At 41.8% G+C, this 131334-nt stretch overlaps 6 protein-coding genes and 1 long non-coding RNA gene across 12 annotated transcripts; 5 read left to right on the forward strand and 2 right to left on the reverse strand.

The window, feature by feature from the left end:
* Nucleotides 1-2260: 2260 nt before the first annotated feature.
* LOC122770572 (beta-1,3-galactosyltransferase 2-like) lies at nucleotides 2261-7040 on the reverse strand. The gene is made up of 2 exons (XM_044027510.1): nucleotides 6735-7040; nucleotides 2261-3920 (listed from the first exon to the last, which is right to left on the reverse strand). The coding sequence occupies exons 1-2, from the start codon at nucleotides 6761-6763 to the stop codon at nucleotides 2819-2821; spliced, it is 1131 nt and encodes a 376-aa protein (XP_043883445.1). The 5' UTR covers nucleotides 6764-7040; the 3' UTR covers nucleotides 2261-2818.
* Nucleotides 7041-14958: 7918 nt separating this feature from the next.
* LOC122771429 (zinc finger protein GLIS2-like) lies at nucleotides 14959-41288 on the forward strand. The gene is made up of 7 exons (XM_044028998.1): nucleotides 14959-15210; nucleotides 29968-30156; nucleotides 31769-31962; nucleotides 35749-35934; nucleotides 36370-36503; nucleotides 37723-37841; nucleotides 38260-41288. The coding sequence occupies exons 2-7, from the start codon at nucleotides 29991-29993 to the stop codon at nucleotides 38931-38933; spliced, it is 1473 nt and encodes a 490-aa protein (XP_043884933.1). The 5' UTR covers nucleotides 14959-15210; nucleotides 29968-29990; the 3' UTR covers nucleotides 38934-41288.
* A 926-nt stretch (nucleotides 41289-42214) lies between these two features.
* akap8l (A kinase (PRKA) anchor protein 8-like) lies at nucleotides 42215-53161 on the forward strand. Its single transcript, XM_044028553.1, has 13 exons — nucleotides 42215-42349; nucleotides 43034-43072; nucleotides 43819-44044; nucleotides 45943-46552; nucleotides 47406-47520; nucleotides 47629-47678; nucleotides 48021-48051; nucleotides 48164-48269; nucleotides 48372-48513; nucleotides 48800-48905; nucleotides 49021-49151; nucleotides 49649-49744; nucleotides 51365-53161. Exons 1-13 carry the CDS (start codon nucleotides 42328-42330, stop codon nucleotides 51818-51820), a joined length of 2130 nt encoding a protein of 709 aa, XP_043884488.1. The 5' UTR covers nucleotides 42215-42327; the 3' UTR covers nucleotides 51821-53161.
* Nucleotides 49974-50297, reverse strand: LOC122771169. Its single transcript, XR_006360585.1, has 3 exons — nucleotides 50235-50297; nucleotides 50083-50162; nucleotides 49974-50033 (listed from the first exon to the last, which is right to left on the reverse strand). It is a non-coding gene; the product is annotated as an uncharacterized LOC122771169 (long non-coding RNA).
* A 1209-nt stretch (nucleotides 53162-54370) lies between the features above and the next one.
* On the forward strand, nucleotides 54371-74840 carry LOC122771030 (bromodomain-containing protein 4-like). Of its 3 annotated transcripts, none has more exons than XM_044028317.1 (21): nucleotides 54371-54442; nucleotides 60619-60859; nucleotides 60936-61028; nucleotides 61970-62107; nucleotides 62202-62334; nucleotides 63001-63248; nucleotides 63808-64179; nucleotides 64415-64543; nucleotides 65272-65493; nucleotides 65686-65957; nucleotides 66033-66133; nucleotides 66239-66496; nucleotides 68007-68114; nucleotides 68200-68646; nucleotides 68757-69413; nucleotides 70815-70915; nucleotides 71012-71132; nucleotides 73021-73154; nucleotides 73267-73457; nucleotides 73794-74058; nucleotides 74148-74840. In XM_044028317.1, exons 2-21 carry the CDS (start codon nucleotides 60731-60733, stop codon nucleotides 74211-74213), a joined length of 4185 nt encoding a protein of 1394 aa, XP_043884252.1. In that variant the 5' UTR covers nucleotides 54371-54442; nucleotides 60619-60730; the 3' UTR covers nucleotides 74214-74840. The 3 variants fall into 3 exon arrangements, with proteins under 3 accessions (XP_043884252.1, XP_043884251.1, XP_043884253.1); XM_044028316.1 differs by lacking the exon at nucleotides 54371-54442 and adding an exon at nucleotides 58375-58486; XM_044028318.1 differs by lacking the exon at nucleotides 54371-54442 and adding an exon at nucleotides 58375-58486 and having other exon boundaries at nucleotides 68010-68114.
* Nucleotides 74841-89004: 14164 nt separating this feature from the next.
* On the forward strand, nucleotides 89005-107923 carry lpar2b (lysophosphatidic acid receptor 2b). Its single transcript, XM_044027544.1, has 5 exons — nucleotides 89005-89418; nucleotides 97827-98260; nucleotides 100198-100692; nucleotides 103048-103307; nucleotides 107608-107923. Exons 2-5 carry the CDS (start codon nucleotides 98005-98007, stop codon nucleotides 107710-107712), a joined length of 1116 nt encoding a protein of 371 aa, XP_043883479.1. The 5' UTR covers nucleotides 89005-89418; nucleotides 97827-98004; the 3' UTR covers nucleotides 107713-107923.
* A 4582-nt stretch (nucleotides 107924-112505) lies between these two features.
* Nucleotides 112506-130143, forward strand: LOC122770595 (calmodulin-regulated spectrin-associated protein 3-like). Of its 4 annotated transcripts, none has more exons than XM_044027540.1 (19): nucleotides 112506-112684; nucleotides 117251-117486; nucleotides 117578-117718; nucleotides 118806-118892; nucleotides 119261-119296; nucleotides 120671-120718; nucleotides 122237-122375; nucleotides 122585-122724; nucleotides 122838-122931; nucleotides 123041-123092; nucleotides 123445-123506; nucleotides 123609-123639; nucleotides 123808-126268; nucleotides 126356-126480; nucleotides 126571-126860; nucleotides 126954-127053; nucleotides 127367-127482; nucleotides 127584-127702; nucleotides 127798-130143. In XM_044027540.1, the coding sequence occupies exons 1-19, from the start codon at nucleotides 112549-112551 to the stop codon at nucleotides 128125-128127; spliced, it is 4743 nt and encodes a 1580-aa protein (XP_043883475.1). In that variant the 5' UTR covers nucleotides 112506-112548; the 3' UTR covers nucleotides 128128-130143. The 4 variants fall into 4 exon arrangements, with proteins under 4 accessions (XP_043883475.1, XP_043883476.1, XP_043883477.1 ...); XM_044027541.1 differs by having other exon boundaries at nucleotides 127370-127482; XM_044027542.1 differs by lacking the exon at nucleotides 120671-120718.
* Nucleotides 130144-131334: the final 1191 nt, after the last annotated feature.

A 131334-nucleotide genomic window follows, 5' to 3' on the forward strand; every position in this document is an offset into this window, starting at 1 on the left:
AGTAGGAAATTATGTTTGTACAGTGAATGTAAAAGTGAACATTGTGTATTTGCTGCAGATACACATTCAGTATAATCATACAGTGCAAATGTGTGTATTCTGACACAAACTCTCAGTTTTGCAGCGCTGCATCTTTACAACAGTGACCAAACACATCTCAGTGTACCCTTTAGACCCGGGGCCGACCAGAACGTCGCCTCCGTTGTTATCTGTCAAGCAATAAATTACAATAATCTGCATGATAACAGCCAACAAGCAACCTGCATGCACGTTCTGCACCTGTATGAGAGGAAATTGTTTTCCTCCCCAGCAGGTGATTAAAATCTGCTCCAGTCCAGAATAAACCCGGGGTTAAAGCGGCCAATGCTAGGATTATACCCCGGTTATATTATGGCCTAGGCCGCTTTAAACACGGAGTATAAATTAGCCTAGGCCAGACTATACCCCTCTTGTGTAAAGAGGTTTTGATTGTATTTACACAAAGAATGACTTAATTGTTCAACATATTATTGGGGTTCCAGCTGTGTCCTTGAAGCAAAATTGTGGCTTGTGAAATGGTGCCGTTCACCAAAATCTTACTCCAGGGTAAATACATGTTCCTGTTCCTGTTTATAAATATTAGTGAGTGAATATACAATCAAATACAATCAAAGTGTAAATACAGTCAAAATCTCTTCCCCGGGTATACTCTTTATTTTGGCCAGGGGTTAATCTGGTCTGTCACAGCTGTACATTTTAATTGGAGCGTTTGTTTATCTTGCCGCTTGGCCATCGGACAGACGCTTGCTCCTGGTGATCAGGTTGTAATGTCTAAATATCCCAAGAAGGTCGACAGACGATGAGCGCCTTGGTGTGTGCCTCCTGCCATGGAAGTCGTCTTGCTTTGTCACTCCTGTCCTGATTGGCTTGATTTTGAGACTTCCACAGACGTCTCTATTTCTCTGGACGATTGTGGGAGAAGACGTGCCCAGAGTGTTGGTTGGGTACTAGGAACCACTTCCCTGGACTCCTTAAAACCTCCCTGTTAAACATAAGCATCCCTGTCACGTAGTTCTGCTGGGTGTTACGGCCGAGGGCCAGTGTCCTCCCTAATTTAGCCTTGAGCTAGGTATGCAAACTAGTCTGTCTGGTCCCTCGCCTATGATTGGAGAGGACAGGCGGCGTTGCAGGTGGACTGAAGTGTCCTTTTTCATTTGCTTTTTGTTTGGTTTGAACGACATCCTCTTCCCATTTTTCCGTTGTTTGCCAACAATTGTTGCCAGATTGCTGCGTCCCTTCCACCCCTAACGAGCTGGGACATGGGGAATGCCGGATAACCTAAGTATTGTTACTTGGCGTTTGCCTGCGTGTTGTCTGTTTGCTTCGTCACTCCTGTCCCGATCACAGTAATCACTCTTGTGAGAGGAAATTCAAATCTTCAGCAAACTTAATTACAAATTTAGGATAAGACACAAACGAGGCACCTTTCAAGGTTCCCTCACTAGATACAAAGGGGCCAGGCATCTGGGCCAGATCTCAAGTCTTACTAAGTATGTGTATCAGACCTGGCACGCTGCTCACCAGGCATCTCCATGATGCCTTAACTGCTCAGATGTCAGGCATTGTCTCAGGGCTGTCGTCAATAAAAATCTTTCATCAGCGACTCCAGAGTTCCATCGTTGGTCGTCTCACCTGGTAGTCCAAAATCTCCGTGACAGCGGTCATCTATGGACGGTGACACCAATTCTACATGCAGAATAGGCCGTGAAGCCATCAGCAGGGCTACTGACAATGGACACTATGGATGGTCGTCCCCTGTCCGACAGTCAACTATCAGGGTGGTGTCAATATGATGAGAACCTGCATACATGTATGTGCTACGTTCAGAATACCAACTCCATCAACTGCATCCCTTCATTGACGCCCTATTATTTTTTACTCTATCACTGAGAGCAGCTTATGGAGCCCTTCTTTCATTCATTCATTCATTCATTCATTCATTGTCCACTGCTTTATCCTCCACATGAGCATCATGGGTCACTGGACCCAATCCCCGGGTGTAATGCGGAGTATGCCCTTGACAGGTCGCCAGTTCATCACAGTGGAGTCCTTCATTCCTTCATTCATTCATTCATTCATCATTTACTGCTTTATCCTCCACATGAGGGTCGTGGGGCTGCTGGCGCCAATCCCCGCTGACATAGGGTGAAAGGCAGAGGTCGCCAGTGTGCAGCCCTATTGGTTATCTCAAAGTCAAAGAAAAGAGGAGACAACTCTCCCATTCAAGATTTTCAAGATTTCTTTATTCTTCACACGAGATCGTACAAGGTGCATTGTCGAGATAAAGAAACATAGAAATAAAGGTACATCCAATAAAAAGTGAAGTAGATTAGAATATGAAGGAAACTGTACCCAAGAATAAATAAGAAATAAAAGGAATAAATAAAACTGTACAGGAAACACTCTTCTCTGTCTCTACCCTCTCTCGCTCTCTCATATATATATATATATATATAAATATATATATATATATATATAGCAGGGATTTTGATTGTATATTGGATATTGGATATAGGAATACAGTGCAGTGACACAAATTAGACTGGAAAGATGTGAATTCAGTACTGTGTCCACACAACCCTTGAAAAAAAGAAATCTATATTCAGATTAGCATTAGCTCTGAGAGTTTTAAAGGCACTATTGTCTGCATATGTTAACTTCTGTACACCTTCAAATTATGCAACACTTAAATTCACATTGAGGAAATTGCAATTAATAGTAAAGATACATCCCATCCCTAAACCATTTGTTTGTTTGTTTGTTTATTCATTTCCTCGACCTAACAAGGTGCCCCTGGCTTCTTCAAGTCTGTCCAGTAGTTTAACATTTCTTGTGAAGAACCAAGAATGAAGGTGATGACTCTGGAGAATATACAACGGTCATACTTTGTATTGTAGGCTTGAAACTGCCAGGGATTCGGTGGAGATGTGGGTTTAAGTCCAAGCTGTTTCATGCACATTCCAATGTAAGCGTCCTCTATGTTAAAGGGATTTATTGATTTGGAGGCTTCCACAAATTTCTTTGGAAGATCATTGGAGAAGACGTATCCCATGCCCAGAGTGTAGGTTGGGTACCGGGAATCTGGGTACAACTCCTCTGGGACATACCACTTGGACTCCTTATAACGGATAACCTCCCTGTTGACCATAAGCATCCCTGTCAAGTAGTCCCACTTGGGAATACCCGGTAGCGTTAGCATTTTTACTAGATTGTCAATGTTCAAGAACATGTCTGAGTCAACCTTCATGGCATATGCTGCTGTTGGGCAGCGGGTGGCCAGCCAATCCATGATGACCATTGTTTTGGTGGTCAGATTGAGGTAGCTGTCCATGAAGCTGCTCTGGATCAAGTCATGGTATTGAAGATTCTCCTGATCGAGCTTTTGTTTTTGTTCGTCATCAGCATTGCGAGGAAGACCCAGCATAAAGAGCGTGAGCACCACCTCACCCTGCACCAGGCTCTCATTGCCCCATGTCTGTCGGATAGCATTCCGAGCTTCCCTGTTTTGTGGCGTGACTGGAACCATCAACACCAGGAAAGGAGTTTTGGATTTGCACACCTCTTTGTTATCCATAATGAAGTCATAGTTGCGTGGGTAGGCCGGGTGGTACAGAGTACCTGTGGGTGCTGCAGTAGGAAGTCTGCTTGTTAAGTTTTTGGTTTCAGTGACTTCATTGAGTCTAAATCCTGGTCCTGAAAAGACAGACTTAGGTAATTGACTGGTCCAATTAAAAATGTTTTGGTAGTGTTCATGGAATGAAAAATTCCACCATGATGCAGAGCTGAAGATGACGAGGAACCCAACACAGAACAGAAGCAGGACCTTGAACCAGAGGTGGAGTGCGGACTTCCTCACAGGACACAGGCTCACACAGCATGGTCTACAAAGACAACAAAGACAAAGTTAAGACTTGTGCATAAGCAACTGCAAAATTAAGGAGACCTGTAAAACAGATGTGAGGAAAATGTGTTGGGGTTGGGTCATTTTAATAAATATAAATAGCAATGGGTAACTTATGCTGTGGTTCCACCATGGTAAGTTTCAGTTTGGTTTGGAATGGTAAAGCCTTGGGGCAGGCTTTCGTTTCGCCTGAGAATGGAACCTTTACTGTGTATGTGTGTGTATACTGTACATAGAGGAAGCAAAAGGGCTGAGATTATTACACAGGTTGCCTGATTTGACTGTAAAACTGTGATATTTGGAGCTAATTCTCACTTCTTGTCGCTTTTCCGTCATCAACAAACTTTGGACGCTGTTCCTGTAACAATGAATGTTTAAATAATGGAAAGATGAGCCATGGGAGGAACCCTCCGTTATGACACTGATGCACCTGAACTCTCACTGAAACCACACCTTCATTGTCAGAGACATGCACCTGAACTGGTCAGACCTGCAGATCAACCTCTCAGCTCACTGGTATTTTGGGGCTAGTTCTACACATATCACGGTCCATTTTGATTCCACCAGCCATCCATGAACTTTTTAACGTTGATGATAGCGGTGTTACTTCAAGAGCTCTTATTTCAAGATTCAAGTCAGTTAAGGTTTCTCACTTAACTTACATGACACAGCTGAAACCCCAATAACATTATGAACAATTATGTCATTCTTGTTTAAATACATTCAAAACCTCTTTACACAAGTTGGTTATAGTCTGGCCTAGGCTAATTTATACCCAGTATAATCTAATCTAGCATAGGCCGCTTTAACTCCATGGTTTATTCTGGACTGGGGTTATACTATGGCCTGTTACACCAGGAGAGAGCTTGGGTCACATAATTAACGTGTTTAAAACCACAATGTATAGTCCTCCCGAAGGTCAGCTCTATGTGTCAGCAGAGAAAGGTCTCCAAAACCCTTTAAATATCCTGACTCTGGGACTCACAGACAGACTGACAGTGGATGTGGCATTGTCTCAGTTCTCCTCAGATCTGAGCTGCTTCCAATAAAGCTTTTCAAAGTGTCGTGCCGTGGCGTGGCGAGGCGAGGCGAGGCGAGTAGAGCCGGTGGAAATACGCCATTAGAGGATTAAAACGAGCTGTCAATCACCCAGATTGGAGCTATGGCCCTGATCATGCTGAGGCTCAGATTTGTCTTTGACAGTCCAGAGCACAGAGCCACAAATATATTGATTTTTGAGTCATTTTTTTTAATTCTAAACAAATTTTTATTAGACCAATAGTGGCATGTAAATACAATGAATTAAATTAGTTTAATAATTTGGTATCCATAGTAATCTTAAATGGCGCAGATGGTGCCAAACTAGAGTTGCCGAGGCATCTCTTTACTAAAAACTCTGTAAGTTTACTCTTTTACTCAGACTTTGCACAGCTAATGTCACATGTTGTTACGTGACCTCCATGAGTTTTTAATGCACATATTTATTCTAAAATGCAATATTTTGTTGGGCCAGTGAAAACAATCCTTCATTTACGGTGGGTCCCATCTGCATTTACTCTGGCACAGTGGCATCTTCAGTGAAACTTACACTTACACAGAGCTTGTAATGGCAGAGATAGACTCTATTTAGTTTGGGCATGTCATTTTCGAGCAGGGACTCCAACAAGTGGGTCAGTGGGAAGAATAGGTTAACTCATCTCTGACTACAGAAACTCCATCCTTGGTCGGCTCACCTGATAATCGAATCTCCGCAACATGGCTCACACAACTTAATGTTCACAAATCCGAACTATGCCTTTAGGAACAAGCGCTGGGAGTTGACGCGGTGCCATATGTATGTATGTATGTATATATGTAGCCTTCAGCTACAATAAACACAGCGTCGAAACTCATGTGTGGGACACTTTGCATGTTCAAATCAGCAGCAGCAGCATAACAGTTTAGTCCTGAGGGGAGGAAGCCCGTGTGTCTGTGCGCTTTTACGCACAGAAGCCTCTTTAGATAAGCACGGGAATACTGCACCGTTGTCTTTCGACCAGGTTTTTGTTGGTTAATGGCGGAGTGCTTTAATGCTTATTTGAGCGCTGGTACATCGCACATACACACACATTGTCATCGACTTCACATCAATTCAGCTCCCTTGTAAAATAAAACTACACAAAATAAACGTGGACTGAAAACACAGAGCCTCAAACAGAGGAGGTTTTAAATTGGCTCACCCCCTCATGTGTTATTTTGCTCCGTCCATTTTCAGCTGAATACATCTGACTGCTACTCCATATGACTACTGTTCTACTGAAATACAGCAGGTGAGACAGGTAGAAACTGCATGACGCATGCTGTTAATTTCAATGGAAAAATGGTCCGGTGAGTTATTTCATGAAAACAATATAAATTGCTTTCACGAATGTATCTTGTAACATGTACAATTGTTTAATTTCAAATTGGATCTACGATTTGCTCCTTTATTTAATCTATAAACCTGGATTTTTTCCTCTGAATTTGATATTATTTGATCGAGACCTGGACCTGGACACTGGAGTTGTGTGTGTGTGTGTGTGTGTGTGTGTATTTCAATCACACAGTGCGCACACACATGTCTGTAACCTCCGTGTGTTCTTCGCTTCCTTGAACGTGAAAAAGAGTGTGTTTAGTTTAGTTTAAACTGAACCTCACACACATTTATAATGGCTGTTTGTTTGTTTTTTGTGTTGTTGTTGTTGTTGTTTTTTGTAACCCCGGACAACAGGTGTATTTGAGTTGGAAGGGAGTTAAAGTGACAATGAGCGCTTACCTTTTTGTGTCCTTTTCTAGATCGTCCATGACGGCATCGACCCTTCCTTATTTCCTGAATCCTTCCTCATTTAGTGCACTTTACCCTTTGCCATGAAAAACCCAGCTGATAGATTCAGAGGAAAATACGCAAATTCACACCTCAGTCCCGCCTCTCTCTCTCTCTCTCTCTCTCTCTCTCTCTCTCACGCACACACACGCACAAACGTACTTAACAGTGCCTCAAAAACAGGAATTTCAAGGTTCGGAACACGTTCCTGATAGTTCCCCTTAGACATACAAGATAGACTTTACACCTGCACTGGTAATACCATTATGACCAAAAGGTTCAAATATGTCTGTAAATGATTCACACGTCATTTGCCATGAATCATATCTTCATTTTTTCAAACAGGAAAGATAACAAAAGTGTTGGCAGAATCGTTGAGGACATTGTGGAATATGTTAAATGAATGATTAGCAATTAATTTGTTTTTTTTGTTTCTGTCCTTGTATTGTAATCATTTGCATTTTCCTTTTTAATAGGTTTATATTATAGGTCACATATTCAGGCTTTAAAAAATGTATGTGTTGTTGAGTCAAAGTTATGATTCATTTTATGTCGCATTTTTACTTGTGGTATAAAGTAGCAACAATTCACACAAAAAAAAACAAATTTCCAAATATCCCAAATTCAGTCCAACTTTGATTATAGTTGGTGAACAATCATCGTCAGATTGCTGAAAAAAAAAGGATATAAGACACTCTATATTGCACATTCTCATACCCTCTGTATTTATACTGTATGTTTTAACATAGTAATGGAAAAAGCAGCACAATTGCTCCATGTTCTAAGGGTTAAATGGTCTGTGGGGGAGCTCTCTCTCTCTAAACAAGAGATCTTGATTGGGTGGGCATTAAGGTCCTGGTCGAATATCATAGAACACTTCACCATCGGGTGGCGGTACAAGTCTGGGCGCAGGGAATAGGACGCATCCCTACCAAAGAACAAGAGAGCGATGCGCGGATGAATACCAGGGCCTGAACCACTCCAGTGCTCCAGTGGTTCAGGTCCATCAAGCCTTGACCCTGTATCCTCTTCTGCTCCTCTCTCATGTGAGGTCCCTCAGGGCTCAGTTTTAGGTTCTCTTCTCTTCTCTCTCTCTATACTATATGTTTCCATGTTTCCAGGGATCGTGAAGTGCCCATTTCTAAGGCTGGTGCATGCACAGTGCCACGTGCAACCACACCTTTAATACCTCAACTATAAAAAGGGTAACGATTGACAGAATGTGAACTTGACGTGGTAAAACATACTCACATGCGTACGCACCAAGGTTATAATACACTCTATACTAAAAACACATCAAACCAGTAGTTTCAATTGGCAGCCAACCATCACTATACTGGGGATCCACATAGACTCTGACCTTAAGATGTTGTCAGATGTTGTAAAATAATGTTTGTTAAATCAGTTGAGGCAGCTGGCCAAAATAAAGCCAAGTATCTTGTGGAGAAACAGTAGAACAGCACGTTGTCTAGTATCTACTTTATTGCTGTGTTTCCATCATGGTGCAGTTTGGTTTATAATGGTAACGCCATGGGTGAGGTTTGACGTTCTTCTGAGACTGACCCTGACCGTGCCATTTTACCTACTTATAACCTACTGTGAATTCAGATCCTTTTTACGTTCATTTATTTATGCCGTTTTGTTTCATTCTTTTCAACTTACTTCTTTTTTTGCAACTGGGAGTAAATACTCCAAAGAGTAGACAAAGCTGAGACAGAGAAGTCATGTTGTTGTTTTTTTTAAATATTTGTTTGTGTTTATTTTCTGTCCTGGTCCTGGTCAACAACGGTGACGTGACATCCTCAGAGAGTGTTGCCGTGGCCTCAATGTGCAAATCACATCTGTTGTCGATTTACTGAAATTCTGTTTTCTAAATTTAAATAAAAGGTAGATTTATACAATTTACATTTGTATACATATATGTATATACATATATATGTGTATATACATATACATATATACTAATCAATGTGGAACAGGAGCACAAGCCACAACCACACAGATACAGGCCCATTTGTGGCCTTTGACAAACAAAAAGAACCTCTCCCAACATTGTTTGGCTTCTTTTTATGTACCTTTCCCTCTATGAGCCAAATATCGTTGTAGTAAAAGTGTACCCAGTACTGCAAATACACACCCCTGTGTATTTGTGTATACTCCTGGTTGAGTGTTCCTCACTTCTTTGTTCCTCACATCCTCTTGTTTGTAAAGCACATGGCTGATCTTAACAAGATCTTTGTCATCGCACTGATAAACAGGGCCAAGATTGGACAAAAATAAAAAATAGTCAAACCCACATTCAGTTACGTCAGTACGGTCTTTTTTTCTTTAAGAAAATCACATGGTCAAACATTTATCGCTGTGTGGATAATCTACTTGTCTTCATGTCACACATCGTAGCGCTGCTGCGTCAACGACCCGGAACAGTGTCAAGGTTTCTCCAAGCGAAAACAGAGAGCACCGCAGTCGAGAGCCGCACTCGGATCACTTCACCACCGCTATCTAAGAGAGATAACGACGTTTAACAAGACAAAGCACATAACGGGTCGTCTACTTTCAAACATGCAACCTAATGTTTTTGAGAATCTGTGTCAAACGCATCTGCTCTCTTTCATGACCTGGTTCAGTAATTAAAAAAGGTCAGCGTGTGAATAAAAGGGTCAGTTCAGCCAAAACAAACTCTACTACTCATGTAGCATCAAGCCATGCATGGAGATAATCTCTCCTCTGAGGTATTGAGATATCTTTACTTCTATATTGGAGTTTAGGGAAATCATCAATAATCAACTAAACGGTGGATTCTTTTTCATTGACTCAAGCTCAAAAATCTTCTCACTCAAACTGATTATCTGTCAAGTTTATGAGTCACTGAGTTGTCCGATCTACTTTGTAGTCAGTTATCAATGACAGTTTGACGGTCACCTTCACTAGTTAGCTGCAGGCAACTGTACTTGTTTGAGTTACGTCTGAAGACGTTTCAACCAATCCAAGAGGCTGGAGGGGAAAATCCGTTTCAGAGAATCACACAAGTTAACAGATGCGGGTTGTTCACCTCGCTGAGCCAGTTCCAGATCGTTAGTCTCACTTGAGTCGATGGAGTTTGTTTTCAGAACAAACAGTTCAGACTGCAGACATAGAAGCGCTTTAAGCTAAATGCTAACTTACGGTAAATTAGATGACATACAGTGATGGTTATGGGTGTAATGTTTTACTTTACTAAACAGAGGAAGTATAATTCATCTCAAAACGATGTGTTTTTATTCATTTTGGGTGGAGTTGCCCTTTATATTTTCAGATCATGGAAGCATGCATGGTGCTACCATACATTTAAAGATCCAGCCAAGACTTTGTACGTTCAAACTGATATGACAAATAGACCGTGTGATTATGTTTTTCTTGTGCATATATGCACACAAGCCTCATTACGCTGTGATTTTCACAAACACGGACAAAGAAAACAACAAAACAATCGTCTCCTTTCGTCTCTACGAATTTGCCAAGTGCACAACCGGCTTGAGGAGGAGCGACCACCCAAGACACAGGATCATTACGCCCGGGCACCACCGCTGCCGACAGGTTCAACACCTCGCCCTCCACGCCTTCTTCCTCCTCGTCTTCGCCCTCCGTTTCCATCCCCACCATCCTCCTCAGACCTCCCGGAGCTCCCAACCCTAACACCGAAGCAGCAGATAGTCCAAAGTGTAACAGAGGGGAGTCTGAGAGGCCGAGTGGCCCCATGCTGCTGCCTCCTCCAGCAGAGAAGAGCGGGGCCCCATGGTGGCCCTTTGCTCCTGGGCAACAAAGTGTCCATGGGCCTTGATGTGCTTCGGTAGCGAGCTGGGATCAGTGTAGCACTTCAAGCGGTCGACACTATGTCAACATAGTGGGTGCGCGTGTGTTTGAAGCGGTCACTTGAGTGGGAGTAACAGCCTTCGTGAGAGCAGATGTAGGGTGATGACTTCACGACAGTGTACAGAGAAACAAAGCCAAACAAACCCGTTTAACAGGTATTACTGGAAATACTAAATGGCAAGTTCACATGAGGTACTGACACATTGACAAAACCAGCCTTTTTTTACGTCGCGGCACAATAAGGACTTGTTGAGCCAGCTTCCATTTGTAAGCTCAAATGAAATGTGTTATGTTTGGAATGTGAAATCCATTGTTCACATTTACCTGTGGCACAAACAAACCAACCAAGGCAACAGTCGACCTGCAGTTCTTGTGCATTTCCTCTGTGGTTTGGGGTTTATAAACTTCATTTTCTAGTCAGGCAGAAAAGAGTTGTCTAATTGAAGAGATAATAGTTTGAGTATCAGGTGAGGCTTTTATTAAGTGGTTGAAATCAGTTTTTCTTAAAATTTCTCATATACATGTGATCACACCAAGGTTATAATCATAGTTTTATGACAGGATTTTTCATTGGTTTTAGTTCTTACTTAGTTTTCACGTTTTGTTTTCAAAATGCAAAACTTCATTTTAATTTTAAATGCTTAGTGTCAGTTTAGTTTGCATTAGTTTGAGTGCTAGTTTTTTGTAATGTTTGCCAGGTGCAAGGTTCAAAAAAACGCGTAATATTGTGCGTTGTGTCATAAATGTTTGACCTTTCAGTTCTGTCGTTGTGTCGCATTTCAGTAAGTTGTTTGGGGTTCGATGCCACAGTGCAGTGGCAGTTCACTTATATTGGGGGGGGAGTGGGTCAACTTTTGGTTTGACCCACTCGTTTTGTGGCTGTTGCTCTCCACATTGTGTGGAACACTGTTTTGTGTGGATCTCACCTCATGGTAGCCATGTTGTTACCAGGTGGGAGTGGCACCCATTCATTTAGATAACAGTTCAGATCTTGGATACTCTGTAGCATACATAACAAAAGATAACAACATGTGTAGCATGTGGGTTGTGTCACACATTTATGGGGGTGTGACGACCTCATGACTGCTCTTTCAATGCAGGTGTGATTGATTCAAGATTCAAAGATTCAAAGATTCAAAGTGTTTATTGTCATACGCACAGTAAAGAAACACGTTTCCCTGTACAATGAAATTCTTACTTTGCTGTCCACTCAAAAACACCAGCATAAAGTAGAAAAGAGATGCTTTTGTAGAAAAAAAGTATAATATACATAAGAAAAATATAAATATTACAAAGAAACTAAAATAACATATATGCATAAAATAAGTGTAAACATATGCATATATACAAGGAATAAGAACTGTACATAAAGTGAACACTGGTTGTGCAATTTAACAGATTTAAAGTGACATGTTTCAGGTTTTAAAGTGACGGTAACAGATGATTAAAGTGACAGTGTAACCAGGTGACAGGATTATTGTAGTCCCGTTCAGCTGTTGAGGATTCTGATGGCAGTGGGATAAAAAGAGTTCTTTAGACGGGTTGTCCTGCATTTGGCACTCCTGTACCTCCGTCCTGAGGGCAGGAGTGTAAACAGTCCATGTTGTGGGTGGGTGCTGTCTTTGATTATGGTGGCAGCTCTCCTGTGGACTCTGATTGATGTTTGATCAGGCCTGCCAACTTCCTGCAAATGAGCCACACCTCCTATTCCTCACGTATTTCTCGGAAATTCAGCCAAGCACCCGCCCTAGTTGCCTCTGATTGGCTGATTTCCGGTTGTCTGTGCCGGATCCATACCCGGAACACGATTGGATATCTACGACAGTGTAGACGCATTGTGCACATGCACAGAATGGATCTAGTTTCCGGTACGGGTGTGGTGGTGACACGCACCACACAGACATTCCAACCACCAACCGGCTTTATTATTACAGCATACTTGTTCTGTTGCGTCTTTTATTCTTCTTCTAATCTTCTAATCAATGGAACAGGTTAAATCTTAATCCAACACAGACTACAAGTGACTCCTTGTCTAAGTATTAATTATTTAATACTTATTAATAATAAATACAGCATATTGCAAAAAGCATTAATGAGTGCTTAAAACCAAGTGTTTTTATGTATATAATATAATTATGTAATTCTTTTTAATTATTATAATGATGATTAGATTATAGTGCATTATAAGCTTACATTCTTGCATTAGAAATAAATATAATAATATTATTTTGGGTGTGTAGTGGTAACCTCGACTGGGCCAGCCATACATTTGCCCCGCACGCCACCAAGTCTCACTCCAAGGTTTTCTCACAAGTCGGCAGCCCTGTGTTGGATCCTGGGAGCCGATTGGTCCTGCACAGGAGGTTCCAGTATAAGAGGCAGCTGCAGTGGTCTATCCTTGAAGCACCCACAGTCAGACTGCCAGCAGACATTTTGTACTTGTTTTTAAATAAACGTTTAAAACAGTTTGTTCCCGGTGGTTTCTTGGAAGTTGCAGAGTGACATTTATGTGTTTGCAGTTTATGGCCAGTAGAAGGCACTAGTGTGTTCTGCAAATGGTTGTTGCAGAGGTGACGTCTGCATTAAAGTCAGCTGAATGGAATATACACCTTCTTTCTGCACTTGTTTTGATATACTGAGATAAAAACGCTGGATAATCAATATATTTACATGTATGAAACTGTTTTCAGCATATCAACAAACCAAACTATTGTTGCAGCCTGTACATCCCCATCCCGAAATAGACGTACGCGTTATAACTTAGTAAAGACACACATATAAGTTGTCTTTAACTTTTAATTTGTTCTATTAACTATGGTTTTGTAAGATTTTGTGGTAAAAGAAAGAACAATAATGACGTTCATTTTGAAAAAGTAAATGTAATCGCTAGTTATAAAAGGAAGTGGCCCATGACCTCCTCTACATGTAGCTAAATTATAGACAGAATATAATACTAAATATGATTTTGGGTTATTGCCATTAACAGTGAGCATTATTTGTTGTAACAATAATAATAATTATAATACCTTAAACCTATTAAAATAACAATTTAAACACTTTCACTTTGAAATTCTGTGAAATATCACAAATATCATTATTGTGTCATTGTGATTGAATATTGTGACCTGATTTTAAGCTCATTTCTCTACATAGTTGAACTTTTGAACCACATTGCAACAACCACGATAAATCTAACTACTCTCCTCTCAGATCAATGAGTTACAACTCTCCCAACCACAAGAGGGGGCCAGAGAATCAAACACCAATACAAGAACATAATTCACAGCTTAATTCTCTGCAGCTGCTGCTTTACTGATTGTGCCTGAGCAACATTCAGTCTGGACTAAAACACTTGACTTCAGTATCCCTGTGGGGACAAGTTATTCAGGCATTGTTGAACGAGTTCCACCTTCAAAATAAGAGGCCCAATCAAGGTAAGAGAAGCTGATCAACATGGATTATTGGAAGAGTAACTGGAATTAGGACTATATCATCTTATCATTGAATAAAAAAAACAACTAACCTCAGTTTAGCTCAATCCTAACCCTAGCCCTAAAACCAGGTCTTAAAGCACACACAGAACTGTTCTTGTCAAAACACTGCATTGACTTGCATTCATTTGCACAGCCTAACCTTAACCACCAGGGGGACCCCAATCGCGCGTGGGGGCAAAAAAAACAACAAATTTTAAACGTTAAAGAAATGAAGGAATCTTTACATATAGTTAGTTATTTCGTTTTATTTTGTACATTTGTTCCAAGTTTTCAAAACCAAACCCAATAAATTGGTTTACGAGTTTGCAGCAGAAATTATGCAACATCTGATGTTTCACTCTGAATATGAGAGTGCAAATGTGTTTGGTGTAAAAACACAACTATAATATAATAAATGGGACATTTTTTTATTAAAAGAGATTTAGGGCCAATCTTAATCCTAACTTGGGTTTTGGACTCCATGGCGACTGACGAGGTCAGTGTTTGTGCCAGAAGATACAAGCACACACACACACACACACACACTGCAGACTGTCGTGAGAGTCAACAGCTGGAGGGAGGCTGTCTCTCTCTCTCTCTCTCTCTCTCTCTCTCTCCACTCCTCCTCCTCCCTCTCCTCTTCCCTCCTCTCCGCAGCTGGAGCTTCAGTTGACCAGCGTCGCAACCGAGCGATGCGCCTCCAGGAGAAGCTCTTTACAGTTTGTCCCCCTCCACCCCATATTCTTTAAAACCGCGCAAGTCTGATTTCGAGAGAAACTTCGGGACAAGGTTTTCGTTCACCTCTCGCATCAAATCAACAGGCTTTTTTTTTTTTTCTTACCCCCCTTTTCTTGGAACGATCGAGCCCCCGTGGGAGGATCCGCTTTCGAAATACCGATTTCTTTTATTTTGAAAAACCCAGATACTGTAAACCCGATAAGTTGATCGAAGATGCTTCGGGAAACGCCGGACAGACGCGCCTGATTCTTCGAGGTGGCAAAACTGTCCTCAGTTTGTGTGTATTTTTCAAGGCTCGAAAGCATCTTCAGTCAGACTCACAGGGAGCAGAGGAGGCTGTTGACTGTCCGCAGGCTGTTCTAAAGGTAGGCCTACAGTGAGAATGACAAAAATAAACATCCTCTATTTATTTCAACTGCAATAACATCACAAAACACTAGAACTTTTCAACACATAGGCTTAAATAATACATACTATGCATGGAATTCTGTTTAAACAACAGTGTGAAATAACAGATACCATCTGGTTGATATTGTCCCTGCACTGTGTTGTTATAGGGCTGCTGTATAACTAATGATTCTTTTCATCATCGTTTCACCTGTCGGTTGTTTTCTCGGGTTAATCCATTTGTCGTTTGGTCTGTAAAAGTTAATGTAAGACAATGTTGACAGGTGTTGATCTGTGTTTTACCCAAACCTGGGGGGAAATGATGATGTTCTCAAATGTCTTGTTTTTAATATCTTTCTATTTAAGACAGGAAAAAGAAACCAGAAATCAAAAAACTTGTTTTCATTATTAAAAACAAGGAAATAAATAAAACCCAGATATATCAATTATCAAAGTATTTGATGATTAACTGTTCAATTGATTAATGGTTGCAGCCCTAATTTATTATATTATTCAGCGTAACAACTCACTGAACTGACCTGCTGATTGGAAGGAAGTTCATCTGTCACCGTATTCAATATATTGGTGGTTCCAGCTTCTCAGATGTTTGTTACGACTATATGAGTAAACTGGAAATGTAATATATCCAAAGATCAACAATTTGAGAAAGCAATCAACCACTTAAACCACAATGAAAATCATAGTGCTACCTTGATATATGGCATATATGGCGTACCTCAGGGTTATATGCTGGGCCCTCTGTTACTCTTGTTGCATAAGTTTCTACTTGCAACTATTGCTTTTATAGTCTGTCCACAAAAAGTCTCACAAAGTGGTCTGGGCCATCCAACTCCCCATAAGTCGACCCACTTGACACCAGTCACAGAAAACAACCCTTCCACCTCCTCCGTGGCTTCACTGAAACACCATGGAGCCAGACCAATGAGACTCCTTACAGATTTTTCTATGATGCATCACATCATGGTGGTGAGGATGAAGAGTTTGTGAGTTGTTTTTCTTACGTGACGCAACCATGTTCAGGTTGCAAGCTCGTTGCATCATGCTGTTCACTAAAGGTTGGACAGATGCTGTAGGATGGGTTTTTTAAAGATGGCCCAGGGCCAAGCAAACTCCTTTCCTGTTGTTGTTGGGTGTGTCTGCTTTCGAGCCCCTTTCCACCCACACTGTCTGTTGCAGGGTGGGAGTGATGCACGACATATGTGTGACAGCGTGTGTGCATGTGTGCGAGCGCTGTGAGTGTACATAAGAAGGGGGGGAGGAAGGAAGCGAGCAAATAATGGTACAAGCAGAGGGCCAATAAGGATGTAGGAAAGTAAATAATGTGAAGCGATGAAATGTGGTAAAAGAAATATTATAAAGGAAGATGGGAAATGAGGTATGGAAATGAAGCTGGATTTGAGAGAGGCGCCCGGTGGTGTAGCGGTTAGTTTGTCATTCGTCTGTTAAAAATGTACTTGAAGGAAGAAGACGATCACCTATGAAGGAATTCGTGGAAAAGAGAGAAAAAGATAGTGACACAAGAAAAGCAAAGCAAATAAATAACACGAGAAAAGAAAAAAAATGGGAAAAAGAAACGTGTCAAGGGAAGAAAAAAGTAGGTGAAAGACATAAAAAACTATGGTTAGGAGAAAGTACAGTGGGAAAAAGAATAAAAAGAAAGAGTTGAACTGATGATGTTAGGGCCAAATAAAACAAGGAGACAAGGAAACGATGTGGGATTAACCAATAATAAAGAGGAAAAATGTCAGAAAGACGTATTGTATACAATGGAAATATGAAAGGAAAGCAAGGAATTCGGGGAGAAAAATGGGTGGAGTCAGGAAAGAAGGTGGAGATGATGGGAGATGAACAAGTCAAGGTGTCAACGAGAGAAAGTGAACGCAGACAAGAAAACAAGAAGTGGAGAAAGAGACCCAAACAAAGTTGTTTCTGAGTCCTGTGATGACCTTCCTCCTTTTCCTTCCACCCATCCTCTCCTCCCCACCTTCCTCCTCGTACCTGCAGCCATCTCATTCTCCCAACCTGAAAGCCCCTGGTGGCCGTGACCCTCTGTTGTCTCCTTACTTTCCCCTGCTAGTTGAAGAAAACGGGTTCAGCGGGTTCAGTCCGGCTGTAAAAGCTTCCACTCCCCCATTTCTCCCCTGCGGCACAGGCAGGAGTTAGCCGACTTCAAATGGGAGGAGGGTGGGTGGTGGTGGAGGAGCAGAATGAGGAGGAGGAGGAGGAGGAGGTGGTGTCCCCTGTCCTCTCTTCAGCATAATTCATTTCAACCCTCTCTTCTCCTTTATTCCTCCTCCTCCTCTGGCTCGTTGGTCGGGTTGTGGTATCGTTTTTGGGCCCAGCCCTGGACCAGACATTCATTTTTCTCCTCTTAGTTTGTAACCGCTAACTAACCACTGGCTCCCTACATCTCCCCCTCCTCCTCCTCCTCCTCCCTCTTAGGAATGTCTTATTCACCTCCTCTCTCTCTCTCTCTCTCTCGCCATCTTCCTGCTCTCGATTCTTACATGCTACGAGCATCTGTGCCAACATCTGCAAACAAACAGACAAATGTACACACATGCCGTGAGAGCAGATATCGTTAACATTGTCAACATGCCACGGTGAAGACACACATTCAAACACACAGCAACAGTATGTGCCGACCACCTGTGAGGGTCTCACATTCATAAACCTCCCTTTCTTCTCCCTCTCTTTTCCGTTATCCTCCCGAGAGCCCAGCGCCGGGGCCTTCACTTCCAAACCAAACACAGACCGAATTCCGCAATCCCCACCCCAGCACCCCCTCCATCACTCCCCACTTCACCCTCTCTCCCTCTTTCTTATTCTTCTCTCCCCTTGCTGCCTCTCTCTCTCTCTCTTTCGCTCTCTCTTTTTGCTTCTATTTCTTTTAAGTCTTGGGTTTAAGGACGGAGGTAAAAGCCAAAAAAGGGCCTGAAAAAAGAAAGAAAGAGGAAAATGGTTGAAGGAAAAAATGGCAAATGTGAGGCGAACGATTGTAAGGAGGGATCAAATGTATGTCAGATGGACATTGGATCAGAAATGGACTTCCTCCGCTGGTCCACAGTTGTGGACAACAATGAACTTACTGTCCACTTACTTCAGAATCTCTTTTCTTCTTCGCTGCTTTGAGGTGTTGAACCACTTGCTGCCCTCTCTTGCTCCATAGATCCCTTCATCACGTGTTTCCCATCAAATAATCATTTGATAATTGTAAAATATTAAACTCAACATAGGTTCACTCCATTGTTGTGAAGGAATCCGATGAAAACAGCCTTTCAATGGTTTGCAGAGGTGGCGTGGGCCTATAGTCGGGAAAAATATTGGTACCCATCCATCCAGCCATCCACCCACCCACCCACTTATCCTTTGAGGGTTGTGGTGGAAGCTGCAGCCCACTCCAGCTGACACAGGGTGAGAGGCGGCACACCTTGGACAGATTGCTGGCCTATCATTGGGTCAACCAAAGACATTTCCAGGCATGAGCTCCCAATAATTTCTGGGGAAAATTGGATCCAGGCATTTTCCAGAGGTTGTTGTTGTTCACATGATGATGATGATGATGTTCAGAACATCCAGGCGAGGAGGTGGCGGTGTCTTGGTGGAACATACAGGAGGCAGAACAACCCCAGACATCCCGCGTGGATTCTCCAGATGATTATTTGTGGAATTGACAGGAAAAGTTCTTGATAGAACATCAAAATCATTGGATCAGATAGCAATACTATCGACACGATATTGGTAACAGTAGGTTGAAAAAAGCTGCTACCTCCTTGACTGCTATGCCTGCGCCCCCTACAACTATTGTTGTTTTTTTTTGCTTATTTATTGTGCACAATAGAGATATTTTATATCCACATCTGCTGCAACAGATGTACAAAAAATAGGATGTTCATTTCACCACATGTATCGGCAAAAAGTCAAAAACATCGACGTTTCTTAAGCTAAATAAAAAAAATACTCAAAGCTATGGTGTCGGTATAGTGTGTGAGGAAGCAAACTTATATTGTCTGCAATAATTTTGAAAGGAAACTGCAGATTATTTACCAGGGTAAAAATTGAAAAAAAGTTTTTATAATTATTATAATTGTTATTATTGTTGTTCCAGTTGTGTTCCCACACAGAGGTCACCGACTACCAGGACCTTAGGAGTCACGATGCCACTTATCATTAAAATGTCACTGATTCTTCCTGCTCGAGTCTCCACTGACTTTTTTCCAGCTCATTACTCTGTAATTTGATGGAGCCTTTTTCCCCTCTCTCTCCCTCTTTGTTTCCCCACACGGAGAACGAGAGGAACGGCCTACAGTACAGCTGGGATTGGTTATTATTTACTGACTTGGCACACACGCGCGTGCGCACACACACACGACACACACACACACACACACACAGAGTGGAAACAAATTGGGTGAATCTGCTCTGCACGTAGGAATGTGAAGCGCATGTGTTTGTGTGTTTTAGGTCTGGATGACAGAGCTGAGGGAATGAAAGAGGGCTGCAAAGAAAGAAAGAAAGAAAGAAAGAAGTTTGATTTCATGCACTGATCTTGGCTGCCTCTGTCAACAGTCTTTCTGTCTCTCTCCTTCCTTTCTCTGCCCTTCCCTTCCCTTCCCTTCCCTTCCGAGTGCTCCTTCCTCTTCTCCATCTCCGTGCTGTAACCATAACTGCACTCAACTTTAACCGTAACACTAAGTCTTTCGCTTTTGTCTCTCAGAGACTGGCGGCGGGATGAAAGGACTGGCGAGGGGTGGGATCTGTTGCTCCGCTGATGGTGAGGAATTACAGGGAGGGAAAGCAGAGAGGAGGTTTCTGTGTTGACTTTGCCCCACTGCCAAATGGTGGAGGGGGGGGGGTTGTAAGAGAGGAGAAGGGATGAGGAGGAAAGAAATATTAGGCGAAAGAAGGTTGTGGTGGTAAAATGAGACGGTGAAATGCACATGACCACAAAACCAAAATCTGTCACAGTTAAAGTGCTTAAAAAACAACAATGATTCACAGTAGAGCAGAAGTAAAACACAGAACCTTTACCGCCAGATTTCCTGAGCCTATATGTGAGAACACAGCAGGAACATCTCTGGATCTCTTCTCAAACTGTGGTCGTTGGAGGGAAAATCAGAAATACTGTTCTCCCTTATATACCGGGGTACGTGATCGGATTGGAGTCGCCTTATCTCTCGCTCAGTAGGAAACTAGTCTTAATCTATAGGGAGTGCAGCAACCAATCGGTGGGTGTTGGTGCGGAGCTTGGTGAAAATTGGTATTTTTTTCACAACATTGTACTTTTTACACCATATATTCTTTGTATCTTGGCAGCGTGTAACCGTCACAAAGGATGTGCCATGTTTGAAAGAGCGGCGCACAGCAGTTTGTTTCTTTTACCGTGATAAAAATAATGCAATTTAGTCGGCGGTGACGCACAGAGTTACGGTGGAGCTTCTGAAGTTGTTGATAAACTTCAGCAAGCGGCAGTCCAGGCGGCACGGCCTTCCAAATATGGTTAATGGCCATGATTACTTCTTGGAATCGAATGGAAAGTGCAACGCTGCAGGGGATGGTTACCACTGGCGAGGCGGTTGCAGTGATTGACATCGGAGGGTCTTTGTTCTGCCCGTTCGTGAGGGGAAAGTCCCAGATTTTCCGGCCCGCACACACCAATGTATTTTGGCCGTCACGATTCCGTCCCAAAACAACCTTTTTTTTTACATTTAAACTGGCGTTAAAACACAAGTAAATACAGTCAAAATACCAGCGTAATGTCGGCCACAAATCATAGCATTGAAAGCTCGATATTTTATTTTACTATTTATTTTTTAGGTAGTACATACATACTGTGTGTTTGTGTACATTTATATATATATATATGTATATATATATATATATATACACATATATATACATTTCTGGAAACTTAAAGGGTCTTCATAATATATAAGGCTTATCCCCCAATACATGGAAAATCATATACCGTGGATTGCAACGGTAACAGTATGGAAACCACAAAAAAACTTGGTGTCATTCTGGGCCTTATAGGTACAATCTGTTTTTAATGACTCGCCAGAAGTGCAGGGCAGTAATCATTTAGTATGTTTACATGTTAGTCTGACTAAAACCAGACTTTTGACATACTGCATGTGTAAACATGACTGGAAATGGGACTAAATTGAATTTCCCAAAGTTGGACTCAGACACCCAGATAATGGAGATTTGGAGTTGAGTTATTACTGCGTGTGTACGTTCAACTGGACCAGAGTCGGACTTAAAACTGGCCTGGGGGCTCAGTGCATGCGCCGCAGTTCTCACCAGAGAACAGCAACAAACACACTGGGTTTATTGGACTGTTGGGGAGACAGATTTTATTCTCCAGCTAAGAAAAATGAATATGGAAAAGACTTAACTGTGCATTGGAAGCCACTGAATTAAGGACATGACCCCATCCCCTGATTGGCTTTTTATGGGATGATATTTCTGCTGAGGGTAATCCTACCATCACAATCTTAAACCATCCCATTACTAATCATATTGTACTGGCTGCAGAGAGACACAAGTGTTTGTCTTATTGGCTGCTCGGAGGCAGCAGAAACAGTGCAGCTTGGTATTTCTCATGAAAGTTTACGTGGCAAACGTGTCGGTAAAAACAAAAACCCGTCCACGGAACATGGATCAGTGTTAGCATTTGTTTCCTGTGGGCGTGAAAGCGCACAGTGTGTGCCGGCAGGGCAGGGCTGGTGTGAAGACAAGGTCTGCCGACTCTTATGATGAAATCTGCTGAGGATAGTAAAAACTTCATTTATGTTTTAATGGTTTAATGGGTCACCGACGTGGGCGGGAGTACTTCAGTCTGACGATGACAAATGGCCCACTGTGCTTGTGTGTGTGTGTGTGTGAGACGCAGGGAGAGTGGAAGCAACACTTGAGCCAACAGAGCAAATATGGCTGTGGAAAATTGTTCATTTGGATCTTTTTTAAGAAAAAAGAAATAATATAAGCAATGTGATTTTATTGTTGCTGGGTTTGTTTTTCTGTCTCCTTGCCGCAGTAAACTGAATATCTTTGGCTCGCGGACAAGAAAAGACACATTTGAGGAGGTTCGGGGCAACACCGATCAACCATTTTCTGATTTGTTGGACAACAACTGATTCGTCAAGTCAGAAAATAAACAACAGATTAACTGAATAATCCAGAGTTGCCTCAAGTTGCAAAGCAATGGTACACACAATTAAATAAGAGATGTTTATCTAAAAAAATGCAACCTTTTTTTTTTGTGCTACAGTCTCTGCTTCAGTGGTGCAAACACAGACAGGCAGTGGTAATTACAGTATGACAAAGGCTACAGCCATCAGGAAACATGGAGAAGATCTCAACAAATCAGAGTTGATTCAATTACGCACCCTATCTTTAACAGAGTGTCGTGGACCTGCAGAGTTTGTGACATTCTCGCTCACACACTGCACATACACAGCCGTTTGATTCAGGGTTAATATAAAAATACTGATTCAGCTTTAAAATATGTTAATGCTTTTCGTCCCTCCCAATAAAGGGGAAAAAAAAGTTTGCTTGGTTTGATTTATGATTAAAACCAGATTAAAACCTCATGCTTCTCCTGAAGGGAACAACCATCATTTCAACCAGAGAGAGAGAGAGAAACGGGGCGCCCAGTAAACGTGCTTCAAACTGGTTTTTCTATTAAGTTGATATACTATGACTATACATGGTTCAGTTCAGCTTGGAGCTATGGAGGAATAAAGTAGTATGAGGTGGGTTTATCCTTTATTACAGTCACGGCTGATCTTGTTTCCATTTGTACGTCCCCCCATCTGATTCCAAATATTTGTCTTCTGTCCTCGCTCAATCTCTCTCTCTCGACTTCCCTCCATTATCATCGTTGTCCGCTTCCAACACTCTTAAAGGTCATTTTCATCTCCGTTTACTCAGTTAATTACGGCAGTAACCGGTATTTTCTTTTTTTTTTACAAAGCGGTGCTATTCGCCAATTTCTGTCAAACTGGCCTCATGTGCTGCAGCTCAGTTTCCCAACATTTTCCAACATGGCACTCGACAGCCCAGAGAGTTGTGTCTGAACTCGTTCCACTCTGAAACTCTGGAGAAGAAATAGAACAGTTTTTGCAGTTGACTTAAAGAAAAAAAAAAAGTCAACTCGGTGCTTTTCCACGACCGTATGATATACGATGTACAAAAATGAACAATATTTCAACCGAAATAACCTTTTCCAATCTTTACATTTCACTTTTAGAGTAAAGTGGAAACCTTCACCCGAGCTGGAAGTAGCAAACGACCATTTAAAAGTTAGGGTACGTTCTAAATTACTGGGTAATGCAGAAATTAGCGAGTGAGTAACAGAAACGTGGCAGAGAAAGTGCATTTGTTGTAGATAACGCCTTCCAGTGTTTTGGAGGTGGTGAGATGTATGACTTTTTTTAACTGTCTATTGCTAGTATTTCCAGAGTTAGGACACTTCCCTATTCATTTTACTGTAAATGGAGGGGAAAAACTATTTTTGGAGCCGTCCTCCTCTTGCAGGCACTTGGCTTGACAGTTCAGCTCAGGAGATACTCGTATGAAAGATTTCTCTGTGCTCTATTTTGGACATTATATCTCATCTTCCTCATCATCACACTGCATCTGCAACAGCGATTTCAAATTAAAACAATCATCTGCCTCCAGACGAGCTTTTTCTGCTCAGTATCGGACGTAATAATCTGCTTCCATACGAACAAAACTAAAACCGTTTGTAGCGTGGGGAAACAAAACTGGGAGATGAGTAAGACCAAGGATTTGTGTCAGGAGACACTGAAAATAATAAGTGAGAGCAGAGGTTTACGTTCATGGCCGACGATTTGTGTTTTGGACGGTAAGAACCAGTCGAGGAGTTTCCAAAGATCTGTGTTTCCAAAACTAGCAGAGTTAATGTTTGTTTGTATGAAACTAAAGCATTGTGGATCTTTGAATAAAACTGAGTGAATGACGACACGTTAAATTATCCAAGGTCCAATTATGGCTGCAACAATTATTCGACGGAGCCGTCGTTATTCGATTGCAAAACGAATCGTCCACTATTTCGATAGTCGATTCATCACATTTAGAGTTGTTGTTTTTTTGTAATAATTATAACAAGCTTTCTGATTGTTATGGTTGCATTGCTCCATTTTGGCAAAGAAATCATTAAATCTGAAAAAACGTTGTGAGGACGTCGCGGGCCGGACAAAACTGGATCACGGGCCACATGTGGCCCCAGGGCCTTATGTTGCCTCTGTGTGGGCGCCACATCCTAAGTTTTTCAACTTCTTTTGTTTTAGCCACAGAAACATCCATACATGTTGCATCTTAAACGTTAACAACACATTCATTCCAGTTTTGAAGAAAACCCTTAAAAGTAGTCAGACATGTTTAACTGACTTGGTTGGTCTGAGTCTCAGGGGGATTTCAAATGAGTTTAATGATGTACAGAGTCTGGAAAGAACCCGTCTTTTTTTTTTTTTCACGTAAAGAGTGAAATAATCCCTGTTCTGAGAGATTACTCGCCCACTCCTCCTCCCTTGACAGCTGCCACCACTCCCCTCCTAAGTGGTTAAGACGCCAGTGTCAGTGCTAGAGACACTGCAGGCTCTGCTGTGGCGATTGCAGCCTCGCTCTGCAGAGTTGCATCACTTTGCGTTCGCCGAAGACACAAGAGGAAGAGCGAGAAAGAGGAGAATATTGAGACATATAATGTGAGCAGGGAGGGTGAGAGACCACGTCTGACTCCCATGGTTTCCCTCCCTGTTTTCACCTCCTCCGCACTCTCCGTCTTCTCACATGATGCCATTTTTCATGCCCCGAGGGGGAGGAAGAAAGAAAAAAAAAAAACTCACGTTGCCATAAAGAGCACGCTGTGAATCACAGCTGACATCATATAAAACTGTGGTTCAACACGTTCAGAAGTTGTGAACACTGTCCATAAATTTCCTTTTTTTTTTTTCGCCTGCCGTGGTGACAGAAACCACCTAAGTGCAGTGGCGGTGGTTTTGTCTCTGGGACTCGAGTGTGAAACACGATATGGTCGTTTGTGTTCTGGATGAACGCCTCGGTCACATTCTGTGATTTGGTTTTGACAATAAGAGAAGAGGAACTCTAATTTGTTTTCCCTCGTCCTTTCCGTGCAAGGACTATCTCGTCACTTCTCCGCTGGCGTAAGAAGAATCCCATGAAGAATCGAATCCTGCGTCCGTGTCCTCAGAATCCCTTTTGTTTTCCTCTCTCGCCGCTCTCTGATTTCCTCACTGCTGCTTGAGGAGGTGTCCACTTTCAGCCAATTCCAGACATTTCCCCATGAATACACATTACCCCCCTCGCACTTATACAGTACACGCTTCTCTACTCTTGCCACAGAAACACCATCTTCTCCTGCCCCCGTTGCTCTTGCAGTAGTATTGCATAATACCTTATAAGGACGATGGAAAGATCAAAGGACTGTAACCCCTTAAAAACAAGGAGTGATGGACTGTCTTGTTCCACTCCTCCCTTTCTTTAGAACTTACTTTTCTTGCACACAAAGACCCAAAAAAAAAATGCTACGTTTGGGAAACATGAGATTCTGGAATGAGGATAAAAGGGAAATAAATGTGTCTCACAGTGCATACACCCCATAAAGACGCACCATACCCTGCAGCAGTCAGGAATGCCTCATTTCAACATGTCTCCTGTGACAGAATATGGCAAGACATGAATAAGAAAAATAGAAGAGAAGGGGAGGAGTTTGAGGCGGAGGAGAGGGGAGGAGAACGGGAGAGGTATGCTCTGCTGGAGGACTGGGAGAGGAAAACCACAGGAAGGAGTGAGAGGGAGGGAAGTAAAAAGAGAAAAAAAATTAAAATGGGAGAAAGAGGCCAGATCAGGGCGCTGTGGAAGCAAAGGTTTCCTGTGAGAGGGAAATATTGTTTATGTGTGTTGGTGTATACATAAATATGTATATGTATATACATATGTATATATATATATATATATATATATATATGTATATATATATTATTTATTATTTTTTGCCTTTTGTAAATGCTTCGTTTTAGTTTAGTTCTTTGGTAAGGAGTATGGAGTATTTGCAAGATGCAAAAAGGTCATAATAAGTGTTTGCGTGTGTCAAAAAAAACCCAACGAAAGAATCGCCTTATGTGCCATGTTGTAAACAACGACAAACTGAAAACATTTTATTATGAATGAAAATACAACAAATTTGCCGGCAGAGAAAGAATCAACAAACTTCATTTGAACCCAAAAGGTGTCGATGAAAACTAAGCTCACATTTTTGCTATGATTTTAGTTAGTTTTATAAACACACAATTCAGTTTTAGTTGTCAGGGTTTTTTTTAAAAAAATAAACAAAAAAAACACACCTCTAGTTATAATTTTTTTGTCAGTTCTTTTTTATTTTCCGTTAACTATAATAACTTATGCATTTGCATTCTGTTATGAAAGGTTATAAGTGTATGTGTGTGTGGGGTTTTGTATTGCTCCCTTTGTGAGGACCATTGGTTTCAAACCAGTGTTGTGAGGACACTTGTGGGTTATGAGGACATTATGTCTCATCCTCACTTCCACACAGGACAGAATGGATTTTAAGACTTGGTTTTGAGGTTCAGGTTAGGTGGAATTAAAAGCAAGGCTCTTACAGTTAAGATAAGGGTTGACCAGAGGCACTGACACATTCTACTCAAGTAAAAGTGCCACTATTTTGACAAGCTTTTACTTAAGTAAACGTACTGGTCTGAAAATGACCAAGTAGCCAAGTAGCTTGTTTAAAGTTTAACAGTTTAAAAGAGTAAAAGTTACCTGTTATTTTTTTTAACAAGGTTGGGGTTCTTTCTTGTGTCGTGCAAAAAGGACAAGGGATTGAATTGAATTGTTTTTAATGAAGTGCTGACACTATAAAATATGTAAACACATATCAGACAACATGGGTCAAAGGTCACAAACGCTTTAACTTTCTCACTCACTCAGGGACCTTAATTAACGCCAATTCACCTGCCCTCATAAAACGTAGTGAAGTATAGTACTTCACAAAAAACATACCTAGGTAAAAGTAAAAATACAAATTGTAAGAGCTATTTCAAAAAGTACGGTTGACGGTACGCACACAAACAGAGAACCGTGAGTGAGAGTCTATACATGTCTGCGTGTGCATGAAGCACATATGTTTGTGTGTAAAGTGTGTGAACAGTGTGTTGTTTTAGGCACAAGGGGGGGGATCCATAAGAGGGTCTGGGCACGCTGCCCAAACGCAGGTCATCGAGGGAAAAGGGGGGGGGGAGGAGCTGCTGGAGGTGGGCGGGAGGAGAGGGGAGGGGAGGTCTGGTGTGACTCCAGCCTGCGTGCCTTGATACATATGGTCCAGTATGTGCATGCCTTCACAATACCTCCAAATAGCAGAGTGTGTGTGTGTGTGTGTGTGTGAGAGAAGTCAATGAGTTTGCTGTGGAATGTGAAACCAGTGTGGTGAGGTAGCTGGCAGCGTGGTAGAGGGACCTAAACACTGACTTCATTGTGGTTTAGCTTCTGCCTCATATTATGTCGAGGGATCCTGACGGTGACTGTGGAAGAATTTGTGGCGACAGCAAGTTTAGACGTCGAGGAGGTGTACATGCAGCTGGAAGGCTGCCGGTTTGAATCCAGTCAGTGAAAGTAAATTAAGAATGCCTTTCGCTGTCAGCTATCATTAAACAGCCACATGGCGCGAGACCCAGTGGAGATTCTGCAGTCGTCACAAATCGACTTGCAGCCCACACCTGGCGCCATTTTGGAGGTCTAAATACGTCATGATTGTTTTATAAAATACTAAACACCTGAGGACGTGTTTGTACCTCATGTGGGAAAAATCATCCCCAAGACAGATTTATTTCTAGGGTCAAACGAAACTAGTTTGACATTTTGGGGAAATTTCTTTGTCTGCTTTGTGTCCGAAATTCATAACTGGACAATTAGCTTAGCTTAGCATGAACACACGCTGTCCAAACGTCAAAGAGTCCCCTGTGAGTTCCAGCCAGGTCTGTTATTTTCCAACCTTTTGCTAAAACATTAACTTCCCACATAACTAATCCACATGATTTTGTCAGGATTAAGAACAGTTGGGAGACCAAAGGTAGTAAAGTTAGTCACAGGTTTGTTACATGAATGTGTTTTTAATGGAAAATGGGTCGATCTCTAAATGCCTGGAACACGCTGTATGTCTGTACGCATGTAAATAACTAATAACTAATTAGATTGTTTGTATTATCATTATCATTGTTTATACAGAACAAAATTCTGATCAAAAATTCTTATTTTCTTAAAACGAAATAATAAAGAATTGTGAAACAAACAGTTTCAAGCCAACTGTCAGTACAACATTTAATAATTGCAGCTCTGACAAATGCATATGTCATATGCAAATTCGAGAATCTAGATGTGCTTCTCGGCAGCTCTCAAGTGTACCAAAAAAGCGTCATCTTTTCCAGCAGTTTTGCAGGTTTGCTGTGTGTTTCATCGCACGTCTATGCCGTCAGCTTCCTGCCGTGAGATTTCTCTTTTCATCTGCGTCTTGAGTCACTCGGGCTACCAAGAACGTTGGCGTTGAGTCAGGGACCAGAGTAGCGTTCTGCCTCATGCTTCATCCCTGAGTATGTTATCGCTATGGGTGGAAAACTACTGCAAAATCTTGGTCAGGCCCGCGGTGCGCGCAGACCACAGAAATGTAGAGGATCACAATAACGAGCCCACACCATAATGCTTCTCAGAGGTTTTTCCCTCAGGAACAGAGCGGCAACTGAAATTCACAGCACAGCATTCGACGATCCCATTATTCTAAGTTGGCTAAATGGTCTTTGTATATTGGAGCTGAATCTAAATAGACATTTCTATTTATCTTTCAGTGTATTTCCATCAAAACTTTAGCCTTAATTATTCAATCAGGCTTTTAAGAGTGTGTGCATGATTGCAAAAGGAAAATGTGCCCCTTGTGGAAAGTCATTGGAGCTATGTTAGAATATGATAGAATATGTCGCAGTTTGGGCTTTTTCATAGTAGGGAAAAACACATATGTTACTAATAATGTTAAGGATGGCTGCGATCCATGCGAGGGTTCCAGTAAGACATGACAGTGAGCCAGTACGATCAATGCCAGGACCCTGGAACTTAAGGGAATTCAGCCGTCATCAGTTTTATTATTAGCACTTGTCGTTTTTCCTACAGTAACATAAATTCCTGCCATTTAGCTGCATAACCTTGATGAACATTGTGTATTTTGGTGGACTCGAATTAGGGCTGAAACAAATGACGCTATAACTATTTTTTCCAAAGAATTAAACCAAGTTTTCAGATTTTTTAGTTTCCTGAATGTGAATATTTTCTGGATTCTTTGCTCCATGTAACAAAGAAATCATTAAAACTGAATGATTTTTTTTGGCTTTTGAGAACATCGTCATTTCTAGGTTTGAGATGCACTGATCATTTTCGGACATTTTATTTATAGACCGAATGATTACCCGATTTATCGAGAAAATAAACGGCTTATCGGTTAGCCCATGAATGACAATGCTATAGAATGGGGTATTCTCTTAGCAACTAGCTTTGTTATTTCTTGCAGAGAAAAAGCTGAGAAAATACCTTTTAAAATACATTTTTCTGTCACCAAAAGGCTCTTGTTTGGCATTTAGTTGCTTACTAACCTGGTTCTTTTTACCCAGGTGGGCAGCAGTCGCCAGCAGCCATGCTGTCATTGGACGAGCCACTTGACCTGAAGCTCCCCTCAGGGCGGACAGACGGTCCAGTCAGGTTAGGAAAGAGGGCGTGTCCTTCCTCCATCTGTGCCCCTCTCAGCGCCATTCGACCACGCCTCCTTTATACAACCTTTCCTTCACCACCCTCCTCCCCAGGTAAGAATGAGCCAGAATGCATTCACTCGTAAGTATAAACACATGCTTCCACTTCACTGATGCCGCAGTGCAGGCCATAACTGTGATAATGCAGTAGCATAATAAGTGGATTAACCGCTCGCACTTTCCCAGTAACTTAATATTGTGAATCCAATGAATGAATGGTCGCTCTTTTCTCTCCTCAAACAGACATACATTGTCCCAGTGTGTCCGATAACAAGAGTAGTGTGACAGTGACAAAAAGTGAGCACAAAAACAACCACGGCACGGCCCCTGTGACTGTGTCTTCTGCATGGACCGTCATATTTTAAATGCCTAAGAAAGTTCAGTTCTTGTCCTCACATGGGAGAGCACTTGGGTGGAGCTAACAGCTAAGTTAATGGAATGGTTCAACAGATTTGTTCAATAATTTATCATTTATGGTATCTATCTATTTATAGGTGATCTTCCCCTCCCTCAGTTCAGTTTGCTTGTCCAAGAGGGCGTTCAAAGTAGACCTAAGGCCATGCTGCGTTCACAGCGTCCTCTGCTGAAACACTGTGCGCTTCTAGGCTGTCAATTTTAAACGCAAACATGTTATTACCCCGCACATTCAAATAGATATCCGAATTTCAGATATATTATTATCATTAGAACTACTACTTGATTCCTCTTGGTGGCGCTTACCATGGGTTAACATGAATGGAAGCTAACAGGTTTTAATGCACTTGTTGTTATGTAATCTCATGTGATTGATTATTGCCTAATTGCTGTCTCATGATATTATTGTTATCTTGGGCCATGCATTGCATAACACAGCCATTCCCAAACCCTCTTTGAAATGTGAGAATCCTCTGAGGTCCACACCCAAACCTTAACTCACGACTCTGATCAACACAGGAGACAAGGATAAATAATTCCCATCACTGTACATATGATTGTTTTCATGTGAACATGGGAGACGAAAATTCAGTGCAGATTAATTATCGGATCACTTTAGTATTGAACTTGCATATCTTTTCTTATATTACTTACTAAATGGTTTAGCTTCACAACAAAGTGCTCAATTATCCGTCAACACAAATAGCAAATTACAAATTAAAATGAACAAATTGAATGCAAATACTGAATTTTACATGACTTCATAGTGCAATATGGGCGGGGTCATATTAGTGCGGTCGTTTTATATGCAACACAAACACACAAACTAGTGACGGGCAACGCAGTTGTTTTCAGTGTAACTGAATCGTTAGAATCAGTTCATTAAAAAGTTAATTCGTTCAGTTGTTCCTGCATGACCGCAGCACAGACTCCGTCTGACACACGATCGCCGGAATTCCTCTGCTAAATGTTAGCTATCGACACATGATTTCAGGGTTTTGAAGTCTTTTTAACTGATCTACGGTTCTGCGTTGTTCGGTTTGATTCTTGTGTCGGACGTCGCGCTCATGACTCTTCCAGTGACGTCACATTTGAGTATCAGCTCAGCTCGCTTGGAACCTCGCCAGAGCAGGCACCCAAAAAAGCACCAGGTGTCAGTAGAGCCGAGTTGTGCTATAACTGTAGAGTGGAAGAGCGGCAGTCGACAAAGTTTGTCGTGACCTCATGAGACTGTTCTTAATCTCCCATGCAGATTCTCAGTCTCCCTCTCAAGAACGACCCAGGTCCTGCTTCACTCCTCCAGCCATGGACCTCAGCCTGTCCCCCTCTTCCCGCCATGCCTCCTCCCTCTCCCCGTCCCCTTCATCCCGCTCCTCCCCGTCTCCCTCCTCACCCCTGGAGTCCCCTCACAGCAGCCGCAGCCCACAGCCACACATCTTCTCCCGGGTGAGTGCAGCACTTGCCGCTTCGATCGGGTTGTTTCCGTGCCATGCATTTAATAAGTGTGTCTGCCTCTGCTACGCCAGGTGGCAATATGCCCCTGAGCTGGCAGAGCAGAAGGCCGGGTCTCCTCATTAGCCCAAAAAAAAGTGCAGACCTGGATTTCACCATGTGGGAACTGTAGAGCATGCGTCGAGAGCAGCTGTTCGCATGAAAATGAGTCAAGGTGTCTTATCCTCATGTGTTTGGTCTGTTCCCTTTAGGATCACTTTTATTTCCTTCCTTTCCGCTGGCTTTGTTCCTTCTGTCTCTGTTTCTGTGATTATATATATTGTAATTTAATAAATTACAATATATATAATCAATATTTATATTAATATTATATATTGAATATTTATACTCTAGAGCCCTGTATAGTCGCAGGACTTTGGTGGCACTGGTGCACCCAACATTTCAAGAGTTTTACCATGAGGACAAACATTTACCTACGCCTAATTAGAGTAGCTATAGCGCCAAAAATCGCCAAAAACTGCATATAATTTTCACATTCACATGAATGAGACGTGGTTGGAACTTGGGACTTTTCTCGTTTTTGGAATGTTTTCAGATTTTATAATGAGTGTGTGTTGCACCGCTAGCTTAGGTTCATGAAAATAATCACACAAATCTCTAAACAAACTCTTTTGCTGCCTGGAATTTCCAAACTACACAGACAGCTTTAGATGAAAACGTTGCTGTGGTTGTTTTCTAACCCTGTGTGTTGTTTTCATTTTCATACGACTTGTGTTCTGGTCGAACCTCCCACTGACGCCCATGTTAAAACTCTGCTCTGGAATTTTGAAAAAATGAAGACGGGGTGATTTTAAAAATGCAATTTCTCAGTCAATTCACACCCGTTTTTCACAAATTTAAATGTGGGAGCTCCTGAAAGCCTCCCGACGCACACAAACAGAAAATTGAATCCATATCATCAATTGTTCTTGAAATTGGACAACTTTAAAACATGTCGCTTTCTCTGTTTTTCACCGGTTTTTGACAGTTATCAACAGGTGTTTGGAAGGGGGAGGGGCTTGTGCAACCAGCTGCAAGAGTCAGTCTCTCTCTGTAAAGGTTGAAAAATACTACTTTGTCCAAATACTTCAAGTTTTAAAGGTTAAATCCACCCAAATTGGCAGCAAGAAGCAGGCACGATCAAAATTTCGCAGCTGAATCTTCTAGTTCTTGTTTACATACATGTAATATGAGTGTATATTGGAAGTGACAAAAAAGACAACCCCTAAAAATGTGTGCTGGTGCACTTAAATGAGTTCCAACGCACATCACGTCCTAACAGAAGCAGCAGTTAAATCACATTTCCACAGTTGTTGTTACTGTGACATTCTCTTGTCTTCACGAACAAAGACGACGGTTTCACCGAAGTTAAATGTGATGTGAATTTCAGTATCTCTGATTCTCTTTGTATAATCGGTTCATCTTCTGTGTTGGCATGGCCACAGACTTCTCAGAATAATCCGCCCAGGGAGCGATCGTGACTGAATGTGCTCCGCTCCGCTTCGCTTCTTCTGCAGCGCTGAATTGAATTGGGATTGTGGGAGTGAATCTAATTTCACTCAATCACAGCCAGTCCAGTGACTCTGTCCAAATCAAATTGTAGCCATGATTAAATGGTAAAACATCAAACACACAAGCCTCTTTGTTGAAGCACAAACTATTTCCTCCTTGCCCAGATTCATCTTTTAGCTCTTATGCATTAAAAGTGGGCTGTGAGACACATTTTCTTTTTATCCCGTGGGTTTTTGTAAGACATGTCTTTACACACTCAAATTGAACAGAGAACAAGGCATTTTTCATTCAGTGTCACTGAAATTGAATACATACATTATATTAATCACTGATTTGATTGTAAATGTGAAAAATTAGTGAGATTCATCAGCAGCAGTGTTAGTGTCACCTTTCGATTTTTCCCATTTGCAGTACGTTACACATGCAACCAGAGACAACTGTGCATGGCGTTGTAGTCACTGATGCACCAAAATCCCATACATTTGGACATGAAGATAGTTTCAGAGTTTATTGGGGGGAAACTTCCTGTTATTCTGACTTGAAACTGGGAGCGTGCTATTCCAGGAATGTGCTCCAGGAATGTCTGTGGTCACAATTATCCCGAACAGCATTTTAGTTGTGGTTCTTGTTGTTTTGTACATACTTGCAGTGGTTAAATTACAAGCAAAATCAGATACAAAGAAATCGTGTGGGAAAGGGGGCAAGAGACAGCCGTGGTTTTCAGTTCCTGAGACGCACGTACTTTCCAGAGGTGGTGTCGTCATCAGTGTGTGTGTGTGTGTGGAGTGCCAGTACTGCCCTTATCTGTATGTCTGTCTGCACAAAATGATGACAGTCAATAAAATATACTAGAAGATGTTTGTGAAGCTGGTGCTTGACTGTTATTCATGTAAATGTGCGGCACATGCAGATGCACTGTATGAAAGTGTGAATGGGTGAATGGCAATACTGTAGTGTAAAGTGGTCATCGAGAGTAGAAAAGTGGACAAAAGTATTTGGACACCTCTGTTAAGTATTGACATTTTGGACAATGCTATGTGTCCAACATTGTTTGTGGCCCGCGCAGAGCCCTGACCTTCAACCCCATGAACTGGAACAGAGATTGTGATCCAGGTCTTCTCGTCCCTCATGAATGCTCTGCAGAATGAATGTACACAAATGACCATAGAAACAATTCAAAATCGTGAAGTAAAAGTCTTCCAACAAGTGTGGAAGCTGTTGTAGCTGCAAAAGGGGAACCAACTCTCTGTTGATGTAATGGGCAGGCATCCAAATACTTGTATCCATCCATCCATCTTCCTCCACGTAAGGGTCATGGGGTTGTGCTGTGCCAATCTTAACTGACATTGGCCGATGGGCGGGGACTGTGAGAGGAAATTGGAGAACCCTGAGAAAACCCACGCACGCACGGGGAGAACATGCAAACTCCATGCAGAAAGACCTTTGTTCAAGGTCTTCTTGCTGCAAAGGCAAGAGTACTTTTGTATATAATCATATAGTGTATCCGTACAAGATATTGAAATGTGTTTGAAATAAAACACTTCATCGGGCCACTTCAAGCCCCGGTCATCCTTGTGCGGATCACATAGTTCCGACATGAAGCGGTGATTTTTCCATGAGAACCCCGCCCCAGTGAACTGAGACAATCACAATAACAAAAAGCAAAGCCTCAGTTCCCCGTGTTTTTAACATGATTGTGTCACGAACCCCGGATCAGCCAGGTGCTTTTTATTCATCCATTAATCTTGTCTGAGCAAAACTGGTACACACAAGGAAGCAACTTTAAAATAAAACAGGAAACAACGAACTGCAAACCAGACAGAAGTAAAAGCACACATGTAAAGGCCTGTAGCGCCCTAATGTGTTGCACCTGTGTCTTGCTTGTCTCACCTGTGTTTGATTGTCTCTGCCTCTCTAGTGTCTGTGTTGGTTCATTTTCAGTCTTGTTTCTGCTTAACGTTGTTTTTTTTGCAGTTCATCTTTTACTTTTTTGCGTTTTTCTTAGTTAAATTCATTAAAGATGTTTGGTTTGTGTTGTTTTTACCAACCTCACCATCATCAATCAGTTGACAAATTTAAGACCATTAAGTAATTGGAATCTATTGCATTAGTGCGAAGAATTGATTTTAGCTGTGGTGATTTCCCCCAAAAGTGAGGACGTTTATTTTGAGCAGTCTCCGGCACTTACTAACTAACGACACCTTTTCCTCATTCCTCGTCGCCTTTCAGGAAGCCGCTCGCCATCTTGGCGTGGAGGGCGGCGCGTCACCGCAGGGTTTTCCCTTTTATTTGCCGATGGCGAGTCCGCCGAGGGCCTACAGCTTTCCTTCCTCCATGTTCATCAGTCACAGCCGGGAGAAGCAAGTGTCGCCGGAGCCCTCACTTGACGGTCAGCTGGCCTGCCGATGGATGAAGGTGAACAGAGACATTCAAACAAAAACACAAACAAACCAACGGACGAATGTCTGTCAATCGTCTTCGCACAACACATTTTACATCATATCAATAATAATGATAATAATAATAATGATAAGCTTTATTTATATCGCACTTTAACAAATGTTACCAAGCCTAATCAAATATATTTGATACCACTACCACAAATTAATTATACACAATTAATTATCTGAATAGTGGAGTTGACAGTGTCAGAAAATTGAAACACTGACGTTTTTAGCCATTACCAAAGGTTAAAATACTTCAAATGAATGGCATTAGTGAAGCAAAAAAGGCCAAAAGTTCATGTGTTTATAGTCACAGAGGAGAACTAATTTACAACGATATTAAATATCAGAATACAGTATTGTTGTGACATACTGGGTGACCTCTCCCTCCTCTCCGATCCTGCAGTGCCACCTGCTGTTCGACTCGCTGCAGGACTTAGTGGATCACATCAACGACTTTCACGTCAAACCTGAAAAGGATTCTGGGTACTGCTGCCAGTGGGAGGGCTGTGCTCGAAACGGGCGGGGCTTTAATGCCAGGTATGTTTGTTCACACAACTAACCAACAACTTAACTAGTGTTTTTTGTTTGTTTTAAGTGTTTATTCTGCTCATTAGACTACATTTGGTTTTCTCTCTTGAACCCGAGCCCTGATGCGTCCCCTCAGCCTGTCCAACTAATCACAGGGATGCATTATTTAAATATTTTAACTGATATAATGAGATGCATGGTCCCTTGGCATTGGCTCCAGTGGCCCCTGTGACCCTCATGTGAAGGATAAAGTGATAAATGACTGAATGAATGAACAAGATGCATTTTGTATATTCAGCCATCCACAAATGAACATTTCATGTCTTATTAATGAAATCAATATATAATATTATACATATATATATATATACACATATTATTGTTATTATTAGTTATAGTTGTGTTGCTTTCATCATCCCAACGTCATTGGCATTGAACACTGACATTGACCTTAATCTTAAAAAGTAGAAATCTCAAAAGAATGGTTTTCAAAAAGTCACCAAGTTTGCAATGTGCAAAAGTGCAACAACAATTAAAGGGGCTGCAAAAAATAAACTACAATAAATAATCATATTATATTATGTTGCTAACAGCTTCAACTAACAATTATTTTCTCAATCTGTTGATTATTTCCTCGATGAATCGAGTGATCGGTCCATTTAGAAATTGTTATATGACGCAAAGAAACCAGAAAATTTTCTCATTTAACAAGCTGAAAAATGAGAAAACGAATGATTCAAACCGATGAATCGATTATAAAACAAGTTGATAGTTAATTTAGCAATCGATTGATAATCTAGTCATTGTTTCAGCCTTGTTAAAGTAAAAATACAAAATAATGCTACGATGAATGTAAACCTCAATAATTCACAAGCAAGTATAAGTGCACAAAAGACAGTATTAAATAAAATAAACAAAGACTTAATAAAGTAGAAGTAATAAAAAAAAATATTTCAGGACAAAATATGTTAATACAGTTTGTTTGAAAACTATGGAAAGTGTGTAAATGAAAATATAAGATAATGAAATGCTCTAGGGGGCCCCCTGGTGGATACTTAGTTCCTTTATGCCTTGGGCCTTGTCTCAGCCTTATAACCAAAGATATGTCATTAGCTCACCAACATGTCATCTTATTTGTGGAAGACAGTTTGTTTGTTGACTTTTTGTTGTCGTGCTTTGTTCCATGAATGAAACTGACGAGCTGACTCGACTGTGTTGTGTCTTGTAGATATAAAATGCTGATTCACATCCGCACGCACACGAATGAGAAGCCGCATCATTGTCCCACCTGCAACAAGAGCTTCTCGCGCCTGGAGAACCTGAAGATTCACACTCGCTCACACACAGGTGAGGTCATTTTGCGTGCCTCTGCGTCAGACCTGGAGTGGAACTCTAATTAATGTTACTGGCAAAATCTCTGCCGTGTAAAAAGGTCTATTACACCGGGTTTATTCAAGACGTGCTTGAGCATTACATAGCTCCATGTTTTGGTTTGGTAAGTTTGTGTCACAGGTAAATCTGAACAACGGATTTCACATTCCAAAGACACAAAAGAATACATTTGAGCTTACCAATGGAGTCAGCATTGGATGAACACGTCCTTTGTGCTGTGCAACACAAACTTCAGGTGCAGCATTGACCATGTGTCATTACCTCACATGAACTAGCCATTTAGTATTTCCAGTAAAACCGTTTCAGAGCGGCTTTGCCTGGCTTTGTTTCTGTGTAGACTGTTGTCAAGGTTTTTCTTTTTTCTCCTCTTTAGGAGAGAAACCCTACATCTGCCCTTATGAAGGCTGCAGCAAACGTTACTCCAACTCAAGTGACCGCTTCAAACACACGCGCACCCACTATGTTGACAAGCCGTATTACTGCAAGATGGCCGGCTGCTTGAAGCGCTACACTGATCCCAGCTCGCTACGCAAGCACATCAAGGCCCATGGACACTTTGTTGCCCAGGAGCAAAGTGCCCCGGGCAGACTGGGGTCCGGGCTGGGCCTGCCCGGGCAACAGAAGGCTGCAGAACTGCCCTCTGCAGGCGGAGCCCACATCATCATCCCCAGTGCCGCTGCAGCTCTTCTTGGGGGTCTTGGAGCGTCTTTGCCTCTCTCTGCTTTCTGCCATGCCAGAGCCCTGGGCCACCATGGGGCCCCGCTCTTCTCTGCTGGAGGAGGCAGCAGCATGGGGCCACTCGGCCTCTCAGACTCCCCTCTGTTACACTTTGGACTATCCGCTGCTTCGGTGTTAGGGTTGGGAGCTCTGGGAGGTCTGAGGCGGATGGTGGGGATGGAAACGGAGGGCGAAGACGAGGAGGAAGAAGGTGTGGAGGGCGAGGTGTTGAACCTGTCGGCAGCGGTGGTGCCCAGGCGTAATGATCCTGTGTCCTGGGTGGTCGTTCCCCCGAGGGCGCTCCTCCTCAAGCCGGCTGTCGTCAGCTAGGTTGTGCACTTGGCAAATTCGTAGAGACGAAAGGAGACAATTGTTTTGTTGTTTTCTTTGTCTGTGTTTGTGAAAATCACAGTGTACGAGTGTATGAGGCTTGTGTGCATATATGCACAAGAAAAACATAATCACACGGTCTATTTGTCATTCCAGTTTGAACGTACAAAGTCTCGGCTGGATCTTTAAATGTATGGTAGCACCATGCATGCTTCCATGATCTGAAAATATAAAGGGCAACTCCACCCAAAATGAATCAAAACACATCGAGCCATGCATCTGATGAGGTTTTGAGATGAATTATACTTCCTCTGTTTAGTAAAGTAGAACATTACACCCATAACCATCACTGTATGTCATCTAATTTACAGTAAGTTGACTTCCATCGACTCAAGTGAGAATAACGATCTGGAACTGGCTCAGCGAGGTGAACAACCCGCATCTGTTAACTTGTGTGATTCTCTGAAACGGATTTTCCCCTCCAGCCTCTTGGATTGGTTGAAACGTCTTCAGACGTAACTCAAACAAGTACAGTTGCCTGCAGCTAACTAGTGAAGGTGACCGTCAAACTGTCATTGATAACTGACTAAAAAGTAGATCGGACAACTCAGTGACTCATAAACTTGAGAGATAATCAGTTTGAGTGAGAAGATTTTTGAGCTTTTACCACTTTTTTGCCCAAGCAACTGATTCAATGAAAAAGAATCCACAGTTTAGTAGATTATTATTTCCCTAAACTCCAATATAGAAGTAAAGATATCACAAAACCTCAGAGGAGAGATTATCTCCATGCATGGCTTGATGCCAAATGAGTAGTAGAGTTTGTTTTGGCTGAACTGACCCTTCTATATTCCTTGTCGCACACTGACCTCTGGGTCAGTTTACGGAAGACAATCACCTGGAGTCGTTTTTTTTTGTTTTTTTTTAATTACTGAACCAGGTCATGAAAGAGAGCAGATGCACTTATCTTTTTTTTTTACTGTTGACAACCCCCACTGACTGCTTCCACACACCCACACTGTGTCGTCCTGAATGAAAGCAGAACGATGGGGCGCCATGGGAAATACAGTCCACACCAAGTGTCCAGTTCACGAATACATGTTGTAAACGTCGTTGTGATCTGTGTATGTCACTCCCACTTCTATTATTTCCTCAAGCAAAGGGTAAAGTAAACTGAAATAAGACAATCCTTTTGAACGTTTGACACAGATTCTCAAAAACATTAGGTTGCATGTTTGTGAGGATAACGACAGAGTTTCTGTCTGTTTACAGAGAGTCAAGGCTACAGTATTAGGAATCAGACACGTCATATTCTGAGCACTTAAAGATGTTTCCACACGCAGCTGACACATGCAATATGAAAGTAGACGACCCTTTATGTGCTTTGTCTTGTTAAACGTCGTTATCTCTCTTAGATAGCGGTGGTGAAGTGATCTGAGTGCAGCTCTCCAGTGCAGTGCTCTCGGTTTTCATTAAATTACATGTCATTTCGCGGACACTTTTATCCAAAGCGACTTACAATACAATGCTTCACTTGGAGAAACCTTGACACAGAACTGTTCTGGGTCGTTGACGCAGCAGCGCTACGATGTGTGACATGAAGCAGTAGATTATCCACACAGAAATAAATGTTTGACCATGTGATTTTCTTAAAGTCGCAAGAAAAGAGAAAAAAAAGACTGTATTGACGTAACTGAATGTAGGTTTGACTTTAGTCTTGCTCTTGCGGTTTATTTTTATTTTCTTTTGCCAAATCTTGGCTCTGTTTATCAGTGCAATGACAAAGATCTTGAAAAGATCAGCCATGTGCTTTACAAACAAGAGGACGTTAGGAACAAGTTAGCGAGGAACACACTCAACCAGGAGTATGTGACACAGGGGTGTGTATTTGCAGTACTGTGTACACATTTGCTATCATGATATTTGGCTCATAGAGAAAAAAGGTACACAAAAATAAGCCAAACAATGTTGGGAGAGGTAATGATTGTTTTTTTGTTTGTTTTTCCAAAGGGGAAATGCTTGACAATGGCCACACGTGGGCCTGTATCTGTGTTGTTGTGTCTTGTACTCTTGTTTGCACATTGATTAGTATTTTTCGAACAGTGCCTTTCAAATAAAATGTATCACACATTTTATATATATATATAGTATATATATATAAAAAAATTATACGCAAATGTAAATTGTATAAATCTACCTTTTATTAAATTTTAGAAAACAGAATTTCAATAACTTGACAACAGATGTGATTTGCACATCGAGGCCACGGCAACACTCTCTGAGGATGTCACTATTGTTGACCAGGACTCTGAAAATAAACACAAACAAATGATCAAAAAAAACCAAAAAAAAAAACACGACTTCTCTGTCTCAGCTTTGTGTTTGACATTTTTTGGGGGGAATGTTCACTCACAGTTGCAAAGAAAGAAAAAGGTGCGGATAAGTTGCATTTCCACTAGCAAAGTACCTGCTCTGGCGAGGAACCAAGCGAACTGAGGCAATACTGTGCGTGAAGACTCCCGACTGCTGGCCACTGATTGGTCAGAGTGCCAAGAGACGTCCGACACAAGAATGAAGCCGAACAATGCCGAACTGTAGATCAGTTGAAAAGATTTAGCAATCCTAAAGTGTGTGTGTTAATCTCCAACAATTGCCAGGGAAATGTATAAAATCTCAATATTTAACAGAGGAGTCTGTTGTATTTAGCAACATCACTGCTGATCGCGATCTGCATCACAAACCCTGCCGCTGTATTTCAGTCCAGTGACTGTCTCAAACGGAGTCATGGAGGAAGAACCGAACAAATAGTTTTAATTAATCGATTCTAATGATTCAGTTCGACTGAAAACAACTGCTTTCACTCGTCACTCGTTTGTGTATGTGTGTCGCGTGTAAAACGAAGTATCGGCAGTTTCATGCAGCCTTGCAGTGATGACTCCGCCCACGTTGAGGTGGTACCATGTTTGTAGGTACAGGAAGTACATGCTACATGTATTACAGGTAATGCTGATGAAAGTTCATCTCTTAATTAATTCTCCGCGAAACAAGCACAAACTGTTGTCGTCACAACGTTTCACTATATTACATGTTATTAATGGAGGGGGTATCTATCTATCTATCTATCTATATACACATATATATATATATATATATATATATCCATCCATATATATATATATATATATAAATACATCCATCCAGCGCCACACTCCTTGCCGGTCGGTGGCGCTAATGGTCCCATACGTCGTTTGCCATCTGCGAACAAAGCTCTCACGAGCAAGAGAAGAAGGGGAAAATAAGCCGCACGAACGTGAACGTCACTCCCTGTACGGGTGTAACCACTGCTGAGCTGACTGAGACGGTTATATTTGTCTGAACATAGCACTGAACAACCATGCATCGAGGCTACGGCTCTGGTAAATACTGACTGGTTAATAGAGACCCCAACTGCTAATTGTGCCCTGCATTGCAGACACGTTTTTTCTGTTTGTAGTCATGAACGAGTTTCACTGTTAGCCACCTGCTTTGTCTAACGTTTGTTAAACATACGTTAGCTCTTTCTTTTTAGGTTACAGCCATACTGTGTCGAAAAACAAATACGTGTTTACGCACAATGTTTCCAGTATGTTGAGTTCATTTTTTTAAATGTATACATTAATTGAACTAACGTTAGCGAAACATGGCTCGCTGGGCTAGCAACTTCGACACCATTTTTTTGCTAATATGCTAACAGCGAGTTGAGTGGCCCATTGTTGTCGGCGGTAGATGCTCTCGGCTAAGACTAGCTAGCTAGCTAGCCAATTCTGTTAAAATGGAGTCAGCCTTGGAATACGATATTTGTAAAAGGATAGTCATGAAAATGGCCGCCTCAATATAGGTGTCTTTCATACATTTCTTACATTACCGTCAGTAATATTGCTGTGGTGTTCAGTGGCGAGTTCGCCGTTGTTACCGAGACAGTGAAACAGAAGGCTTTATTCTATATTTTTCTCAGCCAAATTGTCTATTTGGCGATCAGATTTCTTGTTCCGATCTAGTTATGATGTCATTGTTTGGAAATTTGTTCAGCATTAACGTATGCTTATTAAATCCTTCTGTAGGTAACTCCAGTTGGGGAGGTGGAGGATCAGGCAACAGAGGTATGGAAATATGTTCTGCACAAAAATTCACGAAAAAAACTTTGTCCTAGTGTCAGATTTGGGTAGTATTGACAAAAATATTATAACGTAATCCTGACATTGATATGGCTTAATGTATGAGTATTTTTGTTGTATGTTTTGATTTTTTTTTTTCATTTTTATAAGCAAAAATGTATGGCTTCCATCTATTTTGTAAACCTTTTAATCTGTTTGAGTCTATAACTAACTCACTCAAATTCTCTGATTTCTCAGCTTCATTTTCAGTTTAAATGTGTTTTAGCATTGCTATATTGAACATACAGTGTAATTATTTAATAATAACTTTTTGGGAACACATCCAGAAAATATGGGAAATGTGTATGCAGTTAAAAAAAACAAATAACTTAATACTATGTAACTTAATAGCCTTCACAGGTATTAAGTATTTTGTGTGACCTACCCTTAGACTTCAACAATAGCATGACCCTGACTCTCCTGTGGTACCCTAACCTTATAGTATTGGTTAAACTGGTGTGTGTCATATTTCATTCTGAAGAGTATCTGCTGTGAAAAAGATTGTCAGGTTTATTCAAGACATGCTTGAGCATTACATATACACTGTGTGAGTTAAACTCACTGATAACTTGCTAATATATAAGACCGATTTTAAGTCACATCATTCCATCCCGAATTTCAATATTTTCAGAATTTGACAGATAAAAGGCAGTGATGGTTGTTTCATTAATTTATTACTATTCCTCTGTCAGGCTCTGGCTTTGAGCTGTATGGAGGGTCTTATAAGGACTCAATGTCTGGCCTTGGTGGCTATGGAGGAGGTGGCAGCGGAGGAGGTCATATGAAGAGAGGTCTATCTGGAGCATCCCTGCTCTCATCTTCAGGCACAAATGCAGATGCAGTCATTGCCAAGATCAACCAGCGCCTGGACATGCTCACTCAGTTGGAGGGTGGGTTGAAAGGGAATCGCAGTGACAGGTAAAAACAACATTCCTCATCCTAATCCATGCTCTCTTCATTAGTCGAGTACCACCACACATCCATGGCTGTAATAATTGTTTTGTCATGGTACAAGTAAAATCACAGCACTTGTCACTGTGAAGCAAGTGGTGTTAACACCCCCAGAATTATCCCATTACAGATGGACAGTGTTTAGTACAGTTTTGAATGCACTCGACTATATCTTCCGACCCAATCAGTCAAACCACAGCCAGAAGGGATTCAGGGACATGTGTTCCACAAAAAGCAAGAAAGACTGCCCACTTTCCTCCTTGCATCATTTTATCCAGTGCAGTTTCAAAATGTAATGTTACACCTCTCAATGTCTATACATTGATTTATTTGTAGCTGCTTACACAATATTGACACGGACCATGACATAATTACATTTTCTCAAAAGATAAGAAAATTTATTTCACGGTCGAGCTGCATGTGTCATAGATTCCCTCCCTACCAGTTAATCTCTCCTTGTTGCTTGTGCAGAAACACTGATACACAGCAAATACACTTCCAACAGAGCCACTTTTACAGTTGGACTGCTTTTAAGTACAATTTGGTTGTCGCAACACCGGACATGAACATACAAAATCAGTGCTGTCCACTTGTTTTCACTTGAATCTCGGGACAGATATATGTGGTCTTAAAAGGGTCTTTGATTGAAAGCAATGTCTCTTATTGTCATTAACGCTAAAGAATACCCAATCAATTGAGTCTTTTCTTATTTTTAGACTGGTATGGAAAATGTCTCAAAAAATTGTGTGATAGAAATTATAGAGTGAGCCACTTAACACTTAAGCCTTATAATGCTGTTGGCAATTTATAAGTCAAACATGTTTGTCCTTGTTTGGGTTCTGAAGTTGAGTTTTTTTTGTAAAATATATTTTTTACATTACATTTTTAACACAATAGCCAAATCAACACAGTTGGAAACGGTAATGATCTTCTTAAAATGATAACGTTGCTCAACTAAATAGTCCAAGAAGGCGTTTACTAATATTTTACACCCAGTCTTGTGAAATATGTATTTCTCAGTCTTGTTTGGGATTGATAGGAGTGTGATATGCCTCAGGAAATCAGGAAGCAGTGATTGCTTTGTTGTGATTTGTCTGAGTGCTGGAAAGAAAGATATCCCTCTGAACCACAGATGTTGTGAAAATGCATGCCTCCCCCTGCTGGAGACTGATATCCTTGCACATGACACCAGCCCATCTTTATTTAGCTCTCCATGGACGTTACTTTTGTCTTGACTTCGATTTGTACATACGCCTTCTGTCTCTCATCCTCCATGTGACCTAACCATTTGTTCTGGCTTTAGGTTGCACACGTGATGAGTTTTCAAGTCTTGCTTGATATTGTTTGTCAAGCTGAATGTTCACCGAAGGTTGCTCGCTGTATTTACAAAAAATGACTATAGTCCTGGGAAAAGTTGTATCCCCTCTCTGAATATCCACTATGATCAGTCAATGTCTAGGATCTTGCACTTGTCACAGAGCATCACTGGTTCTGATGGACCATGTTCATGCCTGTCCTTCAACAGGGGATCTGTGTGTAAGGAACTGCATTTCTTTAATCTGCAGGATACTGTTTGACCTCCAACAGAAAATGTTGTTGGATGAAACTGAACAAAATAATAAAGAGAAAATTACTGATGAAGTCATAAAAGACCACAATTAGTGAAATAAGTTGTTTTGGATCATTAAATTCTGATCTAATGTGGTTCATGGAATAAAGCTGGGAGTGACAAGAAACAAAAAAATGGAGAAAGCAAGACGATGGAGGTGAAGGAATAGCAGGTGGAGAAATCCAAACCTGACTGCCCTCCCTGCCTCCCTTGCTCTCTGCTTTTCTCTATCAATCCTCTCCCTCCCTCCCCGCAGGTTTGACCAGTACGAGTCATTCGACTCGCGCACGTCCTCTCTGGCCTCCTCCCGAGATCTCTACAGATCTGGCGGCAGTAGCTATGGTTATGGTGATGACCGTGGGGACAACCTGCTGTTGGGTCAGCGAGGAGGCTCTGGCTTCGGAGGGGGAATGGGGCTTGGGGGAGGAGGAGGAGGCTTTGACAGCCTGTCCTCTTCCTATGGAGTTGCTAAAATGCGACAGAATATGAGGGAGTCCTTCGGCAGTGGCCAGGGAGGAGTTTCTGGAGGTGGAGGATGGGCCGGAGCAGGCCGACGTTCCCCCAGAAGGGGTGGAAGTGCCGGGGGGCGAGGAGCTGGAGGAGGGTTTGGAAGCCACAGGTCTGATCCCACTCCATTAGGCGGTGGAAGGGGAAGTGGTAGTGGTGGCCAGTCCCACCGCGGCCACTCTCCAGGAGGTGGAGGTGGTAGAGGCAAGCTCCCATCTCTTCTATCCAACCGCATGTACCCCGAGAGTGGGGGCTTCCATCAGGGTTCCACCCAGGGGCCTCACGACTTTCCTGGGAGGCATTTTGGCGGGGGCCCACGAGCTGGCCGCCAGCGAGGCCGCAAAAGACCCCTCAACAAAGTAAGTACGTCCAGCCAAATAAGACCCCCCCAGACACTGGGCAAAAGTTAAGCACTTTTTGATTCTGACTCTTTTTGTATCCTCAATCTACTGGCAAATTAGCTATAAGTGCTAGTGCCTGCTATGTGCCATCTAAAAGAATGGGCCCCAGTACAAATCCCCATCATTACATTTTTGACACATGACAAGTTTATACAAACTCCTCCCAGCCCTGTATGAATGTGGTTAGAAACAAAGTTACTTCCCTGTTTGTCCAGAAAAGTCAAGCGACATTTCCCTCTGCCCAGTTAGTTGTCTTGTTTACCTGTGGGGATGTTGATTTCTCCTCCATAGGTTTCATCCAATCCTAGGTGGTCGGTTTTAACTAGGGATGAGTATCGGTATCAGTCTGCTTCTGGTCAAAATCACTGGATCGGGAAATAAAGTCTGATACAATTTTTCAAAATAAAATAAGTCATATCACATGCTTCACTACCTGCAGACTGTAAAAATCCTCACGTAAAAGTAGCAACACCATTTTAGTTGAGTCAAATTCATGAGAGCAGAATATTTGTTACACTGGAGTGCGGTTTACAGCTTAGTAGTTTTAGAGATCTAAGGTGTCTGTATCTGACTGATATCGCTATTGGTAGCTACTTAATGTTGTGATACTGGTATTGGACACGAAAAAGTTGCATCAAGCCATGCCAAGTCTTAATATAAGGCAAATGCCACTGAGGAAATTTGCAGAGAAGGTGGATGAATGGAGTTGGCTAATAGGCTTAAATTGAGATTTCAGTGATTTATTGACAAGCTGTACATTATATTGTCTTATTTTTTCGGAGAGTGCATTTTATTTTTCAACTGCTTGTAGCAGGTGAAGCCACAGCGTGATGTCCAGAAGAAGAGGAAACAGATGCTCACAGCAGCTGACGAACCCGAGTCAAAGATAAATAAGACGGAGAGGGCTGGGTCAGAGGTCCCTCAAGGTATTTCCTCAAGTACATTTGTGGACGTCCTTGAAATAAACCTTGTCACTTGGCAGATTATGTTTCTAATTTGGTCTGTCCTAATGTTTATTTGCTCTGTTTTCATAGAGCAAGCTGAGAAAAATGGGGATGCCAGTGAACCAAAGGCTGCAGCTGAGGTGAGTAGATTTTTATTTCAATTTTTTTGTTATAGTGAAAACTTTCTTAAGGCACTGAAGGATGCTTTATGTTCCCAATTAATAGACTAGAATTGGAAGCATTAGCACATTGACTTCTACTTTTAGGCCCATTTGTGCAGGTGCCAACTGACCGCAAGTGCATGACCTGTGTGGTATCACTTGTTCTGACGGCTTGCTTCTGTTCATGTCGATCACTGTTAGCTGCCACAACGATAACAACCACTCCTCCTGGGGTTCAAACATAAAATACAACACACCACATCATTTTTTTTCCCCCACAAAAAGTGGTTGTTTCATAAACACTGATGTTTTTCTTTACAGGAGACAACACCTACTAAAGAGGGAGAGAAAGGTGAGCTTAGCTGAAATTGCACTCACTGAGTTTATGTTACTACACCAGCATTTTACCATTTGCCTCCTTGTGGAGATGTTGGTCTAATGTCTGCTCTTGTTCTCTTGCTCAGCTGCAACCAAACAAGAGCAAAAGAAAAAAACACAGGGCAAACAGAGTCCAGTGCAGAGTCAAGACAAGCACCCGAAAATGAGAAAGAGACGGGGCTTCCTTGAAAGGTAAGAGGGCAACATAAACAACAAACAACATTGTTTGTTTTTCTCTGTACACCACCTCACTGAAATCTATCCTTATTTACTCATGGATTATAACGATTTCAGGATGATGTTCGCCTGCTCAGTCTGCAAGTTCCGTTCTTTCTACAAGGATGAAATGGAAACTCACCTTGAAAGTCGCTTCCACAAGGACCACTTCAAGTTCCTCTCAGGCCAACTGTCCAAGCCCACCACAGATTTCTTACAGGTGACTTAAGATTGATCATACATCACAGGTTCAATCTTTCAGACTGTTTATTTTTTTGCATAATGAGATTCTGACACTGTGACCCCATAAATGTGCAAATCTTTAAAACAAAACTTGAGCTGTGTGTGGAATTAACGACAAATTGACGTCTTTATTTAAGTTTTCTACCCACCCTTTATGCCGAATAGTAAGCATAGCAGCTGGGTGTTCCATTCCACTTGACGGGAAACGCAGCATAACGAGTATGAGAAGTAACGAACCATTCAAAACTTACTTGTCTTTGTAGGAGTACTTGCAGAACAAGTTCACGAAAACGGATCAAAGGGTCAGCCAGTTGGAAAACCACAATGCTGCCATCTGCCAGGTGTATAAAGAGCAGGACCTCACCAGAGGTAAGCAGCAAAAGTGTTGTGCAGTGTTGTGTTTGTGTGTGTCTTTGTAATCATTCACCCGAGATGGCATGGGTGAAGTAAAGGCTCAGTTCAGACATTTCTCACACATCTGCAGATCTTGGTATGGAGCACTTCATGAGGAAGGTGGAAGCTGCGCATTGTGCAGCATGTGACCTCTTCATCCCCATGCAGCTGCACCTGATACAGAAACATGTCAAGTCTCCAGACCACAACTACAACCGCAAAGTATGTCATGTGGATCATTTCTTTATAGCTAATAGGTTTTGGCAACCATACAAGTAAAATCATAATCTGGGGATGGGATTATTGGTCCAAGTCTGGTCAAAATATCTGGATCAGATGTCAGATCATTGGGCTGTTTAATGTTCTTCTTGGGAGAACAATATTCGTTACACAGTTGAAAAATGTTGTCTTTTGAAATGACAAATTATTGAACAGCTTCTTGGTTTATAGATGGTCTAAAATTACGGTGTCGGTATCACAAGCTTGTGATATCGGTATCAGATACAAAAAAGTGGTATCATCCTATCATAAACTAAACCTATACCAAGGCTGTTACCCCAGTGTCAATACACTCTTGAATATGTATCTGGATCATCACCAAAAGCTTAATACTTCTTCCTTGTGCCTTAATGTAAATGCAATTCTTTCTTTTTTTTTTATCAAAGGTTGTCATTTCAAGCTCTGAGTACAATGTGAGAATGTTGTTTCTTTCATTCAAGGCAATGATGGAGCAGTCAAAGAGGGCCAGTCTCTCAGTTGCTCGAAGCATCCTTAACCACAAACTCATTGGCAAGAAGCTGGAAAGTTACCTCAAGGTATGTAAATCATTTCTGTGGGGAAACTGTGTGATGAATTTTAGACTTTCTATGCTCACATTAAACTAAAATACATACACTAGTCCAGCACGTTTGCTGTAGACCTGGTCAAATCTACAACCCTGACATTAAAATACGATGGTGAACAGAGTAGAAGTTGTGTAAATGGTGTTGTGAAGGTTTTATCTCCAAATACATAATGAAAAGATGATGTCCAGTATCAAGAAGACAGGAGAGCTTTGATTAGTAATTCCATAATAACCTTTTGGCATAATGTAACTCAAGTGAACTGGGAGTGATCTACACCTCCTCTAGTCGGTGTCAAGCTTCTGGAAAACCTGGCCTGTGACTGGAGACTTCGACTAATTACAGGACAGATGGAGATGGGGGCGCTGCCATTGGTTATTCTACTGAGCAGCTGTGTGTTCATGTGTCCTCAGTTGAAAAGTATCTGCTACTTAAAAAGTGGAGTCTATTGCCGTGTCTCCACTACATGGTCCCAGCTCAACTCGCCTCTACACAGTTTAGTTGCGTTTCCATTACAATATTGTACCTCCTCAACGTAGGCGGAGTTACCACAGCACGGCTGCATGAAACTGCTGTGACGTTTTACACACGACACAAACAAACTAGTGACTTGTAAAGCTGATGTTTTCAGTGTACTGAATCGTTAGAACAGTTAATTAAATCGTCTTATGCGCTGTCGTCAAGTGCGTATGATGTTGTTTCTGTGCGTACTGCACTGCTTCCTGATATCACAGGCGCAGATGAATCAACACACGGAACTGGACAAGAGAGGAAACACTTTGCCTCTGAAAACGACGTTCTATCCACATTAAAATGAAGCAGTGTGAGACCAAGCTGTATAACACCACTATATGGGAAGAGATTTATCGAATAGTTGTGAATGATTTTGGGGACTGGGGAACACTGAAATAGACAATGGATTACATGAAAACAAGGTATAGAGATTGTATTTAACACATCCAGTGGACTGGCGCTGTTCGAAACTGAATGCTTCTTCAAGCGCATCCATGCTTAAAAATTTAATATGTGCACACATATTTACTGCTAGTCTTTTTGTATTACCTGGAGTCATTTTTCCAGACACTTTTCCCCAAGGTGAAAGTTGCCTTAATCCTTAATGACATTGTCTGGTAATGATTACTGACATGACACATTCGGACAGGACTAAAATCACTGAGGAGCTCTGGTAACAACTTAACCCCACCTATCCGTGTAAAACTAATCCCATCCGAACAGGACTTAAAAGTGAGTTGGACGATAAACGTGTCTGACAAGTGCATGTGTCTGTGCTTCGCTAATGAGAAGAGTTCAAGGCAAAGAGCTGGCATCCTAAACATAGGTGTCAAACAACCTGAGGATGAGGCTCATTGATCAACTGTTTTTCACACAGTCCTGCCTTCTGCTGCTTTCAATATTTAATAGGATTTAAAAAAAACATGATATGTTGTAGTTTGGATTATAAAGACTTAACAAAGGTGAAAAAAAACACTTAAATTATGCACTTACTGCTTTAAATCTGAATATTACCACATTGTTCTGACATCTGCATATACTGTGTAAAGGTTCCCCTTACAAACACACTTTCTTTTGCAGGGTGAAAACCCTTTTGTTGGTAACCAGGACGACCAAGATGCAGAGGACTCCATGTTGATGGACGTGTCAGAATTGGAGTTGACCAGTGAGACAGCAGATGGGCAAACTGAGCTAGCACAAACCACAGAGGAGCCAGTGGCACAGGGAGACGCAAGCCCAGAGGTGGCTGAGGGAGAAGCAGAAGCAGAAGCAGCAGCAGCAGCACCACCAACACCAACAACAATAACAGCAACAGCAGCAGCAGCAGAAGTGGAGGAGGAGGAGGAGGAGAAGATGGAGGAGGAGCAAGAAATCTGTGGAGAGGAGGAGGGCTTTGAGGTTGGAGAAGAGGAGGAGGAGGAGGAAGCGACATACGTGGTACATGATGAGATTGGGGAAGAGGAATTACAGTGTGACGAAGCGGAGGATAAAGGACTGCAGGCAACAGTTGAGGACAAAGACAAGAATCAGGAATGACTTTGTCTCCATGGGTGTAATTTCTTGACCCTGATATCTGTTTGGACCAGTCAGTGACTCCTACTGTCCCGTGCAACCTCATTAAGAAATACAAACGCGCTCCCACCATTTTTCACTGACTAATGACTCTCAGCTTATTCAGTGTCATTTTTTTGTTGTTACGGGAACAGTTTTGCATTTTGAGAAATCACATTTTTTTGCTAATTAATTAGATACAGTATTGTGGCATAAGAGTTGAGTTACCATCAAGGAGCATGTGGCCAGTGTTGTCTCTCCCCTGGGTGGGATGCCAGTCCATCACAGAATGTACTTTTTTTGGTAACATGAAACATTTTAGACCTGATATGTGTTTCATGGAAGATGGAGGTAGAGCTGTTGCCACATGTACTCTCGAGCAAACACATTGACAGTGGACCGGTCAGTCTGTCGAATGCATTTCTGCTCATCATTTTCAGAGGTGTTGGCAGAATTGTTTTCGTTTTTGGAGAAAAGCAGGCTATTGTATGTAATGTTTCACTTCACAACTCAAATGTTATCACAAACACATGCTGTATCTATTTTCTTCAAAGCTAGGGTCTGTAATTTGTTACTGTGAAGCTTTTTTTTTTTCTTTTAGCAAACTCATTTGTTGAAATCCTGTGTTTTTTTTTTATTCTAAGTAAATCATAAACATCCCTGTGACTGTAGCTTTTGCTATACCATTATAAATGCAAGACTTCCTGCGTACACCCTGCCTTTGTAGACTGCTGAAGCACAAACAATAGTCAGGAGTTTGAGAGTGTCATGAAAAAACATCAAAGAAAGTCCAGCCAAAAATCCCTGTTTCACAACAGACAATTACTTTCTAAATTTTGAGGATGCAGCTTTGGCAGCATTCCCCCCCCCCAAATGTAGCCTGCTATTGCTACCTTTTCCAAATTTAAAGACCCTAGCTTGAAACCCTCGGAAAGAAAGCAAAAAACTGTGATTTTCTTTTTTTTTTAAATGACAAACTCTTCCTATTATCTGGTGCCTTTTGTTTGAAATTATTCTTTATCTAGGTTTATTTGTTATGACTTTAAAAAGTGACGATTTCTGTAAATTTGAGACACGGTGCACTTTGTTTTGCTTCTTTTACAGAGTTGACATAATGTCATCGCGTTCTGCTTATTTTCAGTATTAATGCTGAATAGATGTTGCTTTCCATTCTTTTGCTCAAATGTAGAACATGGAGGTTTTTTCGTCTGCAGCTGCAGTGACTAGGATACTTGACTGTGGACTCAACTGTCAAAATGTATATCGGTCGTCATCAACTGTTTTGTTTCACTGCAACTAAGAAATAAATTTGTTGAATAAACCTAACCTTTTTATTTTGTCCTCAACTTGTGTATGGTAGTCTTGCCATTCTGGCAATTCCGTGTTATATTAATTTGCATTGATTTATCAGTATTTATTGTATATGTATTATCCTTGGAATTGAAATTGAATTTCTGCTAAACTTCCTCATTATATGAACTTCACGATTTTCTTATGACTGCCCTTTATTTTATGAATACTGTATGTACCATGTCTTTTAAATTGTAAACAAAAATCAAATCAAAATTTACTTAAAATGTTGAAACACTCTTATTTTAGAATGATAAAACTTTGGGCATGGGGAGACTACCAAGTGCTTTCAGGTTGAATAAGGGTGCTTATTCTTTTAGTTTCAGTTTCTCTTTAGTTTCATGAGTAGAAATGCAGATTTATTACATTCTCTCCTAGGCTTTCATTCTCAGAATTGTAATTATCCCTTTCCACCAGATAGAGCCAGCCCCAAAGAAAAACAAACCCTAATGCATTTAATATGTTGGGAGAATTATTATATTTCAATACAGACTTTTTATTTCATTGTCTTTGTGTAGAAAAAACAATAACATTTAATTAAATAAAAAGTAGAAATTCTGAAAATGATTGTATACTTGGGGAGTAGATACATATATGAAACATTTGGGTATTTTTAATGACAGTCTAACAAATAGCTTTCCCTCCAAGGATTAAAGTGCACTGTTTAATTGAAGTTATGCCTTGTACTAAAATCAATTGTGTCAGTAAAAACAACTAAAAACAAATTATTTAAAATAAATACAACAAACATTGGGTTAAAAATTATCTCAAGGAGATAAAGGCACTACAAATCAGTGCAAAAAAATAGCAAAAACTGCAAATAGTCAAAAACAATTACAAAAGATGCACAAGACACAGAACAAATTAATGGAAAACTACCACAAATTAGAACTCTTGCGACAACCACATAAGACCCAAGAAAGTGAATCAAAAACAGAAAATAGCGAAAGCCACATTACTGTCGTCACCATGTTTATTTACGACTGATAATAAACGCTTGTATAATGTCTTCCTCATTGATTTTCATGACACTTTAATAATGGAAATAATTGCAGGCTATTGCATGATGTTGCCCGGAGGGGGCGGGCTGTAGGCGGGGTTGTAGGGAGTGCGGGGCGGGCTGCGGTTAGGTGACATTCCGCCTGACAAACGATCGGCCTGCCCCTGTGCGTCTGACGTCAGCGACGTCAAACGGGACTGTTTGTTCTGGATTTGGGGCGAGGAAGGTCTGCGAGCGCTGACACCCGACTGAAGAAGGTAAAAATGGCATTTAGTGTGTTTTCGTGAACGCCAGTGGTTTATCAAAGGATAGCGCGGAACCCCTGTAATGCGGGGAAACGTTCACAACGGTCGTCGGTGGCGTACTTGGCGCGCTGTCAGTGTGCGATTCGGTAAGCGGGGCATGAGCTGTCTTCGCAGGCCTTGCGCCGGCTCGGGCACACGCGACAGATGGATTTTTAGTCTTTTATGTTCGTCCGAGTTGTCGTTATTGTGAATATTTCGTCTCGTATTCTTCTCCTCTCAGCGCTCGTGTTACGGTCGTTTTCGTGGCGTGAGATGCTCCGCGCTGTCAGTGTGCACGTTAGCTGCAGGTCGCTATCATGCTAGCCAGTTAGCTGCTAGGCTGTTTGTTTGTAGCCCCGTAGGCCGTATTCGTGACACAAGGTACGTCAAATCGGCAGCGTAGTTTACGCGCGATGGCGCAGACTCTGCATGTGAATTGTGACGTACGTCACTTCGGGAATATCAATCCCCTTCAAGTTGTATACTGAGATGCTGTGTACGTGCGGAGCTGTCACTAACACTTCACAGCGGGGCCAAATATTGACATGGGAGTTAAGTGAAGCAGTGCCAAATCAAAGTGTTAAAACAGTGTCCTTGCGCTAAGGACAGGTAATAACTATAACCTTATTTCCTACACTCGGATTTCGTAGGCTTTTTAGCTGTTTTCATGGAATCAGTCGGACTGAGTGACGTAACCTAAAGTATCTATGTCGGACACATAATAGAGCTGTTCGAATTATTTAAAGCCAAAAAAAAGAGCTTCATTGTTTTCTTTTCCATCTCCTTTAGCATAGGAGGCTTCACTGAAGCATCTTTTGCAAAATAAAAGGAGATTATGCTGCCAGACAATCTTTCGCAGCAGCAATATAATACTGTGTAGCGAAGAAAAATACTACCAGTCAATACTAATAACCTTGTATGTGAAGTATTTTTCATACATTGAGTCAAGAAAAAAGGCTAATGCCAAAAATCATGTGTTAATATAGGTGGTTTCACTTTTGTGAACTTTGATGTGAAGTGTCTGTGTTGCACTTTGTTGTCTAAACTCATTTTGTAGTACATGTCATTCCATATTAAAACAAGCACTTTTACTTTACAATTTTGTGAAATATCATCATGAATATCATTAATTGTCGATGTCGTGGTGGAATATTGTGTTATAATTTTAAGCTCATGTTGCACACCCACTACTGAACAGTTCTCCGGACCCCAGGTCATTTGAGTTGGACACCCCTGATATTTGATGTTATTGTGTATTGCAATAAAAGTCACTCACAATAAGTACATTGTGGTGAATTATTCAAAAACAATGCTACATTACATTGTGCGATTTGTGTATGTTCACAGGAAATGGTTGAAGCACCTTGTTATAACATATTTCCTCATACACAACTATACTCAAATATTAGACCATGCATTAACAAGTTTGCTCCCATCCATGATCTACTTACAATCCATATATCCTACCAAGCCTATATTCTTGTGGTATTGATTAATGTCTTTTCTACAATGAATTATTGATTTGGCATCACAGTATTAGTTTTGGTATCTTTTAATACCTTGTGTTAGGGCTGAGCAAGCAGTAGGTTATTGGCACTACATAAATAAATAGTATAGGTCCAATACTGGTCAGAATCACTGGATCGGATATCGGACAGATAAAAATGTAGAATCTGATACTATCCAAAAATCCTACATATCACATGCTTCACTATGCACAGACGGGTCTCATAAGGAAAATGCAAGTGAGGAGACCGATCTCCTTCAGCTCCACTATTTGGGAACACTACGGTATCCCAGTATCCCGGTACAGTAGCAGCAGTGAAAGGCAAGTGAACAGGACGAAGACAGTATGACGTCACTGTTAAGCTGAAATCGGCTTTACCGCTGGTAATACATCAAACACATTTGAAATGTGGATATCACCGGTACAAGGGAAAACAAAATCTGTGCAAATGCAGACACCGCTGGCATTTTATCAGTCTTCACAATTTGGATAAATAATGAGTAAGAATTTGGATAAATCTCCTCTGCTATGGCTTTCCTTTCATATTATCATACTTATTCTTTATTTATTTGAGAACCTTCACATTTTGTTTGTAGTAGGTGCAGCAATATTGAGAATTATTTTGTAATAATTCTGACCTTATTCTTATTTAAAAACAACCCACATCCTTAGGAAATTACAGTTTAGAGACTTTTTAGTCATTGAAACTTGTTAATAAATGGAATGTTATGTTTTCGCATTTCTTGCTGTACCGGAAATATACCGAACTGAGGCACGTACCGCACCACGACCTTTGTGTACCGTTACACCCCTAGCAGATAGCTGTTGTGCACTCGGATGCCAAAAGCAGTCTGAGACGTGCTAATGGGAGAGCATTTTCCCGGACCTCTATCGATTAGGGGTGTCACGATCTTGATTGTAAATCGAATATTGATTGGAATGACGTCACAATCTCGACCTGCGAAAGCAAAGGTGGGATCAAGCATTTAACACGCACCCAGTGTGATGTGCCAGAGGGGAAAAAAACCCGAAGATGCTGCCAACTAATAGTAATCATGCAACTGCTGATTTGGGCGACACATTGACCAAACTTGAACATCCGCCCAGTGTGGAAATATTTTGTGTTCCCCGTGAGTTTTGTAAACAACAGTCGCATTGTCGAAAAACCACGTTGTGTACATGGACGGAGATGTAACTACGAAAACAATTCCGTTAACATAGGCAACTCTTCCACAAAATTCAACTTGCACTAAAGCAATAACTGGCATTAACTAATGGTTAACTGAAAAAGACACCTTTTGACCACTGTAGCATTCACCATCAAGAGTAATCTAGAAACTGTTAAGGTTCGAGGTCAGGGTCCGTTTGTATTCATCCAGTAAATTGTGGAAAGTCACAATAGTCATTCTTCAGGGAAGATAAGATAAAGTGCAAAACATTACACAATAACAAAGAATTATACTCCACATAATGACAGGTCATTTCCATATAATTCATTCAAACCCTGAAATTGGTGTGCTCTTAATTGACTCTGATTGTTGGTGGATCAGTGTGAGGTTTTGTATGGATCATAAAATTGTCTGTTCTGTCCAGTTTGGATCAAAATGCCACATTTTTTTGTCTTTTTTTTATTTAATTAAACTTGCTGTTTCATTTCACCTGCCTCTGCTTCACTCTGTGGGATAAGCCATGCCCACTCGAGAGAACGAGGAAGCGAGGCAGTAAGAGAGAAAGCTGTGGTAAAGCACAGCAGTGGTGCAGCACTGCTAGATTATGAGTGTGTGAATGAAAGTAACAAACACTCAATCATCATCATGCGGCTATATGTTTATGTTGCATTATATAATTTATTATTACAAATGAATTTATACCATTATTACTGTAGTGTAGGGCTGCAACTCTGAATCAATTACTAAATAAATCATCAATTTGACAATTGATTTTTAAGCTTCTTATATGTGAATGTTTTCTGGTTTCTTTGCTCCATATAACAACGAAATCATTAAAACGCGTTTTTAGAACATCGTCATTTTGTTTTGCAAAACATTTTCTGACATTTCTTTTGACCAAATAAGTAATCAATTAATCGAGAAAATAATCAACCGATTAATAGATTAGGAAAATAATCATTTATTGTGAATAATGTATGGCACAGCCCTAGTGTGAACTCAAATGCGACTTTTAATATAATGTGTGAACTCTGCCATATAGACTCTGATCATGGTTGTGATCTGGTCAGACTCTTACCTGGTAGTGTGTTTTAATGTTATTTAGAAACGTGTCACATTGTGATTATGTCGACTTCAATTCAAAAACTACCTTCCCTCCTTTCTCTGTCTCTGTCACAGGTGTTGACACACTGTCCTCTTGTCACTGAGCTGCAGTTTCCTTGCCCCCACACACAGTGGTTCACTGACAAACCTCCATGGTTACCGCAGGAAATCGCCGCCTCACCAACTGAGATATGATCACACAATTAAAATAGACCACAGCTGCACGGCTACAAACATGTAAGTCCCCAGAAAAGGGTTGTCATATATATTTTTTTTTGTCCTATCTGTAGTTGGGTCAGAATCACCAGAGGCATCATGATATGATTTTATCACGATACTGATGTCATGATGCAATATTATTGTGATTTATTGCAAACCCTTGATCAATAAACAATCATATATAATTATAATTTTAGTGATTTTTTTCCCCGAAAAACATTATGATTGAAAAGTTTCAGACAGAATTTGTGGACTGTTTGCTAATCGTTTAACTAACTAATCATCACTATTAACTCATGTTTGCATAATTTAACTCATGTTGCAGTTCCTTTATGAGCTCTGTCTGTGTGTGTGTGAAATGTTCTATGCTTGTTGGATGAAGCTGATCATGTTGAATGTCCATATGTCTTTCACCACTTGTAAAAGTGTGTCAGCTCAAAGCAGCTTCAGCTTCTGTCCTGGAGGAAATGTCTCCCCTGTGCTTTCTGAACACTGTCTGGAAGCAAAGCAGGAAAGCCAACACTAGCAACATTCTAAAAAAAATAAATCGGAAAACAAGCTCATAATGCAGCATGTTCCCTGTTCATTGCTTTCGCAAAGATGCAGCCTCTGCTGCAGCAGAGCTCTGTTACCATGTTTACATGTTAAACAGCAGTGTAATGAAAAATATTCTCGTTTGGGCCGATGTGCATCCTCTGTGTGCGTGTTTTACTGTCCGACTGAAGCAACACACACATATGAGAGAGCGAGAGCAGAGAGGCGATAACTAATTGTTGTAAACACTGCAGATTAGTGCAGATTAATACCAATACTTTTTGTGCATCAATACAATGACGTCACAAAATACTTTGTGGAGAATCAAACCCTTGATTTGTTTGTCCATTAACCCTAACCCAACAGTCATAATTTGTCTATATTATGACTGTTGCAATCAGCTTCTTTGGCCCCTGATTCTCATCCAATCTTTTTACTATTGAGCATCCGTCAATACTGAATGAGTGTCCATCTTTGGCTAGATAACAGAGCTGCGCTGGTTTTATTTATTTATTTATTTTTTTTAAATATATCACTGTCAAAATAAATAATATTCCTGCAGAATATAGAGAATGGAAATCAGACTCCTGTCATCTGTCTGTACTGCTGCTGAATTGCCGCCGGGAACCCATGAAGATTCTCACTGCAATAGTCCTTTCAGCGCGTTTGAGCAATTTGCCCGGTCTAGGGTATAAAAGTGGTTCCAATTTCTCATGGAAGACGGAGAAATTCCAAACTTGGCATGAATTGTCATACGTACTTTTTTCCTTTCACGCCATTTTTTGAGCTGTGTTGTTGTTTTCAAGTTCATAGTGTATGAAGTCATACCCAATTAAAACATTGAATTGTCATAAGATTGGTTTAGGGTTATCCATAGCCCTACTTTAAGTTAAGTTTGGGCAGTGTTACACTAAATTAAGTACATTTTACAATTCTATGTCCTCCTGATTGGCCAGAAATGCTGCAGTTAACAAGAGATTCATGTCTGTCAGATTGCAGTTTATCCAGAATGCATTTGTTATTCAGACACAAAACGTCCTTGATGCAGGGTCTCTATTTTAAGACTAACAAAAAAAGAAAAGAGAGAAAGTAACACATTAAATATTCAAATCCTGTCTGAACGGTTATGGATAAAAGGGTGTCCTGAAAACCTCCACCACACCAAGTTGTCTAACTCGCCCATGCCAGGGCCTTTGAAGCTGAAGTGTCCTTATTGAATAGCAATGGGACAGAAAATAATTGACGAGTTGCAAGAAACCGCCTCTTGAGTGGATGTGATAGTGCTGTGTTTCCCACAGAGCTAGATTCCATTTGTGGCAGCAGCCGACATGGGTGAGGCTGTTCTTGCATAAAAAAAAATTATATAACCCGCTCCACTGCAAATGTTTGAACTGCCATGCATTTTTTGGACAAATTAAAAAAGCCAGTAGTATGATATCAACTCTTCCTGAGCTGAGCTGACCAAATCAGTTGATTTTAGGAGATTTTGTTATTGGCAAAACATGGCAAAACATCATCTTACCCTGACTGTGTCGGTTTCGATCAACATTCTGAAATGTGGTGTGAGCTGCACTCGAGATCAACGCATGCTGTGATTTTGTTTCTTGGCCTTCCAGAGAGTCGAGTGAGGAGTGTAATGGCCTGAGGGGGCTCCCCCCTGTCCCACCTGCCCCTGCCAGGTCCAGTCTGCCTAAACTGTCTGCTCAGTCACTGCGACCCACCACTGCGATGGGAGACGGACTGGAGGCAGGCAGCAGCCAGAACCCTCCCTCTGTCCCACCACCTCTCCCCTTCAGCCCTCCACCTCCTGCAATGTGCGGCTCCTCCAGACCCAAACGACAGACCAACCAACTACAGGTAAACATTTTTGTGTTTATGCTCTTTATAAACAGAATTGTTCTACGTATTTGAACTTGGTTCTGCTCTTTTTCAGTACTTGAATAAAGTGGTGCTCAAGACATTATGGAAACACCACTTTGCGTGGCCCTTCCAATCTCCTGTAGATGCCATCAAACTTGGTTTGCCTGTAAGTCTTGTGTTGTCTTTCTGTGCTTTCATCAGCTGTATTATCCAAGGCACACAAAAAGCATTGTGATAGTGGCTGTTGTTTGCTGATAAGCTCACTCTAGTAGGAGTGGGAATGCCATGATTCAATTCCGTTACGACTCTGAAAGCTGTGATTGGATTATAAATTGATGCATCAGAATTTTCTCTCCTGAATCAATTTGATTGTGACGCACAAGGTCCCGATTTGATTTGTTCCAGTTCAATATTGATTCATTTAGAGATTTTGCATACTAGTTGTGCTTGGTTATGAAAGAGATTTTCACACAACTAATTCTGTAAATTGTATCAAATTTGGATCTCTAACTATTTAAAAATGTTTACATAAAAAATGGATCACAAAGTAGATTAGTTCACTTTTGTACAGTCCAGTCATAGGTGATGATTTAGACACGGACATTAAAAAGTTCAAAAAACAAACGTCAGAATGAGATTATGAATGCAGTCTGGCGTCGCCAGGCTAAGGAAATTACATATGTCAATAGATCGATGTAAGGATTTTAAGTATTCATATAGAATCTTTCAAATAACTGTCAATATGTATTGAAAAATCCTCTCACTCACAGGCTCATAGTTGGCACTCATAGATCTGATGAAAACCTTTATCCACAGCAACTATTTTGCATATAAATGATTGAACCAGAGAGTTTAAGTTTCTTCTATTGTCCTCGATTTGTATTTTTATTCTCAGCTGACCCATTTATCGACTTTGTGAAAGTCATATAAAATCCACAACAGTACTTCAGATTGATTTAATTTGGGGTGCCATTAATGTGGTTGTCTTACACGCCTCAAGCTTACACTACAGATGGCAAATAATGTGTTCTGCTGTTTGTTTTGTCATTTGCTTAATTCATCCAGGCAAGTTAGTAATTTAATGATCTCCACCTGCTTTCCTTCAAGGACTACTATAAGATCATCAAGACGCCCATGGACATGGGCACAATAAAAAAGCGCCTGGAGAGCAACTACTACTGGAACGCCCAGGAGTGTATCCATGACTTCAACACAATGTTCACAAACTGCTACATATACAACAAGGTCAGCCACATTAGAAGTTGTAGTCATTGATGACACAAATCAATGGAGAAATGGTGCCTTCTAAACATGTTCATGTTTGTGTTTATCTGTTTAGCCGGGGGATGACATTGTCCTAATGGCGGAGGCCTTAGAAAAGCTCTTTCTTCAGAAGATCACTGAGATGCCGCAGGAGGAGATGGAGATCGCTGTGGTCAGCAAGGGACGCCGTGGTGCACCACGGGAGAGCGGTATGAGTCTAGGAGGACTTTAGAAAGAGTAATAATGTTTATATTGTACCCTCCTGCTTTTACTTTGGCATTATGAGATTTTGAGCACTTTAAATGCTGTCAGTCAATTGAAACCTTGTTTTATTAATTAAAAAAGAGACCCTTTGCAAAGAATGCAGACTGACCAATCACAGCGCAGCATAGGAGAAGCCCCCACAGAGGCTCTGACACTTTCATGGTAGTTTCCCATTGACTTCATTGCAAACCTATACAGTTTTCTACATTTTCGAGCTTCTTTTGTGGACTAGGAGAGGTTGTTTTTTTTCTAAAACGAAAGTCAAACCCTGAAGTGTAGGATGTGGATGAAGCAATTTTTAGCTGTTTGTTTTAGGTGTTTTATTGGAGTATACTGAAGAATTTGAAGAGGAGTTTTGATGACTTAATTGCCGTGTGTAAACAAGTCTTATCAGCCAAGCTTCAGTAGAGAAATGATGTTGTCTTTACTGGTTCCCCCTCTAATTGAACTACTCTTTTTATGGAATATGTACTGTTAAATTAAGTTTTTGTTACCACATCTTGTACCTTTGACATTTCATAATTTCTCCAACTTGGGTCTACACCAGAATTGTCACTTTTATCTATTTTATTTAACATGTTGCTCTATTTTTTTTTTATTTTCTCTTTCAGCTCTGATAATTCATTCAGATTCAGGCCAAGAGTCATCGTCCCCCCTTCAGGTCCAGCCTATATCCCAGCCTCAGCCTCCCCCACGTGTGCCTCCCACACCCACCTCTCACACCCACCTGGGAAACCCATTCCCCGTATCAACTCCGGATGTCCTGGCCCATGCTTTGACCTCTGTTCCACCTCCAGCCCTGACACACCCAGGCCTCCACCCTGTCCCGATGCTACAGAGCTCACCTGCCCTCATAAAGGTAAGGAAGTGGGGGAGAATCAACTGTCATGGTTAGGACTAGAGTTCGACTGATAGGACATTTTACAACTTATTGACATCTGTGGACCCTCTGCATGAGGGCTAGAAACACGCCAAGCACATATTTTGTCTATATTTCCTCAATTAATGACAGTGATTAATAACAAAGCCGTTTCAAAGAAACATTGCTGAACGCTTCATGAGAAATTCAGAGTCCACAACATGTCGAGCTCAGAGGTGCATTCAGTGAACCTTGTAAATTTAATTTTTTTATGCAAGCACATGTGCATGCTTGTTAATTGTTATGACTTCATTGTGACAACCCTGTGGTAAGACATGCGAAACTACTTACTTATTGAGAGTAGAAATAACAAATCTTATCATTTATAAAGAATTGTTTAGTTTTTTATCTTTTTATTATTGTAATGAATTTTGTTATTGCAATTTTTATTTTGTAATTTCATGATACATTATTTTTAATTTCTGATGTTTTTTAACTATTCACTTAATCTAACTATTGCAGTTTTCGTGTCATTTTCATCCCTGTCATGCTCCAACAGCAAAGGAAAAGCCAGAAGAGGAAAGCAGACACCACCACGCCAACAGCCAACGACCAGCTCAGCGAATCATCTCCTGTGTCTGCGGAGGCCCGGCCGCGTCGAGAGAACAATCGTCCACCGAAGCAGCCCAAAAGGGATGGATCGCAGCCGGACTCCCAACATCACCTTGGTGCTGGTTTGGAGACGGGAGGGCTGGCAACACCGAAACGCCAGGAGCATTTACGCTTCTGCGCTCGCCTCGTCAGAGAGATGCTGTCCAAGAAACATGTGGCATATGCCTGGCCTTTTTACAAACCTGTCGACACGAAAGCTCTTGGTCTCCATGACTACCATGACATCATCAAACATCCCATGGATCTCAGCACCATCAAGGTGACTTTTTGTTTGGATTTTAGGATCAGGGATTCAAGATTTGTTTGGTGATTTGGCTCAAATTAAGTGATAATGAATAACTGAGTAACAAGAATCAGGCATCATGTGTTACCTCTTTGTACTTTCAGTATTCAGCACTTTGTTTCTCATAAACTCCAGCTCAATAATCCACAGCTCACCAGTCGTACAAAACAAATCTGGATCAGCCTTGACGAGGTTTGTTTGTCTCCTTCAGAGAAAGCTGGACAACAAACAGTACAGAGACGCTCAAGAATTTGCAGCCGACGTCCGGTTGATGTTCTCCAACTGTTACAAGTACAATCCTCCAGACCATGATGTTGTTGGCATGGCACGCAAATTACAGGTCAGCAACAGATCTATCACCATAAATATGAGACATTTTTGACAACCAATTGTAAGCAGCAGGTTCACGGTGCACCAGATGTATGTCATATATGTAGTAGGGCTGCAACTAATGACTATTTTGAAGGTCAACTAGTCATCGGTTATTGAAATGGTTCTTCGAGTAGTCTAGACTAATAAGTCACTCAATAATAAAATTACTCAATGGCTCTCTTTAGTGACCAGCTTTTTCAATTTACCTTGAGGTTTTGGACATGTGCTAAATAACAATAAAGTCATTAAAAATACTCGATTCAAAAATCCTGTGGTTGCTGATATAAGAAATAAAATATACATATATCCAGTATCCATTTTTCTGTAAACCACTGTATTGATCTTCTAGCTACCAAACTAATTCTATGATCGTTTTTGTCGACTCATCGTTGCAGCCCTAATATGTAGTATTTCAGTGTGTTCACACAAAAGACAAAGCAAAATGTTTGTATAATGGAAATACACCCAGATTTAATGCTTCTGGTTTGGTGGAAACACAACATTCTTTCACATTCTTTTGGCCATATATGGATGGATTTTGTTACCTGAATTCTAGATTACGTTCCAGATTGACTAGTCTTAAACTAGCAGGGGCACAATAAGATGTTTTTTGAAAGACTTTGTGTAAATAAGTGCACAATATCTTTGTGTGAAAAGGGTTTACAGTGTCTCCTGCCTTTGACCTTTTTTCAACAGGATGTGTTTGAAATGCGTTTTGCTAAAATGCCTGATGAGCCAGAGGAGACCACTCCTGTTCCAACCCCGTCATCGGCCCTCCACCCTGCCCCCTCCACGCGACAAGCCCCGCCTCCTTCCGTTGTCTCGGAAGAAGAAAGCTCCAGCTCCTCCGAATCTGAGTCTTCGGCGGCAAACTCAGATCACGAAAGGACACAGCGATTGGCTGAGTTACAGGAACAGGTTAGAGGATGGAAAATGAAGGGGGAGGGAGGCTTATGAGACACAACAGGTGGGTGGGCCATGCAGAACAGCTTTACCGAACGTGGGTAATTGCTGAAACACAGCGAAGCAAATCATCTGGCCTCTCTTTTCCTCTCTTAACATCACAATTGTTTGTGTGTGTGCGTGTGTGTTTTCTGTCTCGTCCTCTAGCTTAAAGCTGTCCATGAGCAGCTGGCAGCACTGTCGCAGCCACAGGCCAGCAAACCCAAGAAAAAGGAGAGGGAGCGGGAGAAGGAGAGGGAGAAGGAGAAGGAGAAGAAGGAGAAAGAGAAGGAAAAGGAGAAGAAGAAAGATAAGCACAAGAAGAGGCTGGGAGTAGAGGAAACCATTGAGGCCCCTTCGCCTGCACTTCTACAGACACCTAAGAAGAGCAAGAGTAGCAAGGAGCTAGTCAATGTGAAGAAGGACAGGAAAAAGCCCAGGTAGGTTTCACAGAACTGATGAGTCTTATTGTTGTAACTTTATCTGGCACTAATCGGATGATTTGTCAATCACAGTAAGAAAGATGGAGTTAGAAACAGCCGCCCAGCTGTGCCCCCTCAGCCTGGGCCCACCCCTCTCGTCCCTTCAGCCTCTCTGGAAGCAGAGGATGAAATGGGTACGCGCATGAGAGACGAGTCGAGCATACTTTTCTCTTTTTTTGAAGTGTGTATGTCTTCAAAGAAGACCTGCAAACCGCTCATTCTTCTGCCTTCCTCTACAGATGTCTTTGGGGGCCTGTCCGTGGAAAGATGCAAGCCAATGTCATACGAGGAGAAGCGTCAGCTGAGCCTGGACATCAACAAGTTGCCCGGTGACAAACTGGGCCGCGTCGTGCACATAATCCAAACGCGTGAGCCGTCACTGAAGAACTCCAACCCGGACGAGATTGAGATTGACTTTGAGACACTGAAGCCTTCCACGCTGAGGGAGCTGGAAAAGTATGTCTCCAGCTGCCTCAAGAAGAAGAAAAAACCATCAGGTACGCTGTTGTTTGTTTTCAAAGCCACTCGTGACTTCTGTCTCAGGTACCTTTCGTGCCAATGTCTTGTTCTACCACTCACAGTTCCTGTTTAAACTGCACACCGTTTAAAGGCAAGTTACTCCTGTTTTTCAGCTCCTATTGTAATCAAAACAAAAAAAAGTGCCGTTATCACTTTTCAGTGGACAGGTAAATCATGCTTTAAACGGCCTGCAGTAACCCGTTTATGAGACAAGCTATAGTTATTAACTATGCTTGAGCTCTGTCCATGGCTAAATGTGGTGACAGACAGGATCTTTTTTTCTTTTTTTTTGCAAAACAAATGGTTATTTCAAACAGTTTAATCAGATGGAAGGGGAAAAAGCTGAATAAGAACTGCAACATAAATCAGCTACCCTGATTTCTATTGATTATATAAGACAAAGAAGCACCCATATACAGTAGTTGGACCTTCACTCACTGTGTGGCTTTGGGAGTGGAGGCTGCTTCCGCTTTGATACTGTTGTGGGGAAAGAAACACAATCAGTCAAAGCATGTTCCTCCTCTAGAAAAAATATGACGCCCAATGTCCAGAGTTTGTCGAGAGCCGCTTCACATTTACACGTGTGTTGCTGTTCATGCTGAAATGAGGGCTTCACATCATTCTAGCGTTTTCACACGTGCATACTTGAGTTATACATGGACAGGTACTGGTGGTCTCCTGGAGGGGGTTTCCATGGTTACCGTCTTTGTTGTCTCTTTTGACCACCAACTAGACTGGAAAGCATTGCGTGACAGAGAGCATGCATACGGTCTGCATGTACTAATACTGGAGGTGTGGACGCATTTGTCCACGTAGAGTCTGCGTGGACCACGGCAGAAACTGGCAGATAATGAAACGTACAGCCTCAGCTAACCTCTGCGCACACACACACACACACACACACACACACACACACACACACACACACGGAGTCTGGCAGTCATAGTCGTCTTATTGTGTAACTTCTTGTGTTTTCCTTTGGATGAGGTTTCCTGTTTTAATTTTGTTAAGGAACAGGCAGTTATTTCGGTTGATGGACACTAGGGCTGCCAAATATTAGAAAAACAAATATCCTGTAATGTTGTTGACTATTGCAATGATGAAATGACTTGTGAAAAACAAATATTTAAGTATATGTCTTTCTGCTTTAGGTCTGCTCCTAATTTACACCCAGACAATGAGTATGCATTATTTAATTATGTTATAAAAATAAAATATCTCTTACTACCTGAATCACTGTACTAAAAATGTCTGCAATGAAATTGCTGTAATGCAATGTCTCTCTTTCCAATTTTGCCCATCATGGAATATGAGGTTGTTGCAGTGTGAGGGAGGGATTTAGTGAGAGTGAAGTGTACTGTTACTGTATTAGGAGAAAGTGATGAGAATCAAATACAAAACAAACAAAAAAAAGCTTTCAAAAGAGCAGATACCCTGATCACCATAAGTGCATTCATTTCTGACTGTGGCACGTGTGTTTTGTTGCAGTAGACCGGCCTCTGGAAATGACAAATGTGACGAAGGTGAAGACGGGATCTTCATCCTCAGGCAGCAGCGACTCCTCAGATAATGAAGACTCTGAGAACGGCGAGAATGGTAAAGACTCACACAGTGTGAAACAGCTGTCAAGGGTTTTTTCCTCCTATTATATCCAACATTTTTGTGTACTTTAATCTCCCAGGGCTGGTTCCCAAACAGCAGAAGAAGAACGTGTCTAATAAAGACCCCAAGAGACCACACCACCAGTCCCTCATCACCGGCGCCGGCCTCGTCCCTCCTCATCCTCAGATTCAGCATCAGCCGCAGATTCAGATTCAGATTCAGCCTCAGCCTCAGCCTCTGCTTCAACCTCAAATCGTCCAGTGTAAACCGACATTTGTGCCGCCTCCCTCTGTCCCCGTCACTGTCCCCTCTCTGGACACCTCGCAGCTGCTAAACTCAGGATTCGATCCTCTGGCCCACTTCATGAACCCACACCTGACACAGTCAAACACCGAGCCCAACCCAACCATGACTACTGCTGGTGTCCCTGTCGCCGCTGTCCACCTCAACATGAACCCGCCCAGCAGCCAGACACCTGCGGAGACACACCCTTTCCTCAACCAACATCCCATCATACCCTCACCAGGTATGTTCTCTTCAGGTTTTTTTTTTATTGTTATTTCTGTAATTAATGAATTGCAATGTGTTCATTAACAGTGAGTGAATTCATCCCATCGTTCTCTTCCTGCTTTGCAGCGATCCACAATGCTCTTCCCCAGCAACCATCAAGACCTAGCAACCGTGCAGCGCCGCTTCCTCCCAAACCCTTGCAGCCTCCCCCGTCCTCGCTCCCCTCCCTGCCTCCATCCCCCTCCCCGCAGCTTCAGCCCTCGCTTCCCCTCACACTGCCCCAGCCTGTCCCCCGCCCCCGCGTCCCTTCACCTCCCTCCCACGGCATCCTGGGCACCCTCTCGGCACAACCTCCCCAAGCCCTGCTTGAGGACGACGAGGAGCCGACGCCCGCCAGTTTGGACTCCCCGCCCCTCAGCCAGGTGCACACCTTCCTGCAGTCTCTCCAGCCTCGAACCATCACACAGACCCTGCCGATGCACACGCACTCGCCCGTGCCGCTAGTGCCGCCGCTGCACACACAGGCCATGGCGACGTCCGCCCCCACCCTGGCGCAGAGACACAGCTCGGGCCACGCGCTCATGCAGCAGCCGTTCCCACACACGTTGACGCCGCATCAGCAGAAGGGTGTGGCCCTGCAGCAGAAGGTACAACAGATGCAGCAACAGATGCAGCAGCAGCAGCAGCAGCAGCAGCAACAACAACAACAACAACAACAGCAGCAGCAGCAGCAGCAGCAGCAGCAGCCGTCGCCACAGAGTAAAGCAGAGTCTTTCCCAACAGGTGAGATAAAGAGTGATGTTGAAGTAAACACGATGAACCACAGGGAAATATCTTTTATTTTTTCTATTTTCCTGTCTTTCTTTTTGCTTTGTCATGAACTACTGAATACTTTTATCTTTTTGAGGGGCTTAAGGTGTGAGAAAGTCCGTTGAAGTTGATGTTGATACGCACTCACGTTGCAAAACGCTCATTTGCCCAATATAATGATAATCATCATGGTGCAGTGACTCTGCGTTAACTATATTGCAAGACAGTCGTATAACTGTATGTCACATTGTCTGAAAAATGCAGACACATACTTATTACCGCCATTATTCCATTGTCAGCTATTTCTTTGGCCAGTTAACATTCCTGGGATAATTGGTACTGTGAAGAGTCATGAGATTAGCAAGGAAAGGTGATTAGAGTCATGTTTTATGATTCAAAATATCAATATTTATATAAAAAAAATGCATTTATGAGCCTTCTGTCTTTAGTGAGAACCTAACATATATGTTCAATATTCAGACAAACTACATCTGAAGTCCTTTCTTCACCATTTTGTCTCGACCGTGATGGCAATCATCGCAAGGACAAGAAAAGATACGAAAGAGAATTTATATCTATCGATGAAAAACAATACAATAAAGAGAATTCCACTGCTACGTTAACGTACGCCATTGCAAATGTTGTGATGAAAGTATGCTGTTCAAAAATAAAATAAAAAAAATAGTGAATTATAGACACTTGGTCCTATAAGCCCATCACAAAATTTGGAAGTGATGGCCCAGAAGCAAACACTCATGCAGCCACCCGTAAGAATCTCAACTCCAGAATCATGATTAGTCGGTTGACTTGACACAAATCCACAGACGCCGCCTGCATCCAGGCTCCTATTGGGCGATACCACTCCTCTAAATGGGAGTTCTCATAGAGTCATGTTCTTTTGAAGAAGAAGTGAAATGAGTGATTGACACCATTAGCTCTGCAGGAAATGTTCACTGATGTTTTACTTCTGCATTGACATCCACTTTTTTATATATATGGTCTATGAATATGCAATTGGAACCAGTCATCCAGAGTAAGGACGTAAATGACCATCTCATTATCTCCTTTCCTTACGTAAGGGATGGTCCAGTATCCTGTTTTAAAGGAGGTACAAAAAGTCCTACATTTCTTGTTTAGAGGATTGAAACAGCTCCTTCTATGATTGCTAATGAGGTCCAGGAACCTTCTTAAGCATTTGACAATTTGGTTGCACCTCTGGTCTAATGTGTCTGTGTCATACCTGTGTTTGGCCTTGAGGTGGTGCTAGATATCCTTTTTTTCTAAAGCCTCCAGGATGAGTCCTGTCAGTCATGGCTGAAATCCCACTACTGAAGTGGAAACTGTAACACTGTTTACTCCACATGCTTGTTGTAGGTATCCTGCGTGAGAGCCCCTCTCCTCTGATGATGCATTCTCCTCAGATGCCTCAGTTCCACCCTGTGGGACAGCACTCACCTCCACAGACCAAGAAACATGTGAGTGAAACGCCTAACAGGGAAGACGCCGAAAACATGTTGTGACTATAAAAAAGACCTGCCTCGATAACGGAGGTTTAAATGTCTCCCCTGCAGGAGCAGAGGTCCAACCTGGTGGCAGTCAAAGAGGAGAAACTTCCTCCGTCACCAGTTCTGCCCCCGTCGCCCTTCACTCCTGTCATGCGTCAGGATACACACAAACCAGACAACAAACACAGTGAGTGTGAAGATACTTTCCCACTAACTTTGTCTGTGAATCAGCATTCACTTCCTGGTCAAATGACTCTGCAGACTCTGACAGTTTTTATCAGTGCAGACTCGTTGGCAATGCTGTGAATGTGTAACGATGAAAAGTAGGGGGTAGAAAAATCGAATTGCATATTGTGATTCTTTTATTTGACCATTTGTAAAGTAAGTTTTCTCCCCATCTTCATAAACGGAAACAGCTAAAAGTAGTTTCACCCCAAAAGGTATTGCATGTTCTGTTTGTCAGTGTTTTCTGCAGTCCAGGATTTTGAAAAGACATTTTTCAGTTTTAATTTTGTTCATTTGAAGGCTCGCATTTGAGCTGTGTCCTGTGCACTAGCTCAGTGAACTGAGCAGGCAACAATTTAACAATTTATTTTCTACTTGGCCTCATTGTAGTTGTTTTTATTATTAGCAACAGCAGCAGCTAAATGAATCAATTGTCTGTTCAATTCATATAAATGGTTTAGGGTTAAATGTCAGACTCACTGAGTGACGCGTGATGGGCATTCATTTGAAAGTATGACTTGTGGGTTATCGTCTCGCGTCATTAATTTTAGTTTAAAGGAGGAAACGAAAATTGCAGATTTTTCCATCTATATACCATGTAATTGCAGTACTTGGTTGATGACCATTCAAAAGCCGCTTTACGCGACAGTGTTTGCCTTTCACACCCATTCACTCATTCACACGCTCCCAGCAGAGCCACCTGGAGCGACATATTGACCTCCTTCACGGCGTCATGACCAACCGATCGAGCTAAATTCTCTTCGCGTTGAGTTTGGAAGTTCGAGTGTAAGCACCTACAGTACCTGACCACCACTAACAATGCCGGGTTTATACTCACTGTAGTGCTTCAGGCACAAGGAAGCGCGTGCCAGACATGACATAATCACGGCTGCACAGTGGACATCTGAGGGCAGACTGGCTCAGCACAGTTGGTTTTATAAGCAGCTACAAGAGATAATCACAGGGTGTTAAATCCTTGAATGGGAGCTTTTATAGCGGAGGGGGGAAAAAAAAAAACTCCAATGTAAGACAGAGAGAGACTTTTTAAATGTATGAGACGTCTCTTTTACTATTTTGCAGCCTGTTCGATGTGTAAAGCGTGTCAAAAACCGCTGGTGCGAGCACAAACATGGCTTCACCAACAATCACGACCACCGTTGTTTACAGATGTGTTGGCTGTTTGCAGCGTGTTCATGAAGTTGAACAGTGGTTAGTCAGTCCTGTTTCTGAGATCATTTTTTAGCAGCAACATTATTGTTAGGTCCCTGACCGAGGGAAACCAGTGTGTGTATGTGTGTGTGTGTGTTCGACCTCATCTTTCCCAAGAAAGCCAAAATAAATCCAAAGTCTGTTCAAAAGTGTGGAGTTGTATTAATCTTCGGAGTGGATCAACGTCACAAATGACAAACCAAACCTTCTCTTTACAAAATGACCTGCAAAAAAGAAAACACAGGAGAATAAAAAGACGTAACAATCCCACTGCTGCTACCCTTTTAACTTAAAGATGAACCATTTCTCTCAAACAATATCACAATTATTATTTATCTTAAATAAACAAAAAAACTCAAAAGCAAAGAATCTTATTTACTTGAAAAAACTTGATCACCAAACCATTAGCAACTGAAACAAATCTCCACACGCTACAGCTAAGCTACTACTGCATTGCAACGGCACATTACCTCCCGTCACTACGCTGATGGATCAATGTTGCGGGTATTTGTGATTTTTCTAAACGTGTCAGCGGCCATTTTACAGCAGCATTATTGCATAAAAGCCCCTGTTCTAGGTGGTGAAGGTGAATAATGTAAGGGTTAATCATTACATTTTCTAATTATCTAATCCTCTCTCAGGATTAGACATGAAGCCACTGGATGGTTCTCGTCCTGGTCCTCGCATTCTAGACTCGCCGGCGCCGCCCTGCTCCCAGCAAGACAACAAAATCAAGCAAGAACACAAAACTCCCGTCGCTCCTAAGAAGACCCAGGTGTGTGTGTGTGTGAGAGAGATGAGGGAATAAAAGAAGTCTCCTCTGCTCTGGTTCAATCTGTTTTCACTCTTTCACTCCTCACCCACGTCTTATCTGCTCTCCTGTTCAGGACGTGAAGTTAAAGAACATGGGTTCTTGGGCCAGCCTGGCTCAGAGGTCACAGTCCACGCCGGCGTCCGCCGTGCGCTCGTCCAGCGACAGCTTCGAGCAGTTCAGGCGTGCCGCGAGAGAGAAGGAGGAGAGGGAGAGACAGCTGAAAGCACAAGCTGAGCAGGCGAGGAGAGAGCAAGGAAAGATTCGGTAGGTGGGAGGAGGGGGAGGTGTGGAATAAGGAAAGACGGGAGTCTCTTTCTGATTACCCGGAGGATTTTTACTGACCAGCTGCCTACAAAAGCGTTCCAACCCCCTCTTGACCGTCTGTTGCTTTAGATACTCTTACTAGGTGTATTATATCACCTTTAAGATCCATGTTTACAAATCAACATTAAACTTGTTGTGTTTACATAAGTGATTACATTTTATTCAGTTTTTCTCGATGGTTTATTGTTTAGGTTTGTTGTGTTAATGTGGATCCTGCACAGTTTATTTTCAATCTAATGTGAAGTCTCTCTCCCCCCCCCACCCCCATTGCCGTAGCCGTGACGACGAGGATACGATGGAACACGCTCGCAGAGCACAGGACGACGTCCGCCGCCGCCAGGAGCAGCAGCAGCAGCAGCCACCGCAGCCGCCGCCGCTCACTCCCACGCCTCCGGCCTCTACCCCGCCCACTCACTCTCCACAGGCTCCACCTCCACAGCCTCAAGCCCCGCCTCCGCCCCCTGCTTCAGCTGCACAGAACGCCCTCGATCAGAGGGAGATCGCGCGTCGCCGGGAGCAGGAGAGGCGCAGGAGAGAGGCGGTATAAACAAAACTTATCATTTATACTTTTATAAATTAAAAAATAATAATAAAGAAAAAAACTAAAAGCTTTTTTTTTTTATTCCGCAGACCGACACCATCGACATCAACTTCCAGAGTGACCTGATGGCCATTTTTGAAGAGAACCTGTTCTGAAAGAAGAGGGGAAAGAGGATGACGGGAGTGAGAGACAGACCCTATAGACTTATATAAGAAAATATACAAAATGCATATAGACCTCAAAGCTCTGATATTCATGGTCGCTGCTCATATGAATGCAAACACACATACACTTCGTAGTATCTGTCCTTTTTTTCTCAGAGTAGTTGAAACAGCTGGCTTGTGTCCTGTGAAGGAGGAAGTGTTGAGTGGGAAAAAAGAAAAAGAAAAACCCTTTTTCCTCCAGCCTTAGATACGTTTTGGTGTCTGGTGTTTTACGGTCGGTCGCCGGTTCTGGGTCCTCGGGGACGACAGACGCCGGACTGATCAGATCATTGATCGGCTCCCTCAAGGAAAAAGGACGACGACGGAAAGAAAAGACGGCAACTTTAACTCTTTTACATAAAAATAATAATAATAATAACAATGGTGATGAGGTTTAGGTTTATAATTTAAGTGAAAGAGAGAAGAAACGAACAACAGATTACTCTTTTTTTTTTGCCCTCTCTTCTAACCCCGTTTTATTTTTTTTGTTTGAATGTTAACGGCGAGGGGCGGAGTTTCGTCCGGTTCAGCGCTCACCTGTGAGTCGGTTATTTTCTCAGGACACGGTGGAGAACTAATGACAACCACCCGTACCTGCTGCGACCTCTCACACACACACACACACACACACTTTCCCAACATGCCCTTCGTCCCTTTACGTTCTGTGGCGAGAAAAGGAACGACGGCGTTTTCAGAGTGCGTCCTTTTGCCTTAGCGCTCTAGCCTGTAAACTAATAATCCCACCCTTCAAATTATACATATTATATATACATATATATATAAATATATGAAAAAAATAGATACATGAATATATATGTATATATAAATTATATATATATATACACACACAAGGAAATGTCAAGGATAAAGTACATGAGAGGGACTTGGATTGTGGGGAGCGAAGCTCGTCTTTGTGTTTTGATTTTGTAGAATTTACTGTAAAGAAGAAGAAAAAAAACTTTTTTATTGAGAGGATTGTTTTCGTCTCGACTTATTCTCTCTCTCTCTCCGATCTTCTTTTTTCTCTCTTTTTTTCTCGACTCTATGCCAAAACCAATCTATTGAGTGCTGACAAGTTCATTTTTTTTTTTTTACATGTAAAATGCATCTTCTTTTCACTTTATATTAAAGGCTACGTTTTTAATTGCTATTTAATTTTTTTTTTCCTTCATCTCCTTTTTAAATCCAATATTATGCAGCGGTTTAATAGTTTAATCTCCCCCCCATCAGTGTGTAGTTGTCCTATGAATCTGCACTTACATGTTTCACGATCTTTCTTCTTTTTTATTATTATTGATATCATGATTTCTTTCCCTCGTGTCTGATTTCACTGTCTTGTCCACCACTGTCGTCTCCACAGTTTTGTACAATAGTTTTTATTTGTCGTTCGCTCTCTGAGTTCTTTAGATTTCTTCTCATTTTACTGTTCCTGTTGCCCACGGTATCTGTTTTGGGATGTCGTGTGCCATCGTGTTTTTCTGGCAGTGGGAGGTTTTCCCCGCTTTGGTAGTTTTGACCCAGATATCGCGAGTGTATTTCAGTTATATAATCACTTTTTTTTTAAATGTTCCATCAACCCCCCGCCCCCCCTCTTTCATATTTGATTGTTTTGAGTTTATTTTTAGTTTTCCTTTGATTTATTTTACCCAGGACAACCTGTTGGTATGTTGGTGAGTGAGGCATTGAGGTCAATAGATTCATCTTGTTCAGAGTACAACTTTTTTTTTTAAGAAAAGTATTAAAATAATGTTTTAAAAAAAAAAAAACCTAACTTTGGTTGTTAATTGCTTTTTTGTTGTCGTCTCCACTGTTGGTGCTGCTGTATTTACACACACTGAGCTCTGCTTGATTTATCCAGTGTCGGCCAAGGGATGGTGCTGTAGTCGTGAGATTTATTTTTGGCCTCTCATTCATTCGCAGATACTTGATCTTCACTTCCTTTGGACACTGTTGGTTGTCTTTCATGGCTTTGACTCTGCTTATTATGGATCCAGTTATGCCTCCAACATATGGGTGACTTAAAGCTGGGGTAAGCAACATATTCTGCATCACTGGTCAATACATGTTTAGGCTAACCTTTCAGCACATATGTAATGTAATTGTAAATCAAGTGAGAGCCAAACTTCTATCTACACCTTACTTACACCATCACATTTAGTTCATGGTTCCCAGAAACCGCTTATTTCTGCCGTCGGATAAGAAAGGAACATCTGTTTATCTTCACCAACAAGTAGGGATGGGTGTGGATGTTTGATTATTAGTTTCATAATAAAATAAATAAAAATCGGGCCGTGCAACTAATTGTGATTGTTAAAATTGAATTTACAAGGTTCCTTGAATGCATCTTTTGTGTCACTTTCACCAGCTCTTGGCAAAATTATACCTGACGTAGAAAACGTCATTTAAATATCTGTCTCGTAGGTTTGGCTGGAGCACTGTAATCATTCAAGCACCACCAGATATTACAATACACAGCGGATTGAATACTCAAATGTCGCAGAGCTCCAGGTGAGCGATAATCATGTTCTCCATTTCTGCGACAGTGGCGTCTGATAGAAGTCGTCGCAGCGATGCCTCGTGTGATTTTGAGAGCGAGTGACGCGATAGTGAAGCTCACCACACGTGACATGTCTTTGCGTTGACCTCGCGTGTGTTTTTGGTCACGTGACTGATTTTTCATCTCGAGAAAAGAGGAGGAGCATCTCGTGTTTGACTGTTCATCAGATGATATGCTTTTGAGCACTGGACCGCACTTTACTTTTACCACCTCTGCAGTGCTGGAGTTTATTCTCCTGGAGTGGAGAGCTTCCATTTGACGTGTACAATGTTTTATGTGACATGTAACTTGGTCATGTGACTGATTTTTATCTTCTTCCGTGTGAATAAAATCAGATCCGTGACAGGATCTATTGGCCTGAAAGAGGACAGTTTTGTGGATTCATGGCAAGACGTATCACAAGCGAGCTGAGAACTAACTGACCGAGTTTCTGTGAGATCCTTAATCCCTGGAGTCTCTCAGGACTAAAACAGTCAAAGCCGGTTACAAAGTTCCTCCTATTTGTGGTCGACCCACATGTTTAAAATGGTTTAGTGTGGTAGCCGGCCCACACTGTCACTATTCTAATAATCGATGACCACAATCAGACTATAGTGTCAATGTGGGTGGAGAGTGAAAGGACACATTTCCTCAGGTCTAAGTGTCTGCACTAGTCTGGTGGAAGAAGTTCAGACGTCAAAACTCTATTTTAACGACCTCTTGTTGAGACTTCACATTTGACAATTCAGCCGACTGCAGCTTTACTGGCAGCAGTTTGGAGCGGTTGATCCCGGCGCTCTCTTGGATGACCTTGAAACACCTTCTTATCTCTCAGCATCAGCATTTACCCTCACTGATGCCCCACACCAAAGTCATACTTTGAAGGGAGCAAACTCAGCTGATGCTCATAGACCTGTGTGAAATATTTGAATTTTAAAACATCGTTCACAAAGAGAATTACGATTGTGATACATGTACTGCATTATAATGTCATCTTCACAAAACGTCACAAGTTTAACAACCTAAAGCACATGTGTCAAACTCGAGGCCCGCGGGGCCACATTCGGCCCGCCATGCAATTGTATCTGGCCCTCTGGGATTAGATTATGTCTGTTGTTGTGTTATGTCTTTCCTGCTCCTTAATCGACACTCTTGCTGATACACGCTCGTCATGTGACCTCGCCCATGAAAGAATGACACAAAGTAATTGTGGTTTGAAAACACCAGCACGAGCCAGAACGAGCCAGTTTATACGTCTAGTAAAAATGATGCGTACAGCAAATATAGGTCATGTGACCAGTATGTGCAGTTCTTACTACACTGCTGCTTTTTTCATAAATGATTAACCGTGTTATATTTACTGCTTGTCTATATTTATGTTCCTTTGTGAGGACTCTAACTGATGAGTATATGACTTTGAGAGTCATCCAGTGTTGATTTATATAGTCCTTCTGAGGCTCTTCCATTTTTGTATTTAATCTATGAGTTTATCTTGTTCTGAATTTCAAATAGAATAATAATAAAGCCATAATTCTAATCTAATACCTGAATTTTTGTCCATGTAAATATAGTCTGTCTTAATCTAAGTAAAAACCTGGATATTGCTGCCCATCGGAACTTCATTGATGAACTATTGTCATAATCTGATTAAAGGGGGAAAAAAAATTAATATATGATATTTTTACAGCAGTTCTTGGAAGGTGGCATTTTCTGCCGTTAGGAACAAATTCGACAGTATTTCCGAAAATCTGATACTGAAAAAAAAAAAACAATGCATCAAAATCAATGTTTCTGCCATTTTTTTTACCCATCTCAGGGCCTAATAATAGTTATTATCAAATTCTCCTTGAAATGTATTTTATGGAAATTATTGTAGTTTTTTTCTGATAGAAAACAGTGGAGTTGTGAAAACATTATGGCCTTTAAATGGTTAAAAATGTAAAAACATAATTAAAATTTGATATGTTTATTCCAGGCTGAAGTAGCTTTAAAAGATTGACTCATTTAAAGTGGACAAAAATATTAATATATAATGTTTTTATACCGGTTTTTGTAAAGGTGGCATTTTCTGCCGCTAGGAACAAATTAGGAAGTTTTTTAAAGGAACTCTTGAGGGTAAATATTGCGACATTGCGGTTCATGTAAACATCACTGGTGAACTTGAAAGCATTTCACAGGCTTGTTGAGTATAAACGTGTTTCCTGGGTCATTTCATATCGAATGACAGAGGAATAAAGTGTCGTCGTACACAGAATATTCTGCAGATTACACATGTATTACCAAAGTTTAGCGCCGCCCCCTTTATCTGACCTCCACAGGGTAATGTGCATTTTTAGAGACGGTGAATTATCAAGTATAAGTGAAGAGAGGGAGGGTGCGGTTTCTGACATTATACGCCTTATAAGCTTAATATCATAACAACAAGGACGTGTCCAAACAAAGGAAATGAGAAGCAGCCAGAAGAACAGATGACACACACACACACATACATCTGTAATTGGATCACTGTGCAGGATGTACTTTTACAACAGAGAGTAACAGAGAGGATGTTGTGGTTGAGACCAGTTCAGACCAGACAAAGCACAAAGGAAAGAAGCAGCAGTTGGACTCAGACACTGTCCGTTTACCTGAATTTAAGAGATTCTAGAGGAAGTTTAGATTCACTGCTCCGCACTTCGAGGGCCAAGCCTTGACCCTCGAGTGTCCGAAGTCTTGACAAACGCTGTGCAGACACTGTTATTTACACTGTATCTAAACTGTGTCTCCCGTGGCCTTGAGCGGCCTGATAATGTTCTCCGTGCGCCGATAAACCAGGCGTTCTGAGTTTCTCTCCTCTGTCTTGCCTTTGTCTTTCACTTTCAAATGAGCGCCTTTGTGGCTTTGCATAGTATTTATCTCGATAAAAATCAAAGCCAGGCTGTGACGGGAACCATTCACGATGAGAGATGAGGGTTAAAACTGAGCGTTGACTGAGCGCGAGAGGACGAGAAGACAGATGTAAAGATAAGAGACTAACGTTGCTCTGTGGAAGAAGGATAAAATCAGAGAAGAAAGCGTGCATAAATACATATACAGGAATGTGAGTGTCGTAGTGGCCAAGACAGTGGCCGGCTACCTGGAAGTGAGATTTAAGGAGAACAGGAAGCGGGAGCATTAGTGGGTTAATGAATGTAGAAGTGAAACGTGCCAGGACTCTGGGAAAGTATTCGTGAACGTCAGAGGAGCTTTGACGACGAGAGGTGAATGAATAACGGAGGAAGAATGAGAACACCGTAGTTACTGGTGCATGTGGCGACCGATACTCCAGAGTTGGTTGAGTCGTGAACGCTGTGTGAGGAGGAGGAGTCATGTGATCGCAGCAACCTCTCGCTCGCGTTCAAGTGCATTTCAAAAAAAACACGTTCTACATGAACCTACTCAGCTGCCGCTGCAGTGACATTCTTTCGGGTTATTATCTGATACAGATATTGAGCCTTGGTTCTCAAACTGTGGTACGTGTAACACCAGTGGTACGCAAGCTTCCTCTGGTGACATTTTTACAGATTAGATCAGTGGACACAATGTTTCTATATTTAAATGTTAGCATAAATTCAAAGACTTATAATTGGACTTCAGCGTAGAAACATTAAACTCTGGCGGTGTCTCTCTCCTACATTAGCATAACTACATGTAGCGCATAGGTCATGTGATCACGTTCGAGCTCATTCGTGGTCATGTGACGCTGAATTGAATCCTGCTCACTGCTGCAGCAGGGAGAGCTTCTGGTGTTTGGAGTTTCAGTGCACGTTTCATCAGTCAGCGATAGAAATAAAGTACATTACATTACATATGTAAATTTGCATATGTAATGTAATGTTTACAGCAACTCGCAGTTCACCAAAATGCTTTACAAAATAAAAGCATGGTATGTCACAGGTAGCCAGTGGAGAGAATAAAGTATCGGAGTGACGTGCTCATCTGCATGGATGCTCAAAGTCACATTCCATTTCAGTAGTGGCAATGTCTCTTTTTAAAAAAACAAAAACATCCTCTTTTGTATGTTTGTGTCTTCATTGAGTGCTGAGTTGCATGTCCTTATGTAACCTCGGGTAACTTTCCAGGGTTCTGTCTCCTCCATTGAAAAAGAAGCACACTGCTAAGTGAACTGGACAGTGTTGTGTTACAGGGAGCCCGGAATGGTCCGTTCTGCGTGAGCCATATCAAATGGACCCTAGCATGACTTCTGCACACATGTGGAGGAGGCGAAGCCGACGGCACCAAGAGCTTCTTTTAAAGTTCCCCTTTTATGTAGAGGAAGTGTGTATTTTGGCAGCACTTTCTGCACCAGTAGGTGGAGTCTAAGCCTTACTCACCAAGCAACAACAGAAGAAATCACCAAGGGTAGTTGCCCAAGCCTCGACCTGGCTGACACCCCGAGCGGTGAAGCCGACGTGTCCGAGGGAGCTGTAGCATCGTAGCATCTCTTCTTCTTTGGTAGTAATGCGTCCAGACTTGTACCGCCACCCAATGGTGAAGTGCTATACTACAGGACCCTGACGTTAGGAGGGTCCGCGACATACAGGCTACCATGGCCTTAACCCAGGTAGCCCGTGAGTGAGATCTGGTCCACACTGATCCCATTGGCCCTTCAGGTCTGGCTTCATGCTAAAAACATTTTTTTTTTTGCTTTTCCATTCCAGGAATTAATTAATTAATTTATTTATTTATATGTTTATTTCGGTCATGTCAGTTAGATCAGTCATCATCACACAATACACATAGTGTAGTTCACACAATACACATAACCGAAAGGGAAAGCGGGAGGAGCAAGAGCTTGTCTAGTCCCGCCCCCATTACCCACAGAATTCATATTTTCATTGTACAGTACATCATTTCATCATACTCATTTATTTATTTTCTTATGACAGTTTGACAAAACATGTTTCAGCAGCAGGTAGCACTCAGAGATCAGAGTCAGTCAGACCACGTGTATGTCTGTAAACCAGAACCTGCACGTCTTGTTGAGAACACTCTGTCGATCGCGTTCAGCGACCAGCTTAGCAAATCCATCTTGGATCAATTGATTCTCCGTAGGGGCAGCTAAATACTTCTCACGTGTCGACATTTGTGCTTATCAATGTCAGCTGTTGTTTGGGTACATTTGCTTCTTGTTTTTTTTTATCTCCTCTGCCATCTTCACACGGTGTCTACTGACTTCTGTCTCTGACCTTTAACATACTTTCTTCCTTGGTGGAGAGTTCCCCGGAATAACCGGCACCATCCTCTCTGTTCCTTGGTACCCTTCCCTCAGGGCACTAGAATAAAATGTTACAGTATGGTTAGAGCGACTCCACCTACGACGTCTACAGACGTCACTCCCTTGTGAAAATATTCCATGGAAGTTGAGGCAAAGTTAGACAAACTGAGCAGGAAAACAGACCAGCTGGATGTCCTCCATTGTTGATGCACGACGACATGCTACACACCCTGCCTTACCGAGTGAAGGTTCTGTTCCCGGTCAAAACTGTACCATGATGGAAGCTCCACTACAGTCCATGGACGTACATGCTCCTGAAAGGCGACCCATGCACAGAGTGAAGCTGCTGGAGAGTAATGAAGGTGAAAGATAGTGTTTCTAAAAACATTTAATCAAAGTCACACGTCCATCTTTTTTTCCCCTGTCTTTTCCTGCAGAGAGAAAGAAAAAGCAGTGGTGGTTGAGAGACCCAAAAAGCAGTAAATCAACGACGCAAACGTCATTTAAGCTCTGGAGCACAATTCAGGCCACCGAGAAAGGTTTTAGTGTAAACACAGATGTGACGAGCCAAGTGTTATTTACTGTGCAGCTTAAAAAGCCTCTGCTAACACATCCGTGCCCGCAGCTCTTTACACAGTCAACAAACCTATTGCAGGCCTGACTGGATAACACCATCATTTCTATCAATACTGTCGTTGTGACTCACAAGAATTATTGTTAAAGACATCATTCGGACTACTCTTCAACAGCTTGACCACTAAAGTCCTTTTTCCATTTGTGTGTGTGTGTGGTTTCTCATAACAATGCACAGTACATGAAGTCAACTGCAGCTCTCTGACGAGATCAAACTTCGGTTAGGTTTAAGGGCGCGTTCCCACCAGCCCGGTCCGGTTCGTGCGGGGAGGTGCATTGTGGGTAAACACAACCAAAACATACACGAGATAAAAGCTCTGATAGAGATATGGTCAGACGGAAATACATCATAACTGCTAGTAAGCAGCCACAAGGACAACAACGTTTTTAAACAAATTAGCGCGCTAGCAGGGTCTCCTTCAGTGATTATTGATGCAGCGCCACCTCAGGCGAGGAGGGGAATACGTTATTGAAAAGGTTTCGATTTGTTTCACTAAAAACAGGAGCCCCGATTAGGTGTGAGAACGACCTAAATTGCAGCCATATTGAAATTGAAGCTAAATTTGGACTTGTGTGAACCTGTAACTACATTTAGATGGAGCTGCGTTGAAGCATGAAGTCATTTGTATAAACACAAAACAAGCAGTGTTTGTGGATCATGTCAGCAGATATCGCTCCATGTTCTGGATTAACGCACTCGGCACGACAACGTGACGAGAAAGACGTGTCCGGATTGTTTGATTCGTGTGTATTTCAGAAGTATCAACAGTACAGTATCTACAAGGACAGTCTGGAAAAACAAGTTTCATTTTGTGTTGCCGTCAGTGTTCAGACACTGCAGGCTGAGGAAAAACACTTTATGAAGTTACAGTTGTTTATTCCTCAGAGAACAATGCTGTCTTTCTTCAGGTAAACACGGTCACACCGAGTCTGAACTATGGATCACTGCAGGTGGTGATGGTGAGAAGTCTTGCTCAACGGCACATCTGCTGCAATAATCCCTCTAACCTCAAGGCAGCCACTCCCCTGATTAGCATTTGTTTCGCTGAGTTATTGAAATATTAAGAACAGTTTGGTACATCTGCTCCCTGCCTTTCATCACGAGTTCTCCTCCTCCTCCTCCTCCTCCTCTCATCGTGTTTCACTACGAGTAAATTGTATCACAGAGGGGAAAAAAAAGGTACTTTTCATTTTTATCAAATGAATCATCTCTGGAACCTCCAGATTTCTCTTGTGGCCTTGTAAACGGCTTGCAACACACATGTTTGATGAAATGTGTTTTTGAAGTCTGTTGTTCTTTGGTTGGTTGGTTTTGCTGGTCGTGGTTAATTTGTTATGTGATCGTTTGCTTCTTCATTGGTTGATTTGCGTCGGTACATTATTGATGATCCAGTTGTGTGTTTGTGTCTTGGCTTAAACCAAAGCATGCCCTGATTCACCCGGGGAAATGAACTACTATTTGAGACACTGGCTTATTATTTTGACCCTTACAAAGTTGCTCCGTTGAACTTGTTACCAAACAGTTCTCATTTACTCTGCTCTCCACAACCCTTTAAGAGAAACATCTGGCTCTTCAGCTGCTAAACGCTTCTCTGTGTTCACCAGCTCGTCTCTCCCTGTGGTCGGTGGTGGAGCGGTGGCCGTAAACCAAATCCAAAAGAACCAAAATGATGAACTAAAAGACACTAAAATGCACCAAACACTAACGATTACTGGGTGCAATTTGTGTGAGCTTCACGGCTCCTTTTTTTAAAAAACTAAATAAGACCTTTCCCACCAATAAGTGAAAACATAGCTCAGTAAATGAAAACGTCCATCCATTGTAGATTAATACGGAGGACGATCAGAGTCACTGTGAAGTCATGGAGGCGTTTCTGTCCATTTACAAATGTGAAATACCATCAGCTGGCAGTGCACATGTATGGTGGCGTTCTCCACACACACACAGTCAGACTGAGCAAGAATCCATGCAGTCTTCCCGTTACGGCAGTAAGGGTGGGCGAGGGCTGGAAATCAGTGATGAGGGGAATCATTGGGACATCAAGGCCCTCCCAAAACCAGTGCCAGATGACGATAAGTGGCTCCATGTGTGATTTATGCACACGCAATCACACAACACAACACAGCACAAGATTGCACAAGACCCCACGTAACAACGCACGGAAACACGCGCACTCGTACACAACTCGCTCTCGCGCTGTTTTATGGCGCACATGCACGGTCGCCCCGGCCTGTAGGAGGCGTTCTGGCTCTCCGTCTCCTCTGTTTTCACCACACTGCTTGAAAATGTCCCCGCCCTCCCCGGTAAATCACCCCGAAGCACTCTTCCTGAAATGACTGAGGAAGAGCAGATCCTGTTCTATAATAAAACTTCCTTTTTGTCTTGTTTTCAGTCACAGACTGATGACTGTTTTCCCCTTCAAATACCCTATAGGCTTTACGTTTGCGTTGTCATTACTACTTTATGAATCCAGACATACAGAAATAGCACCAGCACATTATGTCCATTGAGCCGTTGTTCCCAGCATAGGGACTCGCACAATGGATGGTGACTTAAATTAAAGGCTCACTGCTGAACATAATAATAGGAATGGATGTTCATACTTGATGTTGGAAACAGTAGCTGACAAAACAATCTCACCACTAAAAGTCTAATGAGTAGCTTTTCTGTTGTGTACACAGTCTTTTTCAGGAGAACGTTATTTTATTTATTTTTTAAAAATGGCTGCAGAATGAGGACAGTTTAAAGCAGGGGTCTACAACCTGTGGCTCTAGAGCCGCATGTGGCTCCCTGTAGCTTTACTGGTATACTTCCGTGCACATGTTTCCGTCAACTACAATAACATTGGTCCCCTCCCGGTCAAGGAAGGGCTGGGGTTCCCTTGAGCAAGGTGATCCCTTATTAGTCACTGTTAATTGAACACTCTCCATTTCTAAACTCCAGCCACTGGGGGGTGGGGAGATGGCAGATTGTCCATGCATCCGCTGTGGTGACCCCCTAGACGGTGAGAAGCTGAAATACACCAAACAAGGACGTGTCCTTCATTCCAGAGACTTGTATATCACTATACAAGTAAGATTTATTTAGTTAATTGACACCCAAAACTTGCCAAACCAGCAGGAAGGGTGAGGGCATCAGTCACCTGAAATTTGTAAAGGCGCGGTTACAACATGTATCGGTTAGTGACTAACATCCTGAGTCACTGTGTCTTAGCGGCTCGACTTTCACTGAGGAACCATCGAGATAGAGATTGAACATTTTCATCCACATTCACACGGCACACCTGTTCCGTAGCAGCCACAGCTCCTTGATAAATCACAGATGATTTTTACCAAATGCTTCCTTTCTCCTATAAATTTAAACCTCATTGATGGAGGCGCGAGACGACAGCGGAGCATAAATTCACAGGAACATGACACGAAACGCAATTCGGAGCGCGACGATATGAGATTTCCCGCCCAGAATTCAATAGCGTGCCCTCTCTGCTCTGGCGGTCTGGCCGGCATTACGCCCTAATGTGAGCGATGTGCTCCGTCGTGTGCGGCTGCAAACAGGTGTGGAAGCCACGGATGGCAATCAGCATCCCTGTCGCCATGGCAACACCCCGACGCTGAGAGGAAATAAGGGAATGGACAGCCGGGCCCCAAACTGGAAACTATGAGCGCTGGAAGCCTCATATCGGCTCCGCACTGTGACACAAAGTCGACCTAATAAGGAAAGCAGATTGCACACGACGTTGAACAAACATGGCTGACACAGCTCTCGCACGCTACCCTCCTCACACTCCAACGCTCATGTAAACAGGAAAGCCATTTTCCCTCACCCTGAATATTTCACTCTATCTCTGTGTGCTTTGCAATCTTCCTGTAATCCCTCCCATCTTCTCCACTAATTCTCTTTATGAGACAGTTTGCTCTTCTAATCATCCTCTGGAGATCCATAAACCTTATTGCAGCATCACTACGGTTTTTTTTTTTTTGCCCGCAGGCTCCGGGACAGATAATCACCTTTGTTTGGTTTTTGCTTGCATCTTCATTACTGTCGCTGAGATTCTGCCTCGCTCTGTGTGGTGGCGAGCAGCGCCGCTCGTTGGGCCTTGTGCTTGGACTTGTGAATAAAAGATGAGGCTGACAGCTCATTGTTGCTGGAGGTTGGTGGTGGTGTTTTGTTTTTTTTGTTTTTTCTTTTCTTCTTCTGGCCTCAAGGCTGTCTTTGTCATTATTGTTCTACACTGGAGCCCGACTTGGTCTCCACTAGGCCCTGGGAATTAAATCTTTTGAGAAGTTTCTGTATGTAACCATGTAGATTATTACACTGATTTGTGTGTTGATGTGATGATTTATTGTCCAACCAGACAGGCATGTGGCAATTCATTTCATCTTAAATTATGTTTTCCTGTGTCCATCATTTTTGTGTATCCTCAGTATCCTCAGGGTTCCTCAATCCTGGTCCTCGGGACCCATAGTCCGCTAGTCTCGGTACGATTGGGGGCTAAATTTTTGAGGGGTTGCAACATTCAGCCGGTCCAAGTTTGATCAGTGAAACCCAACCCTGAACATGGTGCAGGATCCACATCAAAACAACAAATCTAAACATCTAGAAAGACAACATCATGGATAAAAATGGATACAATGTCATCACTAATCCACAAAAAGTGTAATGTTTATTCAAATTTAATCAGTTAAAAAATGATATGCTCAACTGTATCGATTTCACCCCTCGCAGGAGTATCTAATGCAGGCGTCTCCACTTAGACTCGGTACGATTGGAGGTTGCAACATTCAGCCGGTCCCAGTTTGCGTTCACACTTTAGTGAAACAAACAAAGCTTTTAAATAACGCATTCCCCTCCTCGCCTGAGGCGGCGCTGCATCAAGACTTACTGAAAGAGAAGACGAGACAAACGAGGAACAAGGAAACTTGCTCATCTGTTGGTTAATGCAAAACATGGACCTGCATCGAATCCTATCCTGGCTGTTGTTCTACATGCGCGTCTGTTTTGGTTGTGTTTACCCACAATACCCTGCGTTGCCGTCTGCTTCCTGCATTTGGTTCACTTAAAGCGAACTGAGTTTTAAGTGAACTGACCTTTGTGTTTTTAGGCGGACCAGAGTTCGCTTCTTTGGTGCACATCGGAGTTGGATTGCACATTCACACCTGGACTTTCCGAGCAAACGAACTAGGGTTTGATTACAAAAGGTTTGAATCAGGTGTGTTGGAGCAGGGAAGCATCTAAATCATGCAGGGCAGTGGGTCCCCAGGACCAGGATTGAGAGAAACCTGCAGTCACACAACAAAAGTAAAGGCAGTGACGCTGTTCACCTCTATAGACTTGCAACAGACGTGGTCAGGACCATGTAGTGGTAAAGCGGCATTAGACTAGGTGACATACATGACACTTAACCTTCCAGTGACAACAACACTATCTTTTGTAAACGTTCAGTGAATCCCTAGGGTAAGATGAAGATGTTGGGATCCTGCAGGTCTGGAATAAAGTCCTCTCTCATTCATTGTAAAAGAAAGTGTTCCGAGATATATTCAGTTTGTCAAAGTTGTGTTATGGAATTCAACAAGAAGCACGTGACTCTTCCATTATATAGTTAGTTTTGCTTTTCCATCAGTGACGGTACCAGGTGCTGTTTGTGGTACCTGCTCTGGCGAGGCGTCAGAGGAAGAGTCAGGGGAAGAGTCATGAGTGCGACGTCTGACACAGGCCACTGAGTTTTGGAGCGACAGCTCAGTGGACAGGAAGTAGTCACTGGCCTGGAGTCGCTGCCCGTCTGGAACTCGTTCCCAAAGTTTTCCACGTCAACACCCGACAAAACTTTTTAATGATGTAAAAATGACCATTCCCTCTGATAACGTGAATCATATCGCAATCACATTTCCTGTCAAAACAATGGCAATTAGATATTTAATCCAAATCGTTCAGCCCTAGCTAGAACTATATAATGGAAAGCCTTATATCTTTAAGCTTTCTTGTTATATGTTTACTTATTTGTTCTTCATCATATAATTTGTTCAGGAGGATGTGGCCTCCGCAGGTCTGGTCCTCCCTTTGTCTGTGCCCTCGCCCCCCAAACCCTTGAAACACCCCTGCACAATGAAAACTCCCACAAAGGTCTCATTTCTTTTATGTCTTTTATTTGCACCATCATCCAATTGCAAATCTCACCACAACACAGTGAGGAGGAGGAGGAGGAGGAGGAGGAAGGGGGGAGAAACAGTTAATAATGCATGTCCCACACTATCATTTAAATCCTCCACGCTCTCACCACACACCCTGCAGCTGCTCTGTCATTGGCTGCTCCGCCTCCTCCTCTGCCCCACAGTGGGAGCGGTTGGGGCGGACACGCAGCGCTCAGGTTGGCAGAGAGCGGCGGAGCAGAGTGCAGCTCCACACCCGCTCCTTTGTGACGGAGAAGCGGCGAAGGAGCAGCAGCACAGTGCCGCGCCCTTTCCTGCGCCCTATACCCGGGGATACTGCGCTCTCAGGCCGCACCAACCGCTCCACAACTAACCGGAAGTCAAGATGTACTAGTCCGCGCGCACAGGTGACCGAGACGGGGCAGCACACTTTTATTTTCCGTCCTTGTGTTTTCCTTTGGTTTCACCTTGCGCTCACACGCACGCAGAGGACGTTGAGGGTGAGACCGCAGGTACAAACGACACCGCTTTTGTGTCTCCACTCGACGAGGACTCCGGATCTGGATTTACCTGACAAACGAGTTTGTTCTTGCGCGAGGGAAAAGGTGAGTTCAATTGCAATCTCTCCTCTCTTCCTTTGTTTTAGTTTGTAAAACGCTGTGTCTCACTGTGAGTTTGGTAGTTGGTGTTGAGGTGAAGAGGACAAAAAAAAAGAAGACTTGTTTGTTGTTATTGTTGTTTCTTTGTGAGTTGTTTTGTGCGCTTTTATTGTTCCTTCTCCTGCGGCGCGAGGTCGGAGACTCTTCCGTCCATGCGCGCGCGCGAAGGCGTTCTGCAGTGTCTCAGTTCATTTTTCCAACAGCTGGAACATCCTCAGCTCTGCTCACATCACCCCTGTAACACACCAGTGTTTAAATCCTCGACTATTGTCTTAGTTGTTGTTGCTGCTCACACTAACTTGGTTGTGTGGAGTTCAGTGCAGCACGTGAACGCAACACACGAGTGGACTTTTCATCTTCAAATAAGTTGATTTTAATGAAAGAAGTTGAAAAGTTGAGACTGTTTTCTGTGCGTAAAAGACAAATCAGTCAACCTTATATCGGTATGTTCTGTGTGTATCTTCACATAAGGACATGGAAACAACTTTTACTTTTATTGAGGATTTCATTGCGATTAGCAGTATTATTGTGAGAATTGTAATAGATAGATTAGGGGTGGGACATACCACTTTAAAATACATTATTCACCAGTTGTGTAACAAATATTGTCCCCCCCCCCTTTTTTAACAGTATGTGCAAAGTTATTTTCACTGGTTTTAGACCGATACTGATTCCCATACTTCACAGATAGATAGATAGATAGATAGATAGATAGATGACTGTTTTAATCCCCAAAGGGAAATGAAGTTGTCATTGAGCAGCCTGGACACAAAGTAGTACAACAACAAACACTCAATACTCTCAGGGTTTAAAAAAACAAACAAACCCAACCCATGTACAGTTAAAGAAGGTGCATCAAAATACAAAAATGGAGCCTAGAGTGAAAATACCAGTGATTTAAACCTGGGAGTAGAATTACTGAAGTTGGCACAGGCTCAAGAAGTCTATGTAGTAATCATTGTAGTAATACTTACTATAGTATAAGATGGTAAATAAAAAAGGTGAAACATTACATTAAATAACAATAATAGCAGCAATAATAATACATTATTTTATTTGGCATATATGTGTGTGTATATTTATATCACATTTGCTGTTTGTTTTTTGATTTGCCTCCGTTTACCTTGTCAGATTGTATGTTATCTCTCGTTCACTTAAGATAAAATACTTTTACTGCGTCTTCCTCCCCACAGTTCACACACACAGAGCCATGGGCTTCACGTAGAGGTTATAAATGCTTCATCGATGCATGCACAGTTTACTCAGAGTGTGTGTGTGTGTGTGTACATCAGCTGTAAATCAGGGGTCACTGTGAAGGTCAGATTGTTCCCAGTTGTGTTGGCACTGTGACTGTGTCACTGTGTTGACACACTGTTTTTTTTTTTTACATGTATTACATATCAAGAAAGGGTAAATAATAAATATGCAGACTCTCTTTCAATGATTTAAATCATATATATACATATATATATATATAGATATGTATGTATATGTGTATATATATGTATATATATATACACATCCAGTGTATGTGTATATATATATTTATATATATACCTCCGACAGTTAACACATAAGGACGCATGGACTCAGTTGATAACAGATAATTAGTTGAGATGATGTAAACGTCGCTGAACATAAGTTTCCTGTGAGTCAGTGAGGGGAGTCTATGTTATTCATTTACTTTATTTTTCATTTTGAAGTGAAAAAGGTGTTTCATCCTTGCAGTCAGATCCACACCCACCTTAAAATGTGTTTATACAGTATATCATGTGTTAATTCACATACACTAGGCATGGCAGGTGCTCATGTTTTCTGTAATGAGAAAGACAGCAGGGTGAACCTGAAAGTAAGCGTGACTATTTTTATTTTGGCTTATAAATGAGTTGAAATGTGGCCAATTAGAACCACAGAGGAAGTGGATTCAGGTAACTGAAAACTCTGCGGGTTCCAAGAGGGTTTTAGGCAGACGAAAATAGCGCCTTCCGTAAAACTTCTTTGTTTGTGTGACTCGTTTCCCAGAGGCTTTGCTGCAATGAAGTTCCTAAATACCTAAACTCAATGAAGGGCATAGGGCTTTTATGTTCGTTGAAGGAAGTGACCTTGACATCGACTAATAGTCAATTTTATTAAATTTTTTTCAATCTCACAACTCCCTCTGAGCGGCCGTTTGATCACATTTACACATTTATCTCTAATAATTGGCATTTTTGACACAAAAACACAACTAGGGCTGCAACGATTGTTTGATTGATCGATTCATAGGTTTCAGTGTTTCTTTCAACCCTTCTATTTCCATCCTGCGTACTTATTACTGTCACTCCTAGACTGTTTTGTTGTGATATCTAGAAAATTCAAAAACTATGGACTGGCGATCGCCCCAAGGTCACCTGAGATTGGCACGGCACGGCATGGAAACTGGAAATCAAACTAGAGCTTTGCGCCCATATACTGTACTTGACATTACGGAAGCCCCTCGGGAACAAACGGCCAATCGCAGACGAGATTCACCAGCGTTTGTCACGTCAGCTTCTCAGTACTGTAATTACTAAACGTATTGCCAGATATTGAAAGTGAAATTTGTCTTGGAAAAGGACAATTTTTTGACAATTCTACACTCCATAAAATCTAAATAAATCCAAGCAGCCTGATTATCATGATGGTCATAAGAGGGTTGAACAATTAAGCTTCTTAGATATGAATATATTTTTTTTGTTTATTTTGTAACTTTTCAGGTTTTTGGAAACATTTTTCAACATTTTCGGACGTCAAGTTCTTGCAGTTGTTCATTTATTTAAATTTTGTATTACTTATGATTGTTGCAGCCCTAAACACAATCCCAAATTGTCCGTTTACGTTCTGTTTTCCATTCATTTGCAAAGGGTTTGATGTGAGGTCATTTGTCTAAAATGGGCTCAAATGACATTATTCATAATGCACGGCAACAGGGTTGACATTATATATTCATTCTCTTCAACCTAAAAAAAGCTTCTCAGTGGCTCTACTTTCCCGCTAAGAGTTTTTCCTGGTAGACGGACGGACGGACCGCGTTAGTTTCCTCTAATCCAATGAGAAGGACGTGTCTATGTGTCCGTCTGTGTGATTAAGTAGCAGCGGGAGATCGTTTCGCATCACGACACCCGGTCAGTGGCAGCAGTTGTGTGTCCGTCTGTCACAGCTGGAAGGAGACACTTTAGAGGAGGCAGATAATTACAGTGAGAGCAAGCTCCTGAGGAGACGAGCTGAACTTCTGTCTTTACCTGGAATCAAGAGGCCACGGCTGTGCAATCAATCACCGCACAGCGCCTGTGAAAGTGTTGGTTTTACTTCCTGTGTGTAAATCTGTCTTATTCAAAACAAATGCCGGCCTGAGTCGATGTCCTGAGGAGAATGAGGAGGAGGAGGAGGAGGAGGCGAAAAAGACACGGGTGTGGCTCCTCCGGTAATGACGGGTTTGCATTCAAACTGGTGTTTACTGATTCAGCCCAATTCATTCACACACACACACACACACACACACGTGATGCATGAAAACACACAGTCATGCAAATTCAAAGCCCGGTGGTACTCTACAGCACTCACAGGAGTAAGTCGTTTTGTTTACGTCACATTTGAAGGATTATTGTGTGAGACTTAGACTAAAACCAGACCTTTTTATTAAAAAAAAATACACGTTAACATGTTAGCATCACTGAAATTGAAAGAATGTGAAAGTGATTCAGAGTCGAGCATGACGACATTCAGTCCGGCTTCTTTTTTGCACTGATGACGAAACCGGTGACCCTATGATCAGTCAGTTTAACCCTTAGAACACGGAGCATTTAGGCTGCTTTTTATTCCATTACTCTGTTAAAACAGAGTAAACTGCAACTAACAGTTATTTCTAGAGTAGAGTAATCTGTCGATTATTTTCTTTTGTCCATGAAATGCTGAAAAATCAGTGTTTACTAAACCTGCAAATCATGGTGTTGTCAAATGTCTTCCCAGTTTTATGAAAACATTTTTTTTGGTCAAATGGAGCAAATAAACCAGTAAATATTCACATTTAAGGAACTGGAAAATCCGAAAACTCGTATTAATTGATTAATCGATTATCAAAATAGTCGCCGATTAATTTAGTAATTAAGTCAACATTTGATTAATCGAATAATGTGCAGTACTGTGTCTTATATCCTTTTTTTCAGCACAACCTATAGACAATCTGATGACATGATTTTTTGGAAATACGTCACATTACAAAGTTTGCGTGTCTCGTTTTTATGAACAAGAAAAAAATGAAATCACTATTTTGTGATTTCTGCACAATTATCACTATTCCCACTTTTTAAAACCAATATGGGATATATAATATGAATCATAATTTACATTAACTACTCATAAGAAGGTGAAAAAATGCATTCTGTGAGGCACAAACCACAAACAAATGTATTATTCCCACTGCAATTCACCAAGGGTTAAAGTGGAACTCTGCAGCTTTTACACAGATTGAACAGCTTTGTGGTGTTAAATGGCTCGTTGCAGGGAGATCAGGGTCTGTCTCCACTCCCCCTAGCGTCTGTTAGCGGACAACCAGCCTCGCAACATCATGGCCGCCGACCCTCACAATCAGGAGGTCTCACAAAGTCCAGGGTCTGACGAGAAACACAAATTGCTTCACAGTACCACACACACACACATGCATCGCTCATCCTAGGAAACATTCTATTTGTTTTTGAATTAGTGCTGAGCATTAGTGAGAAGAAGAACACACAGTGAAGCGTTCAAGTCATCTGAGGTAAAACATTCAAAGTGTGTTTGTGCCGTACATTAACATCACATGGATTCACAGCTCCTTCATTGATGAAAACCAGCGGAGTCAATAATGTGGCAGCAGTGATACCCAGTGTGGTCTCCTGCTACTGTAGACCATCTCTTTCAAGCCTTAACATGTCGTGTGTGGAGAGATGACTTCTGCATACCAAGGCTGTTGCCTTTCTATTATTTTCAACCAATCTGGTCGTTCTCTTTTGTCCTCTGGCATCAACGAGACACCAGAGAAGTACAGTGCACTGGGTATTTCTCTCTTTTTCTGACCATTTTCTGTAAACTCTAGAGACGAGTGTAGGTTATGTTGATTGTTATTACTGTTATTGCTCTGTCTGCGTCTAAAGTATGTTCACTATCTTTGAATTAGTGTTTAATGTGTTTTAGTGTTGGTGTCATTTAACTTTTTAGCGATGCTATAATGACCATACAGTTTAATTGTTTCTCAATCATGTTATTGGAACACATCCCTTAACCTGGTGGGGACTCAAACTAAGTGAAATTTTTCCAGTGTTCATAAAGACCAATAATATGACCAGTCTATGTTTGTGTGTTCCATCATGGAAATAAGGTTTTTACCCATTTGAAAGTCTGAAATAATTGTATTGTGATCAGATTGAATGTGGTAGATGGTAATGGCCTCGCGGGTTAATTAACATTTTGGAGAAAATACGATGCCACCAGTCGAACACACCGCAGCTGTTGTGGTCTGCGTCTCTGAAATGCATAATTAAATTGGGTAATAACTCAGGCTGGACTTTTAGTTGTCCCCTTACCATCTACTACAAAGAACCTGGAGTAGTTCTGGACTTGGTTTCTGGACGTGTGTGCAGTGTGTCATGTGTTGTTCACACCAGTGTAGATAGATAGGTCAACAACAAACAAAGCCTAGCTGTTAGGAGAAAAGTTTAAATACCCTAAACATAAACTATATAAAAAACTTACATATACTACCTAAATATTGTAGAACGCAAAGAAGCAGTAAAAGTACAATACAATACAATGCAAAGAGACAGATTGACTGTGTGAATTACACAATAGACAAGAGAAAAGACACTAAAAGCTCCAGTGTAAACAGATTACTACCCAAAACATGGGTTATAAAGTGCGACGTGTCTTTAAGCGTGCTTTTAATTATCCGCCGTACTCAACTAGGTGCCAGGACTCTTCAGTATGAGGCCACACATCTGTCCGCGCTGCCGCACATGTGTCACAGTAAAACTTTGTTGAATTGAATTGAGTTGAGTTGAACTGTAGAACGACTTGTGCGGTTCACACAAAGATGAGCTGAAATTTGAGCCGCTTGAGCCTGACTGGTGAATTGAGCAGAAACCCCCCACCGCTGTGCATAAACTGTCTTTAGTACTTCAGTGACACATTCTCATTTCTGCAGAAACATCAGAAGCGTTGCACACACATTGACTTGATTGCAGTCCTGTCATGTGGCAGGAAACGTTCAGCACTTGCGTTAGCTGCAGTTTTAGCGCTTGATTGGCAGGATGTCGGTCGTGTTTGAGAATAACTTCTTTGTTTCCACGCACCTGGCTGAGAAAGCGCTGCATCTTCACCACACACACACACACACGCACACTCTCATAGACGTCACACAAGTGGACTTTTTGGTTCTTTCCCATGTCTTGCTGCACGTGTTTTTGTCTTCTTTCTGTTTCACATTGTTGCCTTAATGAGATCCTTGTCCCACAGTTGTTGTTGTTGTTGTTGTTGTTGTTGTTGTTGTTGTTGTTCATGCAGCATTTTATTCTCAAGCCTCTTAAGTGTTTTCTTTTCGTTTGGCTCTTGATTTGGTTGTCTCTCCTCACATCCCCTTTGTGAGAGAGTGGGTCACTGAGGTTCCCTCCCTGTGTGTGCATGTGTGTGTTTGGATTAAGATTGAGTTACATAGCTGCATTGTGTAATTGTGAGGCGTGTCTCTGCTGTAGGGAGCTGCTTGTCCACGGGACGGTTTGTGTCGCCACGCTGCGCTGGTGCTCGCAGACGTGCGGAGGAAAGTGTGAGGGGGTGTTGTCGACTCAAAACCTAACGTGTGGCCCCTACGAGTTTACTGTAAATACAGGACTGGAGTGCGTCTGTTGTCGCTGGCCACATAATGAACGCGTGTGTGAGTCTGAACTCGGGAAGTTCTAAGCTGTGGTCGGGTTCGATTCCAGCGTCCGTCATGAAACCCCGCATGTCCCTGTTGTGACTCGTCAGGTCCTGTAGGTGTTTGTCGTTGCAGATGTTTCCCTTGTTTTCATGTAGTACAAAAACAGGGATAAAAAGCATTAAATGAACCTTTTGAGGACTGTGTGTGTCTTTGAGAGTTGTCCTTGTGCGTTCAGGTCATTGGGCCCGCTACGTTTTTATCATCATTGGTTAATCTAGGGCTGCGACTAACGATTATTTTCATAACCGATTAATCTGTCGAGTAATTGTTAGTTCCATTAAAATGTTGATCAGTGTTTCTGAAACCTAGAAAGGATGTTCTCAAGTGTCTCGTTTTGTCCAAAAAACAAAAACTATTCTGCTTAAATATTTTTTTTTTTGTTATATGCAGCAAAGAAACCAGAAAATATTCACATTTAAGAAGCTGGAACTTCAGAAAACCTGTTTTAATTCCTTAAAAACACAATAGTTGACGATTAATTTGGTAATTGCATTGAGTAATTGTTTCAGCCCTAAGTTAACCTGTTGATTAATTTCTTGATTGTGTTGCTAATATGTCATAAATCTCCAAAGATATTCCGTTTACTATTGTGGAGGAGCAAAGAAAACCAGAACATGTCTGTGTTTAATAAGCTGAAATCAGGGAAATTGATGATTCAACAGTTGTGGTTGTTAAGTCATGTGGCCTTAACCACTTGTGTTTACTTTTGTCTTTTATCATTTATTTGGGGTCAAATATAAACATATACTTGACAAATATAAAAGGTTACGCGTTTGAAATGTTAAGTTTTTACTTTTGTTTAAGGTCTGTTTTATTTCTTTCTTTATTTCTGGTACTGATTGTAGCTTCTGTCTTTGCACTCAGCCTTTTCTCTTTTAGGTCCACTAAAGAAAAGAGAATAAGGTTCCAGTCACACTGAAAACACTGCGTGTTTGCGTTGCATGCCTCATATCGGTGTGTGTGTCGTTTTTTTTATTATTATTGTGACCTTTGTGCACTTTCCATGTAAATCCACTGAACCCTGACCTAAACTGAACCTGTATTTCCAGTTCAGCAACACAACAGGGGGTTTCCAACAGTCTGTTGGCACGTACATGTCAATGACGGTATTATCGGCAAAAGATTCTTGAAATTAGTTCGAGAACAAAGTATGACTGTAATCACTTCATCTGGTACTTTATGATCTTGCATTAAGTGTGTTAAGATTATGTTAAAAAAAACCAAGATCCAAGCAGCTTCCTTTTACTTATTAAATTAGAATAAAAAGTGTCATACATTACAATGGAAATGAAAATCCTATTACAGAGATGGCTAAGTTTGGACAAGAAAAACAAAACCATGCATACTATCTTTGCTTCTCTTTAACTAATAATTAATGTCTCCACAGGTTGTCAACGCACCTCCAGCTGATGGAATGCTGATGTCCAGCCGGCCAGCGAGGACGAGTCTGAAAGTCTGAATGGCGCCCTAGTCCCTTTCCTCCGCTCACCGCCCGCTCTGTCCTCACCGGCCGCCTCAGCTCCTCCTCTGTGATCGCACGCCGCCCCTCCCCCCAACACCTCGCCATGGATACGCTCACCGATGACAAAGAGGGATGTTACTACAACCGCTCCGTCAAGTTCTTCTACACGGAGAGCGGCAAGAACATCAGCGCCCACTGGCGCCAACGTGACTATGTGATCGTGACGATGGGCATGACGGTCTGCTTCATCGTCATCTTCTCCAACCTCTTGGTCATTGGGGCCATTTTGAAAAACCGACGCTTTCACTTTCCCATTTATTACCTGTTGGGAAACCTGGCATGTGCAGATCTTTTCTCAGGTACAGACCTTTTTTTAGTATTATTATTATTATTATTATTATTTCATGTCCTATTTCAAGTGCATCTGATATATTTAAATATCATTATTGAAACTAAAACTGAGCCTTGCTTGTTTTTATGCCTCTGTACTAATAGAATATGATATCTGAAGAACGCCTTGAGTAGGGTAGTTGGAAACTTTCCATGGGAATTAATGGGAATAAACTGGAAATTGAAGTTGAAGGTTGGGAACATAAATATAGTCGGTTTAAAAAAAAAAAAAGAATATTGCAGCATAATCTTGGCTAAAACAATCCAATTTGAGACCCTGTTCCTCAATCACAGGGACAGAGCACTTACACTACTTACTGCAAGGGCTATGGAGGCCACGCCCCCTGCATTCCATCACATGCACAATGGTTTCTAGAATTCTAAACTATTAAAAAAAGCACAGCACTACTGAAGCCAAAGGAATAATAATTAGCTAAAGTCAAGTCAGTTTTGACGCTAACGAGGGAATCCTTTTAGATTTGGCAGAAGTATATGTGAGTATAAATAATAGACCCTCAAGGTCGACTTACAGTTCAGCAAAAACAGCAACAAAAAATAAAGCTTAAATAAATTTAATGTAAAAAAACCCAAATAAAAACAAGTTAAGCCAGTTTTAAATATCTAGTCCAACATCACAGTCCTCTGTCCTTAGACCTTCACATGGAGTGAGGACAAACTCCATTTCATGGCAGTTCAGAAGACATGACAGAATCCTAAAGTGGAGGATAGTGAGATGGGATTTGAAGGTGGCAACAAAGTCAGTGTGTGGTTTTGTTTTTTGGCCGCAAGTCTTTGCTGTTCTGTGACGCACTCCGAGACACGGCTGAAATGTGGGTTTAGAAAACAATACTTGTGATGTTTTGTGTCACAGCATATGCCTCTGGTGTGTGTGTGTGTGTGTATTGTGTGACCTCTTTTCTGGCATAAACGCTGACCTTGTCAGGACCAGTAGTGCTCAGTCTAGACTAAAACCTGGTCCTAATGAGGCAGAACTTCATTTCTGGGGAACTATTTAGGTTTAGGGCTGATTTGAAATCATGGTTAGGTTGAGGCATTGACTGGTTATGATTAAAGTTAGGGATAAAGTGATGGACAGAGCATTTCAGAGCTGCACAGTCCAGGATTGGGCATCATCGTCTGATGCCAGAGGCTGATGGATGTCACACTGTCACCATCTCGATGCCACGCCCCCCCTCCCTCCCTGCCACATATAGACACTAATTGAATTGTTGCTTTAATGGATCTCTTTTGTTGGTGTAGTGGTTAGCACTCTTGCCTTTGCAGCTAGAAGAGCCGGGTTCAAGACCCAGTCAGAAAACAAGGGCCTGGAGTTTGCATGTTCTCCGGGTTCTCCGGTTTCCTCCCACATCTGTCCATGCTCTTCTGGCGGGAGGGGCTCAATCCCAACATTTTAGACTGTCTGACGATGAGACTCAACAGTCTGCCAGGTTCTTTCCAGGGATGCTGTCTACTGCGGCTTTAACGTGATGAAATAGAGCGCTCGTCTTAGTGGAAGTATGTGCTCTCTGACCCTTCTCGTTCCCTCACGATGCAAATGTAGATGTGAAACAGACATTGAAGATTTTCTTGGGTAAAAAAAGAGAGCAGAAAAACGAGCCTTTTACAAAAACAACTATCTCTCAAGGTCAACACGATGTGGACCAGTCTTGTTTCTACTTAGCGTGATGAGCAGGAAACAAGTAGCAGCTGTCAGTTTTACAGAAGGCGTTCAAAGTTGTGTTTATCTGTGTTTTGTGCTACATCCAGGCTTTTGAAAATATAATATAACTGTGTTGTGTCATGTTTTGAGAGGCTATTTTCTCACAGTGATGGGATCAAAATCATGAAAAATGGTATGCGATCCCAGCCATTCTCATCACTGACATCATCCCTATCCCCTTCACAGGTATCTCTTACCTCCACTTGATGTTTCACACTGGTCCCTGGACCATTAAGCTGTCCAAGTATCAGTGGTTTGTGCGGCAGGGCCTGATCGACACCAGTCTGACGGCCTCTGTCCTCAACCTGCTGGCCGTGGCCGTGGAGCGTCACCAGACCATCTTCAAAATGCAGCTTCACAGCAAGATGAGCACCCGGCGGGTGTTCGTCATCATCGTGTGCATCTGGCTGGTGGCGATCATCATGGGCCTGGTTCCCACCATGGGCTGGCACTGCCTCTGCGACCTGCCCAACTGCTCCACCATGGCCCCCATGTACAGCCGCAGCTACCTGGTGTTCTGGGCGCTGCTCAACCTCCTCACCTTCTCCATCATGGTGGCCGTCTACACCCGCATCTTCGTCTACGTGAGGCACAAGAGCAAGCAGATGTCCCAGCACACGTCCCAGATGAGACTCAAAGACACTGTGTTGAGCCTGATGAAGACCGTGTCCATGATCCTGGGTGAGGAACACACACACACACACACACACCAACACACACCAACACACCCAGGGCTGTGCAGCAAAAAAGTCACCATATATCCAATCCAACTTTATTTATAAAGCACTTTTAAAACAACAACAGCTGACACGGAAGTGCTGTACACCAGAGATAAATAAAATAAATAAAAGGTAAATAAATGTAATTTCTCTTCTGTATTTATACTCAGACTCGGCAGGTTGTAAACAACGTGAAGTTAAGTGCTACTGTAAACATGAATCAATAATATGGTGACAAGCAACTCTTATTAACTAGAAGCTATTATTATTCTGTGAACCACCTCTTTAGGACATTAAAGTAATTAAGATTGTTCAGCCGTGAGTGATTTTCATGAGCATCTCATTCAGCTGTGTAATTCACGCAGGCTTCTGCTGTGTACCTCTGTACTGTACTGCACTAAATACCAGGAATCTTCAGCATGAAGCCAATGCATCCGCCGCTCCTGCGTGTATCTCGCAAGAGAAATCCGTCGCCGCTGTTTTACATTTGCAGAGTAATGTAACCGCCACATGAAAAACCGGCTCAGTCGCGTGTGACGCGGCCGAGAAGCCGTTTACTCGCAGCATGCAGCCTCCAGTGTGAAACTGACCGTACTTTGTCATTTGTCATCAAGTTCATACCTGCGTGTAAGAACAGGCGTTTTAAATGTGGGGGGGGGGGAAAGGGGGAGCCACAATTTTCTAAGTGCGTCATTAACCCTCATATGGACTTATTTTGATTTAACGGCTGTAGAATTGTCAAAAGATGTCAGTGCTTCTGCTTTTCACTTTTGATATCTGGCAGTTATTCAGCGGTTGAGGAATTACGGTACCGAGGAGCTGATACTCGGCACCCTGGACAGTTTTTTTGAATTTTCTAGGTATCACAAACGGTCTAGTAAATACTTTTGTGCTGCTCCATCATCTTCCTAGAAAAACTATGTCCCAGTAGTGAAGAGATGGAGAGACCAATGTAAAAGTTGATCACCATAACACAGTACAATCCCGTTTAACATTATCTAGTTCAGCTCTAGCGTTCCTAAATGTATATTAAACATAAACGGTGATGATTAAGCGTCTCGTGAGCCGGTTTATCTGCGATGACACATGTGTGACTGACTAAAGTAGCCTGACAACGATGAGCGATGATGATGAAAGTGTAAGTCAGTGGTAAATGGAAAAAGCCGCAGATTGTGATGCTACTTGCACACATCTGTCATTTTGCACGTTTTCAGGCACACATGATTTATCTGCACGCTCACACAGCACAATAACAAAAAACGGCCTCTAACAGCTATGAGCTCTGACTTCACGGTGCAGCGTGTCTGTACTCGTCTGAAAACTCCCTCCATCGCACGCTCGCTCCTCTCTTCTCCCACCGACTCCCTCGTTCTGCTGCCGACCTGGCCGCGCTCTCCTCCTCTGTCCTCTGCCCTTTCACTCCTCTTCCTCCTCCTCCTCCTCCGCTGCTGCTTCTGCACTAACTTCTGATTAAATTCCTCAGTGTTTTTTTTAGTTTTGTCTCCAAAAACCCTCTCTTCCCGTCTCTCGTCGCTCGGCAGCCACGATTCAGCACCTCTGGCATGTGAGGAGGGCGAGGAGAACCCTGAGCGTGTCCTGACAGGGAGCTGCATAGTTCAGTCACTTTGACACAAAACAGCTTCTCCCCCATCTGGATCTCTCACACACACACACACACACACACACACACACTTGGGAGGACCAAAGCCTTTAATGTATGGACCATTTTTGACCCCTCCTTAAGTTTGAGCATCTCGGATCTAAATTTGTGGTCATTTGTGACCGTTAAAGTCGAGGAATGCGCCCTGCACTGCATGGTGTGTGTGTGTGTGTGTGCGTTAACCTCAGTGTTTCTCATCTGCAGCCCGTGAGCGCACGCCGCGAAATGTGTGTATGTAATGAATTCCTGCGCCGCCTAATATTGTTATGATACTGAAACGCGATCACACGGACTCGGCCCTGCAGTCCACTCGCTGACATCAATGAGGACACTTTTTTTGTTTCATCTGTGAGGGTTAAAACTTCACATTAGAGTCAGGATTAGACGTAATTTGGAGTTGGTTAAGTTTGTGGGGAGGTAACGTGAAGGAGAAAAACAAAAATGTGTGTTTATTGTCTACAAAGGAATTTACAGTACATTCCTTTTCTTCTTTAACCCCCGCCCCCCACCCCCCACCCCTAACATTCTTTACAACCGTGTTCATCTTCTTTCCTCTAAGTGACTCCTTCTTTTATCAGTTAAACTCCTCTTTTTTTTCTTTCTGTTGTTGTTGCAAGTCTTTTAATGCCCTCCCGTATCGTTGATCGCCCCCCACAGGCTGCTTTGTGATCTGCTGGACGCCCGGCCTGGTCGTGCTGCTGCTCGACGGCCTCGGCTGCGAGAAGTGCAAGGTGCTGCGCTACGAGAAGTACTGCCTGGTGCTGGCCGAGTGCAACTCCTTCGTCAACCCCATCATCTACTGTTTCCGGGACAGCGAGATGAGGAAGACCTTCAAGCAGATCCTGTGCTACGTGTGCAGGCGCGGCAGCCCGAAGGAGGGCAACTCCAGCGCTCACTTCACCACGCTGGAGCACGAGGTACTGTCTGAGAGCAACAGCGGCGGCGACAGCAATCACACACACAACAACCACTGAGGGACGGCGACTGTAGACACCGCGGTTTTCTGACATCACATTTTACCTTTACTCTTTTAAAATCTCTTACTATCCAAAAATTTGAAAAATAACATTTATACAAAGTTACAATCTTGGTGGAAACACTTTCATTGTTATATATAGATATATATGTGTGTATATATATAGATATATATACATATGAAGAAATGATTATGCCAATTCTGTACCTTTTTTTTAAATTCTAATTTTGTTGTTATGGCTGGGACTGTGTGTACTTACCTCACTAAAGTCAAGGCTTTGCAATTACATAGATTAACATTCACACTTCAAACAATAAATCAATTAAGGAACTATGAAAATATTTATCTCATCGAACATTTTCGACAACAAGGCTGCGTGCCCCTCATCCAAGTAATGATCAGACTCTAAGCGGTAATAGACAGGCAGATGTTGGTGTCATCAGAACATCCTGTTTCACTCGCGTGGTTTGGGTGATAAAAGTCTTGCGGCCGAAAACCACCCATTTTCAGTGCATCTCTATTATGTGTATACTAAGCTAAAAGCCCGCTAGTACTTCAGGGCTGCATTCAAAACCTGTAATTGCTTCTCACAACAGCTTCTGTCAGTTTTTCGTCGTGGTTTTTGCATTTGATGGAGAAGCTTAATTATTATTGAATAATGGTTAATTTAGCGTACAATGTCGGTCTCATTGTTAAAAAAATAAAGAAAAAGTAATGTACTATTTGTTACTCCTTATAAACACAACAGTGCTTCACCTTTCGCCAAAAGTAACTAATTACGTTCGTCATTATATTACTTTTATATGACACAAACGTGTCCTTTCTTTGTCAATATTCACATTTTATGTGTGCACTTCTGTGAGAACGTCAAGATCGTCGGTGATCTTTAGCTTTAGTTGTAATATTTGAAATCACTTGCTAATAAGGAAACAAAGACTCGTCTTTGTTATATATTATATATATATATATATATATATATATATTATATATATATATATATATATATAGTCACATCAGTCACATTAGAGTTGTTTCCTTTTGTGCTTCAGCAAATTTAAACAAACACGCTTCTGCTTCATTTGTGCTGTGTGTGTGTGTGTGTGACACAAATACTCAAACACTGTACTTTTGGCAGACGCTCATTTCAGTAGGAACTTGTGAAGCAGCTCAATGGTCGGTTCAGTCTCTCCGTGGTGCGGCGGAATCGCTGCAACGGGCCAAAAAATGTCAGTCAGAGCTGGAATATGTCATTTTCCGGATGGCTTGATAATCTTCCCCACATCAAACATGGTCTTCTTGTATTTTGCAAATCACTGTTTGTGCTCAGAAATGTGACCCTGCGCCCACCAGCACCAATTCCACATATATATGTATATATACTGTATATACACAGTATATACACTGAAACTAAAGATTGAGGGTTATTTTCACGATTCACTGAGAAAATAATCCTCTTTGGTCCATAGATGTCAGAAAATGGTCAAATAAATGAATTTCACCGATGACCACAAACCCGCAGAGATTGAGTTTCTCTGGTTTCTCGCTCTCCGTCACAGATTAATCATCCAGTGTGGATGTCAAACCTCCCGTAACTGGAGGAAACGCTATCAAAGCGGCTTATCTGTTTCTTCAGTTTTTTCTGCTTTGATCCAAAAAATGTTGATCATTGTTTCACTAAAACCTGGAAATGATTTAAATCATTTTCCTTTAATGATTTCTTTGCTATGTGGAGCAAAAAAAACCACAGAAAATATTCACTTTTAAGAGCTTGGTTTAACTATGGGAGGCAAAAAAAACCGATGAATCGATCTAAATAGTTGACAATGAATTGAGCAATGGTCCCAGCCCTGAAAGTGTTTTATTGGCGCGGGATTCCTGCACTCGCTGTTGTGTTTCCTGCTCGTGTGTGTTCATGTTGTGCACTTTTAAATCAGTCCAGATGTTCACTCGTGGTTAGAGCGTGTCGTGCTCCTCGCCACATTTCCTCTGACTTGTTGCTCTGGCATGTGTGTATGTTGGAGGCATGCACTCTGTCATTCTCTCTCTGTCTCTCTCTATCACACACACACACTTCCTGTACGCTGTAGTAACAGGCTGCATATGTGTGTGTGTGTGTGTGTGTGTGTGTGAGCGCACTAATTTCACAGAAACATTGTTTTACATCTTATTTTGAAAGGACGTATATGGATGATATTAAAAGAGGGATGAGTCGGTGCGATGCTCTGTGTCAGTATCAGTCCAATACCGGTCAGAGAAAAATGCGAACTCCGACACAATCCAAAACATACCAATTATCGCAGGTTTCACATGCGTAACACTGTAAAAAATGAGTCATATCCATAGTTTAACCCTTTTTCTATGACTATGTTTAACCTTAGATGCGCCAAAAAGTGACATTTACACACCAAGAGCACGTAAAAAATGAAGCTATATAAGTTGTATACATTTTTCAGTCCTATACATATCAAATATTAATGATTTTTTAAAATTTTAACCCTTAAATTGCCAGGTTTTTCTCATGATGCACCTATATTCTTCATTTTATGGTCCAAAAAACACAATAAAGGAGCTATTTTCAATATACTTCAGGCAAACTGGATTATTTTTGGTTTGATATTTTATTGCAGCCTGGTATATTATGTGAAAGCTTGACACAGACATTTGCAGACAGTGAAAAAGGAATGTAAAACTTTTTAACCCCTTAAAATGTCAAGTTTTTGCTGAAAACTGTGTCTCGGTGTGTGTATAAAGGTTAAATGTACAGTATATATATATATATATATACAGAAGCAATCTGATTAAAAAAAAAATAAAAAATTGTAATTTCATACTAACTATAGAAACACACCGGACCAAAAAGTACGCAAAATGTTTAAAATCAGATTTGAATTCAGGAAATTTGGGAAACACGTTACAGTCCAAAGTTCACTTCACCTCATTTTTATGAACAAAAAGAAAATAAAAACTGTCTATTTTATAACTTCTGCACAATTATTGCTTCTTTATATCACTATAAAAATATTTTTATATAAAATCATAACTTTCATATCTATAAACACACACACACACACGACGTCCATATAAGGAGTTGTGTGTTATTCCCACGGTAATTTACCAAGGGTTAAAATGTGTTGGACTGATATCCGTGTCGTCAGATACTTGAGTTTGTGATATCCGTGTCAAAAGTGTTATTATGGTATGGTACCATCCCTAGCTTTAACTGTTCACTGAACAAACTGTTGGGGAGCGTTTTTCACTCATTACTGTGGGTTTACCTTCTTCTTTGTTTTGTTTAGTTTTTTTGTACAAACACTGTTGAAACATGACATGAATAAACACATCAATGTGTCTGTGATCTGTGATTCATGTGGTCATGTGTGTCCGCCGCCTGCTCTCTGCCGTCTGCCTCTCAGCATGCGACTGCTTCTCTGTGTCTCTGTGTGACCGACAAAAAATCCACTTCATTTTGCTCACCAGAGGGCGCTGTAACCGCGAGATTGTGGAGCGATGTAACTTCTCACAACAGATTCATTATTTTCTCAATGAATCGAGTCATTGTTCGGTCCATAAAATGCCAGACGATGTGGATCAGCGTCGTTAAAAACCAAAACGATTCATTTTAATGATTTGTTTATTACCTGGAGCAAAGAAATCAGAAAATATTCTCATTTAAGAAGCTGAAAAATCAGAGAAACTTGTTTTAACCCTCAAAACGATGAATCTAGCGCTGCAACGAAGCATGATTTTCATAATCGGTGAATCTGTCGATTATTTTCTCGATGAATCGAGTATGAGTTTGGTCCATAAACTGTCAGAAACCAGAAAATATTCACATTTCTGAAGCTGAAACGATCAGAAATCTTGTTTTAATGATGAAAAAAAAGCTTCAAACCAATTCATCGATTATCAAAATAGTTGACGATTCATTTATTCATTGATTAATTTAATCGCTTCAGCATTTGTTTATATTTAAATGTTACACACAGGTTAGTGATGGATTCTGAACGATAAGAAATGTGTTTGTGAATGCAGAGTTTGCTCTAAATGTGGGTGTGAAAGCACAATCTGGCTGTTTTATTTTTCCCCTTATCTTAGTCTCTCAGGTGCCGTAAAACCACTTACATACGTGACTAACCCATTCTCCTCTCTTGTCCTTTGTGTCCACTTCCTGTTTCTGCTACACCTTCTTACCTTCTCTTCAACCTTTGCCCTCTCGCCTTCATCTCTGCCTCTGTCTGTAGAACTCTAAGTCTCGTAACGCCACAGCCGCAGAGAGGAGCAACGGGAAGCCTCTCATCTGCAACGGCTCAGAAGACGTACCGTCCACCTCGGACAACTGGAATTAAACATCAGTGAAACGCACGCACACACTCACACACACACATACATACACACACACACTTGCAGAAGAAGGACATGATTGATCATGGCTCAGCAGTGGACTCCACACGTCTGTGTAAACCGGGACGTCTGTTTCCCCTCAGCCTGCAGACTGTTGTGACAGAACCAGAAACTGTTTATTCTGTTAAATTAAATTAAATGAAAAAAAAAAAAAAAGGAACTTCACCTCTGCTGCCAGTGGACAAGAGTGAAGAGCTAAAGGGATTTAATTCACATTTAATATCTTCTCATTCATTCAGAAGCAACTTTGGCAATCCATCCACACTCAGACATAAGTGGGACACACACACACACACACACACACACACTGATGTTTCCTGTTTGAACATAAACAACCGGTTAGCTGTGGAAGAAGCCACAGAACGAGTGGAACATGTTCAAATCTGGTGCCAGTTTATTAGGCACACCCAACTTAAACAGATCCAGATGGAGCTGTTTAAGAAAAGGTCTGAAATGAAACATCAGGCTCTCTTTCTGTTATTGTTGTGCTTAAACTCATCCGTAAAACGTAAATACAGCGGATTCACCTGTTGTGGTAAAAGTCGGAGAAAGAGCGATCGCCCCGGGTGTACCTAATAAAGTGGAGGCTGAACACATGCAGAAGCGCGCTCTGTGTCGTTTCACAAACAGGGTTATCACTGATTTGTTAGAGCTTAATTTGCTAGGTTTTGGAATGGTTTATTGAGGAGTTCAATGAAATATTATTAACGGCAACATTTGGATTATAGTTCTTTAAATTCATCCTAATCCAGGGCTGTCAAACTCATTTTTAATCCGTAAAAAAATGGCATTTTAACCAAGAAGCGAGAGCTCCAAATGTTTCCCATTCTTTCCACAAAGCATTTTATGAACAACCTGAAATTTCTTGAGAGAAATAAGAATAAGTGGAATTTCAACAATATTCTGCCCAAGTTGACCATTTACTCACGCGTGCTTTACAACTTAGAGGTCGCAGTGGATCTACAAAAGAAAAATAAAGTATTTCACACATTTATCCCACAGGTTTGACACCCCTGTCCTAATCCTAAAGCTCTAAAGAAAGGTAATATAATCGTTGCTGCTGCTGCTTGTTCTTCACAGATAATGATCCAGTCTCCTTGTTAAGCTCTGTTCAGGCTCGTGATGCCTTCAGGTCCAGGTCATGTTGGGTATAACCTTGTGCATTTATTTTCTTCTTTTTTTTTATTTTTTGAAATATCAAGAGTGGCATAAATATCATTGTACACGTTACGTTTTAGAGCTTAAAAACAGAGACAAACATCTGAGAAGTGACAGTGGCACAAGTTCTGATCACATGACACGTGTTTATGAACCCAGTGGATGAATTCATTCCAGTAACAAACACCTTATTATTACTGGTGTAAAGGGCATCATTAAGGGATTAATTCACATTAATAAAGCCTTAAAATCGAGCTCACAAACCCCGTTTTTAAAGAGGTCTTGTGAAGTTTAAGTTAAGTTAAGAAAGTGGTGTCCACTTTTCTTCACAAAAAATCTAAATCATTTTCTTTTTAAAAGCATTTTTTTTTTAATTGTTATTTTAAGGTGTCTTAATGTCACTTGTTATTTCACACTGACTTCGCATCGCGGCGTTTTTTGCCTGAGCATTGACGCAGCCTCTGCTGATGTAACAATCAGGTTTTTTTGTTTTTATTTTTATTTTGTTTTGTTTTATTTTGTGTGTTAAAAGCTGTTCCTTTCTCGATGTTTTATTTTATTTTATTTTATTTTTTTTTTGCTGTAAACACTGTTTGTTTCATGTAAATAGTTTCTGAGCTGGAATGAAAAAGGCGACGCTTTTATTGACGGTGTGTGTGTTTGTGTGACGTCAAATCTTTATTTATGCTCATACTGTGGTCACGTACATCACGTTAGTGCACTTAAGCAATTTAAAAGAAACAAAACAGCTTAAACCAAAATCAAGCTTCATGTAGACTGTGTTATTGTTATTATTAGGATTTTTTTCCCCATCAGCCTGAAATGTTTTAAACTCTGAATATTTCAGTTTAAAGCCGGGGTAGGCAGATCAGAGTGAGAACATGGCACATGGCATTTTTGACCAATCACAGAACAGTTTAGAGCGAGAAGCTGACAATACAAACGAAACATGTCCATGTGGGCGGAGCTTTTCAGCATCAGGAAAGATTAGATCATCAGTCTTGTGTGAAGTGTTTAAAGTGTGTCCGCCTGTTCGTGCTCGGCTCCTCGGAGGATGGAGTCCTTCGCTTGCTTCGTGAACACTTTTCACTCGAATGAATTGAGCGAACAAAAATGAACCACGAATGACACAATTGGCAAATAAAATGTGGATCTAATCCTTCAAAAATATTGTATTTTATTTGTTTGAAAACCCACTTTTTGTTTGCAATGATGGGGATTTTGCTTCCTCCGACTCTTTTGCTTCTGCGATCTCCTTCACTTGTGTTTTAAAATACCGACTCAAATCTAATTCCACGTGGGAGGGGCTTAGGACAGAGCGATGACGAGTCTCGACGGTGAACTTGCCTACCCCAGCTTTACGTGCACACCTGTCAGTGCTGTGGAGCTTGGTGTTGTTCTGTGTGGCTGTAAACGTCCAAACTTCCCCTTTCAGCCTCTGATTGATGATCTTTGCTCAGTGACGTCATTAAAAAAAACCCCACACTTTCAGACTTCGGGATTCTTTTGTTCGGCTGATCTGGATCCTGCCGGACGCATGGACTTCATGACCTCCTGCAGGGTCTTTCTTGTGCCACTTTTTGCACCGGTCGCCTCATTTGTGTCCATGTCCACAGAGGGAGACCTTTGTTGGGTGCCGGTCGCAGGTTTGGGTTCATGAGAAAACTTCCTTTTTATCTGCTCACCTATTTTCTCCACCCCTCCTCTGTCCTTCTCCTTCTCCTTTTTCCCCTGTGAGTCGGTGCGAAGCAGCTTCTTCCTTATGTTACTGAGAGAAAACCTTGTCTTTGGATCAGTCTTGTCCGTTGGCAGCGAGAATCTCCTCTGGGAAGACTTCTTCTTCTTCTTCCTCAGGTTATCTAAGTTCAGTTTGGGCGCCGCATTCCTCTTGCTGTGTTTCTTGTTGGGCAGCGCCCCCCTCAGTTGACTCCAAGCTTTTTTCAGAGGCGACTTCTTCTTTTTCCTGAAAAAGGATCTTTTGAAGGAGGAGCCGCCCATCGTGTGCTGATCTGCAGGAGGAGAAACAGCGATGTCATCATCTCTGAACACAGAGGCTTCAGGAATGCAACCTTGAATCTTACTGGAAGCTAAATATTTCATTATGTTTGAGTATGTTTGAATTTGAGGTCATTTAATGCACTTAAATTAACTTTTTTTTATTGTTTACAAGTTTATACAGAACATAAATTTACATGCATACTTTTTATTGCAATGGCCAAACTACAATTCAGGGCAAAAGCGAACGAATGGAGCTTTTCCACTGAACAGTGACAGCACTGCTCGGCTCGACTTTGCTTTTCCATCAGTGATGTGGAAATTAATTGAAATTAAACAACAAAACACAAAAAGACTTACCGGTACTAGAACAGATACCGTATGCTTGCATTGATTACATTTAAAATTCAACACATCGTACATGACATTGTAATCACCCGGGAAACATGATGCTGCACATTTCTAGAGAAATAGACACAGTAAATAATGAACAAAAGACATTTCTGTGATACCATTCCAAATATTATGCAGAATAGATATCATGTGAAGTGTGATGTTGAAGGTCTTTGAGCTCTAGTTCCCACAAACACTGACACTAACAAAACAAACGTCACACAAATGTACTTACACACCTTATTTCCTGTGTGCAGTTCAGTCGCAGAAGAAGTTGTCGAGTCGTCGTCACTGAACTCGAGTCCAGTTTGTTGTTCCCTTTAACATCTCTGTGTTTGAAGCAGGTCAGACCTTCACTCCACTCTGAGACACTGTGTTCACTCATTTCCTTGATTCACCTGCAGACAGGAAGAGGACAAACCGGTTGAGGTACATTCTCAGCGGCTGCCGCAAAAACAACTTGTTTTTGTCTATAACACAAGAGAACAGTTCATTGGCCTGGTTTACAGCTCACATACACACAGGACATGCCTCATTCATTTTGGTGCCCTAGGCGAGATCGGGATGTGGTGCTCTCTCTCTCTCTCTCTCTCTCACTCTCTCTCTCTCTCTCTCTCTCACACACACACACACACACATTTTTAAAGAAACTCCTTTTTCCCCCCCCATGTTTTGCATGAAAGGAGGTGCAGAACCAGAGGAATGCAGCCGAGCCTTTTTACACATGATGGGAGGCAACGAGGATGAGAATCAGCACCTCTACACACACTGATGTTTCCACTGAGTCTCACTCAATGGCGCCATCTGGTGGTTAGAGTGGATTGAGTCATTTCTCAGTTGGAATTTTGTCTTAAAATTTTAATGTTAGGAGCGAAGATATGTATTATAATATATAATATAATATAGTATAAGAAAATTATGATTATTTTGGAAAATGCATGAGTGACATTTGACGTGAATGGGTGAGATGTTATTATTCCACTTCACTGATTTTCTTCTTCTTATTATTATTATTATGTTATTTTAAAATTGTAAACACGTTTTAGCTTTTTTCATCCCTTTGTTAAGTTAACTTTGTGTGTTTATCCCTCGTTGTCTCAGTCTGCGTCTGCATCACATGGTCCTCATCTCTCTCCTCCTCCTCCTCCCATTTCCCCGGCGCTGCTGCTGCTGCTGCTGCTGCTGCTCCTCCTCCTCTCTCCTCATCCGCGCTCTCCGTGCGCCACAGCGCGGCCATGGTGGACTCTCCCAGCGCGATGAAGAAGACCTTCTCGGTGCCGGAGATCAAACCTTTGGACCAGTACGACTTTAACCGGGCCAAGATCCGCGCCAGTGTCCGGTGGCTGCTGTCGAAGTCTTACGCCTCTGCAGGTACGGACTCTCTGCTCCCATCACTGAGGCGGAGGCGCTGCTTGGGTGGGGCGCTCCATCATTTCTCCTCCACCCTGATTTAAAACGGGAGCGCATTGTATTTTCAGTGTGCATGTGTGTGTGTGGTTGTGTCCATCCTGCTCCAGCAGCATTTCCTCCTCATCCTCATCCTCGTCCATGCAGCCGCTGCTCTGGTGCGTTCACGTACCTTCCTCCCTCCCTCTCTGCTGCTGCTGCTGCCTCCTACCACAGCATGGAGGCTGATTTCACCTCCTCATCATCATGGAGGTGTGAATGTGAGGAGGAATCTCCCCAGTGGACGGTGATGATGATGATGATGATGATGCTGGAGGAGTCTGTCTGTCAGCGCTGCAGTGCAACAAAAGCCTTTTGTCGGGGCCGCTACCCTCAGGCCTGTGCCGGGGAATTCCATAAAACTAAATAAATAAGTAAAGAAGCTGCAGAGGAAACAGACTCTCCCCTCCGTGCATGTGAATCACCTGCGTGTTTAAATATAACTCGTGTGTGTCTGTGAGTGGGTCAGCGCGGCATAATATTTGTGTCAGTGTTACGCACCCACGTTGTTGGGCAGTAGGCGCGCGTGGCACACAGTAGGCGTTATTCTATAACACAATGGAGTGTGTGAGTCTGAGTCATTTATTAGATTATTGATGGATTGTGGCTCAAATGTGAACTGATTCACGTTGGTGCTCTTTATCCAGGTTTACTGCATGACATCATCACACAATAGGCTTTCCAATCAATTATTATTATCATTATTGATCAGTGTATCTATATCAGGGCTCATCTATAGGCTTAATCTGCACAGCAAGGATGGACAGAAAGAAATAAAGGAAGGAAGGAAGAAAAAGAGAAGGAATACAGGCCTAAATCAGCAAATCCAGTGCATGAATAAACATCAGCGGTAAATATGAGACATAAAAATGCCAGCGTATATAATAAATGCTGGTTTAGAGCCGTTGTCCCAAGGTGGTAACAAAACAGTAACAAATACATCAATAAAATACACAATAAGTTCAAATTAATTAAGAATAAAATCCTTTATTAGTCGCCAATGAGAGAATTCTGGTTTTACAACATAACCCATGTGCCTAATAAATACTGGAAACAAGAGAGAGAGAGAGAGATAAAGAATATAATAAGATGTGTGTGTGTGTGTGTGTGTCATTGCTGACTAACACAGTGATGTCACACTGAGTCTGCAGGAGTAGACTCCCCTCAGTTGTCCTGACGTGTAAACGATCCACGTCTCTGTGTCTTTTGCTGTGGTAATGACCTTAGACACAAATCCATCTCACATTTATGTCCAGTCTGTGAGTCACTGTGTCTGTGAGACACAGCAACAGCAGGGAGGGAGGGAGGGAGGGACGGATGGGGGAGGAGAGAGAGGGAGAGACGGAGGCCTCCATGTCTGTCAGCTGGTCGTCATAGAATTTGAATGGAAGCCCAGAAGAAAACCATAAACACAATGCCTAACTCAGCCTCTCTCTGTTCAAGATTTCTATCTATCTAAGCATCCATCCATCTTCTCAGGAAAATGTCTATGTGCTGAATGTGAGAAGTGCAGGAAGTGTGTAGTTTTCTTAAAACCATAAAGATACGGAGCAGGAAAAAAGTACGGCCTAAAAGAGACTAAAAGCCTTCAGAACTACACATTAGGACGGAATCATTCATCCATCCATCTTCTACCGCTTAGGGTCACAAGGGGTTGCTGTGCACCCCCCCCCCCAACCTGGACAGTTGGCCAGTCCATCACAGGGACACACATATAGTGACAAACCACCGTCCACTCTCACACTCACACCTACAATTTAGAGAGTGTCCAATGTAAGGACTGAACGATAGTATTTTGGAATCAAACTTGCGAAAGATCCGAATTTGAAACAACGCAATTAGCGAATCACAAGTTTTCGCTGCGATTCAATGGTTTTATTTTGGTTTGTTCTACGTCCTATTGTACCAGAAGACAGACGGACAGACGGTTGAATGGAAATTCCCCTCAGAAGTGAGTGGAGACCAAACATAGAGCTATAATGTTGCACTCACATTGATCAGGCGGCCAGAAACACGACTCGAAATGGAAGCTTAGCTGTCAATCAATCAAACATGTATGTTAACATAATGTGTGTGTGTGTGTGTTTGTGCGCACGCACAACAAATCAATCACAGAAAATGGCATCATATCTGTTTTGATACCTAGATAAATAAGTTCGATCGCATATGTGAGCGTTTTTTTTTTTCTGTTGTTGGTTGATGATAAAAAGAGGAATCAGAAGTCTCCTGATGGTCGTATGGTGGTCTGATGGTCTGTACAATACTAGACTTTCAATTCACATTGTAAGCTGTATTTTATTTTACATTTCAAACTTTTTTTGAACCATGTACAAGATGTCAAATATTGATATTGATGTCTGGATATTCTCGGGATTGTAACTGTGGTATTGGAGCCATCTAGTCAACCCTGTAGTTAGGACACTGTGCTGAGGAGGTTTTGTGTCAGTGTCTTTATTATCATCCTGTGTGTAAACATTTATATTAATGAGAGTTTTACTTGATCACGTTTGAGTCTGCGACACTGTTGGTTCCAGCTCCACAGGCCTGTGTCTGTTTCCTCCAGATTATGTTAGTGTCGAATTATGTGGGTTAAGCTGCATGGGTCCCACTCTGCAGTCCACCCTCCTCTGTGACTCTCCTCAATTTTCCACTGTTCCCATAGTGACGGGCAGTTTTATGTCCTCCCAGTGCTGCAGAGTGTGAAAGGCAATGGTTTAACCCCAAAGAGTGTGTGTGTCACACTGCAGCGGAGTGTGTGTGTTTCAAACTGCTGTTTGTGCAGTGACACAGATAGATAACCTTCCTCCTCTCCTCTCCTCTCCTCTCCTCTCCTCTCCTCTCCTCTCCTCTAATTCTGAAAACTGAAAGGAGTCATAGTGATGTGCAAGGACAGATGAGTGAGTGCAGGCGTAGTCTGCCTCAATCTTCAGGATTATCCTGACTTGTGTTCATGTCCAGAGGCCGTAGAGTTGGAATATGGGTCAGTGTGTGTACCCATGAAATGACCCAGTCACTCCACGGAGCCACACTTTAGTCTGAGAACCCTCTCTGGGCTGAGCTGTTCATGCAGATGATGACGTTATCCTCTCCCGCAGTCAGATACTGTCACTCCATGTTGCCAAATTTCCGTTGTGTGGAAATGTCGCCACTTTTGTCCAGTAGATGTGTAGATGTGTAGATGTGTCGTGTTCTCTGCCGGCAAAGATTTCACAAAGCAGTTCAATGCACGGACTCACTTTTCCCCATTTTCTTACAAAGTATGCACATGGAGGTAAGAGTTAAGTCCATTAGTAGATGAAGAACATCTGTCAGTACATAATGAGTGAGTGCACTCTTGAACCGGCACCACTGAAATATTCATCCTGTTTTTAAGACTCTGTAGCTCCAACTTCTATGATGCTAACACACTGATCTGTTTGTTTGTGAAGTGCCACTGTGAACACTCAAGTTTAGCATTTTGGCCAGCGTCATGTTGTTTTTGTTGTTTTAAAACAGGTCAACTCACTGTGCACCTGCAACCATGCACCTATTTGATGGCACTCGCTGGCAACCACATGTCTCCGAAGTTAATTACAACTTCATTTTATGTTTTTAAAGCAGAACTTTGCAAGACATGCCGCTTTTTTCACTACATAGCTCCCCCTATAGACAAATCCTATAAATATTTGTATAATAAGAATAGTAATTATAGTGAAGATAAGAAAATACTCTATATTTTATGACCACTTTGAACATACAATGTCTACCACTTTATCCTAACTGTTGTAAAGCAATTTGTGTTGCCAGACCCAAGAGTTTTTATGAGACCTCCTGATTCTGAGGATCTTGGAAGGCTGGTTTTCTGCTAACAGAGAGTAGGGGGAGTGGAGACAGACCTCCAATCTCCCTGCAGTGAGACATTTAACCTTCACAATGACTCTGAAGCTGTAAAAGAAGTGTATATTTCTTACCCTTATGGTTAACAGATTATGAATCCTTCTACTCTTGGTGATCTTTTGTCTTTGAATAACCATCATCTGCACAAAGTGTTATGTCCAGTATGTAAATACAGTACATTCAATGGTCTCTCATGATACATAAGAATGTCTGGATTGGGCCTGGAACCTGTTTGGTTTAAACTAACCACCAGAGGTTGCAAAAATAGTTTTAATGTCCGCCTTGTGGTGTCATGACAGGAGAAGTGTTCGGGATTGGTAAAGTCTTCAGGATTCATCCTCTATGAACCATGAAACATGAATTTATACAAACCAATCTAAGAAGATGTTAACAAAACAAGTTTGACCAACAGAAAATGAATGTGTCTTCGGGGGAACATGATTAACATGATAACACCCTCAAGACATTTCCCTAAAATATCAATGTGTCATTAGAGACAAAGTCCTTCCTCTGGGAACCATGCATGGCAACAGTGCAGCATTCAAAACAAAGCCCAGTCCGGACTGAAATGATGAACCTATCACTGCTCACTGAGTCCTCTTCTGTCTTCTTCAGAAAACATTCCTGTGGAGTTGCGGGAGCCACTTTACAAGGACCAGTATGAACAAGAGCACCTTAAGCCGGCTGTCTCCAAGCTGCTTCTCACCCCGGAGATCTACTGCCGAGCGTCGCAGGGGTCACCTGCCGACACCTCCGCCCTCCTGCAGTACCTCATTAGAAAAGGTTTCACTCCAAAGGTCCAGGATGTCGATGTCACAGAGGAAGATCTCTGCAGTGTTCCCCTCAAGTTGGTACGTTTGTAGCACTGGGCAAAAAAAAAAAAAAGAACAAAAGAAAGGTGATTGGTTATATTGTCCCTCTTCTTGTCTCTGATTGGTGTAGAAATGCCACCTTGCTCTGATTGACTCTATGATGTCACTGGCTGCCAAAGAGACAGTCGGTCAGGTGAAGATGGCGCTGGAGGCGGAGCAGATGGGCGTCGGGGCTCCGTGGGAGAACGCTCTGCTGTTCTGGGTCAACATGGTGAGACCAACGTTGTTTGCCCTTCTTATTCATGACCTATTTTCATATTTTTTTAATACTGATTACAATCCATCCATCGTCGATGGCAGGGGTGTCAAACATACGGCCCGGGGGCCAGAACTGGCCCGCCAGAGGGTCCAATCCGGCCCACAGGATGAATTTGTTAAAATTTCACTCTATGATTACAATCTAAACGTAATGTCAAATACAATATAATAATGTCACGTTTTGTAAAAAATATCCTGCATTAAATGTAAAACAAAGGAGTTATTGTTGTTCATAGATTATTATGCTATTATTTTACTATTTTTACTGGTACGGCCCACTTGAGATCAAATTGTGCTGTATGTGGCCCCTGAACAAAAATGAGTTTGACACCCCTGGTCTATGGCATTATCCTCCACATGAGGGTCGCGGGGCTGCTGGTGCCAAATCCCAGCTGACATAGAGCGAAAGGCAGGTTACGTCATAGCATCGTAACAAATTGAAGTGTCCAATTAACCTCTATCTAACCTTTTTGGACTGTGGGAAAACTGGAGAAAACCCACACACACATGGGGATAACATGCAAACGGCCTTTGTTATGACCAGGTTGGAGCCCCTGTCTTTTTGTTGCAAGGCAGTAGCACTGGCTACTATTCTGTCATGTGGCCCATTGATTGTAATATTTGAGTATATTATAATCATATAAAAGATGATGTCAGGTTTAATCTTGACTCTCCTACAATTCTGCAGCACCAGTTATGAAGGATGTTTGTAATATAAATATAATTTTTTAGAAAATTTGAAGTGATCAGCAAACTCAGATGTGTCTTAAAAGTGCATTTGTGACATCATTTTGGTGTCACTGATAAAAACCTGGACTTCTACACCTCCTCTAGACTCTTTTTTTAGTCTCAGGGTGATTTGGCCTATGACATGAGACTTTACCAATCACTGGACATTTCAGAGAGAACTCAACCCCAGGTCATTCAATACTAATCTGACAGGATGAGCATATTTTGCCTAATCCAGCTTTAAAACTAATGTGTCCTATGTTGAACACTAATGGTTAAACATAATTAATTGTGCCATCATGTGCCAACAGCTAAACCAGAAGCTGAGAGAAAGCACAGAGGAAGACGAGCCTCTCAAGTCACAGTCGTGTACAGATCTGCAGCCTGCTCAGGAAACGGTAACACACACACACACACACACACACACACACACACACAAACTTGGTTTTATATCTTAGTGAGGACACATCATAAACATAATGCATTGCATATCCCCTTACCTTACCCATCACAACTCAGTGTCTAACCCTTACCCTAACCCTAACCTAAACCTAATTCTAACCCAATTATGTCCCCTCAAGATCAAAATGTCCTCACAAAGATAGGTTTGTATGTTTTTTTGTACCTCAAAAAGATATAAATACAAGTACACACACACACACACACTGTCTCCCATTGCTATGTTGCTTCAGCTTCTAACATCGACCTCGCTCTGCTTCTGTTTCCTCTCCGTGGTTCACCTCTGTCGTGCGTTGCCCTCGGGCAGTGTCAGTCCAACCGCTGGTACTGGAAACTAGTCCCCGTAAGTGTCCTCTTCTTCTTCTTCTTCTTCTCTCCTTCCTTCTCTCTGAGTGTGTCCATCGGCTGTGGCTGACATTACTGTGCCTGCTGGAAATGCCACGAAACCTCTTTACCTGTCCTATTATAAGAAAAAGTGCCTGTCTGTATGACCTTTTCAGCTGACTAATAAGATGCCACTGAAATGTCCTGGAAATTATTGCCATTTATAATTAACGCTGTTTTGGACCCCTGGGTGTTTTTCTGATTTTGAATCATTTAGTCGTCAATTTCATCTTAAACTGCCCAGATGATCAGAGTGGAGTTGGAGGGGGAGATGTTGGAGAGGAGGGACGGGTCCCCCTTTGTTTGCCCCCGTTCCTCTCCTTTACACATGGGACAATATGGATATTCGTGAGAGAGAATGTCCATATTGTCTCATACATACTGACCAAAACAATTATGATTCACTTTTTTTTAGTTTTTCTAAGATGAAATTGGGTGGAGTCTTCTTTCTTCTACGGTAACTGCTATTAGCCACTACCATAGCTACTATTGCAGCTGCTACTAGCCGCTATTGTAGTAGCTACGACTGTAGCTGCTACTAGATGCTACTTTAGCTGCTACTGTAGCTGCTACTAGATGCTATTTTAGCTGCTACTCGTCGCTACTTTAGCAGGGTAGGGTTACATCCAGTGTTCTCCTAGTGTGGGTCCCAAGCCGGGATAAATTGGAAGGTTGAAGGTAGAATAAACTGATGTTACTAATGTTACACATTAGGTCAACAAATGTTAAATGTAGATGTAAAATTTCACTTATATGACACATGAAAAACGGTGGAGCTTTATCCAATGAACTAATGCTATAGGTTGGGATATAGGTTGTCAAAATAAATGCAATTCTTTTTTTTTGCCCCGCTACATACGGCAACTTGTGTCGTAGAGCTTCGGGTGCTCACACACAGAGATGCTAATTTTCTCCCCCATTTTGTGTCTGGCTGCCATTTTGAGTCTGGCTGCCGACAAGTATGTGACGTTATCTGAAGAATCTCAACACAAAAAATGTTCATCACGTTTTGTTTGTTTGTGTTTTGCAATGATAGGATAAACATTCTCTTGAACATTTTCAAGTGAAATACACAGGATATTTTCAAGTGAGGTGAATTGTTTCTCCATAATTATTGCGACACTGGAAATTCGCCATGATCAACTGATTGTGAGTGCTGTTTACGGCGATGCAAGATAAAATCCTACATGGTCCCATACCTACTCTCCTCCTCCCCGTTGCTCCTCTTCTCCTGAGCAGTGCCATGTGACTTTGTGGGTGTGGCGGTTCCCATGATGACCGGCCCCCTTGTCATTTATGCTTGTTTCCCTCTCTCTGCCATCCCCCATTCCAGCATGCTATCGCTTTTTGTTTGAAGGAGTCGGGAAATAAGCCACCAGTGGTAACGTATAACTCCTCGCTCTTGTCTCACCTTCATCCTCCCACGTGTCCTGTAGCAACGCACTTGACTGACTGACAGACAGACCGACCAATCGCCACACCTCTTCCACACTGTTGTCCAATGACCGACCGCAAACTAATCACCACTCCAACCCCGAGGTTGGATGGATCATTCAACACTCACTAGCTTTTAACAATATTTATTTATGTTTATTTACTACTTTTATTTTAAGTGTGTGTTTCAAAACAATGTTACACACACTTTTCCCCAATGCGGCACATAATTTAGCATAAGTGATTGCATTAGCACATTTCCTTTACTTTTTTGATTTCTTTTATTTTTATACTTTTAAAGTGGAGATGAAGCACTGAGCAATATGAATGTAGTTTTTATTTTATCTAAGGCAAGATTTAGCGCAATTAAACATGATATGCAACTATTTGCCAACTTGTCATTTTTCAGTTTTTTCTTAATAGAAGGCAGCCATCTTTAACTGGTGAAGTGAGGAGAATGATTGTTTGTTTGTTTGTTTGTTTGCTTGCTGATAGAAGTAGCTAAAATTGGTTTCATAAATTGAATTTCGTCAGAAGAGAAAATGGAGTTGGAACTGCCATAAAACAACTACTACTAGCTGTAGCTGCTACTATAGCTCTACTAGCTGCTATTAGTGCTAGCTCCTTCTGGCTGCTACTGTAGCTGCTATTAGTGGTAGCTGCTTCTGACTGCTACTGTAGCTGCTACGAGCTGTAGCTGCTTCTGGCTGCTACTGTAGCTGCTACGAGCTGTAGCTGCTTCTGGCTGCTACTGTAGCTGCTACGAGCTGTAGCTGCTTCAAGCCGCTACTGTAGCTGCTACTTTAGCTAGAAGCAGTTACAGGACATGAAATAAATCAAGATTGGCAATTTCAGCAACTTTTACCAGCCCATGAACAAACAGAGCGGACATCACCAGCATCTGTTAAAGATAACTAGTCAGAAAACAAGACTAGTTAATTTATTTATTTGTTACAAGTTGAGTAAATACATTTTTTTGTGCCTTATCTTGTCTTTAGATAAAACTAAAACTATGAATATGCACAGCAGATTGTAATAAGAACTGAAGGCTATAACTAGCAGTTTCTGTCTGCTGCATGGGCACCAGAATAGATTTTCATCTTTTCCTAAAATCACAGATTTTTTTTTCCTTTTAGCCATAATTGTTTCCCAGTTTTTTTTTGCTCCACCTTTTTGCTGCATCTTCTGATTGGTGTCTGTGTGTATGTATGCAAATGTTGCTTATTTCTTATTTCTTGGCTGCACAGTCTATGAGAGAGCAGGCAGTCCTGGCTGGTTGTACATTTAATTCTGTCATCATTTCTAACTTTCTGTGCCTTTTTCAATTTCTCATATGCCTAATCTTTCTGTATCCTCCTTACGATTTATTTTCTTCTTTCCTTGTCAATGCACCACTCTTCCTCTTTTTACCCTCTTCTCTATCTTGTCCTCCTCCTCCTCCCCCTTCCCTCTCGTTCTTCTGCAGATCCGTTATAGGAAAGATAAAGTGCAGTCGAAGCTGACGCCTACTTTCCCCCTGGTTTCTGCGGTCAAAGATCTGTCTAATGGCTGCGCTGTAGCTGCTGTGTTGCACTTTTACTGCCCGAGCTTGCTGCCTCTAGAGGGTACACACATGAACACAGATGCATACATACATGCTATGCATTTAGGCGATAAAATATTAATGTTTGGCTGAAGTATGTGCAAACTGTCAGTGATGCCCATCAATCAAAATAAGTGTCATATAACAGAAAATAGGTTTATTAATATTACTACTTATCTGTGAATATTACTGATATCAATATGTTTATGTCTACTTTCTCTTCTCGTCCAGATGTTTGTCTGAAGGACACCATGTCGGTGGCCGACAGTGTTTACAACCTGCAGCTGATCAAAGAGTTCTGTGAGACCAATTTACAGAACTCATGCTCCCTCGCTGTGGAGGACCTGCTCTACGCTCCACCAGTTCTTCACGTAAGTCGGTTATTTTGATTGTCCTAATTTTCACTGCGAGTAAAGCACCCGGAAATTTGGTTTTATGTCTGTGTTCTAATCCTCCACCTGATGTGGTTTTGTTTCCTCCTCAGCTGAACATCATGAACTTCATAGCAGAGCTGCTGGACTGGTTTGAGGTCAAGAAGCCTGATTTTGTCCAGCCCATACAACCCATCGACCTCATAGGTTTGTTACGTTCAGTCTGCTTCTAATGCCTCCCCGCATCATTGTTGCCCCTGGTTGTTTGATAAATCAGTGACAGCCTCTGAAACTGCAGCACCCGTTTGTCTTTCAGATGTCTCAAGGTTCCTGGACTGCACAAGTCCTGTCAGTGGGAACAGTAACAGGTATCAAAACCTTCTTGTGACTGCCACACTCAAAATTTAGTCAGGCAGAACAAATAATCTCTTTTTTTTCTTACAAGACCCTTGAATCTAGACATAAGTCATTAGACTGCCTGTTAGTTCTTTGAAGCAATTGAAAGACCATATTTGTTTTTGGGTAGCACTATTTCAAAAGCAGCAAACCTGAAAAACAAATCCAAAAAACAATAAACATGTAGTCAAAATAACCAGTGAGAGAAAAAAAAATCTGAACTAGACGCCCAGAAACAAAGCCATAAAACCTGGTTCTTAGAACACTACTTTATTTTGGTGTTGTTGTTTTTGAGTTAATTTTTTCTGTTTTATCCTGTTTCAGTGGTTCTCCGTCTTTTATCTTCAAACATCCCTTTGTGCCAATCTCATCACCAGTGTCACCGGGTAAGAAAAACAGAGAACATAAATGTGTTTCTTTAAAACGAATCAAACTAAATCAACTGTTATTTACTCATTCATTCTCTATCTTGCTATCTGTATATTCAGAGAACAAAAGTTGGACAAAGAAACAAATCAGGTAGATATACTTAAAAGCTCTGTGTAATTTCGATAGTAAATGTTGTGCTGCATTCATATTTTTATCTTACGTTCTTAATCTTCTTACTTTGGCTTCTGTGGTTTCTGCTTTTCCATACTTTTTGAAACAATCCATCCATTGGTCCATCCTTCCATCATCACTCTGCAGTCGTCCTCTGTCAGCAGTGACTTTCAGCATCCCATTTGGCCTCGACAGTGATGTTGACATTGTCATGGGAAATCCAATAGATTCTGTCTTTCACTCTGTCAGCACTGACAACCTAACCACCGGCATCCCTGCAATGACTCGTGTCCCATACAGCCCTCCAGAGGACCTCAGCCACCTGGTCAGTGCATCAGCCCCAATGCAGAGGTCTTCCTGGGGACCTTATGCACAAACGGCACCACTAGGAGAGCTGCCAACTATTGAGGAGGCACTACAGGTGGTGCACACTCCCAACAGCAAAGGCGTGAAGAAGGTAAGGATACCAGAAAAAGGTGGAGGGGTGTTTGGAGGAAGGCCGGAGCCCAGGTTACGTCCTGAGGGAGCCCCTGCTGGTTTCTTCCTGCACTGCCCGGAGGAAGATAATCCTCAGCTCAGTAGCTCTGCTCCCAGTCGCTCTGGAATTCTCTACCGGCCTGTTGGAGGAGGGGTGGGTGGTACAGAAAAGCAAGGAAGGGCAGAGAGGAGGGAGCGATCAGGGCGGAGCTCTGATATGTCACGTGATGATGACTCTGTTCTAAGAGATGGCAGTGTTGACTCCTCTGAAGCATCGGATGATACCCCCAGAAATGCCCCGGGTAATATACGACCTAGTAGTGGTCACCAAGGAAACCACAGCACAAGCAATAGTCCACGAATGACAAGCTTTGCTGAGCGACGAGACAACAGGAGGCGACATCCTGCTGCTCCTGGTGAGGAGTCGACATCTACTCCAACCCAAGGAACTCCAGGAACTCCGGGAACTCCGGGAACTCCACATACACCCTCAACCCCAGCTGGTGCACCTGGCCATCAGGACAGCACAGGTCCCAGATGCCCTGAACCAGGCTCTGAGGCCTGGGAGTTGGGTGCTCGTCTGGAGGAAAAACGGAAAAGCATTGAAGCACAAAAAAGGCGCATTGAAGCCATATTTGCAAAACACAGACAGAGGCTTGGAAAAAATGCTTTCCTTCAACTGAAAAGAGAGCAAGGAGAGGGAGGAGGGCAGGCAGCGGAGGAGGATAGTCTCACCCTGGAGGAGCGCCTTACCCAGATGGAGGAGCAACTAAAACAGGAAGAAGAAAAGGAAAAAAAGGAGGAAGAAAAAGATGGCGATAAGGAGAAAGAGAATCCATCTGTTTCCAATCCACCGCGATTAGAGAAGCAGGTCACTTTCTCTATTGATAGTAAAAAGGGAACAGAAAAAGAGAAAGCAGGTGAAGCTGTTTTTGTGGAATACAATGAAGTGGTGAATAAACTGAGTGAAGCCCTGCAGTCACTGCAGAAGGACATGCAGAAACTCACAGATCAGCAACAGCAGCTCATGAGCAACCAAAGACCTAGAAATAACCACAAGACCACTCCAAAATCAACACTTAGAAGTAACATCCAAACACCACCTAAAACTCCTCCACACACTCCAACAAAGACCCCACCAAGAACCCCGACAAAGACTCCGACCAGGAGCACCAGTAAAGGCTGGGTAATCCCTACTAATCCCAATGTCCCCACTGCTTCTTCTCCGTCACGACGATCTAACATTCATTCCTTGTCCACCTCTCCAAAAACGGCCATCTCTTCCTCTTGCCCCGCCCCTCGCACAAAGATTCACTCCTCCACACCTCGCAGCCCCAAACACCACCAGCGTCTGCAAAATCAGCGCCCCCATCCACGGCCTTCTGAACTCAAGTTCCCTCCACTCAACCGTGTCTTGGCTCCGACCCAGACTGTGGACACTCTCCCCCACTTACGGCGTGTGTCGCCCAGCAAATGTCAGGTTCAGACCTCCTCCTCCTTCCGTATTGGTGGCCCCCAGACTCCTCAGGCATCTCCTCAGCCTGCTCAGCAACTACAGCCTGATGAGAGCACATCAGAAACAGGCTCCAGTGAAACACCAACCCAATTTAGTCTGGAGCTGGAGCAGGAGCAGGAGGACGTGGAGGCTGTTGGAGCGCTGCCGGCCCCTTCACAGACCAGACAAGGTCATCCCAGGGCTGCTTGTGGCAGCAGCTCTGGTGCTCCATCAGAGTGCTCATTTGAGAGTGAGACTTTGTCCCTCTCTGCTGCATACAGCACAGGAGGTGAAGGGGGGAGAGATGGTGGTGCAGGGAATCGCTGCAGCCTGATTGAGGTATCGCTGTCATCTCTTGGAGGGCCTGAGGGGGGCAGTGATGAACCAACAGATGAGGGGCATGAATTCTCCTCTGATTCTATGAGTGATCACACTGAATCTGCTGCAGAACCAGTGAGGAGGCTCACCCCAGAACCCCTCGATCCTATAGAGCAGCTGAATCTTGGAGCAGAAGTTACAGACTCTCCAGAAGAAAAAACAGAATCCAAAGACGATGCAAGACAAACACAGATGTTGGAACCAAGTGCCGAACAAAATGAGCAAGAAACCAAAGGAGGAATAGGATTCTTCTTTAAGGTGAGCTGGTGAAATTTGAGGTTGCCTTGCATGCATGCAGAATCTGTGCAATCATTTTGGTATTATTGTGCATTTGTGTGGTTGTAGGATGAGGAGTTGTATCATGAAGGGGAGATGGCCCAGCGTAAAGCTCTTCTACTGGAAAGACAACAAAGGAGAACAGAGGAGATGAAGAAGAGGAGACAGTGGCTCGAGCAAGAAAGGGAAAACAGGTAAGCACATGCATATTTATCTAAGCAGCTTTGTCATCGTATACGCTCTAAAGCTTATCTGGAAAAAGACACCTTTATTCCCTCTCTCAGACCTACATCTTCAGACAAGAGAGTAGCGTCTCCTTCAAATACACCACCGGCAGGCACCACCTCCCCTTCCCCTACTCCTCCTGCTACTCCAGGGGGCCGTTGGGGGGATTTCACACGAGGGGAGTACGCGCTGCGACATCAGCTTAAGATCATGGATGACCTGGACAAAATGATGCGGCAGAAATCTTCCAATCAGGGACGATCTTCAGCAAAGAAAACCCGCTCTCGGCCTCGAAGCATGACCAGGGAGGAAACTAAGCTGTCATTGAGTCCAGCCAAAGGAACCACGGGTAAATTGAATGAATTAAAAAGTTATAAGTACATCAGGTATTCTGTTGATGATTTAACTGATTACATTTAATTTAAAAAAAATGTTTTTTTAGGGTCTAAGTTGAACAAAGTGTACTCTCACTCCTCCCTCACCTTGGCAGCAACGGATGAGCCAGGAAACGTTGGGAGTGACCACACTAAGAAACCCCAAAGGTACGCAATCTCTTTTAGCTGCAGTGGTAGCGCGACATGAGAGGTGTCAGTTCTGATACCTTCAGTCTGTCCTAGCTGCTACTTGGTGGAATTTGTAAGAACAGAAGTTGTTGACAGGCCTTTTATCGAAGGACCATCATTGTTCTGTCAAGGGTCTTTAGTTTTTGTAACACAACTGTTTGTTTCAGCTAATTAGTGGAGTGTGGGTCGTCCTCCCTTATTTCTTGTTGACAATGAATGCATGAATTATTCCGTTATCAAATATAGCACAGGTATACGAGTTAAGGTCATTGTTGATCTCTCTCTCTCTCAGCAGCCGCCACGATTCACCTTCAAGATGTGTGACACCGAGTAAACTGGCCAATCAGAGCGGAGAAAATGACGGGGAGAGTGGTTCTAACGGAGCGTCACCGGCCCTAGAATACACAGGTGCAGTACGACAAAGCAGTGCAATCTTCAGTGTGGTGTATTGACAGCTGTACGTCTGGGTTGGTACAAACAAGAATGCGTGTGTGTGTTTTAAATTTCAGGTCCAAAGCTCTTCAAAGAACCAAGCTTCAAGTCCAACAAATTTATCATTAATAACGCACTCTCTCGCTGCTGCCTGGCGGGAAAGGTCAACGAGACACAGAAAAACAAGATAGTCGAGGTAGAGGTTTCCATTGTTCCTTAAATCCTGTCTGTTGTATTAAACACACAATTTCCGGAAGGTTAATATTCTCTTTAATTTTCTTTGAACCTCAGGAGATAGAGAAGAGTCCTGCCAACCACTTCCTCATCCTCTTCCGTGATTCCAGCTGCCAGTTCAGAGGTGTTTACACCATGAACCCTGACTCTCAGGAGCTGGTGCGACTGGCCGGAGTGGGTCCCCGGACAATCGGCTCCACCCAGGTGGAGTCCATCTACAAATACAGCTCGGACAGGAAGCAGTTTAGTGCCATCCCTTCAAAAACTATGGGCATGAGTGTGGATGCCTTCACCATCCCCGGCCATCTTTGGCATGGAGGAGGAGGAGCAGCAGGAGGAGGAAGCAGGAGAGCAAGCATTACTAAGAAGGCGGTTATTACCAAGTGAGAACGTCCCTGTGACTAAAGAAGATGCTGCAATCACACTGACTATGGTGAAATGTAGTGTCGTGAGAATTGAAAACAGTCCACACATAAGCCGAGTTATAGATACACCTGTTCTGCCCTTGAATTTTGACAAAATATTTCAAAATTAATTACCCAACTAATAAATAAATGCATCAAAATAAACTTCAATATACAGCAGCCACACCATGTATCAAAATAAAACACTGTACTCTTGTATTTTCAAAAATACAAAAAAATGCTTTCCCACAGAGTTTGTTTTGAGGCGACCGTTTCTCAGTTCACCTTTATCATCCGTCCCCGTCACTGGGGGACAGTGTCTGAGAGCAACAGATGAAACATTTGACATCACAATATTACCATTTGACCACCCAGATTAAAAGTTAGGTAAATAACTCAGGTTCAAGGAACTCTTCCTTGAGTGTATTTATTATTGACTTTCCAAATACGTTGTTCGAAAATATCGTCAGACACTTTGAGGTAGCACCAAGGTCATAATAGTTTTGGATTTTTCATTACTTTAGTTTTTTTTAGAGTGGGTTTGCTAGTTTTTTTCCAGGTGCAAGATTCTAAAAAGTCATTATAAAGTGTTATGTCATAAAAACCCAACAAAAGACCCACTTTAACCCTTAGTAGGGTGCACCCTTAGTAAATTGCCACGGTGATAATACACAGCTCCTTATATTATTAAAAAATAAACACGTTTTATATGAATCCAGAAGGATTATGTATGAAATAAATTTACAAGACTAAGCACATTTTAGTTTTGTAAACCCATAATTCAGTTTCAGTTAGTTGTTGTTTTTCTTTGAACTTTTCTCTTTCATTAGTTTTCAGTAACTATAATGACCTTGGGTAGGACGTGACCATGTCAAGTCTGGACACGCCATAGCATTCGCTGAAGGATTGAGAACATACACAAATTTAAAGTCTAGTCTGGACAAATTCACGTAAAGCACCGTGTCGTCCAATCTGTGTTCTTATGATGTCTCTTACGTTGTCTCAAAGGAGGTATTTTACAGTGTTTTAAAAAGAAAAAAAATACAGAAGACAGACTCGCTCTTAGCCACAGTGTGCAAAAGGAAGGTTTTGTAACTAGGTTCAATATTGCACAAGTAAGAGTTACTTTTCAAAAGTCTCATTACTTATACTTTTCATTGTTTGAAGTACAAACTTGAAAAAAACGTTTTTTCCTTTTAGAAGACAATGGAAGTTGTTTACTGGAAAATTTATTCAGACGTTACTGTCTGTTCCCTCTCTCTGGTACGACACCAGTTTTATACACTGAGCCAAACAACAACAGAGGAAAATGCCTTTTTTGTGTCAGTGACGATCACTGACGTGACTTTTTGTTTTCTACAACCCTTGTATATTTATTTCTGCTCACAACTGTCAGCAGGTGGATGGAAGCACATTTGTTTTGATAGCCATAACCGTGTGATGCAGAGGTGAAGAGTCACGTGACACAGGTCAGTACATGGATCACCACAGCAGCATGAATGGTTAGTTACTCTTCTCTGTGTGGTTTAAATAAGCTTATTGCAAAAATGATATGAAAGCAAGAGCTCACTTGTGGTTGTGGTGAAACGATGTTGATTATGGATAAACTGTATAAGTGAAAATAATTTTTGTACAATGAAAGATGATCTGTTGCCACGTTTACGCTTAGAAACACCTGCATTCTTTCACTCTTGGGCAGTTTTTTTATATTATCAGTTTCTATTTTGGATCTGGATCTTATGACTGAGAATTAGGGCCAAACAACAAATCAAATCTTTCGAGAATATTACTATTGTATTCTCATGACTTTATTCTCGTAATATTACAACGTTATTCTCGTAATATTACGACTTAATTCTCATATCATTACAACCTTTTTCTCATAAGGTTACAACTTTATTCTCCAATGTTACAACTTTATTCTCATGACTTTATTTAGTCGTAATATAACGAGAATAAAGTCGTAATTTTGCGACTTTTTTCTCGTAATATTACGACTTTATTCTCTTAATGTTACGACTTTTTTCTCGTAATATTACAACTTTATTCTCTTAATGTTACGACTTTTTTCTCGTAATATTACAACTTTATTCTCTTAATGTTACGACTTTTTTCTCGTAATATTACAACTTTATTTCTTAATGTCACAAATTTTTTCTTGTAATATTGGGACTTTCTTCTCATAATATTATAGAATTATTCTCTAAATTTTGCGACTTTATTCGTGAAATGTTACGACTTTATTCTGGAAAGATTAAATTTTTTTTTCCTTCTCAGTTTGATCTCTAATTCTCCATCGTAGGATCTAATTTGGCAGAAAGTCTAAATTTCTCTGTTGTGGGGCTGCAAATAATAATTACTTTTGACCAAAAAGTGGAGAACCTGCTATTGTTTTAAAGTAATAATTAGGTAATGTTTGTGTTGGAATAAAAAACAAGATGTTGTTAATTTCCTAACAAATGAAAAGACTCAATAAAGGATTCAGAAGGATTTGAATTATTAGTGAAACACTGAACCTGATTCTCTGGTGTGTACGGAACTTTTTTTAATTTCATGTATGAAACACAAACGGATGGATTAAAGTCAACAAATCAAACTGTCTCAATTATTCCTTTTTTTTCTTTCTCTCTGACTTCTCCACAGCTTTTACATTTCTAAACTTATATCATACATTTTTTAATAATAACTATGACAACTTATTTTGATGCATTCTTACTCAATAACTTGACTTTTTTTTGGCATTTTTGACACTACTATGCATTTTTTTACAAGTATGTTTTTTTTATTAAATATTCAAATATACATTTCTGTGATGGTACTGCAGGCAATTAAACAAATAAATATATATATATATCAGTTTTGTAATTATACTTTAAATGGCTGTAAAACATGTACAATAGATTTTATGTTAATTTTTTTGGTTTGATGCCTTATAATTACAGTATGAAATTTTTCTGATTTTATATTTATTGACATTTTTTAAAGTAGCTTATAATATCATCATTGTTGTACATGTTTCATTAATAATATATATATTAGATCCATTTTGACCTGTTACATTTTGTGTTTTTCGCTTTTATATTACTGATATATAACTAATTTATGATTTATTTTACTTGACTTTTTTGTCAAATTTTGGACGACATACTAACCTATGACTTTTTGGTCAAATTTTGGACGACATACTAAC

Source organism: Solea senegalensis, linkage group LG6 (genome assembly GCF_019176455.1).
Source record: "Solea senegalensis isolate Sse05_10M linkage group LG6, IFAPA_SoseM_1, whole genome shotgun sequence".
NCBI classification, from domain to species: domain Eukaryota; kingdom Metazoa; phylum Chordata; class Actinopteri; order Pleuronectiformes; family Soleidae; genus Solea; species Solea senegalensis.

Coding starts and splice junctions, on each gene's coding strand:
- LOC122770572 (XM_044027510.1), bottom strand. CDS start 6,763: ATGGACGATCTAGAAAAGGACACAAAAAG. Junction 3,921..6,734: donor CTAGAAAAGGACACAAAAAG/GTAAGCGCTCAT, acceptor TTGTCTTTGTAG/ACCATGCTGTGTGAGCCTGT.
- LOC122771429 (XM_044028998.1), top strand. CDS start 29,991: ATGCTGTCATTGGACGAGCCACTTGACCTGAAGCTCCCCTCAGGGCGG. Junction 35,935..36,369: donor TGGCCTGCCGATGGATGAAG/GTGAACAGAGAC, acceptor CCGATCCTGCAG/TGCCACCTGCTGTTCGACTC. Junction 36,504..37,722: donor GGGCGGGGCTTTAATGCCAG/GTATGTTTGTTC, acceptor TGTGTCTTGTAG/ATATAAAATGCTGATTCACA.
- akap8l (XM_044028553.1), top strand. CDS start 42,328: ATGCATCGAGGCTACGGCTCTG. Junction 43,073..43,818: donor TGGAGGATCAGGCAACAGAG/GTATGGAAATAT, acceptor TTCCTCTGTCAG/GCTCTGGCTTTGAGCTGTAT. Junction 49,152..49,648: donor ACCACAACTACAACCGCAAA/GTATGTCATGTG, acceptor CTTTCATTCAAG/GCAATGATGGAGCAGTCAAA.
- LOC122771030 (XM_044028317.1), top strand. CDS start 60,731: ATGGGAGACGGACTGGAGGCAGGCAGCAGCCAGAACCCTCCCTCTGTC. Junction 63,249..63,807: donor GCTCACCTGCCCTCATAAAG/GTAAGGAAGTGG, acceptor ATGCTCCAACAG/CAAAGGAAAAGCCAGAAGAG. Junction 64,180..64,414: donor TGGATCTCAGCACCATCAAG/GTGACTTTTTGT, acceptor TGTCTCCTTCAG/AGAAAGCTGGACAACAAACA.
- lpar2b (XM_044027544.1), top strand. CDS start 98,005: ATGGATACGCTCACCGATGACAAAGAGGGATGTTACTACAACCGCTCC. Junction 98,261..100,197: donor ATGTGCAGATCTTTTCTCAG/GTACAGACCTTT, acceptor TCCCCTTCACAG/GTATCTCTTACCTCCACTTG. Junction 100,693..103,047: donor GACCGTGTCCATGATCCTGG/GTGAGGAACACA, acceptor CGCCCCCCACAG/GCTGCTTTGTGATCTGCTGG.
- LOC122770595 (XM_044027540.1), top strand. CDS start 112,549: ATGGTGGACTCTCCCAGCGCGATGAAGAAGACCTTCTCGGTGCCGGAG. Junction 112,685..117,250: donor GAAGTCTTACGCCTCTGCAG/GTACGGACTCTC, acceptor TGTCTTCTTCAG/AAAACATTCCTGTGGAGTTG. Junction 122,376..122,584: donor GAGCTTGCTGCCTCTAGAGG/GTACACACATGA, acceptor CTTCTCGTCCAG/ATGTTTGTCTGAAGGACACC.